Raw genomic sequence first — 139,761 nt, 5'->3', positions numbered from 1 at the left:
AAGCTACATCCCCAGCCCGTCTGTGTGGTTCACGGATACTTCCATCCTGTCCCTTTGGGAAATGTGGCCACTCTAGGGAGGTGAAGAAATGTCAAGCCTGGGCTACTCCAGCCCCTCTTCCTAGGCTCAGCTCTGCCCTGCAGAGACCAACTGAGGCTGAGTTTGCCACCAAACGGGGCTAGTAAACCTGTCACACCTCTCCTTAGACAGTGGCTGCCGTTAAATGGTGCAGAGGGTGTGAATGTGAAATGAGTCATACAAAGGACCAGGGGTGCCAGGCTGAGTGCCCGGGAGTTAGACCCCTCCCAAGACCCTTCCCGGGGATAGAAAGGCAGTGTGTGTGTGTGGGTGGGGTGGGGTGCAGGAGGTCAGACAGCCTCACCCCCTGCTCAGCTTCCAGGAGAAAGGCTGGGGGTCCCAGACCGCGGCAGCCGCCCCCTCCCTCCCCTGCTGGAGGAAAGGGTGAGCTCACAAGCGGGCCCAGGCACAGCCAGCGGGTAGGAGACATAATTAAAATGCCAGAGGTTAGGAGGTGAAGTTACAACGGAAAGAATGAAGGAAGGCCCAGCACGCTGCTGCGGCGGCGGCTTCTCCCACCCTCGCCCTCTGCCAAGCCCACATTCGATTTTTATTTCGGGAGCCGCCAGCACAGCACTTGGGAGGGAGCAGAGAAACCTCACTCCATGCTCTCACCCTGCCACGTCTGGAGCTGGGGCTAGGCGAGGGGGAGAGCTTCGGGAAGGACCAGTGGGTCCCCACCCCAAGACTTCACCAACCTCAGGGACGGGGTGCCAGGCGAGTGTGGCACCTGGGCAGAAAGAGGGCTTAGAGAGCGAGCAAGGGACCAGACCCAGAAGAAGGAAGGCCGCCCCTGCCAGTTCTCTGGAGCCTTTCCTCGGTGGCTTCAGCTCTTGGGGGTGCAGGGAAACACCCAGCTCTCCCCTAAGTCCTTGCTTGGGCTGGGGACTTCCAGGGTTCTCTAGAAACGTGTCATGTGTGGAATGCTCCTAAGCCTGGTCTTGGTTCCCTGTGTGACCCCGAGGAAGTTCCTATCCCTCTCTGGACCTTAGTCTTCTCTGTAATAGGAAGATGAGCCGTGTCAACAGGGCTCTGTGAAGGTCTGGGTCCTGCCTTCTGGGCCACCTTCTCCTGGGCACACTTGGTGTCTGCTCTCTCTCTCTCGGGGGATGGGAGAGTGAGGGCTGAGGCTGGACAGCCCTTGAAGAGCACAGGGCCCTTCCTGCAGACGGGCGGGAGCTGGGGGCCAGCTCCGTCTTCCTGCTCTCAGTTTTCCCTTCAGTGCCTAATGCAGTCCAGATGGTGCCTCATCAGAAAGCCGAGGCAGCAGATTCCAGGGAAAGCGGTTGGGCTCCGCTCTGCAGCAGGCTGAGGAGGGGGCTGGGGCAGGCCACTGGGAAAATGGAGTGTGTGTGTGGGGGGGGTGCGGGCTCCACAGGAGGGCAGATGGAGGGGACCTCTGAGACACCTCACTACCAAATAAGGGGCCGAGCGAGGACAGCACAGACACACAGAGAAAGGAGTGGCTGGCTGTGCTCGGAAGGGTCGGCTCGGCGGGACTCCTCCGTCAAGGTGCCCTTCCCCGAGTGCTCAGCCAGAGCCCTGTTGGTAGGGAGAAGGGTGCATCTGCTTTGGGAAGTATAGTCGGTTATCCGAGTTCAAATCCTGGCTCTGCCTCGGGGGATCAGGCGTAGTTGACGTCACCAGCCTCACTTACTCCATCCGTAAAATGGGTTGGTTAATGGTGACCTTGGGAATGGCTGTGAGAGTGACCCACAACCGCTTCCCTGTTGGGCAGGATCCCTGCCATAAAGGAGAAAGATTTGCGGCGACCTACTCCTGAGCCCTCCTGCTGCTGCTTCCCCGACCTCCTGGGGGACTTCAAGTCTCCTTTGAGACACAGTCCTCCCTCCCGATCCATCGATCGAGTCTGGAGGGGGAGGATGCTCTGGCAAAGGCTGACCCTGATGCCTCCCTCCGCCCTGGCTGGCCCTCCCCCTCAGGACGCCTGGCTAGGCTCAATCCGGGGCCAAGGAGCCACGTCGTCGAAGAAGCAGAGGGTGCAGGGTGGGGGCTTCACGAGGAAGGGGGGGCGGACAGGCTCTCCCAGCCAGGCCCCGCCTGCTCCCGAGTTCCCAGCCAGGACAGCCTCCAAGCCACGCTATGCTCTCCTTCTCTGCCTCAGATGCACCGAGGGGAGCGCCTCGATTTTTCCACCAGAAGAGCCAAAAGCAAAATGAGAAACAAATCCGGGCTGAAGCTTCTGGTCCCGATCCCCTACCTACCCCTGTGGTGAATGGAGGGAGGAGGAGGAGGAGGGACCCCAGCCCTGTCCCCGATCCCATTCGGTGCCAGGACCCCAGGGGCAGAAGGCTCAGGGCGAGAGGGACCTCTGCTGCCTCACCTTCACTGTGGGGTGGAAAGTGGGGGGAGCTGGCGTGCGGCTCCCCACCTACAGTCGGGGAAGGAAGGAGTGAGGAAGCCCCTCCCCACCGCCTCTTTCTGTGTCTCCAGGCTGGGGCCGCACTGTCTGCGAAGAAGGAACGGGCTTGGATCCCACGCAGTAACTGTAGTCAGAGCCCCTGGCTCCAGAGATGCGATCTTTGGGGCCCTTCCATTCACCGCCCCCCCTGTTGCTCCCCAGAACCTCCCTCCTTACGGAGACTTTTTCCACAGAAAGTTCTTTCCCCTGGCTAGCCCTGCTTTCCCCACCGGGCATGCCTGTTTTCTTGGCTCCTCTTATTCTTGGGCCCCCACGCAGAGACCTTATCTCTGGCCATTCTCCAAAACAAAAGCAGCAGCCTCCCTCGTGGTGGTGAATTCTGTCGCCTGACCCACCTGACCATTTTCCTTCCCCCGTGGCTAGTTAGTGTTCTCTGTCTAAAGCCATTTGCCACACCGGTGGTCTACACACACACACACACACACACACACACACACACACACACACACACAGTCTCCCTAAGCTATCCTACCAAATAACCGGAGACACCGGTGTCTCTCACCTCTGTCCCACTTGACAACCCTCAGCACCCGTGTCCCCCACTTTGCTCAGGCTTGGCCGGCCCCCATCGCCAGCGTCCCTCCTCATGTCCTTCCTCCTGATCCCCCAATTCACGTCCTAGGCTCTGTCCTCCCTTCGAAGTTTATTCGGAGCCCTCGACTTCTGCTCGTGGCTTAACCTAATATAATCTGGTTGACCATTGGGGTTCTGGAAGGAGCCACAGCCAAAACCAGAGCAAGACAAGTTTTATGCATTGGGGTGGCTTCCTTGCTGGCTGCCAGAGGCGATTAAAGTCTCTCTGAAGGAAGTCACCATCAACCAGAGCTGCTAGAAGCCTCTACTCCCTCTCCCCCCATCCACCCCCACACTCACACACACACACACACAATGTCCAGTACTCCATGTGACATAGCCAGACGGCTCTTTGTGGTCCTCCTTCTCTTCTCTTTATCCCCCCACCTTCTTCTCTTCCTCCGTTCCTATATCCTTTCTCCCTTTCCCCCTCCCTTATCTTTCCTGTCCTTACCTCCCCCTTCTTCCTTTTCCTTTCAAAACCAGTTTCTTCCAGAAGCCTCTAGATGCAGCTAGGCGAAGTAAAATGTCCCCCAGGTATTGGAGTAAAGATATACAGTGGTCCACATACTGTGGGGGGCGGGGAGGGGGGCACGACGACAAATGATGTGAGGACAACGTCAATGGGGTGGAGGTGGGAGCAAAAGAGAGTCCCCAGCAGGAGGCCAGGTTGATGTGGGTCATCAAGAGTCCCAGCGAAGTAAGGAATCGCTCCACTTGGGCCCAGCTCAGCAAGGGCAGCCAGCTCATGAGAGGCGAAGAGGGCCCCTGGCCGAGCCAGTGGACAAGCAGATAGTGGAGTCCAGCAGAGAGCGGGGAGTCCATTGGGTTCCCAGGGGCCTTAGTGTGGGAGACAAGAGCCTGTAAGTTGAGAGCACGTCTGTGTGGGGTATATTCTCCGGAATGTTGGCTCCAGGGGCTTCTGTGAGGGGACTGAGCCATGGCATGCTGGAGCCTAAACAGATAAGGTATGTCCAAGTGGTGGGCTGGTCCAGTGACAGGGTCAGAACCGAGACTGAGGGCAGATCTGGGGGTGGGGAGACGGTGATGGGATATTGGTTGAATGAAGTGGGACCGATTCAAGACGCAAATGTGACCTACCGAGCACAAACAGAAGGATTTTTCATTGTTATAATGTGTGTGGTAAGCATGGAAAAGGTGTTGACACCTGAAGTCCCATGTACCTGGGCTGGGATTGAGGTGTTGGTGAGAATCTGTGATTTTTAAATAAGGCCGGAGGGGGGGGGCTGGAGAGATGATTCAGTGGGGGAGGGTTGCTGCTCTTGCAGAGGACCGACGTTCAGTTTCTAGCAACTGTCTGTAACTCCAGTGCTAAAGGGTCTGACAAGCTCCTCCAGCCGCCTCAGACGACACCAGCGCATACCCACCCCCCACATATGCACACAATTAAAAATCAATGATTCTTTTAAAAAATCAGCTATAGAAGCCGGGCGGTGGTGGCGCACGCCTTTAATCCCAGCACTTGGGAGGCAGAGCCAGGCGGATCTCTGTGAGTTCGAGGCCAGCCTGGGCTACCAAGTGAGCTCCAGGAAAGGCGCAAAGCTACACAGAGAAACCCTGTCTCGAAAAACCAAAAAAAAAAAAAAAGTCAGCTATAGAAATAGATTGCTTTAAGTGTACAGGTGTGTGTATGTCGTGTATGTATGTCAATGTCCATAAGATTATGAGCACACCAGGTCCTGAGACTGCCTGGAAACTTTGTCAAAGGTTCACACCATGAACGCTCAGAAGCTGGAGGTGGGTATTGGCTTTTTTAGCCGGCTTTTTTGAGAAATGTCTTTTTTTACCTATTAGATAAATGAGGTGGGTATGAGCTCTCAGCTCCCCAGCAGACAGAACATCACCCAAGGGCAGCTTGGGTTTCCAGGTGAAAACCCTAGAAAGGTGAATTTAATCCTCGCAGGTTTTGCTTTCCAAATCCATTTGCTTTTATTTTTCTAAGAACTGCAAACTCTAGTTTTTCATGTTCTTAGGGCCCCTGGGTAGAAAAACAAAGCTTGATTTCAGAGCAGAAATAGGCCAAGAAACCATGGCATTGAGTGTGCTGAGTCCAGACAAATGATATTTATATACACATCCAAATTTGAAGAGAAAATGTATTTCTTTAGGTTTCAAACCTTTGTAATAGATACAAAGCAAAAATAAAAACCTGTTGCACAATTAAAAAAAAAAGATTATGAGCACACATGTTGCATTTCCCAGCTTCATCCAATGAGGAAGTCTGGAGGGAGCCACGACATTAATAATAGCAAGACATCACCACTATCCACCTTTGTTTCTAAATGGCATTGTCTCCTGAAGCAGCCAAGGCTCCTTGGGAAAAGGTCTGATCACAGGGTCAGGACAGGGGGTGGGGTTGGGGGAAGTACAAGATAAGCCTGAGTCATTTTGTGCCAGAGAGGAAAGTGTTCAGAGATGATGGGACAGAGTTAATGTATGACTCAATAATTCCATCCCTAAGTGTTCTCAAGGGAAATGAGAACATGTCCACACAAAAGTTTGCACACGGACGTGTGCAGCAGTATTACTCATAATAGGCAACAGGCAGAAACAACAGAAATGTCCAACTAATGAACAGATCAACAAAATGAACTATATCCAAACAATGGAATATTATTTAGCCATAAAAAGGAATGATGTGTTTATACATTAAATAATAAAGTAATACTCAATAGCAATGAAGTAATTATTCAATCTGGCCAAATCTCAAAAGCATTGTCTAAATGAAATAAGACAAGAGTCACAAGAGTTCACATACTGTGTGATTCCATTTCTGTGAAACATCTAGAATAAGAAATTCAGTTCAGTAGACTAGTGGCTGCCAGGGCCTCGAATGGGGACTCTAACTTGTCTTTTTTGTCCCACCAGCCAGCTCCCAAATGATGACATGGAGACTTCTTATTAATTATGAAAACTTGACCTATAGCTTAGGCTTGTTCCTAACTAACTCTTAGAACTTAAATTAATCCATTTATGTTAATCTGCGTTCTATCACGTGGCGCTACCTCTTGTCCATCTTACGCCTCCCGTTTCCTTTCTGTGTTTCCTGCACACTCCTAGCTTCCTCCTCCTCTTTCTTTCTCCCCCCAGAAGTCCTGCCCATACCTCCTGCCCACCTTTTGGCAGTTCGGCTTTTTATTACACCAATCACAGCAATACACCTTCAAACAATGTACAAATATCCCATAACATTTCCACTATCTGTCTAAATAAAAAGGAAAGTAGTAACATAGTAAACTATATACAATAGAAACAATGATTAAGTAAGAGTTACATTTACAATGTTTATTGTCCATATGTATTGGGCAAATTTGGAAATTTTACTGTATTATTTATCCCATCTTAGTGAGTCCAAAGTTTTATACCTGAACCACTTTTACCATAACTTGTATTACCATCCTAAAAATATCTTTTTAGACCTAAAAACATCTTCTTAGATAGACAACTTAAACTTTTGTGTCTCTCAACCTTATAAACTTTATATCTCTTATGTAAGTTGTTTTTTTTCCTAAATTTGGTAACGAGGGAGACTAACTATAACTACCTGGTCTTCAACCCCATCAAAGACCAGAGAAGGATATAATATTACCTGAATAAATAGGAAGTGCAAAGCAAGCAAGTTCCAAAGCTATAGAAACTAGAGAAACAACTGGCTGCCTGGACAGTCACTCAAGTTTCCTCTGTAATGCTGTGGCATCCATTTTTGGTCTACAGGCCTAGAATATCTGACAGACCTTTCTGTGAAGCAGGAATTTTCAAAGACTGTCTTATCTTGCCTTGGCAAAGTTTAGCAGTCGCCTTCTTTTGTGTCCTGCTGGTTCAGTTTGGAAAGCATACTGTCAGCAGTCTTGCCCAGATGGCTAGCTTTGCCACATAGAAAGCAAACTCCATGTGAAGGTTCACCCTTTTTTGAAGTAAATTGGTGGTATCATGAGCAGACATGTCTCAGTGTTGTGAAAAGCCTCATGTTAACATTTCAAATGTCATATTCTGTAGGTCTGTGAAGTGTTTAAAGACCATCTATCTATTTAAAATACATCTCTGTTTGATCTTGAAAACATTCCTACCATGACTATAAGTTTGATTGTTACAGATGACTCTAACCTGTCTTTCTTTATTATCCTACATAGCTTTCAAGGACTAAAACTTTACATTTTTTAAATGAGCTGCACAGGTACAATACATTAAGCAAAATAATCTTAAATTTGTATCAATATTTATGTACAAAATCCATACAAATATAAAATATTTGAGAGTAGTGGTTGTTCAAAAGTAGACTCAACAATCTACCCTTTTATCCCATCATATATATATGTATATATATTGGTTTATCGAGACAGGGTTTCTGTGTAGCTTTGTGCCTTTCCTGGATCTCACTCTGTAGACCAGTCTGGCCTTGAACTCACAAGGATCTGCCTGCCTCTGCATCTCGAGTGCTGGGGTTAAAGGCGTGCACCACCACCGCCGGGCTCATTTCTATATTATATCCCCACTTTTTCCCTTCAGAAATAGATCCCTTAATCTAATTTCCTTTGTTTAGCTTTTTTTTTTAAACCATTACCAATAAAAACTTGTAACAACCCCCCTACATGATGACAAACATTCATAACCCACTGAATGACCAAAAACCTCCCGCCCTGCCTCTTAGGAATGTGGGTGTCATATTCCTAGACTGCTTCCTGTTTTCTGGGAGAAATGACATCTTTAGGGGGACTCTGAGAAAATTGGGATAATGGTCAAGTCCTTGGAGAGATAGCTGTATTTTTTTTTTTTTTTTTTTTGGTTCAGACTCTGCGTGATGGGAAAGTGTAGAGATTATCTTTTTTTGTATCTGCCTGAAGCAGAAGTTTGTACCTAGTTCTGGCTGTTCAACTGTGCAGCTGCTGTACAGCAGGGCCTCTTAAAAGAGCTGTGCCTCTGTATGCTTTAAGATAATCTCTTGTAGCCCAGGCTGGCCTCTGCCTCCCAAGACCTGGAATTATGGACATATACCACCAAAACTCACTGTTTTAGTTATTTTTCTATTGCTGTGATAAAATGCCATGACCAAGGCAACTTGCAAAAGAAAGTATGTAATTAATTGGCTTACAGTTTCAGAGGGTGAGAGTCCATGACGACAGAGCAGAGGCATGGGCAGGAGCAGCTGAGAGAGCTCACACTTTGGTCCACATGTGGGAGACAGAAAGGGAACACTGGGGATGGAGTAAGTCTTTTGATACCTCAAAGCCCATCCAGTGACACAACTCCTCCAACAAGACCACACCTCTGTGATGACATTTTGTTTGTGCTCTAACAAATAAATCTTACCTAGAGATTAGAGTGAGGAGCTAGCCACTGGTTAACCAGAGAGGCCAGGCAGTGGTGGCACGTGTCTTTAATCCCAGCACTCAGGAGGAAGAAACAGGAAGTGATAAATCGGGCAGAGACAGGAGTTCCACCCCCTTTCAGGCTGAGGAATTGGTGAGGTAAAAGTTGGCTGTGGCTTACTCTTTTTTCTCTGATCTTTCAGCATTTACCCCGATATCTGGCTTCCGGTTTTTATTATTAAGACCAATTAGGATTCATGCTACACACCTCTTTAATCCTTCCCTAACAGTTCCATCCTCTGGGGACCAAGTTTTCCAACACAGGAGCCTATGGGGCCATTCTTATTCAAGCCACCACACAGGTTGATGCCAGCACTTGAGACACAGAGGCATGTGTTTGAGGCCAGTCTGAACTATAATGACACCTTCTCTCTCAAAAAGAAGGAAAGTAAACAGAAATGCAAATAAAGAATAAGTGGACATCTGCGAGGTGGTGGTTCATGTCTTTAACCCCAGCACTCAGTAGGCAGAGGCAGGCGGATCTCTGAGTTAAGACTAGCCTGGACTACAGAGTGAGTCCCAGGACAGCCAAGGCTACACGGAGAAACCCTATCCAGAAAAACACAACAAGACAAAAAAAACAAAAAAGAATAGGTGGACAACGGAGGTGGAAAGATGGACTTCCTAAGAAACAGAACAAAGTAGAGCCAGGAGTGGAGGCCCACACCTGTGATCCCAGCACTTGTGAAGGTGAGTTAGGAGAAGTGTGAGTTTAAGGCCAGCCTGTGTTAGTGAATCCCAGACTGGCCTGAGTTACAGTGTAAGACCCCGTGGGGTTAGGGGTTGGGGGAGGGGACAGGACACCAAGTCGGTGAGATGACTCAGTGGATAAAGGCTCTGCAAACCTCGATGACAAGACTTTGATAGCCAGAACTCGTGTGGTGGAAGAAGAGAACCAGCTCCCATAACTTGTCCTCTGACACACACTGTAGCATGCACACACGCATACACACACACCACCACCAACAACAACAACAAAATAGAAATGTAATCATTATTTTTTTTTTCCAAGACTGGTCTCACTATGTAGCTCTGACTGTCCTAGAACTCAATATGCAGGCCAGGCTGGCCTTGAACTCATAGACATCCGCCTGTCCTGCCTCTGCCTCCTGAGTATTGTGATTAAAGGCATGCACCACCATTCTGACTACAAAAGATTCTTTTTAAAATACCAAAACAACACAAAACAAAATAGTATTTGAGATCAAAACAACAACAAAAACCATGCCAGGCTTGGGAGGCAGAGACAGGCAGATCTCAGTGAGTTGGAGGCTAGCCTGTTCTACAAAGCAAGTTCTGGGACAGCCAGGACTGACTACACAGAGAAACTGTGTCTCAAAATAAAATAAAATAAAATAAAAAATAATTAAATAAGTAAAAATTAAAATAAAATAAAAAAACAAAATAGCATAACAAAAATGACCAATGCATTTGATGAGCTCAAAGCAGGCTGGACATAGCTGAGGAGAGAATCTCTTGGTTTGAGGGTATGTGGACAGAAGTTTACAAACCAGAAAAGCCAAGAGAGGAAAACAAGCCAACATTGGAAAACAATGAACACAAACCAAATATCCAAGAACCAGGGGCGGCTGCGGAGGAGAGACTTATACACATAATGAGAGCACCAGAAGGAAAAGAAAAAGGAACAGAGGAATTTGAAGCAATCATGACGGAGAATTTCCCCAAATTAAAGCCAGACGCTGAAATACAGATCCAGGAAGCTCAGAGAACACTAGCAGGATAATGCAAAAGGCAGAAACCAAAGTCTACAAAGCATATCCTACTCGTGAGACCATAAAGAGTCGAGCAGAAATAGAAAGCAGTGGAAGAAAATGGTGTGTGAACACCCTATCTATGAAAGAGTAAAGATAGCCTTTATATGAGACTCCTTAAAAAGCAGAGAACCAGCCGGGCAGTGGTGGTGCACACCTTTAATCCCATCGCTCAGGAGGCAGGGCCAGGCGGATCTCTGTGAGTGTGAGACTAGCTTGTACTAGGACAAGCAAGCAGGGCTACATAGTGAGACCCTGTCTCAAACACCAAAACAGCAGCAACAACAGCAACAAAAAGCATAGAACCAAGAAGAGAACATAATGTAGCACCTAAAGATATAATTTATTGAGAGAGAGAAAACTCAACCTAGAAATCTGTACCCTGTGACATTATCTTTTAAAGAAAAAGAAAAAGAGATGGTCTACCAGGCAACTCAAAACTGGGGGAGTTTGCTCCAAACAGATCAGTTTGTTGTTTTGTTTTTGTTTTTTGCTTTCAAATGGTAAAGACAAAAAGTTTGTTAGTGAGAAGGAAAACGATCCAGGTCAGAAACTCCCACTTATACAAAGAAAGAGCGTCAAAGAAAGAGTAGGAGCCTGATCCCAGCTCAGATCCAGGCACAGTGCTCTGTGGTAGAAGGAGAGACAGGCATCTAGATGGGTCAGGGGAAAGGGTAGATCCTTGGAGTCTACTTACTGACCAGTCCATTTAGGCAAATGTGTGAGTGCCAGGTTCAGTGAGAGACCTTGTTTCAAAAACAAAGGTGGGGAGTGATTAAGGAAGACACCAACATCCCACAGGAATACATATATACATGTGACTATACACATAAAAACAGAAGAAAAAGGTAAAGATGAATTAAAACTTTTACTTTTCCCTTTCCTAACTGACCTAATGCTGTACCCATTTCTCAAAACCCCCAGAGACCACCAAGGAGCCGATTTCTGATGCAAGCACATAAGGGTCCTTTCATTGTCAGGTTCCAACCTGGGCCTCCATCGGCAGATGGAGGGAAATGCAGCAGTGGCCCCCAGGCCCAGGGGTAGAGAGTTTTTATAGGGAAAAACAACAAGCTGGTAATTACATGCTTTGGCATCTTGGGATTGGGTAGAAGAGATATGGGTCAAGGTGATTTTTTGAAACTATTGGTCTAGACTTTTGGTGCAAAACCACATTTGAAACTATTGGGTTGGACTTTTGGTGGGGAACCACAACATGCTGAGCAGGATTATCTGGGCTGCTCAGCAGGATTATCTGGATATTTTCAAGGGCCATAAACCACAGACAGAATGTTTGCAGGCGCATACTGCCATGTATCTGTTTGAGTTGTCACGGCACATTCCTGAGGTCCTTCCTGAAACTGAGTACAGCAGGTGGTCTAAGATGGTGGCCCTTCCCTAAGATGGAGTCTGTATTGCCTTCACATTCCCCCTTCACAAGTACCAATGACAGGACTCAATACCTGTCCAGAGGTTCAAGGGTATTGGGACCTAAGAATCATTAGCTAATGGATTTTTCTAGAGCAGTGACATCTGTATCTATTACCATTCCTAAGGCTCTGTAGTTCTGATCTTTGAGTAATACCTCTTTAGTTCTGCACAAAAAAGGTCTTATCTTATTGCAGATCCATGTCCGTTAATACATTTATCAACTGACAATTCTGAACCTAATTACCTGGTATGTCGATGAGCATTATACTTGGCCATCTTGCCTTCATGCCAGGAAGTTTCATTTCACCCAGCATTTCAACCTTTTCTGGACAGGGAACATGGGATGACATATTCTCTTCTGGAACTACTTCGAGCTGACATTGGGGCACCATTGTCAAGACCCCAAAAAGGTTGAATGGCTAGTCAAAAGCTGAAAGGTTAGTCAAAGGGTAGGGCAATGAGGCATCTGCCAGAAGCATGTGGCTATCTGACCCTGTAGAGACAGGGAACAATCACATTGGCTGGGCTGGTCCAGGTCAGTTTTTAGCAAATCCAGAGCTCATAGTGTCCTGGAGCAGTGTAGTCAGCAACTGAAGCTTGGAGGTGTCTGCCAGCCAAGTGGAGACCTGTTGAGACAAACTTAAACTAGGAACAGAAGTTAAAATTTATGAACTTATTTGGAACCCTTAGGCCCACATTCTTAGTAATTGGGAAGAGCAGGAATCCCAAAACCAGGAGAGAGGGAAAAAATACCATCTTCAGAAATAGACAAGTGGGGAAGATTTAAACTGTACCTATCTGAAGTCCTTCCAACCTCTGTAAAGCGGATCCAGGTTTTACGACTCTTAATCCTCTGAGGCCTATACAAACTATCTTACAAAATCACATAAAAGTTTTAGCTGGGTGGTGGTGGTACACACCTTTAATCCCTGAACTCGGGAGGCAGAGGCAGGCGGATCTCTGTGAGTTCGAGGCCAGCCTGGGCTATGGAGTGAGTTCCAGGAAAGATGCAAAGCTACACAGAAACCCTGTCTCTAAAAACCAAAAAGAAAAAAAAAGTTTTAGATACATTAATATTGCCAATCTGTACTGAAATCCATATCATAGACAAAGCAGGTGATGAGTATTTGTAAAACAGCAGAATGGACTAATATCTTTGAGTTCCAATAAGAACTACAGACTTGGGTTAAAAGCATGTTTGGACAGAGATTTTTGGCTTGATTAGAAGTACTTCTAGCTTTATATTTAGATGACAACTAAAATAAATCTAAAATGTTGAACTTGTGACTGAACTGTAAGAAGTCACTGCTCTACCAGCTTATCAGAACTCTATTAAATGTTAAGCTCTTAACTGTTATAGAGCGGGAGAGCAATCTGAAACATTTCTCATAATCTAAATCATTCATTTATATCTTTATAACTTGCATTTATAATTTATATCTTAAATCATTTTCTGAGATCCTCAAAGCTTATAAGCTTTTATATCCTCAGACCTTTCTTAGACCCACATTTAAACCTTTATCACTTATTTAAACTTTTATATCTTGGAACATTTTCTTTAAAATGAGCTAACAAGCTGGCTATTGCCTTGCAGAAGGATCTGGTTGTCTAATACTGCCAAGCTGACAAAGTTATAGCTAGCCTAACCGACAGTACTATCAGAGATCTGGGAAGGATAAAATATATGGAGTGTGAACTAATCAGCTTCCAATTCTATAATTGACAGGGACCAGTCCATACCCAGGTCTCCATAGCATTAGAGGCACAATTATGGAAACAACATCATCTTCTTTGGCCATCAGGCCCATAAGGCAGAGTTTTTCCTGTGGAAGAGGGACATGGGAAGACTGATCTTACTTGGTCTAGGCAAAAGGGATGCAGTTAATTCCAGTGTCCTGCTGCTTGTCCACAGTTTGGGCCAGATCCTGGAGGCAGGCATTGCATTGGGGGCATCTTGCCCCATGGTCAGCATTGCCATAATCCAGTCATAGACATTGTGGTGCCCCGTATGTAATCTTCTTTAGAGACCTTGAGTCACTGCTAGGATCTGGGAGTCTGTCTAGTATAATAAGCTTTTAGATCAACATTTTAAATGCCATATTCTGCAGATCTCTGAGGTATGGGGGCTATACAGGTATATCTGAATAGACAAACTTTGTTTCTAATTATTTGTCTTAAGCTCAACCCTGAAAACATATGCAAGGGACTGAGTAAGCTTATCCCTGTAGTTAATTACATCAGTACTTAGCATGACTTGATTTTTTTTTTACACAGTTAAAGTAATATTACTTAACATAGACAAATGTAACACATCTTTTTTTTAGGTTTATAAATTTATAATTTTCAAAGCCAATCGAACTGTATATAACTATTGAATTAAATTTATCATGCCCAATAGAATGAAAGATTAATTAACTGTGGTAGCTACTTTTGCTGCCAGGGTCTCCACTGTGCTAGCTGTAGTAAGCAATTATGAAATGGTAATTCCAGAAACAGTAGCAGCGGTGGCCGCCACTGCTATAACAGCAACAACGGCAGCAGCAATGTACTTGATTATTTATAAGATGACTATTTACTTATGTTCTCTAACAATCTACAATAAGTGGCCTTGAAAACAATGATTTTTTTTAAAATTGAAGCTCTTCTGGTATCAAATACAGGTTCAGTAAAGAAACCAAAACAAAATATCAATATAAAACATTTATGTGATTTAGTTTATCCAAACAGCTTAAGCCTAACAAATTTAGCAAAGACAAGGAGACTAGACAACATTCTTAAGCCTGAATGAACCTTGAGTCATTGTCTCTCAATTTTCCCAATGCTGTTTCATAACTGCAGTTTTGCCATTGTTGAATCTCATTGCAAACATTTGACATGCAGGTGGTCCTAGGATACCCCTGCAAAAAGTTTTTTTTCAATCCCCAGAAGGTCAAGACTCATGGAGTCAGAAGCTATTCCAAGCCCTTTGCCTAGGTCAGTGTCTTGCTGCATCACAAGAAATGAACATCCCGTTTTCTCATTAGTATTTGGTGCTTATGGCTGTGACCCTAATTTTTAGCCTTTTATTTTAAGTCCAAATATTAACAATATAGATCATTCTATAGACTTAAAATGTCCCATAACCTTATTAATTTAAATATTTTAAAAACTGTTCTTAAAAAAGGTTAAGATCTCTCAAATGTCTTTCTGCAATATCAACAATAAAGTACCTTCCTTTACTTTAAGAAGGAGAAAACAGGGCATCACCACAATCTGTATAAAGTAAAACAAAGCTCCAGAGTGCAAATAATCCTAAAGTTCAATATCTGGGATTCATTCACAATCCTTTTGGTTCTTTTATTCAGAGGCTTGGATCATTTCTTCGACACTACGCTTGGCAGCACATATATAGCCTGCTTTCTAGATCTCAGCCTGCTCCATTTCATTGTGGCTAGTGCTTCTGGTGACCATCACCTGGGTGACTCTTAAATTACAAAGTTTAGCTGACAGGACAAGGTATGTTCTTATGTATGAAAGCACTGAGGTGCAGCTTTAATATTTATCAAATACTGTATTTATTAAACACATGTAGCCATCTGTTTAAATTCTCTAGAAGCTTGCTGTTGAACACTTGATAAAGACATAAGTACTTAGGTGTAAATCTCTAAGTTAGCTTTTGTTAACCTGAATAGATCTTTATAACAGTAAAAGATGGTTGCCAGCCACGTGGCTGCCTATGAGGTCACCAGCTAAGATGGAGGAAAGCCACGTGATTGCTGTTTAAAACATGTTTTTCTGAACAATAATTACTTGCACACATACGCACAGTTGGCTCCAAGTTACATACACATACATATAGTTAAAGCTAGCTTACATTCACACATAGATAGTTAAATCCAAGTCACATAGGTTATCCACATATGTACACATGTATATATCTCCATTTTTAACATAACCAGTTTGCAGAATCATCAGTTAATTTTAAAATGAAAATCAACCAGAATTAACTATTAAATTCAGTATTTGCAGGTATAAAAAACCACAAGAAACAAAGTTCACATCGCATCCCCTCTGACCTTCTACAACCTTCGATGTACTCTCAGCTTGTTTCTCTGATTCCTTAGACATTGGCTTCAGACAAATTTCTCTCTTCCTTTTTCAAACACAGAAACTCTTATCAAAGTCTTTCTTGTGATTTCCCTTCAGCAGTCTAGAATATATTGTAAAGCGACAGTATTTTAAACGAGAACAGAAATACATACGTATACAATAACAAGAACAACTCTAACTTTGCATCAGCACTGTACCTACCGACATGAAGAAACTATTGGATCTGAGTGATCAAGGCAGCCCTGGCTGTAGCATTATAACATAGCTGCCATGGCTTAGCAACCATAGGCAGTGACATTCCGTTCCACCCTTAGAGCTAAACTGAGGTCAGGTTTAGCCCCAGGGCAGGTCTTGGGAGCCCCACCCATCAGTATGGGAGACAGAGTGAGTACTGCATGGGGACAGAAGAATGGAGCCAACCACAGATTCTCAAGTGCACAAGAGCAGCAGACTGGAAGGGACTCCATGCCGGGCTGGGCCCCCCTGGAGCTGTGACACCAGACAGGCAGTTCTCCATCAGCCTCCAAGTCCCACAGCATGCCTGGGTCTGGCGCACTCCAAGCTACATGAGACCTCACCTGCTCTGAGCTGTTCTACCCCAGTCTGGGCTTCAAGGTACTCATGGCCTGCCCTAGTGCCCAGCCATGCCTCGTCCCCCATGGCATCCCCCATGGCATCCCCCATGGCAGCCTCTGGGCCACCCTGGCGGCCACCCGCACCATGCTGCAAAGTCTTCACCTTACAGCTCCCTGAGCAAGTGGGGTCTGGCCCGGAACCTGCTGCGTCTAGGCCCCGTGGTGCTCAAAGCCTGTTATCGTCCAGCAGTTCAGCGGCTCCCTGGGTCCCCGAAGCAGCCCCTGGGCGGTCATGGCTGCCTTCCCGACTCACTGCACCACAACAGTACGTTCCTCCGACTGCTGCCTATGCTCAGAGACTAAGGAAGTAATGGGGGTGCAGGCACACTTAGTCTGCCCCAGTTCAACCAAAGGGACCCTCTGTCTCTTCCACTGGCCATCCAGCCCAGGAGTCACAACCCACACACAAGCCCAGGCATAAGACACGTATACTGTGGCCACACTTCCCACACATTCACATAGGCAGACCATTCCAACATAAAGACAAACAATTTTCCCAGGGAAACAGTGTCAGATAACCATAAACAGATGAGGAGGTCTCCACCCTAATATAGACAAACAGATGTGGGGTTCTCTGCCCCCACTGAAAGTCTTTCAGCCCCTTGTGATCATGGTGCTTGGGTGTGTCTGCCTCTTAGCCGTTCCTGATCACAATCACTGACTTAGCCACAGAGATGAAACAGAACACAGACAGACAGACACTCAGAGATACAATTACTGGCCAGTAAGGGACCCTCCAGGTTTGGAGTCCTGTGAGGTTGTGGGTTTCCCAGCCAACGTACCAAATGAATTGCCTTCACACTAACAGAATAATGTGTTCAAAATAAGAAAGACTACCAATAACCATGGGCTATAAAGATGGATCAGAGATTAAGAGTACTTGCTGCTCTTGCAGAGGACTTGGGTTGGGTTCCCAGCACTCATATGGCAGCTCACAACTTCCTGTAACTCCATTTCTGGGGAATCTGAGGTCTTCTTCCAGCCTCCAAGTACTGCATGCATGTGGTGCACACAAACTTAGGCAGGCTCTCTCTCTCTCTCTCTCTCTCTCTCTCTCTCTCTCTCTCTCTCTCACACACACACACACACACACACACACACACACACAAAAAAAAAATCTTTAAAAAAAAAAATAAACTGGGCATGGTGCCACATACCTTTAATCCCAGCACTCAAGAAGCAGAGGCAGGAGGATCTCTGTGAGTTCAAGGTCAGCCCGAGATATTCAGCACTACAGGGCTACCTTGTCTCAACAAACAAACAACAAGCAAACACACACCTTCGGAGCATGATTTTGCATACCTGTAATCCCAACAGTCAAGAGGCTGAGGCAGGAGGACCTGAGTCAGAAGCCAGCCTGGATTACGTAGTGATGATAGGAACAGTGTACGCACCTGTGTATACCTGTGGACGTGTTCACTGATGTATGTGTGAGATGAATGACAGCCGGGAGAGGAGAGGAGGGTGGAGCTGGGAAGAGCCTGTTGTTATTCGTGTTTCTCACAGAGGGAGGTAGCATTTTAAAGTAGACGTGGATTAATCACTATAGAGAGGGAGCACACCCTAAGACACTCATTAAAACCAACTGTACCAGAAGCTAAGAGAGGAGTGAAAACAAAACTGTATGCGATGCACAGAAAAACCACCAACAGCAGGGGAAAGGTAAAAGATAGAATAGGAGCAAAGAATAATTCAAGAAAACTCCCTGGTAATTATTCATCCGAGCAGACCACTCATCACTTTAAACATCAGCGGCCTGCTACACCAAGTAAAAGAGATGGCTCAGTGAGCCAAGGTGGTCGCTCTCAAGCCTGATGACCTCAGTTCAGTCCCTGAATCTCACACAGAGGAAGGAGAGAACCTATCCCTGAGGGCTGTCTACTGACCTCGACATATACATTGTGGCACACCCATACTTAGGGGTATACACACAAAGTACATAAATGTAAAAAGAAAAAGCTAGAATGAATTAAAAAGCATGGCCTAGGGCTAGAGAGACGGCTCAGTGATTGAGTGTGTAATATTCTTGCAGCAGACCTGAGTTTGAGTTCCAGGATCCATGTCCAGTTCCAAGGGATCTGACACTTCCTGACCATGTCAACTTGGGTACCTGCTCTCACATGCAAAGACACAATGACATACATATAATTTAAAAATAAAATAAATCTAAAAAAAAAAAATCAAAAAACTCCACATGGCCTAACTTTGTTGTAGGTGGAGTTTTCCTGTCCCAACCACCGGCTCCCAAATAACTAACATGGAGACTTAAGATTACTTATAAATGCTCGGCCAATAGATCAGGCTTGTTACTAACTAGCTCTTACAACTTAACCCATTTCTGATAAGCTATGTGCTATCCCAAGGCTCATGGCATTTACCTCTATCCCATTTTGTATGTCCAACTCCATCTTCATCTGTCTGGCAATTTCTCTGACTCTGCCGTTCTTCATTCCAACATTCTCTCTGTCTCAGGCTATCTTGCCCAATCTCTTCCTGCCCGGCTAGTGGCCAATAAGCTTTTTATTAACAATGAGAGCAATACATATTTACAGCGTACAAAAGGATTTTTCCACAGCACTCTGTTGTTTAGAAAAAAACTACTTTAAATATAAGGTTACATAAACAATAACAATGAATAGAGATGATGTACCATTATGAACTTCAGAGAGATCAGATTTCAGGGCAAGAAAAGTTGTCAAGGGTAACAAAGCCATCACACAATGACCAAAGCGTCCATTCTCCAAGAAGACATTAAAATGCTTGTGTCTATGTCCCTAATACACATCTAAACACATGAGGCTGGGCTGGGGCTGTAGTTCAGCTGGTCGAGTGCTTACCTAGCATGCTTGAAGCCCTGGAGTCAGTTCCCAGTCCTGAGGAAGCTCAGTCTGATGATGCTTGTCTACCATCCCAGCACTCAGGAGGCAAAGGCAAGAGGGTCAGAAGTTCAAGGCTATCCTTGGTTGTTGCAAGTTGGAGGCCAAACACAAAATAAATAACTGTTAAAAGATTATTTAAAGGGGAAGGAAGCCGAGCACCAGCATTGGTTCCAGTTTCCGCTTTATGCTCTGCTTTCCTGCCATGATATATTACTCTCTTGAACTACGAAGCAAACTCAACCCTTTCCTCTCAAGTCGCTCTTGTCCGGTGTTTGTTCTGGCAATAGGTAAAGCAACTAATACATAGGGGAATGGTGAGTCCTAGGTAGCCTGGGTGTCAGGCAAGTTCAAGATCCACCTAAGGCGATGTAGTGAAACCCTGTCCAAAAAAAACAAAAAACAAACAAACAAATAAACAACCGAAGATATCATAAGAGAAGAAAACTATAGACTAACATCTCTCAAGAGCATGCATTTTAAACATGCTCAACACTGGATGTGAAAGATCCAAGTTGCAAACCAACAGACACCTGAAATGAGATTTAGCAGAAAGCAAGGACTCAACCACAGAGGCTCACTGAGCCCGGCAGCTAAGTCTGCCCTATTGATGCCCTATTGAATGATCAAACAAAGGCAGTTAGGTGTTTGTGTAAGAATAACAATCAAAACAAAAGAATATATCTGTTACTGTGTAACCAGTTTCAAAATCTGAGGGCATACTAAAAATAGAGTTCAGCAACAATTCTGAGAACTCGAGGCAAGCAGTGTGCGGCCAACATCCTCAACCCAACTTCTTTTGTGCAAAGAGTGTTTGAGTAGTTCCTGGTATCTGAGGACTCGGTCTTTAGATGACTCCTTCATCTGACATCTATTCAAGGAAATACTTGTTGGAATATGAAGGCAAACACTCTGCAAACACCCTCTTGTCTTCAAGGGATATCTGTCAAGTCCATTGTCCTGGCCTGATGTCAGTTCAACCAATCTTTTCAAGAGGGCAAATCAAGTCCAACAGTGTGTCAAGTAACTGTGACCACTGCCAGGTATGAGTCATCCTGAGCCCACAAGTCTGCCTATACACTGGAAAATCCGTTCAGTCAATCTGATTAATTACATCAACAGACCAGAGAAGAAAGAACTCTCATGACCACGTCAGTGGATGCAGAGGCCAGATGTGGTGATGCACACATTTAATCCCAGCATTTGGGAGAAGCAGGAGGATCTCTGAATCTGAGGCCATCCTGGTCTACATAGTGAGCTCTAGGAAAACATAGAGTCATGGTTCTCAACCTGTGGGGCCAGGACTCCTTTGCAAGTCAAACAGCCCTTTCATGAGGGTCACCTAAGACCATCAGAAAACATGGGTATTTACATTATGATTCATAACAGTAGCAAAATTATAGTTATTAAGGAGCAATGAAGATAATTTTATGGTTGAGGATCACCACATGAGGAACATTTGAAAGGGTTGCAGCACTAGGAAGGTTGACATAGAGAGACCCTGTCTTAAAACAACTAACTAAATAAAAAGAATAGAGTTAGCTATGAGATTTTATGATGTTCTGTGATTGAGTTAAAAATGTGCCTAAACTGGGTTGGAGAGATGGCTCAGAGGTTAAGAGCACCGATTGCTCTTCCAGAGGTCCTGAGTTCAATTCCCAGCACCCATATGGTGGCTGACAACCATCTGTAATGAGATCTGGCACCCTCTTCCGTATACATAGTAAAAAAAAAATAAATCTTTTTTTAAAAAAAGTACCTAAACCAGGCGGTGATGGTACACGCCTTTAATCCCAGCATTCGGGAGGCAGAGGCAGGTGGATCTCTGTGAGTTTGAGGCCAGCCTGGTCTACAAAGTGAGTTCCAGGAAAGGCGCAAAACTACACAGAGAAACCCTGTCTCGAAAAAAAAAAAAATGTGCCTCACTTCTTGAGAGTTTTTGTTTTTCATTTTTTATTCATTAGTAAGTATTGTATTTAGCCAAGTGAACTTTTCTACATCTTTTTGTTATTGTTGTTGTTGAAACAGGCAGTCTCTATGTAGTCCTTGCTATCTTGGAACTTGCTTTGTAGACCAGGCTGGCCTCAAACTCACAGGGATCCACCTGCCTCGGCCTCCTGAATGCTGGGATCAAAGGTGAGTGTCACCACACCTGGCTGATCTGGGAACGCTTAATCCTCTGCCCACCAAGTGCTAGAATTAGAGATGTTCAATGTCATTCTGGATTTGTTCAGTGCTGGGAATCAAACACGGAGCTCTGAGCATGCTAGGCAAGCACTACCATTCAAGCTTCATCCCCAGCCCCAGGACAACTGCAGTAGAATTTCCAGCAGGTTATATCAGAGCCTGGGAAGGTGATTCTGAAGCATATGTGGAGAGCCAAAAGGTCCAGAATGGCCAACACCAATGTAGTCTTTATCCATGTAAAAAAGCTGGATGGGCATGACAGCCTACCTGTCATCCTAGCACACCAGAGATGGAGATGGGAAATGGCTGCTAGATTTAAGCTCTGGGTTCATGGAGCCATCTTGCATCAAAAAATAAAGTGGAGAATGTTCAAGGAAGACACCCAATGTCAACCTCTGGCCTCTACACACAAGTGCACATGTGTGTGTACCTACACACATACATGTGCACTTACATAACATTTAAACTTTTGGATGCATGCACACCCCACATACATACATAATCCTCACCCCACCCCCACCCCCAGAAAAGAAAGAATAGGAAGACGAGCTATTGGAAAAAATACTTTCTGATTAAGTGGTTTTATCCAGAATATATGAAGAACTCTTAGAACTCAACAATAAGAAAATAAATAGTCCAATTTAAAAATGGACAAAAGATCTGGACACCTCACCAAAGGAGATACACATTTGTCAAATAAGCATACAAAAAGATACTCTGTGCTATGCATCCATAGATAATTACACATTCTAACAGCAGTGAGATATCGCTACACACTAAACAGAATGGCTAAAATCCAAAACACTTCAAGCAGCAGACGTTGGCAAGGGTATGGGACAAGGCTTCTTATTCACTGTTGGTGTGAGTATAAGATGCTGTAGCCCTTCGGAAGACAGCTGGGCCATTGCTTACAAAACTAAACATAGTCTTCCCATACGATCAGCAACCCGTGCTCAGTGGTGTTTACCCAAATGAGTCAAAAAGTCAATTCTACATGAGAATCTGCACATGAATGTTTACAACAGTTCTCTTTGTGCCAAAAGTTGGATGCGACCAAGATGTCCTTCTGTGAATGGGTAAATACGCTTTGGTATACACAGGCAACGGAAATGATGCTCAGTGCTAAGGAGAAATGAGTTAGCAAAAAACCACGAAGCAAACTCAATGCATAATCCTAAGTGACAATCTGAAGAGGCTGTGGACTGCGAGGTTCCAATTATATAACATTCTGGAGAAGGCGAAACTATGAAAACTAAATGCACTGGTTGTTGCTAGGGGCAGGAGGGAGACATGAGCAACGGAGATGATTTCTCTTTCCCTTTTTCTTTGTGTGTGTGTGTGCAGGTGGGGGTAGGCAGATAACGGCCTCAGTGTCATTTCTCAGATACCATGCATATTTTAAAAAAGATTTATTTATTTTTATTTTGTATGTGAGTGTGTGCCTGCAAATATGTATGTGCATCATGTGTGCCCTGATGTGCATGATGCCACTGGAGATGGAAGAGTTACAGATGGTTGTGAGCCCCCATATGGGTGCTGAGTCCCCTGTAAGAGTAGCAAGTGCTCTCTTATGGGTTGGACTTCACCAAGGAGGTCAGCTGACCAATGAGCCTCAGGGGTCCTGCTGTCCCCACTTCCCCAGGGACAGGATGACCAGCACACCATCACACGCATATCTTTTTTTTTTTTTTTTTTTTTCCTATGTGGCTTTTGGAGATCCAACTCCGGTTTGCAAGTACTTTACTAACGCAGCTGTCTCCCCAGCCTGACAGAGAATTAGGAGAAGACAAAACTATTCTGTATGTTACTTCAGTGAGAGCTAGATGTCATATATATTTGTCAGAGCCTATAAGATTCACAGCTCTGCTGGAGTGGTGGCACAAGCCTTTAAGCCTAGCACTTGGGAGGCAGAGCTAGGCAGATCTCTGTGAGTTCGAGGCCAGCCTGGTCTACAGAGTGAGATCCAGGACAGGCACCAAAACTATGCAGAGAAACACTGTCTTGAAAAACCCCAAAAAAAAAAAAAAAAAAAAAAAAAAAAAGGATTCACAGCTTCAAGAACAAGCCTTAACAAGAGGTGTACACTTTGGGTGCGGATGATGAGCCAGCCGGTGTCGGCTCTCCACACAGAATGCCTGGCATGGGTTTGGAGCGTGGAGAAGACAGTGTGCTGCTGAGGTAGGAGGTCTCCATGCCTTCTGCTCAGTTTCACTGTGAACTTCAAATTGCTCTAAAATATAAAGTCAATTTAAACAAAAATTAGAGAGATGGAGTAGGAGACATTGTGATCAAATACAGTGGGTGATTCTTGGCAGCATCTTTGGGGGAAAACACTTTTGAGACAAATGTGTAAATTAGACAGTAGATTGGGTGGTTGGTGATAATACAGGATAATGCTCAGCGTTGTTGAGTATGATTATGGACTGGTGGTGAGGCGAGAAGACATGGCTATGTTGAAGTATTTAGCAGAGAAACTCCATGGTGTCTGTAATCTTGCTTTGAAATGGCTTCAGAACACACACACACACACACACACACACACACACACACACACGAAACAAATATGACAAAAACTTGGACAGTTGCTGAATCTTGATGTGAATATTCAAATATTCATTGAATTTTCCCGGCTTTTTTGTATATTTGGGAATTTTTTAAATAAAAATACCATTTTGCAATGTTATGCTGCACTTGAAAATTGGAAATGAAGCAAGTGATTCTCAGATCCAAGAGTTGATGTAAGACCTCTCAACAGAATAATTCTGCTCTGCAGAAATTGTTTGGGATAGACGGTCTCTGTAGCCCAGGCTCACCTCAAAGTCAATGTGTAGCCCAGGATGGCCTTGAACTTCTGATCCTTCAGCCTCCACCTCTCAATACAAAGATTATAGGCGTGTACCACTACATCTAGCAATAGTCAATATTTCATAACTTATATATACATAAGTTAAACTTGAAAAAAAAATAGGGCAGGTAAGATGACTCATCGTAAAGGCACTTGAGACAAACCTGCTGACATTTTGGTCTCCTAAGCTCATGGTGCAGAGAGAACCGCATCCACCAAGTTGTCCTTGGACTTTCACACGTGTGCCTGGGTTCACTCACACACACACACACACACACACACACACACACACACACACACACACACACTACTGCTTATGAACACTCAGGATGCATGTACACGTGATAATGAGTAAACATTTTAAAATAAAGTCACACTGAGCAGGAGAGATGGCTCAGAGATTAAGAGCAACTTGTTGCTCTTGAGAAGGATGAAGTTCATATCTCAGCACCCACTTGGTGGCTCACAACTATCCATAACTCCAGTTCCAGGGGATCTAACAGCCTCTTCTGACCTCCTCAAGTATCAGCATGCATGTATTGAACATACACACATGCAGGCAAAATACAAACACTAGATAAATCTGAAAAAATAATCAACACAATGAAGGAAATAGAGATATTTAAAGACCAGTCCAAAAGGACACTTTATCCATCACTGGCAGAGCTACATTAAAAATATATCCTAGCCTGGTGATGAGGGAGGGATGCTTTACAGAAACCTTTAATAGAGTTTTACAGGGGCTTAAGTTATTTGTTCCAACTGATCCAGGTGACCCTGTGACACTCAGTACTGCAAACACAATGTCATCTAGCATTATTTGCGTGTTGTTTCCGACACTTACAGAGGATATTTGATGTATGCAATTGCTTTCAATCTGTTTGCTGTTTTCCAGCAAATGACTACTATAACACACATGTTGCCCTCTGGGTTAGGGGTGTGGAAAGAGTACATAATTAAAGTTATGCATTAACTTAGATTGTAAAAGCTGATTACCAGGGAAATACAAGGCAAGAAAGGTTGATTGTTATGTTGTTCCTTAAAGGCTATCTATCAGGTGATGTCATAAGTAACCTTAAATTGTGTTATTACTTGAAAAGAATTGCATTATTAGGCTGTGAGGTCCAGCAGAGTTCCAGTCCCTTAGAATGTGAGGATATTTCATTAAAATGTGTTACCACAGGTAGCCGGTAGAAGGAGTAGACAAAAATTAGTGAGCATATCAGACATTATATACCTGTGTGTGCATTTGTGTGTGTGTGTGTGTGTGTGTGTGTGTGTGTGTACACAAGTGTATGTGCATGAAGTTCATTTCTGCATCAGAAAGCAAGTCTCAGGAAGTAACAAAGGATGGAAGTCATAGAGCGTGGTTCCCCCAACGGCCATAAAAGGAAGATAAAAATGACTTGAAAATCTCTAAATTTTCAACATTAATTCAGCAAAACATTTTTTTCCCTTTTGAGACAAGGTCTCGTTATGTAGCCTTGACTGGCTTGGAATTTACTGTGTGAACCAAATGGGTCAGTTCAGAGGGATCCACCCTCCTCTACCTCCAAGTGCTGGGATTTAAAGTATGTGCTACCATGCCCAGGAAAGCAAAACATTTTAAAAATCACCCTCCGCCATTCAAAAAGAAATATTGCTAGGAATCAGAAACATTTTAAACAAATCATAATGAAATATGTCAAAAATTGTGAAATGTGCCAGGTGTGGTAGCACATGCTTTTAATCCCAGCACTCAGGAGGCAGAGGCAGGCGGATCTCAGTGAGTTCAAGGCCAGCCTGATCTACAGAGTGAGTTCTGGAATAGCCAAGGCTACATAGTAAGACCTTGTCTCAAAAATAAATAACAACAATTGTGAACTGTAACTAAAATAGTACTTAGTGAGAATTTTGTATATGTTATATGTGTATGAATGTGTATATGTTAGAAATGGATACAGACTAAAAAATTCAACAAATACTGACAGAAATAAATTTAATAAAGCAGAAGGAATAAATAATAAAAAGTAATAATCCAGCAAGAAAGAGGACATCAGCTATAAACACCAGAAGTGAAAAGGAAGTCATTTGCTCCAACCTCAGGGGCTGCCTTGCAGTATTGTGTACCACAAAGTGTAGAGTCTGCTGTGGCTTTATCCATTACCAGACTGGGGGAATTCCTCTGATGCCTGCTACCAATTTCACTCACAGAGAGATGTTGAACTTTTATCAAGTGCTTTTTAAACATCTATTTAAGAATGACTTTATGCTTTTATCCCTTTTTACAGATAATTAAAACTTAATAATGACTTTATGCCAATAAATTGGAGTTTTGTTTGTTTTTTGGTAGTGTCTCTCTGTGTCGTCTGGCTAACCTGGAACTGCTGTGTAGACCAGGCTGAACTGGAACTGGAATACCCATCCCCACCTCCCAAGTCCTGGGATTAAAGGTGAGAGGCATCCCAGGCAGCCAATAAGTTAGAAATATTTGATGAAATGGCTAAATGTAAAACAAAACAAAACAAAACAAAACAAAACACACACACACACACACACACACACACACACACACACACAAAGATAGCCTATCAAATCTTACAGAAAACAATATATTGTACTTTATTAGAGAAAGTATATTCTTAATTTAAAAATCTTAATCTAAAAATCTTCCCACCAAAAAAATTCAAGTCCAGATGGTTTGACTGTAAGTTCTTCCAAACATTAAATAGCACGAGCTTCACACAAATAGACTATAATAGAGAGAGTGAGAACATTTCCTAACTTTTTGGATGAGGGCAGCATAACCCTGATATTAGAACTAAAATAGGACATTCTGAGAAAGGACAGTGGCAAGCATTGTCTGTCAAGGCATAGACCCAAAATCCTAAAGAAAATAACAGCAAATAAAATGCAAGGTTACATAAAAATGATTATGAATCAGGATGAATTTGAACCTGCTCCAGGAATATGAAGCTGGCTTCAGCTTTGAAAGTCAATTATGTAACTGGCCACATGAAAGGCATAAAAGCATAAAATCATTCTTAAATAGACGTTTAAAAAGCACTTGATAAAAGTTCAACATCTCTCTGTGAGTGAAATCAGTAGGAATTCCCCCAGTCTGGTAATGGATAAAGCCACAGCAGACTCTACACTTAGTGGTATACAGTATTGAAAGGCAGCCCCTGAGGTTAGAGCATGATGCCACCACTGCCTCTCTGTTCACTGACATTCAGAAGGCCTCACTGGTACGAAAAGGCCAGGAAGAGAAAAGGAAGGGGTGGGGGAGGCATAAGGCTGCTGATGTCATGACTATATAGGCAGGACCTTTTTTTCCTGAAGTACAGAGGTAGCCCTTGGATTGATAAATTTAGCAGCGTTACTAGAAACAAGGTCAATGCACAAAAACCCAGCCACATTCCTATAAACTGACAGCTGCCATCAGAAAATGAAATTTTGGGGCTGAAGAGGGGGCTCAGTGGTTTAGAATGCCTGTTGCTCTAGCAGAGGACCTAGGTTCAGTTCCCAGCACTCACATGGTAAACATCTGTAATTCCAGTCCCAAGGCACCCAATGCCCTCTTCTGAACTCTGTGGGCACGAGGTACACATGTGATATGCATACATATTTTCAGGCAAAATATTCATACATGTAAAATAAAATATATCTGAAATATTTATTTTTAAAAGAAAACGGACATTTTCATCAACAACAGAATTTTTCTTTAAGATAAAAATCTAAATCTAGAATATGCTCAAGATTCTACAATTGAAGTTACAGAATATTACTCTGAATATTTTAAGAGTAATATTTAGACTTTAAAAAAATTTTAATGTGTATATATATATATATATAAGTCTAGGTGAATTTATATGCATCAGGTATGTGTAGGACCCTGCACAGCCTGGTGGATTCTCTGGAACTGGAGTTACAGGCAGTTGTGAGCCACCATTGGGTGCTGGGAACCAATCCCAGATCCTCTGGTAGAGCAGATAGCACTTTTAATTGCAGAGCCATTTCTCCAGGCTCTAATTTATTTTTAACTTGTGTGTGTGTGTGTGTGTGTGTCTGTCTGTCTGTCTGTCTGTCTGTCTGTGTGGTTATGTGCATATGAGTTCAGGTGTCCTCAGAGACCAAAGGTATTGGATCTCTTAATGGGCTGAACTCCAGTTCTCTGTAAGCAGTGCATGTTCTTCACCTCTGAGCCATCTCTGCAGACCCTCTTCCCACCAAGTAGATCCTGGGCTCGAACCTAGATCAACCACAGCAGCCACTGTCTTGCCCTGCTGACCTGACAATCCCATTTAGATAACATAGTCAAAATAAGCTTGTCTGTGGCGATTAAATGCAATTAGTGATTGCCTTGGGTTTCAGGCAGAATGGGAAAGGAAGGGGACTAGACTGCTAATGGGCATGGGGTTTTCTCTGGAGCATGTTAAATGTTCCAAAATCTATTTTGGAGATGGTTGCTCAACTCTGTGAATTTAAGAAAATTGATTGAATTACACACTTATTAAAATGGATGAATTCAATAATCTTAAAAGAAAAAAAAAAAACACCACCAAGATGATTTTTTTTCTTTCGGTGCGAACTGACAAGCTGATTATAAAACTTGCAAGGGGATGGAAAAGGACAAAAGATAAGCCAGGTGTGGTGGCACACATTTGTTACCCCAACACTCAGGAGGCTGAGGGAGGATTCCAAGTTCTTAGACATCCTGAGGTACCTGGTGAGACCATCTCAAAAACAAGTAGAAACAGGGCTGGCATGTAAGTCAGTGGTTGAACTTTTGCCCAGTGAGTGGTCTGGAGATCCTCCTGCCTCTTGAGTGCTGGGATGAAAGGCTTGTGTCTCCATACCCAGTTGGCTTACTCATCTGGGTTTCCTCCTTCCTTCCTTCCTTCCTTCCTTCCTTCCTTCCTTCCTTCCTTCCTTCCTTCCTTCCTTCCTCCCTTCCTTCCTTCCTTCCTTCCTTCTCTCCTTCCTTGATTCAACCATTCTTTTTTTCCAACATAATGTTTTTATTAATTATTTAGAAATTTCAATGCACCCATTCTTCCCAGGTCGACCCTCCCACCCTTGAGCCCCTCTTCCCCCAAAATGGCAAAGGAAAAAAATAAAAGAAAAAGTCCAGTTTGTGTTGCCCATATACTCACTGGAGCATGGTCCAACTCCCAGTGGCCAGCCCCTTAAAGAAAACAGAGTTCTTCCCCACCCCCACCTCAGCCAGAAGCCATCAACAGTTCACCATCTTTATCACAACTTTTAAGGATTCTCTTCAATAGCTTCCTGCCTGGACTGCTTCTTGGGGGTGGGGTGAGAAGTGGGGGAGGTGAGAGGTTGACCCAGAAGCCTTCAATGTCTCTCTCATTCTCAGTTATGAGCCCGCACTCATGGACACCACTGCAAAAGAAGCTTCCTTGCCCATTGCTGCTGACAGCAGCATGGATTGTGGACATCAACGCAGCCTCTGGTGGCATGGACCTCTACTGTGGGATGGTCTGTATGTCAATTGTTCTGATTGGTCAATAAAAAAAAAAACACTGATTGGCCAGTGGCCAGGCAGGAAGTATAGGCGGGACTAACAGAGAGGAGAATTGAGAGAACAGGAAGGCAGAGGGAGACACTGCCAGCCACCGCCATGACAAGCAGCATGTGAAGATGCTGGTAAGCCATGAGCCACGTGGCAAGGTATAGATTTATGGAAATGGATTAATTTAAGCTATAAGAACAGTTAGCAAGAAGCCTGCCACGGCCATACAGTTTATAAGCAATATAAGTCTCTGTGTTTACTTGGTTGGGTCTGAGCAGCTGGGGGACTGGCAGGTGACAAAGATTTGCCCTGACTGTGGGCCAGGCAGGAAAACTCTAGCTACAGACCTCAACATGGCTTCTGGTGGCTGTGCCGGTCATGGACCTCAACGTGGTCTCCAGCAATTGCCTGGATCGTGGACGTCAACGTGGTCTCTGGAAGCAGCACAGATAATGGACCTCAACATGGCCTCCAGTGGTAGCACAGACCACGGAACGCGTTCAAGGAGACTTAATCTGGTAAATGAACCATTCTAAGATACTTGTTGTTGCTCAGAGTCAGGGTGATTGAGTGGTTAGGCACTGTGTCTGGGGACAGGGCCTGTACGAACTCCAGGTTACTGTACACCACCCTGCTGGTTCCATGGGCATGGCCATCATGTTTGCAGCCCAAGGGCAGCGATGCAGACCCATGCAGCAGCAGCAGTGGCAGCTCCATGCAGAAGGGTCTGTGGGCCAGGTGACGGGGTCAGACAGGCCTGATGTTGGCCTGAGCCTCCTAGCAGCTGGACACAGCAGTGACATACTCCTTTGTCCTCACCAGCCTTATTTCCCATACCTGTCACCACTCCACTTCTCCCTGCAGGAAATGCCACTCAGTTCTGGCATCTTTTTTCCAATTCCATGGAACCATTTTTTAAAAGCATTTTTCTGTAAGACTGTTTATCCCACTGATCGAGAATAAGACCATTACCACAGTTTAAAGCCAAATTTGAAGCAACCTTTAATTAAATACTGGCCAAGTGAATGGGCTCTGGCCAGGTCCATACCCAGGTTCCTGGGGAATGGTCCAGAACCATAGTTTGTAGCGGCCTAAGAAGGAAAACCCATAATTCATTTCATTTCCCATCAGGTCCAATCAGGGGCAAGCATACATCCTGACGTGCCTCCAGCCTGTGAGCCTCCCGCCCACATGTGATCAAGCCCATCTGGTGCAGATGGGTCAAACAAACTTGTTGAAGGGAATGAAAAACGTGGCTTATTGACTCCCACAAACAATAGCCTTCAGCGTTCCAGGAACTATCTGTCCTTGGGCAAGGGGCTTGCAGATCAGAGGCATTTTCGTTTCATGGGTCTCTTAGGCATAGTCATTAAAACTTAAAATGTAACTTTGGCTCTCACAAGACCTGTCTTTGTTTAGTTCCAGAGCTACTTCACACTCTGCAGGTTCATCTTCAATCACCAGATCTCCCCACGCAGCCTCCATGGGTCTCTCAGAGCTGCCCCCTCAGCTTCACAGGGTTTTGGCAGCCGCCACCCTCTTGATTCCGCCTCAGCTAGATTTGTCATATAACCCAGGACATCTGTCCATGGATGGTCCTGGGTGGGGAGGTGGTCCTGGGCTGTAGAAGAAAGCTAGCAGAGCAGATCATAGGGAGCAAGCCAGCAAGAGAATTAATTGCTCCCTGATCTCTGTTTCAGTTCCTGCCTCCAGGTTCCCGCCATGAGTTCCTGCCCTGAGATCACATGGTGCTGGAGTGTGATCTGGGAGCTGTAAGCAGAAATAAACCCTTTCCTCCTTGAGTGCCTTTCGGTCACAGGATTAATCACAGCCACAGAGAAGCATACTAGGACCTGAAATATGACTTCAAACTTGTGAAGGATGCTGGGCACAGTGGTACACACCTTGAATTCCAACACTTGGGAGGTGGTGGACTTCTGTGGGCTCCACGCCAGCCTGGTCTACATAGTGAGTTCCAGGCCAGCCTGGTCTACATAGATGGGAGACCACCTCGTGTAATAAATACATCTATGTGTGTATATTTGAAATGTACATATGTATCCACACACATAAATATTGAATGAAAAATACTTTCACCTAGAATTCTATACATACTCAGTAAAATGACCAATCAAGTGTAATCAAGGACATTCACATATTTAAATTTTTTCAGAAATTATATCGATTTCACAGTTTCTTGTGTCTTGAAAGAGAAGGCAGATGACACAGGCTTCAGGTCACAAGGGAACCAAGCCTAGAAGGACGGACATGGACTCCAGGATTGGGAATAGGGTAGGTCAGGGAATGCGGGGGTCCAAGTTGAGAGCATGGGCAGCACCAGCTCCAGACCAATAGGTCCAGGGTCTTCAGAAGAGAAAGCTTCTGGAGGAGAAGCCGACAGAGGCTCTGTGGTGCCTGATGATCTGGAGACAGTCTTCCAACAGCAGCGCTGACAGAGTGTGATGACACAAGAAGCTAAGTGAGCAACAGCCGAGCCAGGTGCCTATTACTCCAGAGGAAAGAGCAAAGGTGATCATAAAACACGACGCAGCCCAGACAATGGAGCAATTACACACTCAGAGCAAGGAGGGCACGAAACACAGCCCAAATCATCGTGTAGCCATCCCGGGCGTTGTGTGGGACTGGAAGCAGCCTGAGTCTAGTGGGGGGAAGCTCAGTACACAGAGGGATTGAGTGTGGCCATGGAACCTGGAAGTCAAACGATGTCTCAAGCGTGAGTGCTCACACCTTCCATCCCAGCACTCTGCCAGAGGCCGGCAGATCTCTTTTAGTTCCCGGCCTGCTGTTCTACACAAGTTCCATGAAAAAGAAGGGACGGGGAGTTTCACCAAGATGCTCCACAGGCTAAAGTCACTTACTGCCGAGCCTGACAACTTGTATTCCTTATCTGAGATCCACAAGGTCGGAGGAGAGAACCAACTCCTGCAAGGCGCCATCTGACCTGCAGATGTGTGTGTGTGTGCGCTGTGGCGTGCGTTAGCCATCCTGCCTCCCTTAATAAATAAATATAATGATAATAATATTAGATGTTTTAAACAAATATGTTGGGAGCCCCAAACCAGCTGGGGTAACATAGTGGGACCCTGTCTCAAACTGGATGGATGGATGGATGGATAGATGGATGGAGGGATGGATGGAGGGATGGGGATGGATAGATAGGCAGGCAGGCAGACAGACAGACAGATGGGGCAACATAGTGGGACCCTCAAACTGGATGGATCAATGATAGATAGGTAGATAGATAGATAGATAGACAGATGATAGATGGTAGATAAATGGTAGATAGATAGATAGATAGATAGATGATAGAAAATTTGAGTAGCAAAAGGAAAACAAAGGTTTCAAAGAAAACAAGTAACCCATTTGATTAGGAATGCTACAAAAAAAATTTTTTTGAGAGAAAGTAGTTCGTTCTAGTCTTGACCTTACACAAATAAAAATTACAAATGACCTCCTTAGAAAGAAGAGTGTTCATCTTCTCTTTTCTCTTTCTTTCTTGCTTTCTTTTCCTTCTCCTTCCTTTCTCCACACCTGGACAACACAGCACTATGAGAAGAGCAAGGTAGGTCCCATGGTTGTGGTGATGGCAAGCAATGTGTCCAGAGCCAGTGTAGAGTGCTGTGGGACGTTCTGTATGTTAAATGTGTTGCTCTGATTGGTTAATAAATAAAGCACTGATTGGCCAGTAGCCAGGCAGGAAGTACAGGTGGGACAAGGAGAGAGGAGAATTCTGGGAAGTGGAAGGCTGAGGCAAAAAAAAACGCTGCCAACCACCATGATGAGAAGCAGATGTTAAGATACCGGTAAGCCACAAGCCACGTGGCAACTTATAGATTAATAGAAATGGGTTAATTTAAGATATAAGAACAGCTAGCTAGAAGCCTGCCACGGCCATACAGTTTATAAATAACATAAGTCTCTGTGTGTTTACTTGGTTGGGTTTAAGCGGCTGCAGGACTGGCGGATGAGAGAGATTTGCCCTGACCCTGGGCCAGGCAGGACCAGAAAAACTCCAGCTACAGTAGAGTGATGGGGCTCCTGACCTGGGGGAGGGGCAGCTGCTAGGGGTGCAGATGCTGTGTGCAGCAATGACCTGAGCAATACCAGTGGCCTGGGAAAGGGTGTTCCTGCAGAGATGGCATGGCAAAGGTCACATCCGAAGAGTGGCCTTATGGGGGATTTTATGTGTCAGGGTGGCAAAGTGTAGGTAGGGTGTGTGAGCCATAGAAGAAGCAGATGTCATACGGGAGGTGGTGGCAGCAGGGGTGAAGACTGTTTGCAATCACAGAGGTAATGGTTTTTTTTTTAAAATAACTTATTTATTTTATGTACATTGGTGTTTTAGTACCCCTAGGGCTGGAGTTACAGACAATTGTGAGCTGCCATGTGGGTGCTGGGGAATTGAACCCGGGTCCTCTGGAAGAGCAGTCAATGCTCTTAACCACTGCAGCCCCTCATAGAGGTAATTGTATAAGCAAATTCATTAAGGTTTCTCACTGTAGGAGGTTACAAGCAGGAAAAGAGAGAAACAAGAATACACCAGTATCGGAACTGGTGGGCTCTGTGTGAAGCCACAGATTTCAAAACCTGCAGACAAAGGAAAAGCATGTAAAGTGAGTGATTGCAAGTGTGCTCATCCCCTAGTTCTACCCACCAAGAGTGTCAAGAGGAATACCATTCCTTCTTTGTTTTGTCTTATCTTATGGTCCTGGGAGTAGAATCTGAGCTAGAACCCAGGACCTAGTACATTCTAGACAAGCACTCTGACATGGAGACTTATTAATTATGAAAGCTCAGCCTCTAGCTTAGGCTTGTTTTTAACTAACTCTTATAACTTAAATTAACCCATTTCTATTAATCTACATTCTGTCATGTGGTGTTACTTCTCTTTCATCCTGTTTCCTCTCCATTTGGCTGGTGACTCCATCTTCCTTCAGAGTCCTCTGTGTCCCTGGAAGGCCCACTTAACTCTTTCTGCATAGCTACTGGCCATTCAGTTCTTTATTATTCCAATCACAATGATACATCTTCACACAGTATACAAATATTCCACAACATTTACCACTTTCTGGCTAAATAAAAAGGAAATGTTTTAACTCTAATACAGTAAAATTATATATAATAAGAACTATTATTAAGTAAGAATTACATTCACAATGTCCAGTCTATTCGCATTTGGCAAATTTGGAGAAATTACTCTGTTATCTATCTTACCTTGATGAGTCCAAAGTTTTATACCTAATTCATTTTCTATCCTAACTTGTATTACAAACCCAAAACTATCATTTTAGACCTTAAAGCATTTTCTTTTTTTAAAAAAATTTATTTATTCATTATGTATACAGTGGTCTGCCTGCATGTATGTCTGCAGGCCAGAAGAAAGCATCAGATCTCATTATAGATGGTTGTGAGCCACCATGTGGGTACTGGGAATTGAACTCAGGTCCTCTGGAAGAAAAGCCAGTGCTCTTAACCTCTGAGCCACCTCTCCAGCCCCTAAAGCATTTTCTTAGATAGACAACTTAAGCTTTTATGTCTCTCAATCTTATATACTTTATACCTCTTTTATGAGTTTCTTTCCGAATTTGATAACAAGGAAAACTGTAACAATAACTATCTCATCTTCAACTCTATCAGAGACCCAAGGAGAGTATAATATTACCTGAGTAAACAGGAAGTGTAGAGCAAACAATTTCCAAAACTATAGAAACTACAGAGACAATTAGTTGCCTGGACAGTCACTCAAGGTTCCTCTGCAATGTTGGGGCCTCCATCTTCAGCCTATGGGTCTAGAATATCTGACAGACTTTTCTGTGAAGCAGGAATTTTGAAAGACTGTACTACCTTGTCTTGGCAAAGTTTGGCAGTTGCCTTCTTTTGTGTCCCACTGGTTTGATTTGAAAAGCATGCTGTCATCAGTCAAGGCAAGGACAGTTTCTTGCCCAGTGGCTAATTTTGCCACAATGAAAGCAAACTCTATATGGAGTTTCTTCAATGTCCACCATCCTTTTTTTGAAGTAAATTGGTGCTGTCAGGAGCAAATATGTCTCACTATCATGAAAAGCTTTAGGTCATTAAAACATCTTAAATGCCATATTCTGTAGGTTTCTGAAGTGTTTGAAGACCACCTATCTATCTAAAATGTGTCTCTGTTTAACCTTGAAAACATATGTAACGTGACTGCAAGTTTGATTATTATGAATGACTAACTAACTGTATTTCTTAATTTTACATTACATTTTTAAATGAACTGCATAGGTATAATACTCTAAACAAGAATAGAAACATATATTTAGTATAACAAAAATAACCTTAGATCTGTATCAATATACAAAAATCCATACCAATGTAAAATATTTGAGATTAATAGTTGCTTTTTAGTTTAAAGTAGATTCAATAATCTACTCTTTCATCCTATCCTTTCTATATCCCCCTTTTTCTTTTCAGAAAGAGATCTCTGAATCTAATCTCCTTTGTCCAACTTTTTTCCTGACCATGACCAATAACAACTTGTAACCAATCTCCCTAAATGATGACAAATGTCCATAACCCACTGAATGACCAAAAACAAACTACTCCATCTTTGGGAATGTGGGTGTCATGTTCTCTAGACTGTCTCCTGTTGTCTGAGGACAATGATGTCTTTAGGGTATCCTGAGAAATTTGAGATAATGGTCAAGTCCTGGGAGAGCTAGCTGTATCATTTATTGTTTAATCTCTGTGTGATGAAAAAGTATAAAGTTGATCTAGTCTTGGCTGGAGTATTCTGTGAGGCTGGACCACCTCAACTAGTATCTTTGAAGTTGTTCTGGATGCAAAATTTTGAGAAAACTGCAACAGGAACCTTCTGAGAGGCCAGATTACCTGGGCTACTTATTGGCGTTGGGTCCTTTTTTTCTTTCTGAAAACACACAAAGTTTTAAAGATAACATATATATCTTAGCAAAAGTATGGAATGTGCAGTATGCACAAGTTGGTTAAAGATGTCTTTTGTTTTATGTTTGAGCAGGTAAAAGGGTATCTGTCAACTTTATAAGTTTATTTGGACTCTATAACCAAACCTCTATCCATGTCATAAGAAAGTATATTATGTAATAATAAGTCATAAGGATTCTGTAGCCAATGAGATTTATCATGTCTCATCCAGTGTCAAAGTTGTCCCCATGCCAAAGGATCAGCTTATACATCACCTGTCTTGTAATCTTTCTTGGCTCTTTCCTTCATGTCTGCAACCAAGATCCTCAGGAGGTCTCTCTTAATCAAATCTGATCTTCATTAATTTTGAAGAGAACCATAACTTTTGTTTCCTGTGGAAACAAACACATAACCTCTCCCTCAACATAACATATTTTTTACTTCCATTTTGAAGTTAAGACATTGTTAAAATATATGGGTTGGTTTATTTTAGCAGTTTTCATAATCCAATGTCTCTTAGAAGCTATTGTATTTTGTACATTAGCATCTAAAAAATTCAACATCAACAAAGGATCCAGACAGCCTGAGTATTTCCCATCTTTATGTGGCTTATTCTTTTTATATTTTTATTCTTTCTTTAAAGACTTGACTTTATTATTTTTAAACTATGTATTTTTGTTCTATGGCTGTCCATACCCATTTTCTTTCTTTCTTTTTTTTCTTTTTTTTAGCATTTAAGCATATTTTTAAACATACTATATCTGTTTAGAAGTTTTCTCGGTCTGGCCCTGATTTACTAAGCACCTGTAGCTGGGCACTTGTAGCGTTCTCTGACATATGATCCAAACTTTAAATTGCTAAGTGGTCACTGTGTGGCTCTGGCAGTTGACTCTATCCCCCTCAGTTCCCTGAAGGCCTAGCCTTATGTCTGAGGTACCAGATGGGAGCCATGTTTACTGCCCCAGCTCTGGGAATTTGCTGAGTCTGAGCAGCAGGTATTTTTACCTAGCATGCCAGTTACTCCAGTGCTATGTTGCATAACAAAGCCTCTTAAAAGAGCTGTGCTTCTGTATGCTGCCAGCAGTGAGCTCTGTGTATGTGCCCATGTTGGGCGCCATTTGTAGTTGGATTTTTCTTTGGGCCACCAGCTCACAAATAATGACATGGAGACTTCTTACTAATTATGAAAGCTCACACTATAGCTTAGGCTTGTTTTTAACAAATTCTTGCAACCTTAATTAACTCATTTCTATTCATCTACTGTTCTGTCATGTGCCATTACGTGTCAGAATCTTGCTCCTCCTGTTTCCTCTCCATTTTGCTGGTGACTCTGCCCTTCTTCTTCCCAGCATCGTCTGTGTCCCCAGAAGTCCTGCCTAACTTTCTCCTGCCTAGCTATTGGCCATTCAGCTCTTTATTAAATCGATCACAGTGACACATCCTCACAAAGTGTATAAATATCCCACAACAGGAACTACTCAAAGAATAATGTGGGCCACCTCAATCAGCCTGGACTGCTGAAATGAAGCACCACCAGCCAGGCAGCTAAAATGACAGACGTTTGTTTTTTTATACAGTTCTAGAGGCCAGAAATCCAGAGTTAAGGATGTGACAGAGCTGATCTCTCCATGTGCAGGTGGCAGCCTTCTCCTGTGTCCGCCCATCACCCATCCTCTGAGTATGCCCTCTCCTGGGACTATGTCCTCTTCCAAAGTCATCAATATTATTGAATTAGGGCTCCACCTTGTTGATAGGAATTCTAGCCATGCCCCCATGACCGCTCATACACTGGCGAGACACTTAGTCATTTCTGCTTAGTCATTTCTGCTTAGTCATTCTGGGGCTGTATGTCCTACATAATCCATGCACTGCATGGTCACATAATTTGCCCCAGAGTGATCATGTAATCTGTGAGCATGATGACATAGCCACATGGGCCCACACACACATGCACGGGGGAGTCCATAAAAGGCAGATAACATGTATCCTCCCTCCTCTTCCACACATGTCTCTCAAATAGGCCTAAGCACACCCTTTCCTGTCCCTCCCTTTGCCTAATAAACTCTTTTTTTGTGTTTTGTTTTGTTTTGTTTTCGGAGACAGGATTTCTCTGTGTAGCTTTGGAGCCTATCCTGGACCTCACTCTGTAGACCAGGCTGGTCTCGAACTCACAAGATCTGCCTGCCTCTGCCTCCTGAGTGCTGGGATTAAAGGTGTATGCCACCACTGCCCAGCCTAGTAAACTCTTATTGTTGTGCCTCATGACTTTCCTCGCAGGGTAAACAGTGCCACATAAAACTAACACTTATGACTTCATTTAGCTACAACCTCTCCTTGTATTGTTTCAAGAATAGTTTATTGAGTGCACTTAAGGCTTCAACATGTCCATTTGCATGTGGAGAAAGACATTAAAATGACACAGATGCCAGCTTGAAAAGGTTCTCACAGGCTACATCTGGATATCCTGGGCATCTAAATAACTAATGGCCTTGGCAAGGCTGGAGGGATGGCTCAACGGTTAAAAGCACTTGGTGCTCTTGCAGAGGACCTGGGTTCAATTCTCAGAGCCCACATGGCTCACCACTGCCTGTATCTCCATTTCCAACATCCTCTTCTAGCCTCCGCAGGCAGCGGGCAATGTACATGGTGCGTATATACACGTACTTAACCATTCACACATGTACATGTGGGTGCACACACTCAACCATTCACACATGTACGTGTGGGTGCACACACTCAACCATTCACACATGTACATGTGGGTGCACACACCCAACCATTCACACATGTACATGTGGGTGCACATCCCACCATTCACACATGTATGTGTGGGTGCACACACCCCACCATTCACACATGCACATGTGGGTGCACACACTCAACCATTCACACATGTACATGTGGGTGCACACGCCCCACCATTCACACATGTATGTGTGGGTGCACACACTCAACCATCCACACATGTACATGTGGGTGCACACGCCCCACCATTCACACATGTGCATGTGGGTGCACACCCCACCATTCACACATGTACATGTGGGTGCTGCAAGACAAGCAAGTGCTCTGAACCCCCGAGCGCTGCTGTGTCTTTGAAGGGCAGAATCTTCATCCCTAGTCTGGCTGCACTGACTGCTTCCTGGCCTCCCTGAAGTAGCATCACCACATCCTTCTGCCATGATACTTCCCTCTAGCTCTTTCTACCACATGGGGAGCTGGCCCTTAGAGGGGGAAGAAGGCCTGCCTGGGCCCGACTGATACCCTGAATTCGGACTTCAGCCTTTGGATCTGCGAGAAGGAAAGTTCTGTTGCTGACAAGCCCTTCCCCCTGGGCAGTCTACAGTGTGTGGTAAGCAGCCTGACCATCATCATATAGAGCATTCCAGTCAAAGGGCTCAGTGGGTGCCGAAGCCAGTGGGTGCAGGTAGGTAAGGAATGAGACCACATGGCTCACAGTTCCTGCCCACGAAATGCATGGAATGACAGTGGGAAAAAGAGTGAGCTGACGGTCACAGGGGAGACCTGGTAGACACCCCCTCAGTCAAGCTCAGTCAACAGAGACAGTGAAATACGTCAGACGTCGGTGAGAAGAACACAGTGTCACTTCTGTGAGGTTCCTGGCCCACATAACTGGAGTCTAATCGTGGGACATATCAGGCAAACTCATGTTAAAAGGCATTGTGCAGAAGCATGGTCTGTCACCTTGCAAACTGGCACATCTGGGAAGAAGGAACCTCAGAATTGCCTCCTTCTGACAGGAGTGAGCGTGGGGATTGCTGGTTGATGTGGGAGGGCCCAGGCCACAGTGGGTGGTACCATTCCTAGGCAGGTTGGCCTTGGCTGCCTAAGAAAAGCCCGGAAGCCACTTTCCTCCAAAGTCCCTGCATCTGCTCCTGCTTGAGTTCCTGCCTAGACACCTCTCCACCATAGACTGTTACCCTGAAGCTCGGGATGAAATAAACCCTTTCCCGCTAAGGTTGTTTTCGTCATGATGCTTCCTCACAGCAGTACATGCATGTCATGTGTGTCAAGGAAACACTCAGGACAAGAGTAAAGCCACCAACTAGGTCTTTCTGCTACCAAGGACGTTATTGTGACAAATGATGAAATGTCCATAAATTATAACACTGTAGCTAGATTTTCTCTGCTGCTTCATGGTGACTTGGGAGAATGTCATCGAAGTTCCGCTCACTAAGGTGTGCAAAGGGTGCTGAGACACCGTGGTAGCAGTTCACTCTCGAGTGCTGCCAGAGAGAAAAGTTCTTTGCACTATTTTGGGAGCTTTTCTGTAAATATGAAAGTATTTCCAAATTAAAAGACAGATAAATTTGTGACGGAAGAGCTTGTAAAAGGATGTGGATGGAAAAAGTCCATGTGTGTATATATTCTAGCAGCCAAGGGGCGGGGTGTCTCAGACACCCATTGTTTCTGCCTGTCTAAGCAGTCACTCTTCTGTACTCCAGAAAAGCCATCCAGATTTTATTTTGGGGAACCAGCCCTCCCCCACCCTCAGTCGCATGCTGCGAGTGTGGGCATCTGCCCAAGTCAGCCAGTGTTCCTCATCTGCTTGGCCGTGGTCACTGGTTGAGAGAAGGACGGACGACTTAAGCCAGCTCAATGTGGGTCAATCTTGGGGATTTTTTTTCCCCTTTTTGAAATGATTGTGAAAGAGGTTTTGTTTTTCTCCTGGGATTGTTAAGCTCTTAGAAAATAGGCTAAGGAGGCTGCCTGAGGACCTCCCTCATGAAGCCAAACCGTGCAGGACAAAAGCCATCGCTTCGGACAAAAACAAAACAATACCGAAGAGGGAGAAAACACTTCCCGATAACCTCCCAGCTCTCAGAGCCTGGCACACTGGCCTTTCTGCTAAAATAAGCCAAATACCTTTAATTTTCTGCTTAAGCCACTTTGAGCTGGGTTGTTGGCACTTGCGGCTGAAGGAATCATGACTAATATTAGGAAATGCCTAATTCTACTGGGCTGGAGTTCAGAGGATGGAAGGGAGGGGAATTAGAGCCACAGCCAGACTTGGCAGGGCCTCTGGGCATCAGGATCCAGGGTTGGTTCCTGCACACACACACCCCCAGGGGAGGCATTTGAAGGTGCTGGGGGAGGAAGGGGGAGAGCAGGTGGCAGGTCACAGCAAGCAGAAGCCCCGAGTGCCTGCACAAAGCTTGGTTCTAAGATTGTACCCAGTCAACCCCACCTCAGAACAGCTCGTTGTCCAGTCCACAGCCCACTGACTACACACCCTTGGCACAGCCTTAGCAGAGACGCCGGCAGGCCTGGTCCACTCTCCCCTCCCATTCCTATGATAACCAGGCCGGGAATTTCTCCACCTTGTCTAGGTTTACCAAGCCCTGAGCTGCCAATCTATGTAGCTAACCCCCCCCACGCCCCCCAGGACAACCCCAGGAGGGAGGCACTGGATAGGAAGGCTCAGGGAGGTTTGAAGTCTCAAGGCTATTTGGTGACAGATCCAGGTGACTAGAGACCAGAGCTCTTCCCTGCAAAGCCCGGAGTTCATTATAGAGCTTTTTTGATTGTGGTGTTTCTGAAATGGGTCATGGATAGATGTCTCAGCTAGTGTGGGAGATGTAGTGGAAAACAATCCTTCCCTTGGATTGTGTTTTCATGTTTTGTGTGTGTGCACACGTGAGTGCAGGTGTGTGTGTGTACATATGGGAGCAGGGGTGTATGGACATTGTATGTGTGTATGCATGTGTGTGTTCTCACACGTGTGAGAGTGCACGTGAGCGAATGTATGTTTTGTGTGCACATGGAAGCCGGAGGTTACCATTGGTTATCTTCTATCATTATCTTATTTTTGGAGACAGAAAGGGAGTCTCTAATTAACCTGGGCCTCACTGACTGACTAGACAAGCTGGCCAGCAAGTTTTGGGCATTCCACCTCTCTCTGCTCTGTCCTCTGCCCAGAGCCTTAGGCTCATGAAGTAGGCATTAAGACACCTTCCAATCTCCTTGTTTGTTTTTTTTTTTGGAGACTAATCTCATGTGACCCAGGCTGGCATCAAACTAACTGTGAAGCCAAAGATGACTTGGAACTCCTGATCCTCCTGCCTTTGTCAGAGTTGAGAGAAACAGAGGGGAACTTGAGTCCCTGGGAGAGGGACGGGATGGGGGTGTGTGTGTGTGAGGGCAGGATCCAGGGCTAGGATGCTGACTGGGACCAGACCGGGGGAAAGGGTTTGTGCCCAGAGGAGGGCACAGAGTCAGCTGTGTAATGACACTGGACTGGACCTAAGGACCTTACGTTTCCATAAAATGAAAGGATCATTCTCCCCATTTTAGAGACAGGACAAGTGGGGGTGGTACAGAGAAGGTAAGAAACCTGCCTAAGATCACATGGCAGGGAAAAGGGGAGGCTGGGATTTGAAATGGAGGCCTGAGCCCAGAGCCTAAGCAGTTCTCCTGTATTCTCTGAACATTCAATACGCGCCAGGCAAGGTGCTAGGAGAGACTGGAATAGGATGGAGCCTCTCCAGGGCTCCCAGGGCCCTCTGTCTACCCCTCCCCTGATGGTTATTAAAATATATTTGCACCATTCCCCCATACCCGCCTCCCCGTCCCCCATTATCAGCCAGCCAGCAGTGCAGTGGGACGGGCCTGTGGGAGACGGGGTGCCGGGTGGGCAGGGGTAGCCCCTCAGGAGAGTCTAAAACATCTTGAGAGCGGGGCCTGGGGGAGCACTGGGTGGTGTGGGAGGCGGCAGGAGGAGACAGGGGAGGGGACTGTCTCCTCCATGCTGCTCTGAAGCAGGGTCCACGCTGGGCAGGACACACCCAGGCCTTGCGCCACCGGGAAGGGAGGGCCAGCGGCATTGGCAGGCCACCAGAGCTCTGCAGGACGTGGCACCCGCACCGCCTCCAGCCGTAGGACCTAAGGGATGCCTGGGGCGTCGGGTCCCTTTGTGGGAGGGGACCATTATGCAAGGGACCAAAAGCTCAGAGTAGAGATCAGGCATCCCAGGAAGACCACACCGCTGCTGCCTTTCCCAGAAAGAGCTGGGGCAGGAGGGGGACGGGGCGGGGATGCCGGGAGAGGAGGGGAGGGGGTGATAGTGTCTGGCACTTGCTGAGACTGAGGGGCAGAGCCAGGAGGTCACAGCTTGGATGGGAGCCTATGATGGAGAAGTTTTGATCTTAGAACTAGAAAGCCCTTTTTATGACTAGCTGTGGCTGGAGTCAAAGTCCTCAGGATGGAGCCTGTGTGGCCCCTTAACAGCAGCTGGGCAAAACGCAGGTTGCGTAACCTCTTGGGACCTCACCTCTAGAGTGGAGCCGAGGGCCCCTGTAGCCAGAAGGGGTTGGTTGTGAAGATTGTGAGGATGCCTCCACGGGGCGATTGCTAACTTGTTGAGGCTGCTATGTGAAAGACAGAGCCTGGGGGTGGGAGCCATGAAATGTCTTAGACAAAAGGTGGGTGGTTTTGGGGAGAAGCACGGGGCTGGGGTTCTCAAGTCAAATACGAAAAATAGGAATGCCTTGTACCTCCGCTGCGTGAGTGCAGCAATTGGGATCTTGGAGAGTGTGCTCCCGCCCCCCCCCCCCCCCCACACACACACACAGTGTGGCTGTACACGGTGAGCCAGGCTGGGAGATCTTAAACGCCACCAAGATTCCTCGCTGGAATTTCCTTATCGCTGTGGAATGTAGTTCAGGGAGTAAGCTGGGAAGCATTTTCTCACACTTTTTTTTTTTTTTTTTTTTTTTTTTGAGGCAAGGGTCCTTGTAGTGGAGGATGGCCTTGAACTCATGAGGTAGTTAGCTGAGGCTCGCCTTGATCTCCTCCTGATCCTTCCACCTCCACCTCCAAGTGCTAACATTACAAATGTGCAGTACCACATCCTGCTTGCTTTTATCCTTTCTTCCTTCTCCCTCTCCTCCTCCTCCTCTTCAACCCCCCTCCCCTCTTCGGTAGGGTCTTACTACGTCACTCTGACTGGCCTGGAACTCTACATAGATCCAGCTGTCCTGTAACTCAAGAGATCCGGCTTTCTCTGACTCCTGAGTGCCCAGATGAGAGGGACCAGCCTCCTCACCTGCCTGCTTTTCGCACTCTTAACATCAGCAGTTGCTTGACAGGCACTGAACTCACACACCAACCACCAAGTTGAAGCCAACTTTAGGAGCATTTATTTCCAAAACAATAATAATTTAAAAAAAAAAGCGGCCCTGTGAAAGCAATATGAGAAATAATTACCCCTATTAATGAGGAAGAGGACACGCAATTATAGGGAGCCAGGAGGGTTTCTGAAAGGCCCTGTCACTTTCTTTTCTTACTCCTATTTGTCCTGAATTAGAAAACCCCAAACCACAATTATAGGCCATTAGAAATGGCAACAAATATTTAGTGGCTCTGTCAGATGGTTTTGGATTCGGACCAATCAAGAATCCACGGAGCTGCATCTCTCTTAGGACATGCCACCCTCACCTCTCCAGCGCGCAAGGTCAGTAGATGGCAGATTTCTGAAAGACGGTCCCGCTGTCTTCTGTAGCTTAGAAAGAGGGGCATGCAAGTGCAGCGATCTGTTCTTTGGTTGAGTTTGACCCTGGAAAGAATTCTTTAAGTTCTGATGTAATGTTTGGATGTGGTTTTTTAAATAGTCTTAATAATATGTCATTGATTCCAGTCTCCTGCTCGGAAACAAGACTCTGCAAATGGTGAGGAAGATTTAAAGTCCTGCGATGGAGCAGCGATTTGGTTTGGTTTTGGGACATTCTGCTGTGCTTGGGGCTGTAGCTCAGTTAGAGCTGTGCTTAGCAGAGCAGGAGCCCGGCCCCGGGTTCAATCACCAATGCAAAGCATAAAGGAAAAGTCTGCTAGCATAAACTCAACCGTAAATCTGTAATAGGTTAGTGATGTCTGGGCAGTTCCGTGGTTGACTATATTGCTGTCTGCTCAGGCCACTCAGGACTGTGGACGTGATCATGAGTGGCCTTGTGAAAACATGAAGTCAGGGGCTCATTTCCTCACTCTCCTCAAGATTCTGTGTGGGAGACGTTTTCCTCCACAATTGGATAAGTTCGTGATTAAGCACAGACTCTGAATCTCAGTTCTCATATCTTTGCATAGCATACTAAAAAGAAGGTGGCCAGGCATGGAGTTGGCTCACAATTACAATTTCCACATTTCCTCCAACTCCTGCTGGGGAGGATTTAGATTTGACCCCTCATTATCGAGGTCAAAAAATAATAGTGTCAGGCCATCAGGATGGCTCAGCAGGTAAAGGTACTTGCTGCCAACTCTGACCACCTCGGTTCACTAACAGGAACCCACAGAGTGGAAGGAGAGAACCAATGCCCAAAAGTTATCATCTGACCTCCACACTGCCCACACAGCCAGCCAGACACTGACACACACACACACACACACACACACACACACACACACACACACACTAAAGATTTTTTAAAAAATTAAAACAAAGGGAAAGAAATAAAGACAGCAACAGCAAAGGTTGGCTATGGTAGCACTTGTGTGTGATCCCAGCACTTGGAAGTCTAAAACAGGAGGATCAGACTCCAGGCTAGCCTGACCTACACAGTGAGTTTCAAGCTAGCCTGAGCTACATTCTAAGACTGCATTTCAATAAACAATAATTAAAAAGACAGGGGTTAGCTTCTCTCTTATCTGATAATCTGGAAGACAGTATCCCAAGACTGGGAAGATAATTTTTTTCTTTACTGATTTGTTCAGAGACCCAGACTCCTTTCATCCTGGGTTTTGGCTCCCCACAGGCTCTGTGTGATCTGCAGGCTCCACCATGGCTGACCACTAAATGGAGCTAACCAATAGTGGGAGGGAATGGAGAGGAATGCCAGGCACCCCTTCCTATAAGACCCTGAAAGCCACACTTCAGAGATTACAACCCATTGGCCACATAGTCTGATGGCTACTTTCAGTTGAAAGTGAGGATGGGAAATGTAGTTTTTATAATTCTAGGTAATCATCTGTTCTGCTAAAATTGGGAATACTAATTTTATGAAGGGGAGAGGAAGGTCTCGGAGGACACTAGCTTGCACTAACAGACACTGAGAAGCAATCAGGAAACAGATACACACTGGCTTTTATGTGTGGTCTCTTTCCTCCCTGGGGGAGTGACCTTCGGGATGACAAATCCCTGGTCCTCCCGAGGCCATGATCTCCAAAGCATTTTATCAACTCGTATCATGATTGAAAAAATAGCCAGCAAGCAAGGAATCCTTTTGTTCCAGAAGCATGCCGATAGAACTGGAAGCTGGCAAGCAGCATTCCCTTGTGTTGGAGCCACACATACGTCGAGCTTGTCTGGACTCTGCACACCACTGACCTTCAGCCAGCTTCAAGCATGGCCCCACATGAGTTGTTTCAAAGAAAAGTGAGACACAACTATTTGTTCATTCAGGCATGATGACACATGCCTGTAATCCCAGCACTTAGGTGAAGGCAGGATTGTGAGTGCTGGGCTAACCTGGGCTACATGATGAGACTGTCTTTTTTTGCAGGGGGAGCAGGGGACATGTTTTGTTTTGTTTTTGAGACAGGGTCTTTCTTTGTAGCCCTGGCTGGCCAGGCTTTAAGACTACTTTTAAGGCCTTAAACACCAGCCAGGTCCACTATGTAGAACAAGGTAGCCTTAAAGTCACCGAGATCTACCTGCTTCTGCCTCCCAAGCGCTGGGTTTGTTAGAAAGTTCAGGTTCACAAAGGAAGAGAGTGCGGTTCCAACTGCAGAGTGTGGACAAGGCAAACTTTACTGTTGATCAGAGTGTGTGCTGAGAAACAGACAGAAGTGCATTTGATTTTTATCCCAACTCAGGTGGCGGCTGTGTCTTGTCCCCATTGACTGGGGTCCCATCTCACAGTCTTATTCAGTCGGCTAATCTGAAAACTCCAAGGAAAAAAAGATTGCTGCTCCAAGGCTATCAAATTCCTAGGATAGAGCAGTGAACCTTTGTGTAAACAAAGAGTTTCTGGGTGGAGAGAAGTAAAACATTTGCATAAAAGTCCTACAAGGTCGGGGAGATAAAACTTTTCTCAACACAAGTTTTATAGTTTTTGATAGAAAACACTCATATTTGCCGGGCGGTGGTGTCGCATGCCTTTAATCCCAGCACTTGGGAGGCAGAGGCAGGCGGATCTCTGTGAGTTCGAGGCCAACCTGGTCTCCAAAGCGAGTTCCAGGAAAGGCGCAAAGCTACACAGAGAAACCCTGTCTCGAAAAACCAAAAAAAAAAAAAAAAAAAGAAAGAAAGAAAGAAAGAAAGAAAGAAAGAAAAAAAGAAAACACTCATATACTCATATTTGATATTTCTTAGAGGATTAAAGACGTCATCACCAAGCCCGGCAAGGGACTCCGTCTCAACAATAGCTTCAAGTCTTAATTAGGTTGCTAGGTTGCTAGAGACCAGTTTTAAGACCTTAAACGGCGTGGACAGGTGACAATACACTGAATACCTGCGACAGTCCAAACTTGACAGGAACAAAGATTTACAAATTTGTGTGCGCTTGGAGGACTGAGGTCTCCACCTTTATTTTACCTTTTTTTTTAAACGTTTTTTGTTTGTTTTGTTTTTCAAGACAGCGTTATTCTGTGTAGCCCTGGTTATCCTGGAACTTGCCTTGTAGACCAGGCTGGCCTCAAACTCACAGAGATCTGCCTGCCTATGCTTCCTAAGTGCTGGGATTAAAGGTGTGTGCCACTACTGCCTGAAACATTTTTTATAGTATTTATTTTGTAGGTGTGTGTGTGTGTACATGCCAGGGCATGTATGTTGAAATAAAAAATTATGAAAGTTGGCTGTCTCCTTATACCATGTGGGTCCTGGGAATAGAATTCACATGGGTTTGGCCACAAGCACCTTTACCTGCTGAGCCATGTCACTGCCCCCCCCCCCAATTATTTTTTCTTTTATTTTTGAGACAAGGTCTTACAGTATAGCCTGGAACCCACTGTGTAGACCAGGCTGGCCTTAAAGTCACAGAGATCTGCTTGCCTCAGCCTCCCAAGTGCTGGGATTAAAGGTGTGCGCTATCACACTTGGTACCTATTTCTATTTTTTGAGACAGGGTTTCTCATCAGTTAGCCTAGGCTGGCTGGTCAATGAGTTTCAGGGACTTGCCATCTCGGTCCTTCCCCTCCTCTCCCTATGGCAAAGCTGGGTTTACAGGCGCGTGCAGCTATGCTCAGCTTTTGCTTAAGGTTCTGGGGGTATGAACTCAGGTTGTCCTGTCTGCCCCACAGGCACCTGACTGACTGAGCCGTCTCCTCAGCCCAAATTTACAAGTTCTAATAACCATGTGAGATAGCAAGAGTTGCTGGGTGGTGGTGGCACGTACCTAGAGGTAGGAGCATCTCTGAGTTCAAGACCAGCCTGGTCTACAGATCGAGTTCCCAAACAGCCAGGGCTACACAAAGAAACCCTGTTTAAAATAAATAGGTAGGGTAGATAGATAGATAGATAGATAGATAGATAGATAGATAGATAGATAGATAGATAATAGCAAGGTTATTCAAATTCCTTCTCATTCCTTTTCATGGCATTGGAAAATTGGTTTCCCACTCTCTCATGTGTGTGGTGGTGAACACAGCTGGGCTCAAGTTTTTGGGAACACATTACTTCAGTATCTGTTTGACTGAGAGGACGTAATTTTCAGCCCAGCCTCTGGAGTTTGTTTTTCTTCCTGCCTCTGGGGGCGGGGGTGGTGAAAAAAAATCCATTAATTTTGTCCTGGAAAGTTTATTTTGCTTTTGTTCTGGAAGAGGAGAGAGAGAGAAAGGAGAGAGATCAGTCCAATGGCTCACCAGAAAGATCATTATGCTCTGTTTGAAAACTATGTGAGAATCTCCGTGGCTCTCTGCCACTACTTGACAAAGTTTCCTAACATACACAGCACACCAGGGATTCAGATGGCGTGGATCGCCCTTCCAGGGAGCCTTGCTCTCAGATGTTCAGCATCCCACTCACTGTTTCTCTTCTGCTGCTGCCTCTGTGGAACCATCCAGCATGTTCCAGTTCTTAGCCGTTGGCTTTGTGGGGGACAGAATCGGTTGGTTTGGTTTTGTGTTTGTTTCTTTTTTTGTTTTTGTTTTTTGAGACAGGATTTTGTTGTGGAATATTACCTTAGCTACATAAAGACATGTTGTCGTTTGTATTGCAGAATAATTGTTTAATTGTAAACTGTGTTGCTTTTGTTTAGGCTGCATTTGTTTTGTTTAACTATGTAAAAAATGTGTTGTTGTTCCACCTTGCCTACCCAAGGCACCTGATTGGTCTAATAAAAAGCGGAATGGCCAATAGCTAGGCAGAAGAGGGGTAGGCGGGGCTGGTGGGAGGAGAGAAAAGAGGAGCCCCCCAGCCTGGGGCCAGCCAGCCAGATATAGAAGAAGCAGGAAAGCAGGATTGACAGTATGTAGGTGAGGTAAACAAGTCTGGGGCAGCATATAGATGAATAGGAATGGGTTGATTTGTTTAAAAAAAAAAAAAAGCTAGCTAGAAACAAGCCTAAGTTAAGGCTGAGCATTCATGATTAATAAGTCTCTGTGTCATGATTTGGGAACTGGTGGTCCAAGAAAGCCTGCTTCAGGGTTTCTCTGAGTAGCCCTGGCTGTTCTGGATCTCACTCTGTAGACCAGTCTGGCCTTGAATTCACAGAGATCCACCTGCCTCTGCCTCGAGAGTGCTGGAATTAAAGGCATGTACTACCACCTCAAAGCTGGGAACTAGATTCTCTCTCTCTCTCTCTCTCTCTCTCTCTCTCTCTCTCTCTCTTTTCATTTTCTTTTTTCTTTTCCATACAGGGTTTCTCTGTGTAGCTTTGGTGCCCATCCTGGATCTCTCTCTGTAGACCTGACTGGCCTCGAACTCACAGAGATCCACCTGCCTCTGCCTCCGGAGTGCTACAAGTGTGCGCCACTACCACTCAGCGGAACTGGATTCTTGTTCAGGCGTTGCTAGTACTCCTCTTAGTCCTATATCTTGAGTAACTCCCCGTCCCCAAGCCTTAATGAACCACTTCCGAGTCACTGGCTTATTATTTAGGTTGAGGAGATTCTGCCACCCAAAAGTGATCACTCAAACCTGGTGAGTTACATGAAAATATATTGCTTGAGACAAACTGCCAAGGTAGAGCAATTGAATCCCAATTAGTGCCTGCACACTCTTAAAGGACATGCAGGTTACTTAAAACATAATGGGATTGCTGCAAAATCTTCATGAATATTGCCTTTCAGGTTTACGAGTGGTATATATTAATTGCTTCCATGGAGACATCCAATACCCATGGGCCTCTTGTAGACTTTGAGGAATGCCCCACCCCTGTGGTATGTAGGCACCACATTAGAAGGCTATATTCATTAAGTTTGCTGTCTACATCCTGAAGGGGGATTGTCAGGGGAGTGTTTTCCTCTTACCCTGGTCTCCGGCCACTTACAGCTAGAAGCATGTGTTCTTGGCTACGTGATATGCTAACAGGAGGAACATTAATAGACACATAATAGGGCATCCAAGAGAGACCAGGACAACAGGGACCAGCTGTGTGCAGGGTCTGCCAGAACCCAGTTCATGGTAGACAGCTCTGGGTAACAGGGCCACCTGATGTCCCCTGGTGTTCTGACTCTGCCAGGACCTTGTAGCAGGCAAGAAACTGGTTTGTTTGATCTTCGAATGGAGATGACCTTCCTCGGAAGCCCTTGGGAACTACACTGTGACTCTCCCATTGATGTATTCAAGTGGTTTTATCTCCCCCCCCCACCCCCCACCTCCCCCCCCCCCCCCCCCCCGCACTATGTAGCTCAATCTAGTCTTGAACTCCATATCCTCCTGCATCATTCTTCTGAGTGCTGGGATTACAGGTATGGTTAACAAGGTGGGCTTCAAATGCTTTTTTTGAGCCACAAATACCTCTTATTCTGCAGGCCTGCAGGTCATACGACCCGAGGGGCAGGGCCATTCTACCATGCCTGGAAGGCGTGCAGAGCACCTTTCTACTCCGGCTGTCACTCAGATCGCCTCTGTCACCGGTAAATATATTCTCCGGTGTAGAACACACCCCAAAGCTGGAAAAAACCGGCCTGAGGCACTTTCTTCTTTGTGGAGGAAAACACAATGAAATAATTTCTTTTCTTTGGATGGAATATCCAGGCATGCTGCAGACTACTAAAGATTTCACAAACCTTATGAACTTCTAAATGTTTGTAATTTTTTTCTCCATACCTTCTGGAATACACCTTGCCTTGTCAAGATTCCTGCCACCTCTTGCTCTTCTGATCCAACTGATAATTCAGATTAACCCAGGGATGCTGGTAGAAACACACTTAAGGCAGAAGCAGGAGGATTCCCACAAGTTTGAGCCCAGCCTGGTCTACATAGTGAGTTCTAGCCTGGCAAGCGATGCACAGTGAGAGAGACGCTGCCTCAGAGAAGCAACAAACAGATGGTTGGGGAGGAGACTCAGAGGGTGAAGTGAAGCATGGGGACCTGAGTTCGAATCCCCAGCACCCATGTAAAAAGCTGGTCCTGGTGGCTACGTCTCAGTGCTGGGAGACAGAGACAAGAGGATTCTGAGTGCTTGCTGGCCAGACAATCTACCCAATCAGTAAGTTCCAGGTTCAGTGAGAGACCCTGTCCCCAAAGACAAGAGGGTAAGTGATTGAGAAAGATGCCCAACATTGACCTCTGGTCCTCGCAAACACATACATGGGCATATGACACCCCCCCCCACACACACACACACGGACAATTGTATATACATGGCACGCATGCACGCACGCACGCACGCGCGCGCGCGCGCACGCGCACACACACACACACACACACACACACCCTTGAGACAATGGGTCAGGTCTATTGTGTCTTCATAATTGTCAATCCTGGGATATACTGAAGATGGAGTATGACCAGGTAAAGTGACCATCTTTTGCTCAGAGTGATGTCTGTGGAAGGGTGGAAACCTAGCACATTGGGTGTCTTAACCTTTCAGGGGGACCTGGCTAGCAAACAGCTCCCTGCAACAGAGCCTGAGGAGAAGACTCCACATAGCTTTCCAGCACCAGGGGTTTCCTCTAACGTAGTGAAGGCCCTGTCCCCGGATATGTGCCAGCCTTAGTTGTTATGACGTTTACAAAATCAGCCTCTGAGAGGAGTTTTTCCCCAATTACTGGTTTTCCACCTGGGTTCTATGGCCACTAGGGGTTTCTAGAGTTTCAAGGATTCCATGAAAGTCATATTTAGAGGAACTGATGGCTTCACACCCTCTCCATCACTTCTCTGCCTAGGACAATGCTGCTTTTGCCTGTTTGAGGGGTCTTGTTTTAGAAAGGCTTGGCTGTGCTAAAGTTACCATGGGGCATTCTACAGAACATATGACCCATTCTCCTCAAAGCTGTCAAAGTCACAAAGAAAAATCCAAGACTAAGACACGGTCACGAGCCAAGAGGACATACGAGTGTGACATAGGATCCTGGAACAGAAAATGGACACCAGGAGAATAATGAGTGTAGTTGGAGTAAGGGCCAGAGTCCAGCTCATAGTAATGTCCCAGTGCTGGTACGCTCGGCTTGTACAAATCACCACACCTCAACTCTAAGGGATGTACAGGAACATTCTGTCCCCTCCTTGCAACTTATCTGTACATCTAAAATAGTCCCCTCCCAAAAAAGGTTATTTTGAAAATTAACATTAGGACAGTATTAGATAGACGAACTCTAAGCATCCAGAGCCGAGAAGACAGGTGGCCTTCTAGCATCCTGGGAAGTTTCTGGAATGAGAACCAGGATGTTGGGACACCGTCTTGGGCTTCCAGTATCCTGTGCTGTCCTTATCCCCATCTGTCCCACTGAGGTAAGACCATATCTGGAAAAATGGGGGGCAGGACCAAAGAGGGTCTTTGGGAAGGCGGATCACGGGAGTGAGGAAAGGACGGACTCATGGGAGTGAGGAGAAGGTTCAATCTGGGAGAAGGAAGGGATCAGTCAGAGGATGGAGGGGTCACGGGCGAGGGGGAACAAATAAGAACAGAGTATGACATGTCTGGATTAACCTTCAAACGTTAGGACTCAGGGACAGGAGCCCTGATCCTTCCTGGGACCGACCTAGACCTCCTCACACCCCCAAGGAATGGGCTCCACTCAGACCTAGATGTACATTCTGCTTGTGGGTGGCCAAACTTCCAATCTGCTGTTCCACAGGGGCAAAAAGAAGCTGGTAAGTGATGAGGGTACCCAGGAAGGCAAGAGGGAGACAAGACAGACGGACATAAGCAGAATGACGGGTATGAAGAGACAGTCTAAGGTGGGAATGTGTCGCCAGACTTCAATTACTAGAAACAGTTATGGCCCATGGTTTCATTCCATGACCAGCTGCTCCATCACTACAGGGTAGCAGGGAACGTTGTGGTGGCGGGGCGGGGTGTGTGTGTGTGAGGGACAAAGCAGCCAGGCAGCAGAGACAGAGTGTCTGTGATACTGGACTTCTTCCTGCTTCTCTCCTCTTATTCCACCCATGCTCCCAGCCTATGGAATGATGTTGCCTACTGTCAGGAGGAGTATACCCCATCCCCCCCGATGATCCTCCCTGGAAATACCCTCTCAGATATGCCCAGAAATAAGCTATGCTACTAAGCCCTGGGGAATCTTCAGATCCATCAAATTGACAATCAAAACGAACTACACAGAAGCTGGAGAGATGGCAGTTAAGGACAGCTGTTGCTCTTGCAGAAGACGTGAGTTTTGTTCCCAACCCCCACATCAGGCAGCCCCCAACCAACGCACTTCCAGCTCCTAAGAACCCGGTGCCCTTTTGGCTTCCATAGACATCATCACAGATAGATATGGAACAGATGGCAGCATAAAATCAAAATGGAACCAGAAGCCGGGCGGTGGTGGTGCACGCCTCTAATCCCAGCACTCAGGAGACAGAGGCAGGCAGATCTCTGTGAGTTTGAGGCCAGCCTGGTCTACAGAGTGAGTTCCAGGACAGACAGGGCTACACAGTGAAACCCTCTCTTGAAACCGAAACCATCCCCCCCGCCCCCTCCAAAAAAAAAAATGGAGCCAGAAGCAGAAAGATGTCCCTGTGCTCCCTCACCCCAAGCCCATTGCATTTCCTGGTCTCCATGCTCCCCATTCAGGCTCCACGCCAGCATTTCCCCTCACTAGGTACCAAACGCTTGGGAGCCAAGACCCACATGTCCTAGCATGCTTAGGAGGAAGACTCCATGGGAAAGAAGCCCATCCCATCCAGCCACTGAGAAGTGTGCTAGGCAGGAGCCGGCAGAGAAAGAGAGGAACACCCTATGCCTCCCTCACCTCTGTGTCCCTAACACAGGACACAGCAAAGCAGTCAGTAATTGCAGGCTCTGTAAAGTAAATGCGCCATCGATGTCAGAGAACGAGATATAATAGCATGCGGCTTAGTGCTATGCTCCGGTCTCAGCTCCGCAGCTTCCTAGCTGTGTGACCTTGAGCATGTCACTCCTCTGAGACTCTCTTTGCCTCCCTATAAAATGACTATAAAAAAATACAACTGGGACCTACACCATAGGACTACTATGACCATTCGATGACTTACGATGACGCCTGGCACACAGAAAACACTCAAGAACCCTTAGCTGGGGTGCCTATGTGGGGTATGCAGCCGGGGTTTCTAGGCTGACTAAGAGCAAAGGGGGAAGAGTGTCTACCGTTTCCTGTCTGGGGAGACCCCAGCAAGGGGCTTTCGGTCATGTATAAAGCAGGTCTAAGACCTGGGGCGGGGGGTATCTTGAGTGAGAAGGAAGATGTTGCTATACCCGGGCTACAAGCAATCAGTCTCCCCTGGTGCACATGGTCTGCTGCAGGAACTGTGTGGATGTGCCAGGGAAGAACACGGGGGGCCATGGCCAAAACGGACCATGACGGAGTCCAGCTTCAGTCAGCCCTCGGTTCTAGAAAGGTAACGCTTAGGTAGCACTCCAGTCCTGTTAGGCTCGGGTCTCTGTGTGTGAAACAGAGGTATTCAGGCTGTATTAAGGTATGTCAGGGCTGTGAGAATTCACTGAGAGGCCATGAGGATGTGTGGTTTTCACAACGGTCCTCGGTGATGGGAGGGAGACAGACTGCTGTACTCTTCCAGTTGCTGCAGCTGGGCTGCATCCATTGTCCATGTCTAAGCCTTCTACCTTGCATCTCCCTGGGTGAGCACACACATGGGGGGGGGGGAACCTGTCTGAGCACACAGCAGCCTCTTCCACCTAGGTACCCTGGTGCTCTTTGCAGTCTATCCTGGGTCTGTAGGACCTGCCAGAGTAGCAGTTAAGCAGGAGAGCTCTGGAGCCAGGCTGTCTGAGGTTGAATTCTGACTCTTGGCTTTGTGACTTGGGGCAGCAGCCTTAGCCTCTCTGTGTTCTTTCCTCTGAAATTGCAGACCGTCAGCACACCCGCCCGCCCTGGGGACTTTGTGTGAGTTCAAACAGGAGTATAAATGTGTGAAGTGCTTACGGCTCAGCCTGGTACAGATGTTTGTTGTTAGTTATGCTGGCCTCCCGGTTCCCACGCCTTTCTGGGCCAGCGGATATCTCATCCCCTGGAACGTCCCTTCTGAGAGCTGATGGGCTCCCTGAGGCAGAAGTTCCTAGAAGGGTGCAGCTTCAGGCAGCAGCCAAGGCACACTTAAGATGAAGTCTTAGGATGTAGAGGGGACAGGTTTTTCTGCTAGGGAAAGAAAAGTAAGGAAAGAGCAGCCTTTCTCTCCTTTGTCATCCCCTCCCCACCCCGCATCACACACACACACACACACACACACACACACACACACACACACACACACACAAACCTCAGAGGAACCTGAAGGCTCTTGAAGTCCAGGAGTGGTCCTGGGCAGAGATGACATTGAAGTTCAGACCTCAAGGTCTCTCTGCCTTTCCTTGTCTTTGTCAGGGATCGGCCAGTACCCCAGGAGGAGGATAGAAGGGGGTGGGGGAGGCGACTGGAATGGGAGAAGAGGGGCTGTCTGTCAGAGGTAGAAATTGTGAGGATTGGGGGGGGAGGTGTGTGTCTCAAGGTGTGACTGATTCTCTCTTGCTTTTATTTATTTGAGACAGGGCCTTACTGTGTAGCTCTGGCTGTCCTGGAACTCACTCTGTAGGCCAGGCTGGCCCCCAAACTCACAGAGATCCTTCTGCTTCTGCCTCCCGAGTGCTGGGATTAAAGTCGTGCACTGCTATGCCTGACTGGTGTCTGATTCTTTAATCACAGTCCTAGTTGAGGGGAGGAACTTTTCTGTATTCATATTTTACAGACAAGGAAACTAAGGCACAGGGAAGTGAACCCCCCCCCCCCCCCCGAGAGTTACCAGGTCAGTCTAGCACTAACTGGGGTGATAGCTAGAGAGTCAACTAATCCAGGACTGTGATGGGGAGTGAGGAGGGTGGGGAGGGAGAGGGTGGGGATCCCGAGTCCCTTGAGGGTCAGGAATTTCCCAGCTTCTTTCATCCCTGAGCTGCACCAATTAGATGTCTTCCAGTCTGCATGAAGAGGGCGGGACTCGCTGCTGGGGAGACCCAAAGGCTGTGCCCTCCCATACCTGCCCCTCTTCAGTTTCCCCACCTGGGATACAGAAGCCATAAAGCCTGTCATTAGGAAGGGACTGTCCCCTTGAGAGGCCAAGCCCCTCTAGCTCACTTGGGACTAGTGGTCAGCAAGGCTTCCTTTCTGGGTCCAAGAAGAGGGAAAGAGGGTCTCTGGCTAGGGACTGGGAGCTGCAGGCAGAGCAGACATTCCGGGATGACTCACAAGCCTGGAACTCATCGTCGTCGTCAATGTGGGCCAGTGGGGACAGCCTCCTGGCCGGTCAGGGGCAACTGGAGACCCACTCTGGGTAGAGAACTCTGCCCAGAGACTCAGGAGAAGGCCTCTGAGGTGTTGAGGGAGAAGACACGACAGGCCTAAGACGACATCTCTGCTGCAAATTGGCAAATTGCAGGCTAAAGCAGCGGGAGGGAGGGAGGGAGGGAGCCTAGATTTCACAAAGGATTTCAAACCTTCTGGGAACTTCCTTTCTTATGAATAGTTTGACAAAAGGAGGAAAACCCCGCCCCTACTTCTGCCTCTTCTGGAGAGCAATTCTCTCTCCAGGCCTGAGAGGCTGAGGGATGGCTGAGATAACTTCCAGGAACCCCCTCCCCGCCCCCTCCCCTAGCCGGCGCGCGGGGATCCCCACCCCACCTCTTGATTCTTGTCTACCAGCTCTAACCTGCTTCACACCTCACTCCCTGTAACCCCAGTGCTCTCCATTCACGGGGTCGCATGTTTGGGGAGGGGAAACTGAGGCTCAGAGTGATCACAGCTACCCTCCTCAGCTCTGCCTGGCTGAGCAGGTTTCTGAGTTAAGGGTGTTTGGGTCCTCTTCTAGCCACCCCCATGGAGAATGCTGCTGAGGCTCCAGGCTACGTGGCAAGAAATTGAGGGGGGCTGCACGGGAGGGAGCTGGGAATGAGGTCAGCGGGTTGGACGAGCCTGGCCGGCTGTGGAGGCATCTGGACTGCAGCAGTCGGGAAGGTGGGGGCCTCCAGCAGCCACTCCCAGCCCAGAGCTGTCGGTGGTCCGCCCACTGTGGCCTCCGGCCCATCTTGCCCCGCCCTCCCTGCAACCCACACTCCCGGGCCCCACCCCAGCCAGCTGGTTCCCATCAAGCCTTTCCAGGTGGCAGTTCCTCCCTGCTCACTGAGCTCCCTTCCCCCTCTGGCCACAGGGCCCAGCTGAGAGCCCGGAGCTGTTGTCTGGGACTGTCCGGGGCTCCCAAGCTTGGGCTGGAGTGATAGGGTGGTCTTGCATCATGCCTGCCTCTCATCTCTGCAGCTTCCCTAGACTGACAGTTCCCCAGGGAACAGCGGAGGGTCTGAAAAAGACAAGAGATCTTATCTCACAGAGAGCACTCGGTCCCAACTATGTGGCCTCAGTCTCTGGCCTTCTCTGGACCTCAGAGTTCTCCTCTGGGGCAAGAGGGGAGGGCAAAAGGAGCACAAAACTTTCTTCCAACAGAATGTCTCTCTTGGCTACTTCAACCTCCAGACCCTAAAAATTCTGGAGCTCTGCAGAGGTCTGACAATAACTTTGCAGGGGTCAGCTCCTCTACCCCAGTCTACTCTCCTGCCGTCCTCCCATTAATCCCAGACCCACACTCCCCGCCCCCCCCCCCCACTCTTCTCAGAACCTCAAGGGCGCCAGCTTTTTATTTGAGTCTTTGTGATGTCACCGAGGCAAAGTGCTTTGGACAAGTCTTTGTCAAAAGTCACAGCCGGGCCCTGCTCAGAAGCGGTCACCAACTCTTTAAGATGCTAGGACTGAGTACCCAGAATTGCAGGCCTATGGAAACTGGCTCCAGCTGACTCGTCCAGCCTCGTCTTGTATGGTTCCTCTGCGGGAGCCCTTGTCTGCTTGGCATCCTTCACACCCCACCCCCTCCCTTTCTGAATTCACTGTACCTTTTTTCCCAAACGGAGCCTTGCGTCCAACCCCATTGCCTGCACTCCCAGGCTGGCTCCAAAGCCCCTCCTCTCACCCAGGCATTGTCCTAAACCACCCTCCCCTCCTCCCCTCCCCCACCCTCCACCCCCCACCCCGGTCTTTCTGGAGACTTCCATTTACTGTGCAAGACATAGGCCAGTCAGTAACGTGGTGTTATTACCCCATTTTACAGATCAGGGAGATAAAGTTCTGAGACATGAAGCAATTTACAATCCACAGTCGGTGTGTCTTGGCCAGACTCACTTTTGTTTGCATTTCGAGGGCTTCCCTGCTTTTTCTGAGCGTACAAACTGTTGATCCCAATACTCTCCCAGCACGGGCCGATCGCAGAGGCCTGCAGAATTTTGCACCAAATAGAATCAACTAGACTGTCTTAGATACCTAACGTGGGATCTTCTTTTCCAGCCTGTTCTCCCCTAGACAAGCCCAGGAGCCAGTCATTCCCACCCCTCACCACCCAACCCCATGTCCACGCCTAACCTAACACCTGTAAGTTCTCCACAAGGCTCACGAACCCATCATTCTGTTTTGTTTCCGTTCTCACCAACCTGGTACATGCCTCCTCACTGTCCCTACTTGGAACCCTTCAGCACACAGCACCCATTCCATCCAGCAGACTTGACTGTGATCCCTCCTGCTTCAGACCCCCTACGGGGGATGCACATCAGAGGTGTGCCTGCCTGGTCTACTTGCCATGCTCAGTCACAGCATGAGCCTTCCTGAGATTTCCCAAGTGTCTGTCTGGAATCTGCTTGTGCTTTGTCAATTCTGCTGCATCTGTCAACTCAACTTCCCACTCGGATCTGCCCCTTACCTAGGTCATCTCCGCTCAGCCATCTACCTATCCAGGGTCCCAAGACTAGGGCGGACCCCCCATTCACAACCTGGTCTGTTGCAAGTTCATGATTATGAGGTTTCATTCATGTCTGCCTCACTACCAGATGTAAGCAGCATGAGGGCAGCCACAGGGTCTGGGCAACTCACTGAATTCCAAGATGATAGACTCCCATTGTTCAAGCACCGTGGAGTGAGTGACTGCATCAGAAAGTGAACCATGACCCCAGCAAAGGAAGGGGGTGGCTGTGGCATGACCGTGGGGCTCTCTCATCCTCTGTACTGGATTCGTTTTGCAGCAAGCCAGGTTCTGTCCTGTTGGGTCCTCTGCCCAGAGCTGATACAGGGAGTAGAATGAGTTCTTCTCTTACCCCGACCATAGCTCCTCATCTGAAAAACTCCAGAGCCCTAAGAAGGGAGCACTGGAGGCCGCTGCAGAAGCAGAAGACTGAGATGTCTGTGGCTGAGGCTTACCCGAGGGGGAGAATGAGAGAAGGGAGAGAATAGCTGGATAGGAGCCCCCCCCCCACTCAAACATTATCCCTTACCCAGCTACACACACACACACACACACACACACACACACACACACACACACACGCACGCACGCACGCACACGCACACACGCACGCACGCACGCACACACGCACACACACACTAAAACTTTCAAATCAAGCTGCACTGAATTCTTCACATTTAGAGTCCTGGACTTCAAACTGGAGTCCGGTGGTGACATAAGACTCTTAGATCTCCTCCCTCCCTGAAGGCAAGTGAGCATCCTCCCGTGGCCAAGGAAGAGCACTTTCCCCCAAAGATAGGATGCAGGCACTGCAGGACCGGAGACTTGGGAGCAGAGATGCCTGAAGAGAAGATGAAGGAGAAAAAACCATGTGGGTGGAGGGTGGGACATTGGGCGGAGGCAGAAGGAAAGAAAGGAAACCAGGAAAATGCAGGAAAAGGAAAGAGGCTGAGGGAGAGGAGTGGAGGGCAGGAGAAAAGGAAGGATAAAAAAGAAGAGGAAAGGTCAGAATGAGTAACACCAGGAGGAAGTGAAAACTCAGTCACGTGATGCCTCCAGGTCTCATAGAGACCCTCCTCTGCCTCCAGACTTCCCCAGAGGCCTGAGATGCCTGAGGCCCCGTGACTCCCCTTTGGTGGGAAGAAAGGGTCTGACCTTTCCTAAGGAGGCCTGCCTCAGTTCACCTGAGGTACCTGCATTCCCACTCACTTCTGCATGGCGGAATCTCCTTCCTTTGCCCACCACACCACCAAAGCGGCTTTCTCCCAGAAGCAACCATCACCAACCGCCGTGGGCCTGAATCCAGGAACGTTTAACCCTAGGCCATGGGGGTAGTTCTCTTTGGAGCATCTGCTTCTTCCTCCTTCCAGGACATTCCATCCCCTTTCCTCCCTCCCCTCCTTCCCTCATGGATCCACTCTTTTCCCATCTGCTGTGTGTGGTCTTCTACCCAATCCCGAAGGTGCTAAGGCTCAGCTCTAGCCATCAGCTCTCCTCCCTCCATGCTTTCTCTGGGGACAACTCCACACACACACACACACACACACACACACACACACACACACACACACACACACACAGCTTCACTCACTGTGTTCTGGGGTCCTCTCTCCTACTGTTTCTCCTGATTCTGAAATCCAGAATACAGAAGCCAAGGATTTCGTCTTCCTTCCTTCCTTCCTTCCTTCCTTCCTTCCTTCCTTCCTTCCTTCCTTCCTTCCTTTCCTTTCCCTTTCTTTCTTTCTTTCTTTCTTTCTTTCTTTCTTTCTTTCTTTCTTTCTTTCTTCCTTTCTTCCTTTCTTTCTTCTTTTTGAGACAGGGGTTCTCTGTGCAGCCCTGGCTGTCCTGGAACTCACTCTGCAGACCAGGCTGCCTGACCTTGAACTCAGAGAGACCCTCCTGCCTCTGCTCCTGAGTGCTGGATTAAAGGAGTGTGCCACCACCAAGGATTTTTTATACACTTCTGACTGGAGGGCTCACAAGAATCAAATACTCAACATAAGGAGACCTGAATTCATTGGCTTTCGCCCTAAACTGGCCAGGGAAGGAGGGATGGAAGGAGGAAGGGAATGCTCAGAAGGGAAGGATTAGGATTGGAGGTGAGCTGGGGGAACCTAACAAAGACTTCCGACTGGGTGGTGCAGAAGAAAGGGAAGAAAGGCACCCACACACCCAGGCTCCACCCACTGATTTTGCTCTGGGTACTTCCATCCGAAGACTGTACGGCTCTGTGATGGGATCTGGGGCATGCTTCATGGCCATGGCCTTTACTACAGACCTAGATGCCCACCCCCACACACAGCTGCTCTCTCTCCTTGCCCTTCTCCCAGGAGACCAGCTCTCCATCACTGGTCTGCAGCCAAGGCTGGGGGCAGAAGAACTTTCTGGAGGATTTGAGTGGGAAAGGCAACAGAGCCTCATGTAGGGACTAGAACCTCGGGGAAGCCTGTGAGAGGTGACAGGGGTGTGTGCCCTACCAGGTGTATTTATACCAGGGCTGCCTCCACCCCTGTCCCACACCATGGAGTCCAGAGGAGTCCTCTCCCCTCCCTCTTTGGGGGGGGGCATTTGGGAAAATTTGGAGAGAGACAGAAGTCAGAGCTCAGCACTTTCCTCTTTCTGTTTTTCTTCTTGAGGAATTTTTTTCCCCAACTGCTGATGACTTTACCATTCTTGGGGGTGGAGGGGGGGTGGAGATTCTGGCTTTTGCTCCCCCTACACTCCAAGTGCCGGACAAAGCCCTACATTCCAGAAGAAGCCAGAGCTTCAGAGTTTCCTAAAGATGAGGTGGCGTGGCGTCTCCTCCCTTCCCAGCTCCAACTCCCCCTCCCCCAGTCTCCAGCCCTCAGCCAGGCCAGGGAGGCCCCGCCAGGCTGGGAGGAGACCCCAAGCACATTCTTCCCCTCACTGTCATACTGCAGAAATTAAAGACACATCTTTGAGCTGGGTACCCGCCAGCCGTTTCAAGTCGGAAAGTGGTAGAGGAGGCTCTGAGCCTCAGCTCCATGCCACGTGTAAAGGAAGACTGGAACCCATCTGCCCACAACCCCCGGGGCAAAGACCTGGAATCAGACATTGGGGTGGTGGCTGTCACATAACACATACACACCAAGCCCCCTCCCGCCCCCCAGGGGTCTCCAAGTCTCCATCAGAACCCCAGACCCTTGATGTAGCAATCACCAATCCACACCTGTAACGCTCTTCTTCCAGGTGAGCCTGGGGGAGGCTAGATCAGGAGCAGGGGAAGGGAGCTTTGGGTCAGGACACTTTTCCTGATACAAAACTCAATAAAAGCTCACACTAACTCCATGTCAAGCTGCGCGGCATCCTACCCCAGACCACTTCTTTAAATGACTGTTCCCTCTTGGGTCCTGGCCAATGTTAGGGAGTGGGGGGCACCCTTTAGGAACTGACCACAGTGGAAGGCAGGACTTTGGTGGGTTCCCGGAACTACCATCTCAGCATCTCAACCCCCCAGTCTTGCCCCGCAGGCACTGGCACTGGGCGGGGGCAGATGCTGGGCCACAAGTTACTGCCACATGGTTGGGATAATTGATGAAGTCCCGTTCTTCCATAGCTGTCTCCAGCCTCTCTGGAAACTCTATATTTTCCCTTTAATTACAGCCCCATGCAGTCTCCCTCCACCACCCCACCCGCGCTGCTCAGCCTAGCTGCCCACGGCCAGCGACGTGGCTCCCTCCCCTTCTGTTCCCTTGGTCTTTTTTTTTTTTTTCCTTTGCCTTCGTTGCACAAAACTAGCTCTAGGAGGGCGTGTGGTGGTGGGGGCAATGGAATCTTGGATGGTTTGGAGGAGGCGGGACTCTCTGCTTCCACGTTTGCAGCTCTGAAAGGAGCCGGTGAGGGAAGTGGTACAGGACATCTAGGGGGCCCTGCAAGGAGACCCCAGTGCCTTCCCTCACCACCTGTGTTTTGGTAAGATGAAGGTCCTAAATAGATTGGGGGTCAGGCAGAGCATTTTTGGGGGAGGACAAAGGGGAAGAAAGGACACTGTCTTCTAGAGACGTCTCCTCTACATATAACCTGCTGTTCTGGGGGAGGGGGCTACAGATGATGACCCTTTCCTGATTGCAGAGAGTAATGGCCAGGATTTCCAGAAAAGAAGTGAGAATGTGGGAAGTAGCCCTAAAATAAAGTCACTCAGCTACCAAACACAAGTTCCCTCCACACACTGGATTCACTTAGGTGTCCCCAGACCAAGTCCAGGTACAATAAGAAAAGGAAACTCTCTGTGGCTTTGAGAACAGCCCTCTCTGCCCAAGTGTCTTCGACCTGTTCTCTCTGGGTTGATATTGCTACCTAGGAGGGCCTCTAACCAGTCCCTGCTGATCCAAGACCCTCGTCTAAGGTATCTGTGGTCACAGGCCTCCCCCAACAAACTCACTTCCCAGCTCTGGCATGGAGGCAGTCAGAAAATGAATTTACACAACAAACCCCAGTCCATACCTTGAAGACCCCAGAAGTCCTCCAGGCTACCCTGTTGCTCCACTGAATGCACAAACCCCTTTCTGGAAGGACAAGGGTGTCAGACTTCTTCCCGAGCCTCCTCGGAACTGTCTCCCTCAGTCACACCTGGAGCTGGAAAAGGGCTTGTGGAGCCATAGCATAGGCATGGCGGGACACATCACCATTCCCCTTCCTCCTTTCAAGCAACCACAGATCTGATTCTTGGTATCTGTGAAGAGATATCTAACCTGTTCCCAAATATTCCTATCCTCCACACCTGGACCACACCAAGAGATGACCCCCGCTCCCCAAACAGGCACATCTGCTTAACTACGTGGTTCCTCTGATTTGGGGAGATGCCTGTCCAGCTTATTCCTTAGTTTTTCCCAAGGATGTCAGAAAGATTAAGAACCAAGGCCAGTTTTCCAGTTATGCCTGACCCTGACCCCTTTGTAGTGTCCCCCACTCAGTGAATCCCCAGTTTCACATCCTTCTGATTTGAGGTCCCAGAAAGAAAATGCAAGGGGCATCCCCTACCCACTCCTTAGCCCACAAATCAGTATACTGAGGGCCCAACCACTCTGCAGTGACAGTATCTCTGGCCCGGGTAGATCTGGGGGGCAGGGGCGGCAGAATTGCAAAGTGGAGGGGGGAGCTGGGTGGACTCCGTTCCCTTCCTTTCCCTCCTCCCCCCTCTCCGTTCCAAACTGGGGGCCGGGCCAGGCAGTTCTGATTGGCTGGGGGCCGGGCTGCCTGCTCCCCCTCTCCAAGAGGCAGGGTTCCTCCCAGCTCTGCATCAGGATGGTATAAAAGGGGCCCAGGCCAGTCGTCGGAGCAGACGGGAGTTTCTCCTCGGGACGGAGCAGGAGGCACGCGGAGTGAGGCCACGCATGAGCCGAAGCTAACCCCCCACCCCAGCCGCAAAGAGTCTACATGTCTAGGGTCTAGACATGTTCAGCTTTGTGGACCTCCGGCTCCTGTTGCTCTTAGGAGCCACTGCCCTCCTGACGCATGGCCAAGTAGACAGTAAGTTCCAAACTTTGGGGAGTTCTTGGTATCGCGTTCTGCTCTGGGTCCTGGCAATTGAGACTTAAACGGAAACGCTGGATGCTCCAGTCAGAGGTGGGAAGGTGATAGAGAGGAATTGGGAGGAGAGAGGTCACTTTGGGGTGCAGATGAGGGCGAACAATTCTCAGAAGTGGAGCGCGGGGTGAAATGGCACCGGAGTAAATTCCAGGCACAGGAAAAGTGGGAGTCTGGGCACGGATTGGAACAGAGTACGTCGAAGATGGAATAAGGCCGTTGGAATAGGTTCGGAGCCCGAGATGTAAAAGCTATCAAAAAGGCTGCGGGATGATTCATAAGGAAAGATTGTTTGCCTTCTCTGCAGGCTAGACAGTGTTGCTGGGGCCGCCGGGGTGCTGGGCTCGCGGGGGAGGGGACGCACGGAGTGGGAGGGTTGCTGGTTGAGAAAGTTTGGCTCGGACTTGACAGGGCGCGGTCCCTGCGCCTCCTGCTGGTCAACCTTGAGCAGTAACTGTCCTGGTACAGTACTTTACAGCGCGCGGGCTAAAGAGGGAAGATCTGGGTTATTGCCAGGCTTGGACCTGCATCTCCAGACTGGGAAAATAAAACCAGGGATGGATTAGTCCCTGTCTTTGAAAAAAGTGGCCCAGACCGTGTAAAATTGGTTCCGCCCCGTGCATTGCTTAGTTTTGCTCGCCACCTAGTGGTTGCCTTGATCCGGTACTAGCGCGGTGGGCGTGGTTTACTAATCACTACTATTTGTAGACTTAAGTTCTTTGGCTAAGGAGAGACTCCAAAGCACTGGCTGGCTTTGAGGGATCGGGCTTGTCTCGGAAGCAAGTTTTATTTTAAGATTCCTCGGAGCAGGGGGTTAGGATGTATCCAACTTTAGGGGTACATTTTACTACTCTGGGCCGAACTCTACGGAGATCAGCCCCTCCACATTTTAGCCCCTCCCACTCCATCCCACCTGCCCAGGGAATGGAGGTGGGACCAGGGCTGGAACGCCCCGTCTCTCCTCCCACCTCCGCCTCTTGTTTGCGCGCAAACCACACCCCATGAGCCCCCTTTTACTGTATAGGACCCCTCCCACTCTCCCGCAGAGGGCTTTTTATTTCACGCGCGTGGGCTGAGGTTGAGTTTGGAAGCGACCCCACTCTAAAGCTTTGTTTAAATTCCTGAGAACTGGGAAGTTAGAGCTGTCCTGGCCAGGCGCCCCGAGGCTATCACTGAACGCCGCTTTGGAGCAGACCAGTATTTAAGGATTTGAGGGAAGAAAATAGGAGGGGCGGGGGGAGGCAGGAAGTGGAAAATCTACCTGCGCCTCTTAGACAGAGGAAAGGGTGAGTAGGGATGGGGTTCCCTGGTGCCTCGAGGTGGGGTTCTCAGAGCGGTTCACATCCTGGGTCTTTTCCCATTTGCGCAGTCCCTGAAATCACCTGCATACACAATGGCGTAAAGATCCCCAATGGTGAGACGTGGAAAGCCGATATCTGCGTGATCTGTATCTGCCAAAATGGCACCGCCGTGTGTGATGAAATAAAGTGCACCGAAAAGTTGGACTGTCCCACCCCCCAAAGACGCGAGGGCGAGTGCTGTGCTTTCTGCCCAGAAGACCTTGGTACGTTCTGGGGCTAGGGTTAGGGGAGGTCAGAGTCCCTCCTTCGCCTGTGTCTTGAGAGCCTCTAACACCTCACGTACTTTAGGAAATTTACTTCTAACTGCACGTCTTTCCCCCAACAGGATCACCAGGCCAAGAACTCTTAGGAGTCGAGGTAATACTCTGCTTCATACTTTCGCTCACCGGTCCGGGACTCCCACTGTCCTCCTATGGACTCCAGCTTTCCTCGGTTCTCTAACCGGCCTCTTGTTTTTTCACCCTCCACCCCACAGGGACCCAAGGGAGAACGTGGCCCTCAAGGCCCAAGGGTAAGCATTGCATTCTAAGTGCCCTGGGAAACTGGAGGGGGCGTGCCTCTGGTTTGTGCCCATAGCAGCCCTGTTCTCTCTTGGTGCAGGGACCCTCTGGCCCCCCTGGACAAGATGGCATCCCTGGACAGCCTGGACTTCCTGGTCCTCCTGGTCCTCCTGGTCCCCCTGGCGCCCCTGGCCTCGGAGGAGTAAGTAGAGCTTGGAGACCCCAGACCTGTGTGACTCCTCGGTTTTTGTTTGGCTTTGCTTTGCTTTGGGTTTTGGCAGACATAACTTCATATTTTTGAATAATCATAGACTTACAGGGACATTGCAGCAGTACACAGAACTTTTATTCACCCTTCGATACACCTGCTTCATCACTCTCTGGGCACACAGTTCTCCTGTGTGTGGGTGTGTGTATGTAGGGGGTGGTGTTTTGAACCATTTGAGACATAAGTTGCCAAGAACATGCCCATGCCCTATGCTCTGAAGCACTTAAGTGCATTTCCTAAACAGGGACATTCTCCTATGGGACCATGGCACCAAATTTAATGTTGGCTTAGCACTATTGCCTAATATACAACCCACATTCAGATTTCACCAATGCCCAAAATGTCCTTTATAACATTTTTTTCCTTCTTTTCCAAGACCACCAATTTCATTTCATTATCTCATCTCGCTGGTCCCCACAAATGTGGATTGTATCTGAGACACTTTGTCATCCTTGACTCAGCAAAGTTTTGAAGAGCCTGGTTGTTGGGCAGAGGCTGTTATTTTATAGACTGTTCTGCAGTCTGCGATTATCTGGCTAGATGGTTCAATTGAGGTGTCTGGTACAGGAATATCTTACAGTCTTCATCACATCCACAAGCCCATGTCAGTTTGTCCCTTTCCTGGCAATGCCTCCTGCCCTTCCGTTAACCATTCTGAGCCTCATGCATGCTCTCTCTTGTTTTTCTAGAACTTCGCTTCCCAGATGTCCTATGGCTATGATGAGAAATCAGCTGGCGTCTCCGTGCCTGGCCCCATGGTGAGCCGCCAGGGGGAGCAGTGATGACAGAGAAGTTGGGGGTTCAGAAGAGAAAGGTCAATGATGGTTCTGCTAGGGGCTGGTATACAGAGAGCTCAGGAGGGAAAGGCCACCTTTGGGACTCCAGACCTGGAGAAGATGCAGGACCGACCACTGTGATCCCCACAGGATGCAGTACAAACAGACCTCTCCCACACTGCTCTCACCTACGATATCACATGCACCCCTTTTTTCCTTCTGTAGGGTCCTTCTGGTCCCCGTGGTCTTCCTGGCCCCCCTGGCTCACCTGTACGTATTCAGGGATCTTCGTGTATCACCTTGGGCTTGGGGGAGTGTTGGGAGAGAAAGGTTGGGGGAAGGGCAGGAGGCTGGTAGACATCTCTTGTAAGAGGGAGACAGCCTGGCAGGAACCTGCCTTTCTGAGCCTACTCTTCTCTCATTCTCCAGGGTCCTCAGGGCTTCCAAGGTCCCCCTGGTGAACCTGGCGAGCCTGGCGCTTCAGTAAGTCAATCCTCCCTGCTGACACACCCCCCTCTCCACCAATTCTCCCGTGGAAGGTCACCCACACTGAGTGAGGGTTGACTGGTCACCTCCCAACTCCAGTCTTCCTCTTCGTTGTCTCTCATCTTGGAGCGCTAATGGCCTCTCCTGTCTCCTCTAGGGTCCAATGGGTCCCCGAGGTCCCCCTGGCCCTCCTGGCAAGAACGGAGATGATGTAAGTAGCCCCAGGAAAGGATACATTCTCATCCTGTGTGGGTCCTAAAATCCCCCCTGCAGGATCTCGCTGCCCTTGGGGGCAATAACCAGGGGAATGTTCTCCCTGGTGTCCAGACGGCCCTTGGCAGTGACTTTTCCACGGAGTAGCATGTCTTAGTGAGGCAGCCCCCACTCCCATTCCTTGGAGTGATCCAGGTTAAGAGTTGGGGGACGATCAGATGTGGAAATGAATACATGGTGACAGAATTTCCTTGGAAGGTACTCATATGTCAGCAGAGGCGTCACTGTAGATCTAAATTGAGTTTTAGGTTCAAAGTGAGGTCCTGGGTCCCTAACCCAAACCCACCCTTCAATAAACCCCAATAAACAAACCTGAGCCCTTCTACCCTTTCCTAGTATGGGCTAGGGCACAGCCATAAGGGCCTTTTCTCTCTCTGCAGGGGGAAGCTGGTAAACCTGGCCGTCCTGGTGAGCGTGGACCTCCTGGGCCTCAGGTGAGCAAGTGTGAGGATGGGCCCCGGGTCTTACTGCACTGGGGATGCATTTAGCAGCCGTGGCCACAGAGCCCTTCTGACACATTTCCAAGTCCTTATTTGTCTTTCTTTCCAGGGTGCTCGGGGATTGCCTGGAACAGCTGGCCTCCCTGGAATGAAGGGACACAGAGTAAGTCTCTTTTGAGTCCCTGAAGGCCCCAAAGTCCCAAGTCGCCATCCTAACCCCTTCCCCCAGAGATCCTGCTTATCATGTCAGGTGGTAGGTGCAGATATCTTAAAGGTCATAGGTTAGACATCCAAAAGAACTTCCTTTCATGGAGAAGAAGTTCCCATAAAGAGACTAGATGGGATGGTGGGTGAATTGAGGCCTAGTCTAGCTCAGAGACAAGGGAGATGGCTAGGGCGATCTCCCAAAACTCTTCTTCAAATCTGTGTGGGTGTCAAAGTGGCGTACTCCCTCCACAGGGTCTCACTTCATCCCTCTTTCCTCCCTTAGGGTTTCAGTGGTTTGGATGGTGCCAAGGGAGATGCTGGTCCTGCTGGTCCTAAGGTAAGAGACTGTCAGAAGTCACACACACACACACACACACACACACACACACACACACACACACACACAGAGCCCAACAGTCCCACTATACGTGAATCCCTCACTCTGTTCTCTGTCCCTAGGGAGAGCCTGGCAGTCCCGGTGAAAATGGAGCTCCTGGCCAGATGGTGAGTTTGCTAGCTTAAGAGATGGGGGTGCTCCCAGAGGGAGGGGTAGGGTGAAGGATGGATGGAGGCTGGGAGAGAGTGTGTCTCCATCTCGCTTGACCTCTCTTGGTTTGGTTACCAGGGTCCCCGAGGTCTGCCTGGTGAGAGAGGTCGCCCTGGACCCCCTGGCTCTGCTGTAAGTACTCCTGGTCCCTTGGGATGTCCCTGGGCTCTGGGAACTGTCCAGTGCTCAGGGACATAATCGGGCCTCCCCTCTCTCACGCAGGGTGCTCGTGGTAACGATGGTGCTACTGGTGCAGCTGGACCCCCAGTAAGGACGCCTTGACTTTGAGTGTGGGAGTGTGGGGCGGGGGTGGGGGTGGGGAGAAGGTCTCAGGGTCAGCTCTTGGGGCTGACATCAGCTGTTGAAACCTAGGAGCTCTTAGCCTCCATCTATGCCTTGTGTTTACGCCTCCATTTTGTTCCCAGGGACCTACTGGCCCCACTGGACCTCCTGGCTTCCCTGGTGCAGTTGGTGCTAAGGTGAGACCCATTCTTTCTTTGAGCGTGACAGGCCAAGGACTGGGTGTCACCCCAGATCAGGGGAACCCAGAGTGGCAAGAATGAAGTACACTCCTCAACACCTCTGTCCTGGGGTCCCCTCCCTTGCTCTTCTGACCCCACCCCAACACACATCTGACCTCCAGAAGTGATGCTAGAGGCCCCAGGTTGGTTTCTGATTGGTCCTTTCCTCGAATACAGGGTGAAGCTGGTCCCCAAGGAGCTCGAGGCTCTGAAGGTCCCCAGGGTATTCGTGGTGAACCCGGACCCCCTGGCCCTGCTGGTGCTGCTGGCCCTGCTGTAAGTGCGCCCCTCATGCCCCCCCCCCGTGCCCCGCGCCCCTTCCCCGCCCGCCACTGTCCCCTGTGCTCCTTGCCAGCTTCAGAGTCCTTACCTGTCACTCACCCTCCTCTCTCTGGGTTGCAGGGAAACCCCGGTGCTGATGGACAACCTGGTGCTAAAGGTGCTAATGTAAGTCACCACCATCCCACTCCCCCATGCCCACCCGCCCCCTCCCCCATGCCCTCCGCCCCTGGGCTAAAATGTCTGTCCTACCTCCTGCAGGGTGCTCCTGGTATTGCTGGTGCTCCTGGCTTCCCTGGCGCCCGAGGCCCCTCTGGACCCCAGGGCCCCAGCGGCGCTCCAGGTCCCAAGGGTAACAGCGTAAGTACAGAACTCTCCCCTTTCGCGCAACTCACGCACTCGCTCCAGTGCGCCCCCTTCTGGGGGAAGCGCACAATTGCGAACCAACGGAGTAACCCCAACTCTCATCTCAATTCTCTCCTTCCCCCCCCCCTCCGACACAGGGTGAACCTGGTGCTCCCGGCAACAAAGGGGACACTGGTGCCAAAGGAGAGCCCGTAAGTCCCACATCACCCCTCCTTCTCCTCAGCCCCTGGGGCTTGGGAGCCTCTCAAGGGAGACCCAGGGAGGAGGGGAGCCCCCAGCCCATGGACTCAGGAGCCCTGTCGCTAGAGGCCAGCATCATAGGCTCCGGGGTTTGTGCCCCCTCACCAAGGCCACTCACACTCTCTCTTTGCCCACTCCAGGGCCCTGCTGGAGTTCAAGGTCCCCCTGGCCCTGCTGGGGAAGAAGGAAAAAGAGGAGCCCGTGGCGAACCCGGACCCACTGGCCTGCCTGGACCTCCTGGCGAGCGTGTAAGTGCCCCGCGCCCCCTCCTTCTTCTCGGCCCCCCTCCGTGCTTGCCCAGTGCCTGGGGGTGGTGATTAAGCTCACCGGGCCCTTCCTTTCTCCCTGCAGGGTGGACCTGGCAGCCGTGGTTTCCCTGGTGCTGATGGTGTCGCTGGCCCCAAGGTAATCTCTCTTCCCTGGCAGAGAAGCGGACCCCCAGCTGCCTGATGTCACTTACCCGTGACAGGACCGTTCACGCATCCCTCCCCATGCCCTCAACAATGCTCCTGCTACCTGTGCCCATATCCGTGCCTCCCTCCTCATATTCGGCCTCACTTGGGCATCCTCACCGATGCCCCTCAAAGTCCTGAATCTTCTCCCAGCGTGAAGAATGCTAACCCACGGTCATAAGGCCAAGGCGGTGACCCTGATGTGCCTGTGACTTCTCTCCACTTAGGGTCCTGCTGGTGAACGTGGTTCTCCTGGGCCTGCTGGTCCCAAAGGTTCTCCTGGTGAAGCTGGTCGCCCTGGTGAAGCTGGTCTCCCCGGTGCCAAGGTGAGAGCCAAGACCCTCTGTCCTGCATGAGACTGGGACAGCCTGCAGCTGGTGCCCCGGACCCCTCCGCCGCTGCCACCGCCGCCCCTCCCCCTCCCCGACCTTCGTTCACACCCGTCTGCCTCTCCCTAGGGTCTCACCGGCAGTCCTGGCAGCCCTGGTCCTGATGGCAAAACCGGCCCCCCTGTAAGTAATGCTTCCCCTCTCACTCGTCACCCCTACCCTCCCGTGGGCATACCTTAGTCCTTACCACACTTCTTGTGCCTCCCGTCCTCAGGGTCCCGCTGGTCAAGATGGTCGCCCCGGACCCCCAGGTCCTCCTGGAGCCCGTGGCCAGGCTGGCGTGATGGGATTCCCCGGACCGAAGGGCACTGCTGTGAGTGTTCAAAGAGGAACAATGAAGAGCCAGAGACAGGCATTCTAAGTCCACTGACTGGCCGGGAGACCTCAGGCCCTTTAGTGACCCCTTCTGGACCCATTGGTAGAATAAGAGACGCATGATCATTGCTTTGTCTGTGATGAGTAAGAACTGTTGCCGGGCAAGCTTCCCCCGGCACACAGATAAGATGGGCCTTCTATGTGATAGCCGCCCCCAAGTTTGGTGGGGAGAACCCTGAGGGACAATAACCATTAGCAGTTCAGGTCACTGCAGGTGAGTGTCAGGGGAAAGGAAGGGGAGAGGAGAGGGTGACCAGGAAGGAGCCTCGGGCAGCATCATCTGCTTTGGGAGCAGGCAGAGAGGCCACGCATTAGATGCCAGCAAGGCCTTCCCTAGAGGCTGCGGCCTTCTTGAACAGAAAACCCCCTAGGAACACTCACTGTAACGAGGGGTCTTTGATTGCAGTGAGTCTCGTCCTGTGACCCTCAATCTTGCCTCCCTTTCTCCACAGGGAGAGCCTGGAAAAGCTGGAGAGCGAGGTGTTCCCGGACCCCCTGGCCCTGTTGTAAGTATCTCTTCTGAGTCTCTGTCCCCCTTCTGCCCCTGCCTGTGATGCATCCCATTCTCAGTCTGCACTGTGGGAACATCAGAAGCCACTTGCGGGCTCTGCTCTGTCCCAGCGGAGCAGGCCTCACCTGCTGCTGCCCTCGGCCTCACCACGCTGGCTTTGTCGCCTTCTCCCCACAGGGTCCTGCTGGCAAAGATGGAGAAGCTGGAGCTCAAGGCGCCCCCGGACCTGCCGTAAGTGTCCCCCGTCGGGGAGGCCCGGGGAGCAGGGAAGGGCGGACACTGCCTCCCTCCTCCTTGGACTGTCCATGACCACAGCCTCTTCTCTGTGACAGGGTCCTGCTGGTGAGAGAGGCGAGCAAGGCCCCGCTGGCTCCCCTGGATTCCAGGTGAGGTCTGGTGACAGGTTTGTAGGGAGTGCGGGAAGTGCCTTTGTTAACTCTCAGAGATCCTAACCCCTTCTCCTCGCCTCCCCCATCTCCCCCACCTTACAGGGTCTCCCCGGCCCTGCTGGTCCTCCTGGTGAAGCAGGCAAGCCCGGTGAACAGGTAAGAGGTAGCAGCTGGCCAGAGGTCAGGGGCATGCAGGAATTAAAAAGAAACAGGCCACTCACTGCCCCTAGCTGATCAGGAAAGCAACAGCTAGAGGGATAGAGGCTAGACACAGGGGAGGACTGGGTTCCACAAAGAAAGAACGAGGGAGCTGCTTATGACCTGGGAGTGGCTGTCTGACTTCTAGGCAAGGTGACTTCTTTGCCCCAACTCCTGGAATAACTCTGGCTTTACCTCAAGCCTTCCCGTTGTAAGGAGAAACTTCAGTTCTCAGCCACGAATGTGTCCATCTCTAAATATGGGGCCCAAGGACCAGCTCCCAGGAAGAGGGGCAGAGGCTCTTTCTCAGGGGGAGTTTGGGCTCACTGTTGTTCCTCCTTTCCACCCCCAGGGTGTTCCTGGAGACCTTGGTGCCCCTGGACCCTCTGGAGCAAGAGTAAGTGGGCCCTCTCACGCCACTCCCCTCCCAGCGTCCTGAGCTCCGTCCTGTTGCCGGAGCAGCCATCATGTGTCCTCTCCTTCCTTTGTAGGGCGAAAGAGGTTTCCCTGGTGAGCGTGGTGTACAAGGTCCCCCAGGCCCTGCTGGTCCCCGTGGAAACAATGGTGCTCCCGGCAATGATGGCGCCAAGGTGAGGGCATCGTGGAAAGGGTATGATGGTTATGACCCAAACCATAGGGGTGTGGAGGGTTGGGGGACAAGACCTGAGTTGGGGGCCCATGGGACCCGTGGTTGGGTCTCTGAGTTTGTCCGTCTAGCTATGGATCCACACACAGGAGATCCTAAGTGAGCTCTGAGAGGGACTCTATGTCTCACTCATCCTCTTGTTTACCAAACAGGGTGATACTGGTGCCCCTGGAGCCCCCGGTAGCCAAGGTGCTCCTGGTCTTCAGGGAATGCCTGGTGAACGTGGTGCAGCTGGTCTTCCAGGCCCTAAGGGTGACAGAGTAAGTCAACCTTTTCCTCCCATGAGGCCTTGGTGGTTCTCACTTGTCTCCTTGCTTTGCTGGGTAATCTTATACCTGTGATTCGGGACCCTCTCCTGATGTGTTACCATGGTCATGAGTCCGGGGCCTCTCCCTGATGGAGGCCCCTTTATTTATCACTCTGTAGAACTCAGGGTCCTCTTAACCCAGGTTCCACCTGAATCCCCAGGTAGGCACCTTTCCCCCTGAAAGGATCTTGTGTCCTTGGCACCGGGTCTGAGAAACGTCTGCAGAATGCTGTAGCTCACCTCCTCGCCTCACCCTGGAGTCTGACTTTTCCCTGCCTTTAGGGTGATGCTGGTCCCAAAGGTGCTGATGGTACTCCTGGCAAAGATGGTCCCCGTGGTCTGACTGGTCCCATTGGTCCTCCCGGCCCTGCTGGTGCCCCTGGTGACAAGGTGAGTGGCTGCCTTGTCACCTTATTTCCTAACACACAGCTTCTTCGGCAAGCCCAGGCCGGGCTCTGCAGGGAAGGCAGGTCCTGCCATTTGAAGTTGGTCACCCAGGAAGTTCAAAGGGCCAGGAGGGAGGGGAGGTGTTATTGGTTCATCTTCCGGGAGAGTTTAGAGTTCTTGTCTCCCCCTCACAGGGTGAAACTGGTCCCAGTGGTCCTGCTGGTCCCACCGGTGCCCGTGGTGCCCCTGTAAGTACAGAAGACCCCCGATAAGATCTATGTTCAGCCTTCTCTCCTACCTGCTTTCCGTCCCCCCACTCCACCCCCCACCCCCTGTTGCCACCACCTCTGTCCCTCTACTCCATCTGTTCTTCTCCTTCCCCAATGTTGAGACATATCTCTAAAGCCGCCATCATCATCATCTTCTTCTTCTTCTTCTAGGGAGACCGTGGTGAGCCTGGCCCCCCTGGCCCTGCTGGTTTCGCTGGCCCCCCTGTGAGTACCAAGACCTTCTTTACTCTCTGTCACCAGCTGAGACATGAGACATGGGACCTGGGGTGACTGAATGAGACATGGGACCAGGGGAGACGGGTAGGGACGGGACTGGTTGTCTCCAAGTGTCTCTGCAATTCCAAGTTTCGAGTTGTGCCTCCCCCTCCAGCCCAGAGGCCTTCCGCTCCCAGGCGGCCTTATCCACTCCCCCGCTTCTCCATTCTCCCCCTTGCCCAGGGTGCTGATGGCCAACCTGGCGCTAAAGGCGAACCTGGAGAAACGGGTACTAAAGGCGACACTGGTCCTCCCGGCCCCGCTGGACCTGCTGGGCCCCCTGGCCCCATTGTGAGTAGGCTCATCCTCTACCACCCAAGCTTTGGGTAGCCTTAGATTTGGGGCTAGCCTGGGTCTCATACCTCTACAACTCTCTTACAGGGTAACGTTGGTGCTCCTGGACCCAAAGGTCCTCGTGGCTCTGCTGGTCCCCCTGTGAGTACTATGCACACCTCTGTGGAGCCTCCCCAGGGCCGGAGGTTGGAGGGGATCAGGCCAGGTAAGCTGACAGTTCACTTCTGACCACCCTGTGTTCTCTCCTACCAGGGTGCTACTGGTTTTCCTGGTGCTGCTGGTCGCGTTGGTCCCCCTGGCCCCTCTGTGAGTATCTGTGGTTTGGGACTGGGCTGGGGGGCACGCACTGTCAGGACAGGGAGCCTGGCCGGGTCATGCGACTGTGATGCCGTGGAAGCCTGGACTCTAGACAGTCCCTCTTGTGTTCATCTAGGGAAATGCTGGACCCCCTGGCCCTCCCGGTCCCGTTGGCAAAGAAGGAGGCAAAGGTCCCCGTGGTGAGACTGGTCCCGCTGGACGTCCTGGTGAAGTTGGTCCCCCAGGTCCCCCTGGCCCTGCTGGTGAGAAAGGAGCCCCTGGTGCTGATGGACCCGCTGTAAGTACTAGCCCTGATCTCTGGGGTTCTGGAGAGATCCAGACGTTGTGAATCCTCTCTGTGCCATTGTGAGGCCTTCTCACCCCTCTCTGCCTCCCACAGGGCTCTCCTGGTACCCCTGGACCTCAGGGTATTGCTGGACAGCGTGGTGTGGTTGGTCTTCCCGGTCAGAGAGGAGAAAGAGGCTTCCCTGGTCTTCCTGGCCCCTCTGTGAGTGCTCTGTCTTCATCTTGGGGTCTCTCCAAGACGAATCCTCTCAGGACTCGGAAGGGGCAGGGTAGCAGTGGTGGAAGACAAGGACAGAAAATATGATAGACGTGTTCTCACGGCTTGGACCCCCACATCTGGCCTCCAGCCTTACTCTACCTCTCTTCTTCTTCTTCTTCTTTAGGGCGAACCTGGCAAGCAAGGTCCTTCTGGATCAAGTGGCGAACGTGGTCCCCCTGGCCCCATGGGCCCCCCTGGATTGGCTGGCCCCCCTGGTGAATCTGGACGTGAAGTAAGTAGCCTCTACCCCTTAGCCAGACCCTGCGCAGGGCCACTCGGCCTGTGTCTGACCTCTTTCCTGGGGTGGCCTCTCACCTCTCCCCACTCCCTCTCCAGGGATCCCCCGGTGCTGAAGGCTCCCCTGGAAGAGATGGCTCTCCTGGCCCCAAGGTAAGAGATCAGGCCACACACCAGGGCTGGACTCGGGTTTGCCCTAGCCCCTCCCCAGCCTGGGTACTCCATCTGAGGCCGACCCCATGACCTTTACCTTCTGCTCCCAGGGTGACCGTGGTGAGACCGGCCCTGCTGGCCCCCCTGGTGCCCCCGGTGCCCCCGGTGCTCCTGGCCCCGTTGGCCCTGCTGGCAAGAGTGGCGACCGTGGTGAGACTGTAAGTAGCTGGGCCTCCGCTTCAGGCTTGCCCGAAGGCCTGGGAATGGGTGAATGACCTCATCCAGCTAGCGGGAGAAGAGGGAGTCTTGGGATGTGTCTGGACCCTTGGCCTCCCTGGAAAAACTGAGCCATAACTTGACCTTGAGGCCCTTTTCTTCTAGACAAACTTCGTCTTCCCCCAGGCATGGGTCTTGCCTCGGCTCATCACATGAAGCCTGGCTCTGGGGAGGCTTAACTGGGAGTCAGGAAGGGTGGCCACAGCATGAGTGATGGATGTAGGCTAGGAGTGGTCTGGCCAAGGGGAAGGCTCATTCTGCAGCCCCCAGCCTTGGTCTCCCCTAGCCAGGATCTAACACACTCTCTTCTCCCCAGGGTCCTGCTGGTCCTGCCGGTCCCATTGGCCCTGCTGGTGCCCGTGGCCCTGCTGTAAGTGTCCCATGCCAACCTCATGTCCTGTGAGCACCCTGACCCAGATGAGAACAGCATCCCACTCAACGCCAGTAAAGCTTCCACCTGACAGCCCGTCTCCTCCTCTCTTCTAGGGACCCCAAGGTCCCCGTGGTGACAAGGGTGAGACAGGCGAACAGGGTGACAGAGGCATAAAGGGTCATCGTGGCTTCTCCGGCCTCCAGGGTCCTCCTGGCTCCCCTGTGAGTATACTCAGTCTCCCGGGCTCGGGCCACCATCAGGCCTTTCCCACCCTCTCCCAGTGCTTACTGCACAGTGGGATTTAGTTTCTACTCTGGATAGCCATTCTGATTCCTTCCTACTTGGGGGGTAGGGGCAGAAGATTTCTGGGCATTTCTAACAGAGAGAGAGAGGTACCCAGAGAGGGATTGTGGGAGTTGTCTTAGCATATGGACAACTTGGAGCTAGATTTCTAGAATGAGGGGGCATGTTACCCCCCACTGTCCCTGAACGGCCTTTCTCTGTCCTTTAGGGCTCTCCTGGTGAACAAGGTCCCTCTGGAGCTTCTGGCCCTGCAGGTCCCCGGGTAAGTTGCACCCTCCGTTACTTCTTCCTGGGTCCCCTGTCTCGGTTACCTTGAGGACCCCTGGTTACCTCCAGGCAGCCCTCTGTTCTCCAGAGAAGAGTTCAGAGACCAGAAAGGGGGCGGGGAGAAAAAGACTCTTGGTCTTATACAGCCCTTGGCCTTCCGGTCCCGGCTCCTTGCAGGCCAGCCATAGTTGAGGACACCCTGTAAGGCAGAAGTGGAGACTAGACAGAGGCAGCCGCGGGGAGGGTGCTCCTCAGCCAGAATTGGGGCTGCCTTGGGTTTCTGGACAACGTTCTCCAATCATCTCTCTACCACCAGGGTCCCCCTGGCTCTGCTGGTGCTCCTGGCAAAGATGGAATCAACGGTCTCCCTGGCCCCATTGGTCCCCCTGGTCCTCGAGGTCGCACTGGTGATAGCGGTCCTGCTGTACGTAGCCCCACATCCTCTGCCTCATGCCCCTCCATCCCCAAGAAGACTTGAATACCAGTAAACCTTGACCTCCTCTCTTTATACAGGGTCCCCCCGGCCCTCCTGGACCCCCTGGCCCTCCTGGTCCTCCCAGTGGTGGTTACGACTTCAGCTTCCTGCCTCAGCCACCTCAAGAGAAGGCTCATGATGGTGGCCGCTACTACCGGGCTGATGATGCCAACGTGGTCCGTGACCGTGACCTTGAGGTGGACACCACCCTCAAGAGCCTGAGCCAGCAGATTGAGAACATCCGAAGCCCCGAAGGCAGCCGCAAGAACCCCGCCCGCACATGCCGTGACCTCAAGATGTGCCACTCTGACTGGAAGAGCGGTAAGGACTCACCCCAGTTGCCTCCCCCGCCCCCCCCCCCCCCCCCGTCCATCCTCTTCCTCCCACCCTGCCTCTTCCCCCATGCTTTTCTGCCTCCCACTTTCCATATGGTGCCTGACTGCCTACTTCTCCTGACTCCATATTGCTCTGCCCGCTTCAGGAGAGTACTGGATTGACCCTAACCAAGGCTGCAACCTGGATGCCATCAAGGTCTACTGCAACATGGAGACAGGTCAGACCTGTGTGTTCCCCACTCAGCCTTCTGTGCCCCAGAAGAACTGGTACATCAGCAATAACCACAAGGAAAAGAAGCACGTCTGGTTCGGCGAGAGCATGACTGACGGATTCCAGGTACGTGAGCTGAACCCTAGAGCCACTTTGCAGGAGACGGGCTAGCCTCATGCTCAGAAGGCAGAGGAAGTCCTGGAGTGGATTTAACATCGGCTTAGTGGGAGGGCAGAGCTGGTCTAGGGGACAGGAGTTAGGTCCTTGGGTGTCCATGGATAAGTGACGCCCCTCTTTATAACTTGAGATAAAAATTCTTAGCAGATTTTGGGCAGGAAGGCCAGGAACTAGAAGTTCCACATGGACACTCATCCCCTACTCTCTCTCTGGCCCATGCAGTTCGAGTACGGAAGCGAGGGCTCCGACCCTGCTGATGTCGCCATCCAGCTGACCTTCCTGCGCCTGATGTCCACCGAGGCCTCCCAAAACATCACCTACCACTGCAAGAACAGCGTAGCCTACATGGATCAACAGACTGGCAACCTCAAGAAGTCCCTGCTCCTCCAGGGTTCCAACGAGATCGAGCTCCGCGGCGAGGGCAACAGCCGCTTCACCTACAGCACTCTCGTCGACGGCTGCACGGTGAGTCCCCCAGACTGGGTCTAGCCCACCTCTTGGGGCTTCCACTTTAGCCCTCGGGCAGGTCAGAATGGCCCTCACTCCGTCATTGCCCCCCGGTAATGGCTCTCTCCTTTCACTCCAGAGTCACACCGGAAGTTGGGGCAAGACAGTCATCGAATACAAAACCCCCAAGACCTCCCGCCTGCCCATCATCGATGTGGCTCCCTTGGACATTGGTGGCCCAGACCAGGAATTCGGATTAGACATTGGCCCTGCCTGCTTCGTGTAAACGCCCTCCACCCAATCTGGTTCCCTCCCACCCAGTCCACTTTTCCCCAACCCTGGAAACAGATGAACAGCCCAAAACTGAACTTCCCCAAAAGCCAAAAAATGGGAGACAATTTCACATGGACTTTGGAAAACATTTTTTTTTCCTTTGCATTCATCTCTCAAACTTAGTTTTTATCTTTGACCAACTGAACTTGACCAAAAACCAAAAGTGCATTCAACCTTACCAAAAAGGAAAAAAAAAAAAAAAGAATAAATAAATAACTTTTTAAAAAAGGAAGCTTGGTCCACTTGCTTGAAGACCTATGTGGGTATAAGTCCCTTTCTGCCCGCTGGGCTTATGATACCCCGAATGCTGCCTTGTCTGCTCCTTTCTCCACCCCCTCTTGGGCCTCTCCTCCATTGCTCCCCAAATTTAAGTCTCCCCCAAAGACACAGGAAACAACGCATTGTCTGCCCAGCAACCAAAGGCAATGCTGAAACATCCCACCAGCCCCCCACCCCCAGCCTACTTCCCCACCCAGCACCCCCAAATCCTGCCAGGACATGGGGTTCTCGGACTTTTGAAGGAGCCTAACCATCTGGCATCTCCATGGCTTCTGCAACACACCCCACTTTGTTTTCGAGGGCCAGCCGCGGTGGGGGAGCCACCTACCCCTCTGGGGGGGGCGGTTTGGAGCCAGCCAGGCAGGGTCACAGCAGACTGGAAACATCGGACACGTGTGCGCAGGCTGGGTGGGAGAGGCGCTTCTGTTCCTTGTGTAATTGTGTTGCTGAAAAGACTACCTCGTTCATTCTTGTCTTTGCATGTCACCGGGGCAACTGTGTGGGGGCGGGGATGGGGGCAGGGTGGCGGTGTGCCCAGTTTGGTATCAAAGGTGCTACATCTCTGTGAAGGGGTGGGGTGGGAAGGGATCTCTGGTGCTATAGAAGTTGAGGATGCTCCCTAGGCCAGCAAATGTTCCTTTTGTTCAAAGTCTTTTTTTATTCTTTTTTTTTTTCTTCCTAATGGATAGGGACTCATGTGAATTTTTTTTTTTTCCTGACGGTGCTATTTCTATTTAACATGAGAGGAGAGAGTGCCAGCCCCAGCTGCTCACTCTCCTCCCTCTCTCCACTCTTCCAGTTCCCGGGCCTATCGCAATCTGATCTCTCTCTCTCTCTCTCTCTCTCTCTCTCTCTCTCTCTCTCTCTCTCTCTCTCTTCTGAAACCCTCCCCTCTACCCTCAGCCTCTCTCTTAGTCTATCCTGCATCCGGGTTTCAGAGCACCACTTTTCAAAGCACAAAGCAGTTTTACCCCTGGGGTGGGAGGAAACAAGAGACTCTGTACCTATTTTGTATGTGTATAATAATTTGAGATGTTTTTAATTATTTTGATTGCTGGAATAAAGCATGTGGAAATGACCCAACACATGTGCAGTGGCCTCTGAATTTCCTTCCTGGGACTTGGGGTGGGGTGGGGGTGGGGGACCCAGGGAGAGGGCTCTGGGACCGGAGGACTTGCCTTTGATTCCCGCCATTTCTTTCCTCTCGGTTCTCATCCAGATGCTGCCACCTTCCTCTTGCCTTTCCTATGCCTTAGACCTCTTCCTTACCTCTTCCTGTCTTCTCTTTCGGTCCTCCTTGCACATCCCAAGTCCTCATCCTCACACAATTCCATACCATACAGGGTGCACCGAGTCACGTGCATACCCACACGCACTTGGAATCCTAGTGCACACATACCTTGTCACCTCTTCTCCAGGCTGCAGGCCTGAGGCCCGGCGAAGGGTTATCCACGGGTCCGGGAGGCTCATGGGTTCTCACGGAAATCCAAGGGGAGGGGACAGGGACTGGGTAGTGAGGCCCAGGAGAATCTTTACTAGGTTTCTCCGTGGCTAAACATGGAGGGACATCGGGCCTCTACCTGCTTCTTGCCCAGAGAAACAAGCAATCCCATACAGAAGGGGCCTGCTGAGGCTGGAGTGCCAGAGGAAAAGAATCCTCCAGGCTCACTCCTGCGCTCACCAGAGGGAGGTGGCTCGGCCCTCAGGGGAAGAGCCTGGGACCCCTGGAGAGCTGTGTGGTTAAGGAAGTTGCAGTGTGCCACCAGGAGGGACAGGATCCCACACCACAGAGGTGCGAGGGTCCCTGTTGGCCATCCGCGTACCCAGGATGCATGTCGACTTAGTGCGGGTGGCCTGTGGAATCATTCCACCCTACTTCCGGTCCACGCCTTCCCTTTTCCTTTATCTCTACAAACTTTTGATTCTCCCTCCCTCCCCTTGCCTTGTGCTCTGCCCACCTGAGAACCCAAGGCCCCCGAGGGGTGGGGACTGGTTGTTCCCTTCACCTCAGAGAACGGGGGCAGAGGTCTAACGGGAGGACCGAGGACCCAGTGGGCAGAAGTCTGGGGTGAAGCAGAATCTAGAGAAGAGGATACAGGTGACAGCCGCCCCCTTCCACTCAGGGAGTCAGGTCCCAAGTTTGAAAAGAAGCAGCAGCCCGTTCCCAGCCTCCTCCCTTTCTCATGCTGCCAGAGAGGGGGGCTACAGGGGCCATCCACCGGGCACATTAATATTGTCACTGAGTATGCGTGACTGCTAACTATGACTTTTAATAATTCATTATTCACACTTTACATGAGGACAATGTAAAAAGGGAATTTATCTAGAGAGGAAAAGAAGTTAGGGAATATAAATGAAGGTTTGTTCCTACACGAACTATCCAAAATTGTGCGGAACCGACAGATCTATTGATTGATGATACCTGTCTTCCCAGGTAACCCCTGTATCTCAGGTCTTGGGACTCTTTCTGGTTAGACCCTCTCCTTCCATCCCCATGGGGCTCCATCCTTCTGAACTCAAGCACCCGAGCCCTACCTGGCTACATCTCAATTGTCTACGCTTATTGTCCCCTCCATGGCCCACATCTGTCATTTCAGCCAAGAGGTGACTGCAATTTCTACATATATACCCCCTTCTCATTGTATTTCCTTTCCCATCATTCCTGGCATAATGTCCCTCCTCTCTACTGACTTAATCCCTTATCCCTCAAGGTCAGGTTCAAATATTTCCTCTCCCCTCTTCTCTACCAAGCCCAGGCTGACCTCAGCCCTCTGAGTTCCCAACATTGTCAGCCCTTTACCCAGACATTATAGTCATGCCCCTGTGGTCATGGTGCACCATATTCTTCCCAGTGCAGAGGTCAGGTGATGCTGTGCAGAGCTGGGCACAGTCTCCATGGGTACCAGGGAGAGACAAGACCATGAGACAGAGGTCCTCCTCCTGTAGGTGTGAGTACAGAGCTGTGGAAAGGTGTGGCTAAGTGTGAGAGGAAGAACAAACTAGCCAGGCAGGGGAACAAATGGCAGCTTCCTGACATGACAGGTAGTTGAGCACTTAAAATGCGGCTCCTGTGATGAGGGAATTCAGCTCTTGCTTGTACTACCGCCAGCACTTTGAATAACTACCAACGGGCTAACGGCGGCAGAGCTCTCCCTCTGCATACACAAATCTACATGTGAGTCTGCACGCACACACATGTCCATATGTGGGTATGAACATGGGCACATCACCTGGTATCAGACCTGTGTGCGGCACTCCACTGTGGCTGCCACGTGGTATGGGCTGGTGTGCGGTTTCAGTGTGTGTACAGAACAGGAGCGCAGGGGGACAAAGAGACCATTGTGTCACACTCCCAACCCAAGCCCTCCTTCCCGCTGACATCACAGCCGCCTTAAATACAGATGCCTGACCCTGTTCCCAAGACCCTCACCGCGGTGGCACGGGACCTGCTCCAGCTCCCTTTGCCACATTCACCTCTGTTTTTATGGGGAGGACGAGTCTCCCAGGGCCGATATTTTAGACAAACCCAAGTGGGAAAATCTGGAAAGAGAAAAGGCTTCGTTTTGATTTTTCACTTTTGCTGCTGTTTTGGAATCCTGGTCTCTCCAGCGAGGGACCTGAGCCTGGCTGTCTCCTGGAAGGATTTGCTGTGACCTAAAGATGGTGGGTTTCTCCTCCTTGTTTCAGCCTCTTAATCTTGTTTCTAGCTGTTTCCGAGACCTCCACAGACAGGGCTGCATGAGGACAGAGTGGGAAGACTGAAGGAGACTTCTAGCTGGAGCGTGGAGGCCTCAGTGTGAGAGAGGATGAGCGGAGTGGGTGGAATGGGTATGAGCTCCCAGATACAAGTAGGAGACCAGGGAGGCATTCATAAAACCACAGGGAGGCCTGGATGATGACATGAAGGAGTCAATGGGAACCTCTGAGGGGCCCTGTGCGGTGTCTCAGTGGGGGCCTGAGTGGATGAGAATGTGTCTCTTTCTGTGCCCACTTGTCTGTAACCAAAGGTATCTATGTCCGCAGGCCCCTCCCTGCTTGTTAGGGTGTAGAAGGTAGGACATGCATGTCTTATAAATTTAAAGGTGAAGGGTGATGAATTAGGAATGATCAGGGAGACATTAAGGAAAAACAGGAAGGGCTGGGTATGAAAGGAGACAAGCACCCCAAAGTCCCCATGCCAGGGGGACTTCTCAGAGCTGATGAGAGGTTGTTAGTGTGTCCCTCCAGAGTGTGTGCTCCAAACTGAGCTGGGACATTTGCGTGGAGGAGACGGGACCTGGGAAGAGGAGAGTCTTTCTAGGAGGGTGATTGATCCTTGTGTGCACATAGAGATTTCAACTCTCAGCAGAGAGTGTGCAAAGCCAGGCAGGGAGGGAAGTGAGTCGGTACCCAAGGGAGCTGGACCACGTGTGATTCTCCCTGCCTAAGATGATGGGAGGAGTCGGAAAGGAGAGCACCTGAAAAGGAAGACAGAGAAGAGGTGTGAGAGGGACCGGAGCTGTTTCAGAGCGCAGCAGCTACGTTCTCAAGCTGGAAGACATGGGTTGCTGTGTGGCCAACTTCCATCTGGAGGGCTGTGGGACACCAGCAGATAGTCAGCAGCCAGGGCAAGGAAGAGGCTAAGCTCTGGGTCTGAGTGGATTGGGGAAAGCCATAAACCGTCATTACCCCTGTAAAAATAGGATGGGGGGCAAGTAGGATGGCTTAGCAAGTGCAGGTACAGGCTGATGAGCTCGACAACCTGAGTTGCATGCCCAGGACCATTATGATGGAAAGAGAGAACCGACTCTCATAAGTTTTCTTCTTACCTACACACACACACACACACACACACACACACACACATTGGGGATCCCACACCCCCTACACCGTGTGTGTGTGTGTGTGTGTGTGTGTGTGAGTGTGTGTGTGTGTGTGTGTGTGTGTGTGTGTGTGTGTGTGTGTTATGTTATGTTAAAAAGTAGATTGTGGGCCACTCAGATATTTTTCATTTTCTAGCATCCATGTTTAAAAGGAAGAGAGATGAGCTGGGGGTGTACCTCAGCTGGTAGAGTGATTTCTGGGTGCACATTGCTCTGGGTTCAACCCCTAGTATCCCACAAGAGAAAGAGACAGAATCAAAAGCTCCAAGTCATCTCTAGGCATCGTATCTAATTCAAATCCCGGGTTATACAAGAACTCATGTCAAAAAGAAAAGTCAGGTGAGCCGGGTGGTGGTGGCACACGTCTTTAATCCCAGCACTCGGGAGACAGAGCCAGGAGGATCTCTGTGAGTTCGAGGCCAGCCTGGTCTACAGAGCAAGATCCAGAACAGGCACCAAAAACTACACAGAGAAGCCCTGTCTCAAAAAAACAAAAAACAAAAACAACAACAACAAAAAAAATCAGATGGCCAGGCGGTGGTGGCGCACGCCTTTAATCCCAGCACTCGGGAGGCAGAGCCAGGCTGATCTCTGTGAGTTCGAGGCCAGCCTGGACTACCAAGTGAGTTCCAGGAAAGGCTCAAAGCTACACAGAGAAACCCTGTTTCGAAAAACAAAAAACAACAACAACAACAAAAATCAGATGAAACCGATTTCATATCTTATACATACCTAATATTCATAACCTAATACAAGCCCAGATACCATTCAAACCATACACATCTTGGCTTGAACTAGCCATGTTTCTGGTGTCCACATGCAACCATTGCATCAAGGAATGTGGACTTTATCATTCACCTCCATTCAGAAGGAAACACCAACATTTCCTGAGGCATTGGCGGAAGCAGAGCCCATCAGTCCAGATCTGACGGGTCGGAGAGACCCACACACCTCTGACCACCGAGGGGCTGCTCATGATAATGCTCTGTATCTAGGAAGGGCCTGCATGCCTGTCCTCATGGCTTCTCCCGTCAGCCCTGAAGTAGGGATTGACTCCTTTTATGAGCAAACTAACTGTCGATGCAGCTATGGTGTGCCAGAGCCAAGCTTAAACCCTGTCTGGGGAGGTGTTGCCTTAGGGGCCGAGGCCTGATGGAGGCGGTGCCCTGTATTCCAGGGCCTGGACAATGTGGTGAGGAAATGTCTGAGGAGCAGTGTGCAGTCTGTATCTAGAGTGAAGGTGGAGGCCACCCATCAGGCCACATAAGCAGGGCCATCCACAGGACTAGCAGTGGGGTGAAGCCGCAGCTGCTGCTCCTTGTCAGGGATTGCAGGAAGTGGTCCTGACTACAGCGAGGGACTCTTACTCTTCCAGGAGCGGCTGCTGCCCTGGGAACAGTGGGTACTGGGTGTCTATGTCCCCCTCCCATGCTGCTGTCAGCTGGGCGTCCACGCGGGCCCAGGCAGGGCTCGGTGTCTTCTTGTAGTCACGCCATCCTCCCGGCTACTTGTCTGGGCCACTTCCTTTCAGGAAGGCAGCCAGGCAGGCTCCTGTGTGCTCTTTGGAACTGAGCTGGGAGAAAGAGGCTGCCAAGACCCCGAGGCAAGGCCAGGAAGCAGAGGGAGGGAGGGAGGAGCTGACGCCTCACTCTCCCATCCTTGACCAGCCCAGGAAGGCCGTGCAGAAGACCAGACAGAGGTGAGAGGAAGCCAGAAGCCCCCACCTTAAAGGCACAGGGACCCAGGGGAAGCCAGCCTAAGACCTAGGGCCACTACACTGAGCTGCCTCCTGAGCTGGGCCTGTGCCTCTCCATCGGCTGAAGGGCCTCCTCCAGGAAAGAAGGAAACAGCCAATGAGAAGCCAGAGGCACCTGTTTGTTCTGCAAAGAACCTTTTGATTAGAGATCATCCCTCCAGCCTTCATTCACTGAGTACATATACTGTGCTTGCATGTGAGTATGCACATACACACACACACACACACACACCGCCAGGCTCTGTCAATGCTCAACTACTCAGTTCCTTAACTAGGCAGCTAATGGGTTTGGGGTGCCCAGAATGCAGGGGAGGTGCAGGAGATAGTGGTTTGGGGCGCCCAGAATGCAGGGGAGGTGCAGGAGATAGTGGTTTGGGGTGCCCAGAATGCAGGGGAGGTGCAGGAGATAGTGGTTTGGGGTGCCCAGAATGCAGGGGAGGTTCAGGAGATAGATAGTGGTAGAGGCTTAGCCTTTGGCCTAAAGGGGAAGTGCAGCCTCCATAAGCTCTGAGCGGGCGGGTCTGAAGGAAGTGAGTTATCGCAATTGACTGGTCACAATCAGTTACAGATTGAACTCCTGTTCTACACTCCCCCCCATCCCCTTCTCAGTACTGTACTTAACTAGTTGTTAAAAAAAGAAAAGAACTCTGAGCAGCGGCTGGCGAGACGACTCAGCAGTTAAGAACATTGGCTGCTCTTGCTGAGGACCAGGGTTTGATTCCAGGCACCCTCATGGCAGCTCACAACCATCATTAACTCCAGTCCCAGGAGATCTGACGCCTCTTTTGGCCTCTGCAGGACATACATGCACACAAAACACCCAGACACATAATAAACAAACAAACAAATAAATAACTGAGCAAACACACAGACAACAGTGTCCCTTAGGTATTCCTTCTAAACAGTCTTGCCTGGCATCTTTGTGCAGGGTCTGTGCTGGGGCTAAGCGGGTAGGGATGGGGTGGGGGGAGCTATTAGAGAGAGGGTGGACAGAACCCTGAATCTAGTACTGGAAGAAGACTTGGTGTTTTGGGTTATGAGCCCAGCCTTTAACAGCTGAGCCATCTCTCCAGCCCGGGAGACCTATAACCCACGAGCCCAGAAGCATCTCCTGTCCGAGAGCCAAGAGGGATGTGAAGGGACTCTGGAGCAGAGGGGACAGGGAGGGTCTCTCTGAGGATATGTGTTAGAGCAGAGACAAATGTCCACTAGTGAAGGAAGCTGTGAAGCTATAGGGAAAGTTCGAGGCCAGCCTGGTCTACATGGTTCCGGGACAGCTAAGGCTATGTAGGGAGACCCTGTCAAGTGAAAGAAAGAGGTGGGGCCAGCTGAGGGGCTGGACGCTCCCAGGAAAGCAGCCTGAAGGAGGGCCGGGGTGTTGGGTGTCAGGCACTTGTACGCCTTCTCTTAGAGCTGAGATCGGCTGGGCCACCTGTCCTTTGTTGTCACCCTCTGTCAGGACCCTTTCAGGCTTTGTCTCAGCCTGTCCTCCCATGAGTCCCGGTCACAGTGCAGATGGCAGAGAGCACAGCAGGACTGGCCCACTCCAGTTGTAGCAACCAGGGAAAACAATCCCAGGCCTCTGCAGCCAGCTAAGTACTCCAGAGCTCCTGGGGAGAAGCCACATTGGCAACACTCAGATCAGGGGACATTCTAGAATGGCAGACCTCTGGGGCCTAGGACGGTCAGCCAGTAACACCTCCCAACAGCTCCATACTGAGATCAGCTCCTCCCCCAACACAGTGTGCACTGAAGGTCCTGCAGGGACAGATGTTAACCAGATCCCCTATTTCTCAAACTCCTCAACTCCATGGAAGGCAGTGTATGGGCAGACAGCCCTTGTTCTGTGACCCTGGGCAAGTCACTTACTCTCCACAGGCGTTAGTCTCCTGGTCTAGAAAGTGGAGTTAGGGCTGGAGAGATGGCTCAGAGGTTAAAAGCACTGCTTGTTCTTTCAAAGGTCCTGAGTTCAATTCCCAGCAACCACATGGTGGCTCACAACCATCTGTAGTGAGATGTGGTGCCCTCTTCTGGCCTGCAGGCATACATGCAGGCAGAACACTGTATACATAATAAATAAATAAATCTTTTTAAAAAAAGAAAGGAAGGAAGGAAGGAAGGAAGGAAGGAAGGAAGGAAGGAAGGAAGGAGGAGGAAGGAAGGAAGGAAGGAAGGAAGGAAAGGAAGGAAGGAAGGAAGGAAGGAAGGAAGAAAGAAAGAAAGAAAGAAAGAAAGAAAGAAAGAAAGAAAGAAAGAAAGAAAGAAGAGTTAATAATCCAGTCAAGCCTCATGATCAGATCCAGGGAGCTGAAAGAGTCCAGCAAAACTGGAAGAGTCCCAAAATGGCCAGTTGGTGGCCTCTGGGGATTCTCAGAGGGGGACATGGAGGACACAGTGACATCTACTGAGAAGGTGGCACCAGAATCAATAGGTGAACACAGCAGCCGGTATTTATTCTTGGGTGCTGACCCCAAGCACCCTCCCCCCACTACCCCATCCATCTGCCTGTCTGGAGCAGGAGGTCCAAGTCGGCTAGCAGCTGGAATCAGCGGTGGATGTAGTCACAGGTCAGCGGCTCTGAGGGGTGCAGCTGGAACTGAACTAAAAGAGAAGGACATGTGGGAAGGGTTGAGGGTACCAAACTCCTGTCTCCCTTATCCTGACCCTCTGGTCCTGCGTGCTTGGCAGTTGTGGGGCACAATGCCGGCTCTGCTGAGCACCCTGCCTATGGGAGCGGCAAGTCAGTGTGACCCCCTACATCCCACCCCATGCCCCTACCTTGAGATAGAGCCTCCCTTATTTCTTGGTTAGAGGATGGCGCTGCCCAGCCAGACCCACCTGGCGGGGCTCTCAGTGCTGGTCCAGGATGAGGGGCACCTGTGCGCTGTCCACTCGAGGAGGCAGCCGCTCTCCCGTGCGTACGTTGAACATGGGTAAGGTAGAAAGAGGCCGGGGCACCTCACGGCTGGCTGCCATCTGCCGAAGCTCTTCCGTATTCCCGTGGATGGTGCAATGGTGAACCATCTGGATGCTGGAGACAAAGCAGAAGATCATCGGCTCTTGAAACGAGCCTCTAGGGTCCAGCCTGGCACTGTTTCAGAGCCACCCTGCAGTCTGCCTACCAGATCTGGTTGTGGGGGCCACCTAAACACAGGATGTAAGTGCAGGGGGAAATGGGGAATTCACTGGGGCCTGCTTGTGCCCAGTGACTGAGACAAAGCTCAGGGCGCAGACAACCTAGATTTAAAGCTCCGTGTTGTTGGCTTAACCCCTTTGTGCCTCCACTTCCTCCAAGTGTAAAACACAGATGATAGTAGTAACTCTCCTCCTAGATTGTTATGCAAAGTAAGGAAAAGACAGCTGGGGGTTTGGAATAGTGGCCAGCATAGGTAACACACGAGATGCCAAGGCAGGAGCAGATACTCACATGGAGCATATATTTTTGCAGAAGCTAATATTAGCTGGGATTTCTAAGTCTAGTGTTCCTGTTTGTTTGTTTGTTTGTTTGTTTGTTTGTTTGTTTGAAGACTTAGGCAACCTGGGCTTCAAACTCAATACTTACAGAGGATGACCTTGAACCCCTGATCCACCAGCGTCCACCTCCCAAGTGCCAGGATCACCGGGATGTGCCACCATACTCAGTGTACATATGTGTGATAAACCCAGCGTGCTGCACATACCAGACAAGTGTCCTCCCACCTGACCTCCTCCCCAGCTGTATGATGTCTTTATATGCCGACGGTCTTCTCAGTTCCTTCTAGAATTCGGCAGCCTCCCTCGGTACCAACTCCAAACACCAAGACTAACTCTCTCCCCTTCCTCCTGTCTTTTGTTAGTCTGGCTATCCGGCTCATTCCTTCACCTCCTCTTATCTCCCAGCCCTCGACCCTTCTGGGAATACCTTCCCCGTGACCCATCAAGCTCTGGATCTCATTATCTGGGCTCCTTGAACTTGATCTCTGTTCCTTTGTGCCTGCCCCCCGCTGCCCCATGCCTGCCTCCCTGTCTCTGTTTCAGACCGGAGCTCCCTGAGCTGTTCCCAGCTCCACCCTCAGCAACCTGGAAACCCCTACTGCAGGGCGTGGCCACACCCATCAGGCCTTTCCTGAACTCCAGCTTCAGGTCCTGATTTAATCACATGTGACAGACCGTCCTTGGTCCTTGCCTTCTGTCATCCAGGGGCAAGCTGCAGTGAGTCTGAGCAGAGGCTGGCACGGGAGCAAAGCCTTGGTTTTTCTTCACTGAAGCTTCGGCTGCTTACTGCTTTGTGACATTTGGCAACTTGCTAACCCTCTCTGTGGCATTATGTAGGAAGCTATATTTTACTATAGCAAGCCCAGCGGTGAATTTTACCTCCAGGGGAAGTTGTTTTCAAGCCTAATTTATATGAACCCACCTTATTTGTTAGCTTAGTCTGGTGACATTTTCCCAAACTCGCGATCATCAAATCAGAGCAGAGATTTCTCTTTGTAAACAATGATTTTTTTTTTTTTTTTCCTGCTAGGGTTAAGGCTGAGGCAGGAAGAGTGTGAGTTTGCGGCCAGCTTGGGCTGCACAAGGAAGTTATCTCAAAAACAGTTTTTAAAAATAGAATTGGGCCGGGTGGTGGTGGCGCACACCTTTAAGCCCAGCACTTGGGAGGCAGAACCAGGTGGATCTCTGTGAGTTCGAGGCCAACCTAGTCTACAGAGCGAGATCCAGGACAGGAACCAAAACTACACAGAAAAACCCTGTCTTGGGGGAAAAAAATAGAATTGGGTTTTCTTAGGGAAACCAGGCTCCAGGCAGGCTAAAGAATGCCTCTTCCCTTGTCATTTGGTTACTAATAAGGTAGGGATGGGTCCCTACTAAGAGTCCAAGTCCCAATCAGTGGACCACAGCTGCAGTTAAGAGCCTGAGGCTGGAGAGATGGTTCAGAGGTTAAGAGCACTGGCTGCTCTTCCAGGGGACCTGAGTTCAAATCCGCACAACCACATGGTGGCTCACAACCATCTCTAGTGGAATCTGAGCCCTCTTCCGGCATAAAGGTGTACATGCAAATATTGTGCTCATATACATAAATAAATCTTTAAAAAAGGCGGGGGGGGGGGGGTAGAGCTGAGGGATTAGACCACTGAAAGACAGGCAGGCCTCCTGGAGAAGAGTCGGTGCTCCCCTTGGAAGTGACACTGAGCACCCACTGGCCAGGAAAAGAAGCGAGGTCACTGTCTAAGGCCAGGCAGAGTTAGATAAGCTCCTAAATGTAGAATCTGACAAACTGAGTTGTCAGAAACACAGCTTTCCATCCCTGGGGGAGGAGAGCCTGTGGAGGGAGGAGAGCAAGAACTGTGTGGATGCTTAGAGGCCAGTGTGGCAAGTGTGTCCCCCAAGGCAGGAAAGGCCCTTACAAGCAGCCCCTCCCCCTCCAGCTCCACATCCAGGTCTCGTCACTCTTGTAATGCACAGGTAGAAAAATTTCCCCAAGCTGGGCGGTGGTGGCGCGCGCCTTTAATCTCAGCACTCGGGAGGCAGGGGCAGGCGGATCTCTGTGAGTTCCTGGGCAGCCTGGTCTACAGAGTAAGACCCAGGACAGGCTTCAAAGCTACACAGAGAAACCCTGTCTTGAAAAACAAACAAGAAAAGAAAAGAAAAATCTCCCCAAGAAGAGCAGACGAGCAGACACCAAATCCAGAGGAGCCTTCCCAAGAGGCTTCATGTAAGTACTCCAGGCCGAGGCACTGTCATGTACAAACACAAACCCACAGACACACGCACACACGTGTGGTCACAGGCCTCTCCTACACCTACTCCACCACCAACGGACATTCTGCCCCCAAACACAGAGGCCCACAGGGCAATGCCACTGGGGCCTGGAGGACTCTGTGACCAGTCAGATCTGCTACCAGGGAGAAAGTCACAGGCAGCAAAGTCACCACTTGTGGCTAGTTTGAAAAGTGGCAGACATTGATGTAGGTAAAATAACTGTATCTGGTAGAACTCAATCAACACAAAAGTCAGGCCAGCCCAGGATGCTGGAACACAGGGCAAAATTATTGGTTACAATCAAGAGGGAAGCAGGCCTCCCTGACGTCAGAGGTACAAACTGAACCAAGAAAGCTAGAAGTGGCAAAAAAATAAATAAATAAATAATAAAATAAAACCCACTGGTCACAAGAGAAAAGTCACAATGTCAGTGACACAAGTGATTAAGTCTGTCACAGCCCACAAAAAAACTTGATAAAAAAAAATCCTCTTGTGAAATGTCAAAATTATTGATCTCAGTGGAAGAGATCTATAAAGCAAAAACAAATAAAAGACATAAAACCCAGTCAGGCATGGTGTCGAATGCCTTTAATCCCACCCAATACTCAGAAGGCAGAGGCAGGTGGATCTCTGTGAGTCCAAGGCCAGCCTGGTCTACATAATAGAGAGACCCTATCTCAAAGAAACAAAAACAAAGCCCAAACCCTTTCTTTTTTCTTTTTGGTTTTGAGACAGGCTTTCATGGAACCCAGAATGGCCTTTGAGGGAGGCGAGGTGGAGATGCTCCGGCCTCCACTCCTACGGTGCTGGGATTACAGGCATGGACCAACACACCCAGTTTAGTAAAGCATTTTACCAGTTTCATATGGAAGACTGGTTAATTTAATAAATCGAGGAATTGCATTTTACTCTGAAAATTATATAATCTCCTTTAAAAAGTATGATTCTAATTCTTACGTTTAAAATGTATTGGAAGAGTTCAGGTGGTAAAGTGTTTGCCTAGCACGCAGGAAGCCCTGGGCTCAACCCCAGTGCCACACAAGCTGCATGTGGTGGCACATCCGTAATTTCTAGCACTCAGGAAGGCGAAGGCAGGAGAATCAGAAGTTCAAGGTTATTTTCAGCTGTATATTGAGGCCAGCACTCTACCTCAAAAAATAAACAAATGTGGCCAGGCATGGTGGCACACACCTTAATCCCAGGACTCCGGAGGCAGAGGCAGGGGCAGGTGGATCTCTGTGACTTTGAATCCAACCTAGCACATATAGGGAACTCCTGCCCATCAAGGGCTATACAGTTTGATCCTGTCATGGCTATCAGTGGTGGCACACACCTTTAATCCCAGCACTCGGGAGGCAGAGGCAGGAGGATCACTGGGAGTTCGAGGCAAGCAAGCCTGGTCTATAGAGTAAGTTCCGGGACAGCCAAGATTGTTACACAAAATGTCTCAACCCCTACCCCCCAAAAAAGCTGACCCTGTCTCAAAATAATAAACACAAAATATTAGCATTTTTCCACTCAGAGACACAAAGACACAATGAGCAGAAGATGATGGCAATTCAGGGGTGGATTTAAAAGTGAGGGCTTGGGTTAGGGAGATAGTTCAGTGATGAGACACTTGCCTAGTGTGTGTGAAACCCTGGATTCCATACACAGCATCACTAACTGACTAACTAAAGGTCCTGGAATTGGTTCAGAAATGTACATGTCACATATGCACGGGCATTCCCTGTGTGGGCTCACCCTGCTACACACCCTCCTCTGAAGGGCATCTGGCCCATCAGATGTCCCCACTGTCTCATGCCTCTGAGCTTCCCAAGAAGAGACAGTGGGTCTGCTATGACCCCCACAGGATTCTGCCCACCTCACAATGGCCTCCTGAGGTCATAGCGGAGATAACTTCACCAGCCCCTGAGCCCACAGCACAAGTCTGCTGAGGCCAACCGTGGGTGATCATCCTCGGTCCTCCCTCTGGCCACCCAGGAGGTGTGGCCCAGACCCCTACAGAGGAGCCTCTGAGGGAAGCAGAAGCCAGAACACAGCTCGCCCACTACGGAGAGTAGCCCGGTGGATACTTCCAGCCGCCACCCTGGAGGTCTTAGCATCCAGTGCCCTGCAGTCATCCCCGGGAGAGATGCAGAGAGACACGTTGCTGGTGTCACCATCTGCAGCCCCAAATTCTGCGGCGGCTGTAGACCAAGATGCCAGCACATCAGACGACCCGAGCAAGAGAGAGACGGGGCCCTACACCTGTCCCCAAACCGTGCGGAAGCCCAGCATGTCGAAGGTGATTCTGAGGGCTGTGGCTGACAAGGGGTTGCACAGACGTGTGTCCCTTGCTGCCTTGAAGAAAGCTGTGAGCACCACAGGCTACAATATGGCCCACAACAGCTGGCGCTTCAAGCGTGCGGTCGAGAATCTAGTGAAGAAAGGCATGCTCAAGCAGGTAACTGGCAAGGGTGCCTCAGGCTCTTTCCGCCTGGGCAAGAAGCAAGCCTTCAAGTCCAAGCGCAAGGCCAAGAGACGCCAGCGGAGGCAGCAGAGGCAGAAGCCTAGGCAGCGCCGATCTGGACCACGCCAGTCACTACTAGGCTCTGGAAAGAGCCATAAAGGGCTTTTCAAGGGAGTTCGTAGGGGGGCCAGAGGCCGCCGCCATTAATAAGGCAGGTTAGGCGGGGTACCAGGCTTGCCACAAGCTCAGTGAGATGGAAATAAAAGCCCAACTTATTTCACAACTGTCTTCTGGAATCTTTGGGGTTCAGAGGGTGGAAAAATTAGGCCAGGGGCTGAGGGGCACAGGGTGGAGGAGGAGGCCATGGATGATAGGAGGAATCTGAGACAGAATAAGATGGGCTTGGAAAGATACGGTAGGATTCAAAGCATCCATTGCCATCCACTAGGCCAGCCACATCCTCTAACACATGGAGAATCAGAGGCCAGGTGTCTGGTTCACAGGGGGGAAAAGCGGAGGGGGGGAGGGAGGGAGGGAGGGAGGGAAGGAAAGATGGAGGGAAGAGGGATGGACGGAGGGAAGGAAAGATGGAAAGGAGGGAGGGAGGGGAGGAGGGAAGTAGGAAGGGATGGAAGGAAGGAGGGATGGAGGGAGGAAAGATGGAGGGAGAGAAGGAGGGAGGGGGAAGTGGGAAATGGGGAGATGAGGGAAAGAGAGAAAAGGAGGGAAAGAAGGAAGGGGCAGGATGGAGAGAGAGCGAAGGAGGAGGAGAGAGGAAAAAGGGATCCACACTGGGAGCCGCTTGCTGCCTCTCAAGCCCTGTCCTCGGTGCAGGGGCAGATCCCCTTCCCTGTGCTGTGCCACAATAGCCTCTTCTATGACCAGAACACAGGAGGACAAGGTCAGGACATGGGCTTAGCCTCCAGCCAGCCCAGGGCCAACCCTCAGAGGTCACTGCTGCTCATAAAGAGTGGAGGGTCCAATTCAACAGTCCAGGGGAGGGGAGCATCCCCTATCCAACCCCCCCCACCCCCCGTCTTCGCTTTACTCACTCAGAGGTGGCCATGTCTCTCTTCAGCCTGTGGAAAAATGGAGGGGGGGGGCAGTCAACACAAGTGCAGCTTTGCCCCATGGTGTCCCGAGAACTCCTGGGTAGGAATCTCATGTGCTTAGATTCAGAATCGCTCCTAGTCCCAAGCCAGACAAGAATGGACCTCCATCTGCCTAGAAAGGGGGCCCCACATTCCTCTTACAGTTGAGAATCCCATTCCCTGAGAAGTATGGCTCCCCCAGTCTCAGGGTGGTCCCTTAGATGTACCAGGCCTCTACACGCCCCCGGCCAGCACACTCACCGTCCTTCACGCCGGCAGCACATGACATAAGCCAGCAGCAGGGTGAGCAGTAGCGCCACCAGCAGAGGCACCAAGAGGGTGACCAAGGCATCTGCCAGGAAGTCTCGGCCTGTGGCCTCAGTGGGTGGACAGAAAAATGGGTCATGCTCCAGGATCCCGTCACCTGGAGTAGGCACCTCATCCAGGGGCTCCGGCACCGACCTGTCCACCTGTGTAGAGTCCAGAGCTGACCCAGGAGTAGTAACTCAATGGGCACACGGGACACTGTGCCACAGGAAACATGGCAACCACCAATTTGTCGACCCCATATAACCACAGGCCTTCTGCCTGCCTGCCTTCCCTAGCCCAGGAGACTACAGGATGGACACTGGATGAGGGGCCAGGAGAAGCCAGTTCCAGGAGAAGCAGGGATGTACAACAGTTAGTATTGGTGCTATGTTTGGACTGCCTGAGTGTGAACTCGGGGTCAGGCTAGTGCTTCACAGGGGTGAATTGCCTCAACGTGGTCAGTGAATTCAGAGTGATGATAAGGGTGCTTATTCCTGCAGTGAACCATGGTGGTGAAGAGACCTGGGGGTGAGCACACAGCCTTCAGTAGGCTGCCCATGACCAGTGCTAGCCCCTGACCCTGATGGAGTCCCCTGTTGCTGGTTCCCGGGAGCTGCACACCAGCAGTTTCCAGTCAGGGATCAGGATCCCTAGGGTCCCTTGAAACATCACCAAGAGCCCAATGAGCCTCTTATTGCAGGCAGCCTTGTTTGGTGGCACTTCCTCCGGAAGCAGACAGGGCTGTCACACGGATGCCCTTGCTGGAGTTCTAACTTAGGAATTCTTGGTAGTTTCAGCTGTTGGGCTGAGCAGACCTGGGACTCAGAGCTGGAGCGTCCAGATGTGAACTGTAAGCTTTGTCGCCCTCTTGTGGCAGGAAATAGAACTTCGTGTGTGTGTGTGTGTGTGTGTGTGTGTGTGTGTGTGTGTGTGTCCATGACAGAGACCCCAGACTGATTCTGAGACGCAAACTGACCCTATCAGAGAAAAAAGCTGGGCTAGAGAAATCATAGATAGAGAGGACTTGATGAGGACTGTACCCTAAACCCAAACCCCAGAACCAGGATCCCTTCTCACCAGAGATACATTGCACCAGTCAACACGGAAATGGGGTGCCAAGTTGTCATAGCAGGACAGTAATGGAGGCTGTCCCTGAGCACAACGGGCAGAGCTGTCCGGTGATGCCACCATCTTCAGGCAGGTGGAGAAGGGTGTGGCAGAGCCCACCTTGATGTATACCCTGAGGCAGAAAGAAGCCACTGTCAGCACAGTGGAAGAGGGTAGGGCACCGCTCTGTCAGGGAGAGGTGAAGGTGTCCTGACAGTAGGCAAGGACCTGGGCGAGGGTAGGGCTGGCCCATGGGAGATACATGAGGGCCTGATGGGAGGGGTCACAGCTCCCCAAGACCTGAGACCAAGTCAGAGCACCCCACTCGTTATGCACCCCAGAAATGACTTTTAACAGATGGATCTCAGATGTCCTCATGGGGTATCAGCAAGTACAGACTTCAGGGTGATGAGGGTTTGAGCCCAGGAAGGAGATGGAAGGGGAGGGAAGGAAAGAGAGATCATCCTGATGAAGGCATGCCACAGTGGTAATCAGGAAATCAGGGAGGTGGCTATTTTGGGCCCATTCCCCAGCCAGCCAGGAAGCCCTCCTGGATTGCCCCCTTACCCTTCCTTCCGGCCCTCGATGGGAAGAGGGACGCGACCTCCACGGTCCAAGGCAGAAGTGATGTTGAGCAGCTGGAGCTCCCCTGGCTCCCAGAGTCCCCCCAAGGCGGTGAGGAAGCGGTTGGCAGGGGTGGAGGGCAGCACTTCCTCCACATCATGGCTGCGCACCAGGAACTCGGCTTGGTATGGCAACCGGGGGCCTGGGGAGGCCAAGTCAGCACTCAGTTGGACCCCACCCTGTGCTCGGTTCTCCAGGTGCTTCCTAAACCTCCTCGGAGTTTTCCCATATTCCCCACACCACCTCTGCCCCAACAGCCTGTGTACAACACAGGCCTTAAGTTCCCTTTCCCAACACTGTGGCCAATGACTGCCTAATGCCCTGCAGCCTGCGGGCAGCTCAGTTACACAGGTGAGGACAGACCTCCCTCCACAGCTCCTTCCATAAAGCTATCAACGCCGCACTGCCCGCACTGCGCTACGGCTGCCCTGATGCCCCCTCTCCGGGGTGCCTTGCTCCCCACTGCTTCCCAACACTCTTCAAGATTGGCACCAGTAGAGGAATGGAATAGGGATGGAGGTACCTTCAGGGTCCTCAATCAGCAGCAGCAGCCGCTGTCTAGTGGTGTCAAAGCTGTCGCGATTGTAGGCTGTGACCTGGGGGAATGGAAAGAGGGCGCAGGAGTGGGGCTAAGGGGAAGCGGGTATGCATGGAGTGTATGCAAATTATATGTAAATAAGCATGCATAAACCCCCCCAGTCCCACTGGCAGGGCTAGTCCTAGGAGGACCCAGTGGCCACCCCCAGGGGGTCTGGATGTTTCTGCGCCGCCGCCGGCACCTCGATGACCTGGCGCCCACGATCTTCTGGAGTGGGAGTGCCATAGAGGAAGCCAGGGTTATAGGGACTGCGCTGTGTGTAGCGCAACCACCGGGGCAGGTCTGGATGTCCCTGGAGGTGGGCCTGGTAGGTGAGTCGGACGGTAGGTGGCACCGCTGACGGAGAAACCAGAGGAGATTGGGAATTGGAGACAGGACAGGCGATCGGGATTGGCACACGCCAGCCCATCTGGCCCCTCGCTCACCGATGTGCTCTGGCAGGCGCAGGAAGGTGGCATGTTCCAGAGGATGCACAAACACACGGCCCACAAGTGGGTACAAGGTGGTCTGCTGGGCTTTGGTGTCCCTCAGCCCTGCCAGAAGACCTGTGGGGGACCCCATAAGCCCCAAACACACAGCTTCAGTCACAGGCAGGGGGCGAGCTCCCTTCCTCACAGTGGTCCTGATGTTCTGAGAGCTGAGGTCGCCTGGCTGGCTCCAAGTGGTGGGGTGCAGACCCTGCTCCGATGCATAGTTTAGAGAGTAACAAGCCCCAGACTCTCGTTGGCTTTGGATTCATGGGAGGGACCCCCCAGCCATCATTTCACTCCATGTTTTGGGCCCATGATGGGAGGGGACTGATGTTTGGCTGAGAAAGGTGTTGTATGCTGTCTGTGTTCAGGTTACTTGAAAAAAGAACCCCATGTTGAATGTCTGGGAAGCTGGAGATAGAGAGGACCCTCAGAAAAGGGGTAACCATGACGAGGCCCCCAACTCCCAGAGAAGAACACAGAACAGGGTCTACAATGTAGGCCAATAGGAGCCCAGCAAAGTGGACTCACCCAGGCTGCCTCCTCCTTCCCTCTTAATGCCAAATTTAGCCTGGTCTGCCAGAAGTAGCGTCCCAGCCAGCTCATTAAAGGGCCCATGACCTCTTCCCTTGTCCTGCCATGTCCACCCAGGGCTCCAGGACACCCCTGCCCTCAAAACTCGCAGTCCCCATCCTCCAGAGCCCAGCTCCCAGCCCCTGGATCCTTGAGGGACTTATCATTACCCCACCCCCCAAAACCCTCTAGGTCCTATTTCACCCACCCCAAACCCCTCTCCTGAGGACCCCCCCCTACTCTTCTACCTCATAACCTCTAAATTCCACCCCTCATTCTGTCCCTTCCCCTGACGAAGATCCCCGACTTGCCCACAAGGAGAGGAATCCAAGTCAGCGCTGCTGCCATGGCTGCCCCGGCCTAGCCAGCCCTGTGAGTGACAGAGACAGGGCTGGAGCAGAAGAGGGAGGGGCGGGGAGGGGGAGGAGGTGTGTCGGAGCAGCTGGGAACAGCCTGGCCCGGAGTGAGCACTGAATCTGGCACTGTCCTCACACACTGTGTCCTCCAGCTGTTTCCTGGTGACCACAGTGGGCTTTGTTTTGTGTGTATGTTTCTTTTTTTTTAAAAATATCATATATTTGATGCATTATTCTGCGCTTTACTTGTCCCTTTTTATTTTGTTATTGTGTGTGTTTGTGTGTGTTTCCTGCACATATGTCTGTGCACCACCTGAATACAGTGGCTCCCAGAGGCCAGAAGGGGGAACTGGACATCTGATACCCTAGAACTGGAGTTACACGTGGTGGTGAGCAGCCATGTGGGTGCCAGAAATTGAACTCTGATCTTCTGGAAGAGTAGTCAGGGCTCTTACCCACTGAGCTACCCTCGTTTTTGTTTTATGAGACAGTCTCATGTAGCCCAGGCTGGCGTCAAATTTGCTATGTAGTGAAGATGGCCTTAAACTACGTCTATTTCTCCTCCTGCCTCCATCTCCTGAGTGCTGAGATGGCAGGTATGACCCATGCTGGGCAATGCTGGGGACTGGACCCGGGACTCTGTGTATGTTAGTCAAGGACTCCATAAACAGCTACATTCACAGCCCTGTTGTTGTTTTTTGTTTTTTGTTTTTTTGTTTTTTTGGGTTTTGTTGTTGTTTGGTTGGTTGGTTGGTTTTTTGAGACAGGGTTTCTCCGTGTAACAATTCTGGTTGTCCTAGAACTACATTTGTAGGCTAGGCTGGCCTCAAACTCACAGAGATCTGCCTGCCTCTGGCTCCCAAGTGCTGGGATTAAAGGAGTGTGCCACCACACCAACCCAAAATGTATTTGTTTATACATATGGGTTTTTTGTCTGCACACAAGAGGAAAGCATTGGATCACACATGTCTACAGCTATAGTCTATTTGAGCTGCCATGTGGGTGCTGGGAATTGAACTCAGGATTTCAGGAAAAGCAGTCAGTGCTTCTAATTACTGAGCCATCTCTTCAGCCCCTCAGCATGTTTTCTAAACCACCAATCTGGCTACTTGGGCCCTCTCTTAAATTTTTAGGATTTATTTTTATTTTGTGTGTATGAGTAATTGTCTGCATGTGTGTTTATGTATGACATGCATGCTTGGTGCCCATGGAGATCAGAAGAGGGAGCCAAATGCCCTGGAATTGAAGAAACAGTAGGTGGATGTTGGAAACTGTCCTTTGCAAGAACAGTCAGTGCTCTTAACCACTGAGCCATTTCTTCAGACCCGCCCCCTTTTAAAATCTCAGTGACTCCCATTGCCTTTGAGTTCCCAGCTCATATCCAGTTGAGGACTTTCTGGCCCTTCCTCTATCTGGCCATTTTATCTAGAACCCCATCCCCACCCCCATACATCTCCAGTCTCTGGCCCTCCCTCTGCCCTTGCCTAGCTTAATATGTCTTCTTAGTCTCCTGGCACCCGTTCAAGCTGTTCCCTCTCCCTCGTATTCCCTTCCTGCCTTGTCCCTTGGGCAGACTTTGATCAGACTGCATGCACAAGTCCCCTCCTCCCTGAAGTCTTTCCTGTCCCTCCTCTTCCTAGGCTGGCTGCTTACGGAGGAGTCCACACACACGCACACATCTCTGTCAACTCAGCCCCACAGCATCGTGGTGTGGAACAGGTGTTCTGGTCTCCTCATCTTACCACCTTCTTAGCCCTGAGCCTGACGTGGGGTCTAGCAACTAGTAAGTGCAGGGGGCTGGTTGATAACTTCCTTAACAGTTTCCCCCCACTCCGAGCCCCAGACCAAGCATCTCCATATGAAGGCCTGGATGGAAAGAACCCAGATGGTACCCATCAGGTGGGGACAGGTAAGCCGAGGAGAGGCTCTCTGGCTCATGTAACTGGAGCTCAGTGCACAGGCTTGGCGTCCCAGCTTGACAGTTCCTGTAGACTGTCTTATCACTCGCCCTCTCTAGGCCTGTTCTCACGACTATAAACTGCATGATTAGTGCTGGCCTCTGGGCACCGCCGTGCAGAATCCATACAAACACCCATGGCAGCATGTGTTCAGCCACCTGTATCATGCAGGGATGAGAACATCCTGTCTGACTGGGGCTGGTGACGGTGGGAAGGACAGATGACCTGTTAGCTTCTGTGCCAAAAGGCTTCCATGCATCTGTGGGCACTGACCCATTCCGTACCCACAGCAATGGCATGAGGTAGGCGTTACCATAGCCCCCGTTTTACAGTTGATAACACTGAGGCATGGCGGTTTCTAACGTCCTCCAAAGCCATGCTGCTGCTGATCGAATGCTCAGAAAGTGCATAACCCCGTGTCCAGCTCCCTCCTCGAGGTACTGGATGGTGGACACCACCGAGGAAGAAACAGTGCCCACCACTGCCAGCACCCCACAGTCTCAGCAGGCATGGTCCCAAGGCTCATGCGTCGCTTACCTCACCCCACCCTGAATGTCCTGGTCAGGCTTGCATTCAGGTGACTAGTGGGCAAGTTTTGTCCTTGTCCCATCTCTCTTCCCACCTGACCACCCTGCTTGTCCCTGGAGAGTCACAACATTCCCAGAGTCAGCATCCACGCAGGCTCCCAGGCAGGTGTTTGTCCCCGGGGTCACCTTGCCATCTCCTGCCTTCTCTGAGATGGAGGAGAGAGGAAAGGGGTGTGGAGGCAGAGCAAGAGTGGGAGGCGCGGAGAGTGGGCGGGGCTCGGAGCCGGCAGATGGCCCTGCCCTGCCCCTGCCTCCCGTGTGACGCCCTCCCCAGATGCCTTCCTGCTATTTTTGGTGTCACTCGCTCGCACCCTCAGCTGCGTTAAGGCAGAGTGTGCCCCAGTGTCATCAACTCACAAAGGACAAGGTTCACAGGGGCCGGCCTCCCTCAGTGGAAAAGCTACAGCTGCTTCTCTTCTCATCTTCCCCAAGAGCACCCCCATTCAGGAGAGCCAGGGAATGTCCCAGGAATCCACCGGAGGCCCCCAAAGCTCCCAGGTCAGGAGCTGCCGCATTAAAACACCTCAGGCTGTTGGGATCTAGGGACTGGAAAGGTGTCGCAGAGTCTTGAAGCTTTTTTTTTTTTTTTTGAGAAATTTTTATTGATTGCTTTCTGTTTTAGGAAACTGGACCTGAGTGTGCAGGCACACTCCTTTAGTTCCAGCATGAAGGAGGCAAAGGCAGGCAGATCTCGGTAAGTTCAAGGCCAGCCAGGGCTGCACAGTGAGGCCCTGTCTCAAAGGAAAAAGGGAGGGCTGGAGGGATTGCTCAGGCTGGGAGCACTTGCTGTCCTTCTGGAGGATCTGAATTCAGCTCCCAGCACCTACACAGGAAGTTCACAATCACCTGTAACTCCAGTTCCAGGGGATTCAGCTAAGTGTGGCATACACACACACACTAAATTATTAACTTTCTTTTCATTTTATGTACATTGGTGCTTTGTCTGCATGCATGTCTGTGTGAGGGTGTCAGATCTTGGAGTTACAGACAATTGTGAGCTGCCATGTGGGGGCTGGGAACGGAACCATGTCCCCTAAAGAACAGTCAGTGCTCTTAACCACTAAGCCATCTCTCCAGCCTGGAAAAAAAATTTGTTTGAACATGCACAGAATAATAAAACGGGCCCTTATATATCTATTCCTTATATATCTATCATCCAGCTTTAACAATTATCAACTCCTAGCCAATCTCTTCCCGTCTATCTCACCCAGGTCCCCTCTCCCATTTAATTTCATCTGTCAATATCTCAGTACATATCTTTTAAAGATAATGACTCTTTCTCTCTAAACACAATCACAAAGTATTACCAGTTATCAAACTTCCAGTGTTTGAATTTCCATTCTCTTGTAAATTTCATCTTTATTTATTCTCTAGGACACTGACCTCAAACTCTCGGGCTTAAGGGATTCCCCTGCCTCAGCTTCTCAAACGCCTAGGACTGTGGCCTCATGCCCTGGTACTTCTCTCATTTCAGGCTTTGTTTTGCTTTTCGTTGAGACAGGGTCTCTCACTTTGTAGCTCTGGCTGGTCTGGAACTCATGACTCTCTTGCCTCAGTCTCCAAAGTGATGGGATTACAGGCAATGTATCACAACGCCCCACACATATTTCAGGGTTTTTAAAAAAATATTTATTTATTTACTTACTGTACATTAGGGTTTTGCCTGCAGGTATATCTGTATGAGACTCTCAGATTCCCTGGCACTGGAGTCACAGACAGTTGTGAGCTGCCATGTGGGTGCTGGGAATTGACCCCTGGTCCTCTGGAAGAGCGGCCAGTGCCCTAAACTGCTGAGCCATCTCTCCAACCCCCCTCAGTTTTTCTTTTTTAAAGCAAAGTATTTGCTTTTGTCAGGATCCAAATAGGTGGATACACTTTAACAGGTTAGTAGACTTAAATATTTCTGCATTTTTATAGACTTTCCATCATCTCTTCCTCTTTTCCTTCCCTCGCATCCCTCCACTCTCCTCCCTCCATCCTCTCCTTCCTTCCTCCCTCTCTCCTAGGAAGAAGCCAGGTCAGTTCTGCAATTGCTCACACTCTGGATTTGCTGATAGCATCTCCCTGGGGATCTACCACGTCCCTCCCACCTCTGTATCATCCATAAAAGGAATTCTCCGGACACTGTTATCTTCTGTAGAGTTTAGTTGGATCTAGAGACTGGGTCACATTGAGGTTCTTTCTGTAGATGAACTCACTCTATAGATGCGTAGGCTCTTCATTTGGAGGCTTAGTATGTGCCCTCAGCATTGCCGCTTTTGTTGCTCTGTCTTGCAAACTGGTGATACTCAAATTCCGCCATCGGTTGGGATATAGCAAGATAGAGAAATTGCCCTCACGATTTGATTTCCAGGTGGTACAGTTCGTAATAGGAAAGGGTGTAAATGCTCGATTCTTTCCGTATCTAAATTTACTGGTTTCAAAATAATGGGTTGGTTCCCCAGCATCCTCCAAACTGTGGCCAATTAGCATCTTGGTTTTCGCTAGTAGTATAAGCATTGCTCTACGGTTTAAACATATTTGATTACTTTAATCCATCACAAACAGCATCTCTCCTGGTGCTCATGGTGTTCCATCTTTAATTTATTTATTTAATCCTCATCAGAGAGAGCATGCGGTACAGGATGGGTCAGGTCTCAGCCTCTCTCAGCTTTATCCCTGTAAGCTCAGTTGGAGCTTCCCCCTGCTCCCCCCCCCCCCCCGCCACCGAGTCCTGCTCTTTGCTAGCAGGGTCTCTTTCCTCACCCCCACCCCCACATCAGCGACCATTTCCCTAGCTTCCTATGCCATCTGTCCAACCCAGAGAATGTTTGGTCAATGAATGAATGAATGAACGAATGAATACATGAATGAATGGAAGCATCATCTCCCCAACAGTCTCATTCTATTCTTGTCTTCCCTTTGATCTCAAAGGAGCATATTTCTTTATCTGCATCCGAAACGCATATTATATGTCTTTGTGAGGGACAAAGGAAAAGCTTCCTCATCATTGTGATCTTATTCTCGCTTCTGCCTCCCAGACTCCACCCACATCTTTCTCCCTCCTCTTCCCCGCCCCCAGAGCAACAACAAAGAATGCAACTGGGTCAGTCCACCACGAGAGGGCGCGCTCACAGGCTTCAGCACTCCCTGCGCTTGCGCAACGTAAGGACTGATCCATGAGTGGAGAGCTGGGAGGAGCGAGGCCTGCGCAGCGCCCACTTCCAGTACCACCAAGGGGCATGCGTGCTGGACCCGGCTGTTAGCCTAGTGACCCAGGAGGACACCCAAGACCACGAGCCTATCGCGTGTGTCATCCATTTCCCTGCCCAGAAAACGTACTTTCTTACAGGGAGAAGGACTCATGGGGGGGTAGCTGGTTGGAAATAATGCTCACCTCCCCACCCTCCTTCACCCACCATACTCTGGTTTCCAAGGGCATTTTCTATTCCCCCACCAACCTCACAGACATTTTGGGGACACCAGTCTGAAGACCTAGTACATCTTCCTGACCCTCTTGTTTAATTTTTGTTCTGACTTATTCTTGAAAAGGGGTTTCAGAGAAGCCCAGGCTGGCTGTGCAGCTAAGGATGACCTTGAATTCCTGATCCTCCCCTCTGTGGTGCTGCTGCTGAGTGCTCAGGGCTTTGTACAAGCTAGGCAAGCACTCTACCAGCTGAGTTGAATCCCCTTTCTGTAAGTGGACTAAAGGTCCCCAAGGAATGACCATCCAAGAGCATTGAAACTGGAGTGCCAGGCTGTTCTTGGACAAATTTCTTCTATTACAAGAAGGGGGGGGGGGCTGTTTGGGGTGCCTCAGCCATTGCCACTAAGATGCTTCCTCTAAAGTGGAGGTAAAAAAAGAAAATAGAGGGCACAGTGCTTTGCAAACTGTAAAGCCCTGTAAAGAGTATGGGGTCGTTTACTTTTTATAACGGATAGTGCATAGCAACAGCTGGCCAGAGCAGCCCATCATCAGGGTTTGAGAACTGGAAGCAGTCAGCTTTATCTATTTAATTATTTGGCTTTTTTTTTGGGGGGGGTACGAATTTTAAGACAGGGTTTCTCTATGTAGCCCTGGCTGTCCTGGAACTCGCTCTATAGACCAGGCTGGCCTCAAACTCAGAGATCCACCTGCCTCTGCCTCCCAAGTGCTGGGATTAAAGGCATGCGCCACCACCGCCCGGCTGTATGCACATAATTTTAAAAAATAAAATAGTTTTAAAAGGATGAGGAAGATAAGAGACAAAATTGCTGGCATCTTTATTAGTGAATTATTTACTGAGAAAATATAAAAGATCCTAGATTCTTCAGGCAGGGGTGTGTGTGTGTGTGTGTGTGTGTGTGTGTGTGTGTGTGTGTGTGTTTGCCTCTGCTTGCTCCTGTGGAGGCCAGGTGTATTTCAGGTATCTTCTACTATCTATCACCACTTTATATTTTGAGACGTGATCACTCACTAAACATAAGGCTTGCTGTTATGATTAGATGGCTAGCCAGCAAGGCCCCCGGCATCTGCCTGTCTCTGCCCGAGCATGCCACCACAGCTGGCTTGCACATGAGCCCTGGGGATCCAGTCTCAGACAAGACCTCTTGCTTGCAAGTCCTTTACCCACTGAGCCGTCTTTCCAGCCTCCATATTACTGGAATTATTATAAGGGGCCTTGGCTAGGTTGCTGGACAAAGATCAGCATCCAAATACAAATGAAATAGAAAAATTCAGTGTTTCTACACATTAACAATCACTCATTAGAAATTTAAGCTTTAGCCAGGTGGTGGTAACACATGACTTTAATCCTAGCACTCAGGAGACAGAGACAGACAGATCTCTGCAAGTTTGAGGCCAACCTGTTCTACAGAGCTAATTCCAGGACAGGCAAGGCTACACAGGGAAACCGTGTCTCAAAAAACAAACAAAACCCAACCAAACAAACAAAAAACAAGATAAAAAATATGCAAATGTTACAAGATTTTTGTTGTTGTTCTCAGACAGGGTTTCTCTGTGTAGCCCTGGCTGTTCTGGAACTCACTACATAGACCAGGCTGGCCTCAAACTCACAGAAGTCCACCTACCTCTACCTCCTGAATGCTGGGACTAAAGGTGTGGGCCACTACACCCAGCTGATATTTATGAATGAAGCACTATACTTTAGTCTCAAAGAAAGAAATGGAGAGATGTAGAAGGGATCATTTTCAGCTTGAGAATTCTCACGGTCATGCTCAAAGACCATCCTCTCCACATTCATCAGTTGATTCCATGCATGCCCAACAAAGATCTCAAAAGAAGCTTCTAACTGACTCTAAACGTCATACAGGACTGCAAAGGGCCAAGAAAGTGGTGAACCATTCAGAGGAAGAAAGTGGTGGACCATTCGGAAGAAGAAAGTGGTGGACCATTCGGAAGAAGAAAGCAGGCCTGGCCCAAAGAGATGCCTAGACTTTCTTTGAAAGTGATAGTAATTAAAACAATGTGGTATTGGTGCCGAGCTGGACAAAGGGATCAATAGAACAAAGTGCCCAGAAATGGAGCCAAGTGTATGTGGGGATTTGATTTATGATGGGGGAGGCACAGCAACTCGGGGAGAGAGCAAGCAGTCTATTCAATAAAAAGTGTCGGGACAATTGGCTTTTCATATGAAACCTCTTTACACCATCCATAAATATTAATTCCAGATGGATTAAATATCTCAAAGTGAAAAACAGAACTTTAAAATAATTAGGAAATGTAGGCAATCTGAGAGTAGGAAAACAGTTCTTACATAAGAGACACAATTCAGAAAAGATTGATTTTTATTATATTACTGCCCCCCAAAGCCTCTATTATAAAATTGTCATTATGAACGAAGTAGAAAGACAAGGAACAGCCTGGGTGGCAATGTTGGGGACACATAAAACAGATAAAGGGTTAGTATTCAGGTTATAGAAAGACTTCCCAGAAGTCAGCCTTCTCGATACCGAAGCAGAAGAGTCTGGAATTCTAAGCCAGCCTTGGCTACACAGGGGTTAGGGATGTAGCTCAGTGGCAGAATGCTTGCCTAGCCTATGCCAAGCCAATCCCCAGCACTAAAAAAATTTTTTTTTCTTTTTTGCTTCAAGACAAGGTTTCTCTGTGTAGTCTTGGCTGTCCTGGAACTCACTCTATAGCCTGGGCTGGCCTTGAACTCACAGAGATCCACCTGGCTCTGCCTCCCAAGTGCTGGAATTAAAGGGGTGCACCAACAACAACCACTACCATCACCACCCAGCTTAAAAATAATTTTTTAAAAAAGAGACCAGGGCTAGGCATGGTGGTATACACCTTTAGTCTCAGTGCTCTGGAGGCAGAGATAGCTGATCCCTTGAGTTTGAGGCCAGCCAGAGATACACAGACAGCAAGATCCTGTCTTTATGTAAAGAAAAAAAAAAGACGTATCTTGAGTGCATTCTAAATGGCATCATTTATCTTTTCCATCACAGAACACTGAACTGAATCAGGCTGTCAGGCTTTGGGGATGGATGGCCCCTCCCTAGTCCCATCCATGAACTACGATTGGTCAAAATATAGCAACGATTTTGTTCCTCTGGCCAATGATTGGTTTGAGTATGGACATGTGTAGACTTCTGGTCACCAAGCGCGAAACGAAGATTATTTAATGGGAGTGGCTCTGGGAGAGACTCTAAGATGAAAAGCATCTACTACTGTCTTCTGCCTCTGGGTATCTCCACGCTGTTGCTTGTGTCAGATACCTGGAGTTGAGGCAGCCATCTTGGTACCACTCAGGGATGGCGGCGGTTTACCCTCCTGAAAGGAACATGGAAAAGAAAGATGGAAGAATCTGTATCCTGATGTCTCGGTTGAGTCTCTGCACTAACAAACTCTAGGATTTCTTTCCTTGTTTTTTTTTTTTTTTTTTTTTTTTTTTTTTTTTTTTTTTTTTTTTTTTTTTTTTTTTTTTTTTTTTTAGGCAGGGTCTCACTATGTAGCTCTAGCTGTTCTGGAACTCACTCTGTAGACCATGCTGGCCTTGAATTCAGAGATCCACCTGCGTCTGCCTCCCAAGTGATTAAATGCTTGCTCCACCACTCTTGGCTTCAACTCTAGGATTTCTTGATATGGAAGATAATCACTTTTGCTCAATTCTCTCTCTTTCTCTCTCTCTCTGTCTCTCTCTCTCTGCACATGTATGAGTCTGTATGTGTGTAGACTAGAGGTTGATCTTGGGTTTTCTTCCTCAGGAGTCATTCCTCTCGGCCACCCCGACCCCCACCCCCACCTCTCTCTCTCAGATTTATTTACTTTTTTTCACATGGATAAGTGTTTTTCTCACATGTATGTTTGTGAACCACATGTGTGCCTTGTGCCCACAGAGTTCAGAAGAGAAGTCTTTGAAACTGGAGTTATGGACGGTTGTGAGCCACTATGTGGGTGTTGGGAATTGAACCCGTGTCCTCTGGAAGAGAAAGAAGTGCTGTTAACCACCTCTCCAGCCATCATTCATGTCATTTTTTGGGACAGAGTCTCTCTCACTGGCACCTGGCTAGCTGATGAGCCACTGGGGTCTGCCTGTCTCCACCTCTGCAGCAGTAGGGTTAAAAGTGTGTGCCGCCACTCCAGCTTTTGACAAGGGTGCCCCTCCATGAGGCTCTTTATAGCGTCCATCAAAAGCAACTACAAGACAGCTGAGGTTACGGACTGAAGTGATTTATCCAGAGGAAACCCAGATGGACAATGAGCTCAGGAAACATGCTTTACCTCAGTCAGGTCACGCACATTAAGGTGAACTATGTCCCATCCAGCAGACTAGCAAAAATAAGAAGTCCCAGGTGTGAATGTAGCCCTCTGGTAAAGCACCTACCCAGCATGTGTAAGACCCTTGTTTTCATGCCCTACACTGCCAAAAACAAAACAAAACAAAACAAAACAAAACAAAAAACTAGAAAAAACAAAAAAACAAAATGAAAAAAAAAAAAAAACAGGTAAAAAGCCCAACAAGAGAGGCTGGCTCAGCCAATAAAGTGCTTCCCTTGCAATCATGAGGACCTGAGTTCAATCCCCAGAACTTACATTTTTCAAAAAGTGGGGGAGGGGCATGGTGGCACACGCTAGTAATCCAAACTGGGGAGGTGGAGACAGGAGGATCTTGGGGTTCACCGACCAGTTAGTCTAGCCTAACCGATGAGCTACAGGCCAATCAAAGAACCTACCTCAAAAGAAGTGGATAGCCTTGGTGGGGATGACACCATATAAGTACACATATCCATCATATAAACCACAAACACACAAATAAAAGAAAGTGTAAGCTGGGCAGTGGTGGCGCACGCCTTTAATCTCAGCACTTGGGAGGCAGAGGCAGGCAGATCTCTGTGAGCTCAAGGCCAGTCTGAGCTACAGAGTGAGTTCCAGGACAGGCTCCAAAGCTATACAGAGAAACCCTGTCTCAAAAAACAAAAACAAAACAAAAAACAAAAAATGTGTAGGAGCTGGGCATAGTAACACACCCCTTTAATCCCAGCCTAGGAGGCAAGTTTAGGCAGAGCACTTTTGAGTTTTTGGCCAACGTAGTATAGATGGTGAGTTCCTGGTGAATCAGGGCTACATAGTAAGACCTTACCTCAAAAAAGGTGGGAGTGGGGCGGCAAATGTCAGCAAGATGTGGTCTTGTACAGTTGCTGGTGGTGGGAGGAAGAACGGAGATTCATCAGCTATAGAGAACATCTGGACAGTGATGGCCAAGTTCAAAGTTCAACCACTCTAGCAAAAGACCTGACTTTCTGTCTCTAGGTACCATCCCGAATGGGTTCAGATAAAATCCCAGGATGTGTCATTGCAGCCCTGCTTAGATCAGCAAAAAACAGATGCCACCCAAACACCGTCGGTAGGTGAACTGGCAAGATCTACACTGAGACTTAGTCACACGATAAAATGACACACAGAAATTAAAATGTACACACCACAGACATAAGCACACATAGGGACCTACTGTCAAAAATCTCGGGGGTGGGGTGGGGGGGCAAAGGTACAAATACAGCGTTTGCTGTTTTGTTACACAGGATGTCAAGACTCAGAAAGCACTACTGTCCCATGAATGTGGAAATGCACGGGAAAGAGGGAAGATTATGGGCTGGCACTTGCTACAATGTATGTAAACCAGGCAAAATAAGCCAGGCACAAAAGGACAGATTCTCTATGATGCTTACATAACGTACCTAGAGGAGTCAAGTTCACACAGATACAAGTGGTTGCCAGGGACAGCAGGGGGAGGGAGTTAGGGAGTCACTGTGCTTGGAGACAGAGTTTCCATCGGAGAAGATGGAGACACCTTTGCAGTTTGCTTTGGGTTTTGTTCTTTTTTCTTTCTTTCTTTTTCTTCTTTCCTTCCTTCCTTTCTTTCTTTCTTTTTTTTCTTTTTCTTTTTCTTAACAGGGTCTCTCACTAGCCCCCAGTAGGCTAGGTTAGCTGGCTTCTTCTATTTTTTTTTTTTTTTTTTTGGTTTTTTTTTTTTTTGTTGTTGTTGTTTTTTTAAGACAAGGTTTCACTGTGCAGCTTTGGAGCCTGTCCTGGAACTGGCTCTGTAGCCAGGCTGGCCTCGAACTCACAGAGATCCACCTGCCTCTGCCTCCTGAGTGCTGGGATTAAAGGCGTGCACCACCCCCGCCCAACCAGGCCAGCTGGCTTCTAAACCCTGAGGATTCTTCCCTCTTTGCCTCCCCAGCTCTGGGATGACGAGCAGGGGCCACCACACCTGGCGTGGTTTCACTTGGGTTCTGGGGATGGACTTCAAGCCTTCATGCTTATACAACAAGTCCTTTGCTGACCGAGTCAACTCCCCAGCCTCCCAAATTAATATCATTTACACAGACAAACTGGAAGCAAACGTGACCCAATATGAGCATTTGTAAATTCTGCTGTGATGTTGTTTTCTGAACTTTCTTTGTTTTCTAAGACAATGTTCAAACTAAAAGTAAGAAGAAGAAGAAGGAGGAGGAGGAGGAGGAGGAGGAGGAGGAGGAGGAGGAAGAAGAAGAAGAAGAAGAAGAAGAAGAAGAAGAAGAAGAAGAAGAAGAAAAACTTGATTAGAAAATAGAGTTCAGTGAAGGAGAATTATCCCAAAGTAACAAGATTGCTTTTATGTTTCCACTCTCTGCCCCCCTCCTCCCCAGGCAACTTGAAGAGCAGGGGCTAAGGTGGAGGGGCAAAAGGTAGCATTCTGAAGACTGAACCTGTGCCAGGCCCCATGGGAGCCCAGCAGAGCCTGGTGGAGCCAGTCAGGCGGGGGATGGGGGGGGAGGGCAAAGGCCTATGGGAGAAGGTGACTCTGAAAGTTGTCTCTTCCTTGCACGTGATCCAGAAAGCAGACGAAAAATAGTAGCCATCAAAACACAGAAATGTGAGTTCTTAGCAGCTGAAGCAATAGAAAGTCCTTGGATTCGCTGATGACAAAATATATTGCCTAATCTTTCTTGTTGCTTCTTATTTTTCCCCCTTGACCTCTCTGCATGTCTCTAGAGCTCCATGGCTACAACTACAGCGTTGCAAAATACATATTTACAGGCTCCTCTAAGCCCAGCTAAATATAGGCTTTCCTTTAAAGCAACTGAGGATTGAGAGAAATCTCTGCTGTGTCCCCACCCCTTCCGCCACCCCCCAACACACACACACACACACACACACACACACACACACACACACCGATGCCTCCAAGAAGCATGTGAACTTTCCCAGGGGTGCCAGAGTACAGTGTGAGACTGATGGGAAGAAAGCCAGCAGCCAAAAAAAAAAAAAAGACCAGGCAGCAGCAATCTCCCAGCTGTGGGAAGAAGGACCCCTCAGTTCCTCTCCCTACAGGGGCAATGAGGGACTGAGAGACTTGAGGCGCACCAAGAGGCAGGAATAAAAGACCCCTTGAGAAGTTTAGAAGGGAGGTCATCTTCAAAAAAAAAAATGTTCTCAGGGCAGGGGATGTAGCTAAGCGATAGAACACTTACCTGACATGCTTGGGGTCCTAGGTTCACTCTCCACCACAGTAAAAAGAAATGATTCAGAAAGATTTGGAGGAGCCATGGGCAGAAATGCTTACATATCAGAATTTCACCTAACGGACCTTGAAAAGAAAGCAGAGGCCCAGTGTCTCATGGAAACAGACTCGAGTTGCAGCCGCGGGTGGGTGCTCATTCTCAGTCACACACCTGCCCACACTCTTGCATGCACTGCCCCCACGCATGCTCCAATACACGTGCCGTTGGGGACAGCCCACACTCGGGGTGCCTCTGTGCTTTCCACAGTCAGGATCTATTCAGCGCCCTCGGCAACTCCTTGAGGTGGGTATATTATCCCCGGCTTACAGATGAGGAAATCTGTCAAAGTCCTAGAGCTTGGAAGTGGCAGCTTGGGAGTCCTAACAAAAGTGGCCCCAACTTCAAAGCCCTGTTTTAGAAAGGAGGAGACACCCAGGGTCATCCACGGTCAGAAGATTTCAGACATTCAAGTTGAGCATGTTAGCAACTATGGAATCCAAGATGACTAGCCCAAGGCCATCTAGCAGATGGGAGGAGCCAGGACTCAACTGAGACCTACCTGCAGAACCCTAGCTGGGTCTCTAAAACTGGGAACCACTGCTCAGTCCTCCGGCCCCCGGTGACTAGGTTATCCAAAGGTCTCTAACCCTCTCAGGCACCCCATGCTAGAGTTGAGCTCTCCTATTTGGAAGTGTGGGAACACAAGCCTCCTTGGCTCCCACAACTAGCTCAAAGCCCTGGCCAACCACGCAGAGGAACTGGGGTAAGTGTTATGGACTTACCATAGACCAGGCAAAAGAGCAGCTTCTTTTCTGATGACAGTGGCGGGGGGGGGGGGGGGGGGGGGCGGACACGACCCTACTTTCAGAAGTTGTCTCAAAGGCCCAGGGCTGGGAAGAGCAGCCAGCCTTGGCACCCAGCCCACGCCTGAGCCCAGGGTGCTGAAGGCTGGGAACTCATCCTACATCGGGTTCTCCCCACCCGTCATCACCATCCTTGCTGTTACACCTGGCATTTAAAGCCAGCAAAGCCTCCAGGCATGACCATCCAAGAGCACCTTCCCAGAGGGCCCTCATCAGATGGGACGGGAGAACACAAGGAAGGGCTTGGCTAGGAGAGAGGGAGGATTATCGCTGCCCACTGCAGCTCCCACCCACCCTTTAGCCATGGCTGGGAAGGTGTCTCCCGGTCATAAGCATCCGGCAACGCTCCCAGGCCTCAGTTTCTCCCCTCAAAGCACAAAAGAGACACGTGACTTCTGCAAAGGCGCACAGACAGTAAGTGGTACAGCCAAGACCTGAATCCCGGCTCACCTTTGGGAACCACTCCATCCCCACCCCCAGACAGGGAAAGGAATGGAAGGACTGTCCATCCCAAGACCACCAGGTACAGTGGCCATGACATCAAAGTTTCCTCCACATTGGCCCTGGGGAGAGCCGAAGTTTTAGATTATCCTGGGATGACCATCGTGGCCTGAGGGCTGAAAGTTTAGCTCAGACTGGGGGGTGGGGGACGACAGGATGGAGGAGGTGACACCTCGTGCCCCACCCATCTCATAGGCAGATGGTTTGGACTCCCAGGAAAGAGTGATGGTAAGGTAATTCTCACTCACTCCCTTAAAGCTCCTTCCGAAATTCCAGCTTGGGTGTTGTGGCTCTGCCATATAGGAACCCAGGAAATAATAATCTCTACTTACTAGCCTCAGTCACCCAAGCTCCTTGCTCACTTTACTTCCTCACATCCCAAGGCCCTTGAAGGGGTCTCACTCTGAGAAACCACGGGACAAGGGAGACCTGAGGGTGCCTATTAAGTCCAGTTCATCCTGGTTTTCTGCCGAGGATGTTGGGGGAAGGGGCCAACAGCTGGTTCTCAACCCCTCCTCCCACCTGGCCCCGAGTGTGGGCACAGACCCCTTGGGCTGGGACCAGATAAAATGACTCACCACTAAGGGTGTGGGAGATTCTGGGCAGAACACCCAGGGGCCTGCACCCTCCCCCAATCCACACAGGAGCTGTAAGGACACTCTGCTCAAATTCCCAGCTAGCAAAGGGGTGAGCAGCAGGGCATCGCCCAACTATCACAGTGGGAGCTGGAGATGTGGCTCGGTTGCTAGATGCTTGCCTAGCATGCAGGAGAGCCTGGGTCAGAACCTCAGGAAAGCAATCGCTCAAGCCTCTAACTCCAGCACTCAGGAGGTGGAGGCGGTTGGGATCGGAAGTTCAAGGTCATCCTTTGCTACAATGGCTAGTTCAAATCCAGCATGGGATACTCCAGATTCTTTCTCAAAAACAAAAAAAAAACAAAAAACGCCACCTAACTGCCATAGTCGGGGGAGGGTGGGAGAGAGGTTCAAATCCCAGACTTAAACTTGGGTACAAGTCCTAAAGCTTGTTCAGGAAAGAGGGTTTCTAAGAAGGGCCAGAAGGTGAGGAGGCACCTGGGTGGCTTCTTTACCCTGCACAGATCCCCCCAAGTGCAGAACTGGGGAGGGGTAAGTCTCCTGCCTGCTGTGCAAAAACGAAGGGGGCATCTGAAAGCCTGAGGTCCGGCTCCAGATAAGAGCCAAAATCTTCCCTCTCCTGGCACACTACTGGAGGGAGCCAGCCCAGTGCTTCTTGGCTCCTCCCCACCCCAATCTTCAGGGTTCCCAGGCGGTTTCCCCACGTCCCATCCCCCACGCACCGAGCTCTTTTGCACGTGCTATGGGTTAGTGTCCCACAAAACCCACACACCGAGAATGGAAGGGTAGGAGGTCTCCCTCCACCAGCTCGGCCAGGCCAACCGGACAGAGTGGGAGAACGGGAAGAGGAGGAAGAGGATGGAGGGGAAGAGGGCGGGGGAGGAGGCCGAGGCCGCAGGAAGGCCTGAGATGCAGGAAGCAGCTGGGGGGGGGGGGGGAGGGAGGCTTTGTGCCTGAGTTGTTCTCTGGGTCCTAGTGTCCACTCTGTTCATCCCTTCCTGGGATCTACAGACTGGATCAACACAATTAGACCTGACTGTTGGATGGATCCTCACTGCCAGGTTCCAGGCAACTGAGGAGGGATAAAGGGCAACATCAGGCCCCTTGCTGTGTGTGTGAGGAATGAAGGCACTCTAAAGAAGCTGAGTTCTCAAGAAGGGAGTTGTAGGACACACACACACACACACACACACACATACACACACTCTTTCTTGATTGTTTTGTGGTTGTTTCAATACAGGGTTTCTCTGTGTTACAGCTCTGGCTGTCCTGGAACTCGCTCTGTAGACCAGACTGGCCTCGAACTCACAGAGATGCGCCTGCCTTTGCCTACTGATTGCTGGGATTAATGCACCACCACTGCCTGGCTCCTGTGGTCTCTCTCTCTCTCTCTCTCTCTCTCTCTCTCTCTCTCTCTCTCTCTCACACACACACACACACACACACACACACACACACACACACACACAGTGACCAGAATATCCTTTAAATCGGAGACCCTAGCTAGAACTGTCAATAGGGAAACTTTGGCCTCAGGCCTCTAGAATCATTTCTTCCAACTTCCCCCAACACCCTCCCAACCCTTCCTGTTTTGAGAGATAGGAGTTCTCCGGCAGGTTATGGAGGCCAGGATTCGACAACCCTCCTGGGGCCTGGAAAAAGAGTGGGCAGGTGATGAACATCATCTTAAAACTTCCAAAGGCAAGAAGCAGCTTTGGAATTCTCCTGCCATTTGGGTGACTTGCCCCCCCCCCCGCTCCCTCCCTCTTCTTCATTTCTCCTCAGCACCGCAAGTATCGCCGGGCCAAAGTTTTACATCCTGGAAGATGAAAAAAAAACTCCCTATGGGGGGCGGTTGTTAAAAATGCAGACTCCCAGGTCCTGCCTCTGAGATTCCCTGCACCGAGTTTGGAAGGAGCTAGATACATGTGCTTTGGCCTAGCACCCAACAGTTTTGATGCTGATAGCCCTAAACACTCGAGGGGCCTTTAAGGGGATGAATGATTCAGGGTCCCTCCTCACAGAACCCCTTCACAATGTGGGGACGATCAGGCCAGCGGGAGACCGCTGCGTCCGGATGGCTCCCCGCCCCCAGGGTTAAATGAGGGTACGCCTATGTGGGTTGTGAAAAGCCGCCGAGTTTGGGATGGGAGGGCTGAAGAAGGACAGCCAAGGTCCGAGGCGCTGCGGAAGGCTGTCCGCCAACTGTGAGTAGCAGAGACCAGACGACCGAGTGGAAGGGAAGGGGAGGGCCCACAGGCTCCGGCCCCGGAAATCCGATCCCTTTAGGACCCAGTGGTGCCAGTCCCCCAGCGGCGGCGGCGAGAAGGGCAGCCGCTCGGTCTCCGGCAGCCGCGGTTCGGGCTGAGCTAGAGAAAGACCGAGGCTCGGGGCGCGGGGGGGAGGGAGGGAGGGAGGGAGGCGCGGCGGAGCGGCCCGGGTCAGCGGAGCAGCCACGGGCGCGGGGATGCCGGGCACCCCGAGAGCCAAGGCCACCGGCCGGAGTAGGGGGCGCCCGCGCCGCCAGCCCCGCTGACACCGCCTCGGAGGATGTGAGCCGGCGCCGCGGCCGCTGCTTCGCGGGCTGGGCGCGCGGTCCCAGCGGCTCCAGCCAGCCTCCGCTTCTCCAATTTGGGTGGGGGCGACCGCACCAGGCCGCTCGAGCTTTCGAAGGGGGCTGGCTGTCTTTGGCAGCTTGGTTGGGGGAGGCGACCCACACAGGGCGCTCGGAGATTTTTTTTTTTTTTTTTCCCCTTTAGAGCAGGGTTAACTGTTTTTTGGCAGCTTGGTTTCTGGGGGACTCTATAGAAGGCCTTTCGGGATTTCTTTCTTTGGGGGGAGGGGGCGGTGGTCCCGACTTGGCCAGCCGCCTGCTGGAGGGGGGCAGCGGGGAGCGGGGGGATGCGAACCCGGCTCCCCCCACCATGATGAAGACGGAGCCTCGGGGGCCCGGGGGTCCCCTCCGGAGCGCCTCCCCGCACCGCAGCGCCTACGAAGCGGGCATCCAGGCACTGAAGCCTTCCGATGCGCCCGGGCCCGACGAGGCACCCAAGGCGGCCCACCATAAGAAATATGGCTCCAACGTCCACCGCATCAAAAGTATGTTCCTGCAGATGGGCACCACCGCGGGCCCGCCGGGTGAGGCGGGAGGCGGCGCAGGCATGGCCGAGGCCCCGCGGGCGTCCGATCGCGGCGTGCGCCTGTCCCTGCCGCGGGCCAGCAGCCTGAACGAGAACGTGGACCACAGCGCCCTGCTCAAACTGGGCACCAGCGTGTCTGAGCGCGTGAGCCGCTTCGACTCCAAGCCCGCGCCCTCGGCGCAGCCGGCTCCGCCGCCGCACCCGCCGTCCCGGCTGCAGGAGACGCGGAAGCTGTTCGAACGGAGCGTCCCCGCGGCCACGGGTGGCGACAAGGAGGCCGCGGCGCGGCGGCTGCTGAGACAGGAGCGCGCCGGCCTGCAGGACCGGAAGCTGGACGTCGTGGTGCGCTTCAACGGCAGCACCGAGGCCCTGGACAAGCTGGATGCTGACGCCGTGTCGCCGACGGTCAGCCAGCTCAGTGCGGTCTTCGAGAAAGCCGACTCGAGGACCGGCCTTCACCGTGCGCCCGGGCTCCCCCGGGCCGCGGGGGCGCCCCAGGTCAACTCGAAGCTGGTCAGTAAGCGGTCCCGGGTGTTCCAGCCGCCGCCGCCGCCTCCTGCCCCGTCGGGGGATGCCGCGACCGAGAAGGAGCGTGGCCCTGGAGGGCAGCAGCCCCCACAGCACCGAGTGGCCCCTGCCCGACCACCGCCAAAGCCGCGGGAGGTGCGCAAGATCAAGCCGGTGGAGGTTGAGGAAAGTGGGGAGTCTGAGGCCGAGTCGGCTCCCGGGGAAGTGATCCAGGCCGAGGTGACCGTCCATGCAGCCTTGGAGAATGGCAGCACCTCGGCCAGCACAGCCAGCCCCGCACCCGAGGAGCCCAAGGCCGAAGCGGTCCCCGAGGAGGAGGCAGGGTCAGTGGCGACGCCAGAGAGGGGGGTGGACAATGGCCGGGCTCCGGACGTGGCACCTGAGGAGGTGGATGAGTCCAAGAAGGAGGACTTCTCAGAAGCGGACTTGGTGGACGTGAGCGCCTACAGTGGACTCGGGGAGGACTCTGGGGGCAGTGCCCTGGAGGAGGACGATGAAGAAGATGAGGAGGATGGGGAGCCCCCCTACGAGCCGGAGTCAGGGTGTGTGGAGATTCCTGGTCTCTCAGAGGAAGAGGACCCGGCCCCGAGCCGGAAGATCCATTTCAGTACTGCACCGATCCAAGTGAGTGATCCCCTCACCACCACCACCACCCCGGCCCCCCGCGCTGCCCCTGCCACGTGCAAGTGGTCGCCCCCGCCCAGACATCCGTGTTTGGCAGGGCTGAGTCAGCCCCTGCCACCCAGCCGGGTTCCCAGAAGTTCCCACAATGAGGGGGGCGTGGGGAACTTCCAGCTGTTTGTCAGTGGGAAGGTTTTCAGGTCTGGGATTGTGAAGGTGGCCTGCTGCGACCTGCCCTCAGGTTCCTAGCCTGCTGCCCCGCCCAGCATCCCGCCCTGTCCCACGCCTACTCCGGGACACCTGCTCTCTCTTCCTCCCCCAGACATTCTTTCTTCTTGAGGCTGCCAGAGGCTGCCAGAGGCTGGGACTGGGCTGGCCTGAAGGGGTGTGGGACGTGTCCTCAGGATACTGTTCCTACGCATACCCTACTGTCAGGAGAGAAGGATGGGGACCTTAGGGACACTTCCTGCTTCTCCGATGCGTGAGGCTTGGCTCTGCCTGGGATGAGAGAGAAGAGAGCTAGGAACTTCCCAAAACAAAGATGCCGGGGACTGCAGCCCCTCCCTCCCTGTCAGTACCCCCACCCCAACTTTGCAGAAGTGAAAGAAGGAAGCAGGCTGTGAGGGTGGCCCTGTGACAGGGGCTGGGGGAAAGACCCTGCATCTCAGGGTCTGTGCTGGGCCAGCTTGCCATGTCCAGGGCTGCACCGGAAAGGGACCTCTGATGTGGCCCTGGAAGGCCCAGGCCCTCTGCAGGCCCCACAGGAAGAGGGCGGTAGGTCTGGGAGTTCCCCTAAGGTGCCTGGCAGACTCATATGCCTATAGCCTTAGGAATCCTCCCCCTTTCCATATTCTCTGGGTACTTTAAAAGAGGAGGGGGGCTCGCTGGGGGGGGTGTTCAGCGCCCCCCCCCCCCCATCTCTAACACCACTATTGGTGATTGGGTTGTGAGCTGTGCCAGTCAGCGCTTTGGGATCTTCTGGGTAGTGGTGGTAAAGAAAAGATGTCCCCTGGGGAGAATTAAGAACAGGAGACCACTCCCATTTCCCACTGCCCTGTGAGCTCAGCGGGCACATTCAGCTTCGATGGCCTTTCCTTCCCAACCTGTGCTCTGCTGTGCCTAGCACCTGGCCTGCCCCGACGGACGGCTGTATTCAGCACACCAGGGACTTTCCCTGCCCTGGACCCTCCCCCCCTCCTTCCCCTCCCCAGCCAAACCCCATGTGTTTGCTTGCAGTTTCCATAACTACTCCTGGACACCAAAAGCTCCCCAAGTTTCTCTCACCCTCCGCCTCCTCCCCTCTTCCAGGCCAGCAGAGGTCTAAAAGGTTAAGAGTGGCCAGCCCCCTCCCCTCCCTGCCTGGGAATTTGGAAGACTTCTCCATGCCCTGTTTCCTCCGAAGGCAGTGGGATCCAGGAAGGAGCAGAGGCTGTGGTGTTTTTTGGGGGGAGGGTGTCAGAGGCCATGGCCCCATCCCCATGGGTTCTTTGAACAGCGCCATGCCCTCATCGAGAGGGAGTGTGGTCTGGGCCTCTGTCTATATCTGACGCCTTACCCTGATTTTTTGGTAAAAAATAGCACATGATTTGGAGCACTGCTCCGGACTCCCTGGTGACTCTGAAGCAAGCTGGCCACAATCGCGAGAGCCAAGGCAGTGCAGAGGCTGAGCGTCTGACTTTTGGCCTTTCTGGGGCGTTCCTCCTCCCCACCCTGGCCCAGGGCCCCAGGCTTTTGTCCATTACCACTCACTGCTAGAGTGGTTCCGAAGCCAGGGTTCTCTGCCCTCCCTGACCCAGTTGTCACCGTTATGGAGGTAGGTGGGGGTGTCTGCTCAGGGCAGAGAATACAATTCCAAACTCTCAGCTGAGGAGATAGCTGAGCCCAGGGCCTTCTGATGGCAAGCAGGAGTGACTGGTGGTCCGAGGCCTCCGAGCCTGAGGCCGGCCTGGGCTTCCTGCAAGGAGCAGGCTGCAAAAGGTGAACAGGTTGTAGACAGGCGACGAGGCCCAGGTCAGTGTTTTGGAAGTCAAAGTGGGGTGTGTATGATGAGAAGTGGGGAGGGGTTGGTTGACTTGGAGAGGGTTGGGGGATGCTGTCTCCTGGGCATAGGGTAAAGGCCAGAGGCCTCCGATGAAAAGTGGGCCAGGGTCAATTTGCTGACCCAGGCTTATGCCCTTTCTTTGTCCTCAAGCTTGGAAGACCTTTGCAATGGGGGCCAAGTCACTAGTGACCCACCTCCTTCAGCCCATCTTGAATTTGGTGCCATCCTGCCCTGCTACCGGCTAACCAACCCCTTGTGACCTTGGGTAATGGATTATATGTGGAATACGGAGCCTGTCGCTTCAAGGGCCTGGGACTGCGGACCACTGGCCAGATGTTAGAGAACAGTCCATTGGCCACTGCACAGTAGCTGGATGATCATTAAGGGCCTGATCCTGAATGTCTGATACTGCGTAGTTAAGGGCATTGAGCTAGGTGAACACATAGACCCCCGCTGTGCTTCTGGCTGCTCCTGTAAGCATCCTCTCCACCTCCCACCTCTCTCCTGTGCACCTCTTTGGTGGGTCTGGAGGACTGAGATGACATTCAGCAAGCCCCAGGACACAGGAGTAACCCTGCCTTCCAGGGTGCCCATGAGCGTGCTCCTGGAACCGAGGAGGGCCTGGCATGGGTCTTACTGGAGACAATATCTCCCCTTAGTTTCTTCCGGCCCATCTAGCTGATGGAGCTGCCTCTACCCCTCCTGTCCCCTCTTGACTTCAAGTGATGCCAGCCTGTCACAGCTAGCAGGAAAGCCAAACAAGCCACCGTCACCCAAATGGTGCTCATTAAGTGCCTTGCAGATGCAGACACCCTCCTGGGTCCGGCATCAGGTACCCACAAAGCCCTGTCTCCTCTTCACTGGCCCTGGGAAGAGGTCAGTTGGACACAGAAGGAGAGGGGCACAGGGGTTCTGTGTAAGGACAGGGAGACTGCCACTGCCCCATGATCCTTGGTCCCTTTAGGGCACCAGTCTTGGCGCCTATGCCTGGTTCTTCCGGTGCCTGTGGACAAGGGTATCGTTCTTCAGGGATGCGGTTCTGGTGTGTGGAAGGGCCATAGGGGCTCACCCCTCCCCTCTCCTGCTACCTGAGGCCTACCTGGGAGTTAATGGCCTTCTCCTCTCCAAGGGGGTTGGAAGGACCCTCTCTGCTTCCTCTCCACCTCCCTATGGCCATCCACTGCAGCTGCTGGGCAGGGAAGGGTCCTGGTGCCTCTGCCTCTTTCCCCCTTCCCTCCTCCTCCCCTCACCCTCCCCATCTGGCATCCTCCAGTGTCTTCTCCATCCTTCCTCCCCTCCTCCTCTTCCCGTCTTCTGCTCAGCCTGTTCCTTCTCCATGTGCGCTGTCTTTGTGTCCACCCTCAGCTGTCTGGCTCTTAGCTCTTGTCTTGTCTTCTCTCTCTGCCCTGGTATCAGAGATTTCCAGACCTTGCAGTCTCCCCAGGACTATCCATCTAGTAACTACGCAGACTATATAATATGGAATGGGTCTTTTGCTCTCTTGCCCCTGGGTTCTAAGACTAGGAAGCCCTTTTGCTGAGAGCTGGATTCCTTGGGAGATTGGTATAAGGGAAGGGCCTCTGGCGGGAGAGACCTGGGCAACTTCCGGCAACTCAGCAGGCCCAAGCGCCCCCTCCTGCCAGCTGCGCCCGCCCTTGGCCTCCCATGCACCTCTGACAGCTGCTCCTCCCCAGGTATTCAGCACCTACTCCAACGAGGACTATGACCGACGCAACGAGGATGTGGATCCCATGGCGGCCTCTGCGGAATATGAGCTAGAGAAGCGTGTGGAGAGGTTGGAGCTATTTCCTGTGGAGCTGGAGAAGGGTGAGAGGCTAGGCCAGTCTAAGGAGCCCACTGGGGTCTTCTGTAGTGTTAGCCTCTGTCCTGCCAATCTTGTGGGTACCCACATGCTGGACTTTTGACTCCAGCCCCTATTGGCCTTTCTTGGCATTCCTAGTCAGCATCCAAGCCACCAGCAGCTCCAGTGTGTTGCCAAGGAATGATACTTGGTGAGCATATCTCCTAAGCACCGGGTATGTGGTCCTGGGCTCTGTTGGAGGCACAGGGGCAGGAAAAAGCAGGCTCCAAGGGAGATGGCGTCTCTAACTTCAGCCTTACGTGCCATCATAAGCTCTGGGGGGATGAAGGGCCTCTGTCAGTGTATCTGATGGAGCCTCACCGTGCTAGCAGATTCTCAGGCCAGTGCTGCCTGAGCTGAGCTCTGAAGAGGAGCCATTTGGAAAGTGTGGGGTAGAGCAGAGAGGTACATTCAGCACAGGACGAATGTGTGACCGGGGTGGCGTGGACCACGGCGAGAACATAGTCATTTCTGAGAGGGATTGGGAGCTATGGTAAGGACTGGGAAAGCTAGTCTAGAAAGATCACAGTGGTCCAGGCGGTGGTGGCACATGCCTTTGAGAGGCAGAGGCAGACAGATCTCTGAGTTCCAGGCCAGCCTGGTCTACAGAGAGAGTTCCAAGACAGCCAGGGCTACACAGAGAAACCCTGTCTCGGGAACAAACAAACAAACAAACAAACAAAAACAATTAGAAAGAAAGAAGAAAGAAAAGATCCCAGTGGCATGGGTACAGGGAGGGGTAATAATGGATGATGGACCCAGTAATGGGGTCAGCAATAGCACAGTGAAAGTGGACGTTCTGGGCAGGAACAGTCAACATTACCTGTGGTTACTTAGTGGAGCCCGGAACCGGGAGAGAGGAATTCGGATGCTCCCCAGGCCTGGCATCTAGTAGATAGGGGTGCCAGTCCTCAGGGAGTATTTGTGGGGAAGGTCATTATGTTTGGATGCTAGAGAACCACGGGACAGACAAGGCAGATGTGACTAGGCAGTGGGTCTCTATGTTTAGTCATGGAAGCTCTGGGCACAGAAGAGACTAGCTGAAGAGAGACCAAAAGGCTTAGGGCTGAATCCTGGCTCAGCCCCGATCCCAGCCACACACCCTTATCTGTACACACAATAGTGCGCCACACCCCAGCCACCCTCACACACCCCGCTGCCTGTCAGCTCACTGGATAGGGCAAAGGGCAGGAAGTAGCCCCACTGAGTTGGCCTGGCAAAAAAAAGGAGGTGGGCAGAACCATGAGTCTCTCCCCATCATGGGATGGCTAAGTGTGGGGACTACTTCTGAAAGGAAACTGTCTGTACCTTGGAGTGGGTATAGGACAGAGGATCCTTGCCATCCATGGCTTCTCCCTTTCTGCCTCACAGACTCTGAGGGCCTGGGCATCAGCATCATTGGCATGGGGGCCGGAGCCGACATGGGCCTGGAGAAGCTGGGCATCTTCGTCAAGACCGTGACTGAGGGTGGCGCAGCCCATCGGGATGGCAGGTACCCGCCTCATTCTGCACCCTTCCTCAAGTCTCTTTTAGCAGTCATCACCTGGGGGGGGGCAGCCTCGAGGAGGCCTGCGCGTGTTACGTGTGTCTTTGGATATTCAAGGAGCACCGCTGTGCAGGTGCTGTGCTAGGCTTTGGGGTGACAGCCATGAACAGATGGAAGCCCTCCCCGGGGCCTGCGCATTCTGTGGGGGAGGGGTGCGAAGCTAGGCTGTACCTAGTACCGTGTGTTCTGGCCTAGGGTGTGTGTTGGCTCTAGTGGGAAGAACACGGGCTGTGTGTCTGGAATAAGGCTTCGCATTTCTTTCCCTTAACACATACTAAGGGCCTGACTCTCGCTGGGTTGGTGCCAGGCTCTGGCAGTCAGTGTAGAGGGCCTTGCCCTCAGAAAACAAGCAGCGTAATAAAGTAGACAGATACCAGACAGAACAAACAAACTGGCTGAATAGGGAAGAATATATGAAGGCGCAAAATAGGAGGGCCTGGCCGCTCTGACGGGCCTGCTTCATAGAGGAAGTGATTGATACTGAAAATGAGAGCCGAAGGCCAAGCAGGAACTAGCAAGACCAAGTGAGTATATAAAAGGGTCCTTGTAGCCAAGTATAGTGGAGCATGCCTTTAATCCCAGCACTTGGGAGGCAGAGGCAGGTGGATCTCTGTGTTCAAGGCCAGTCTGCTCTACATAGTGAGTTCCAGGACAGCCAGGGCCACATAGTGAGATCCTGTCTTACAGAAACAAAAACAAATTATAAAAGGTTCCTTGTGAACTCAGGGCCTCATGCATGCAAGACCAGCACTCTGCCAGCTGAGCTACATCCCCAGCCTGAGTAGAAAGGGTTCTAAGTCTGGAAACCAGTGGCAGAAATGTAGATAGGCAGGGATCCGGGTATGGATAGGATTAGGCTGGTTATGGCTCCATGTTCTGAGGCTGAAGTTGCTCGTTGTATGTGCATAGGTGTGTGCCTGTGTGGAACATCTATGATCGGAGGACTGGCATTCTCCGAAGGATCATGAAGGGCACAAGAGGTCTGGCATCCATGCCCCTCTCTGCCAGATTTTCTGTTGTGTGTGTGGCAGCGGGAGGAAGTGGGAAATGCTGCACGGCTTTTCCCTCAGGAAAGCTGTGAGGAGTTGACACCCACACCCGCTCCATGTGACAGATAAGTGCTGAGGCCTGGGTGACTGTAGGGTCATGTTGGTAGAGTCATGGGTGCCCCAACTCAGAGGGCTTTTGCCTGCCGTGGCCTGGATGGCACGGGGGCAGCAGGAACAGAAAGGATGGCATCCTGCCTGGCATTTACCTCCTCTCCCTTTCCAGAGCTTGGCCATGGTCGCTCGCCTGTTTGTTAGTAAAGCAGGAGTGTGAGCATCATGGGCGAGTGCCCACATGAGAATGTGTGCTATCCGGGAGAAAACTGTTCCTGTCAGGCATTCTCTCCATTCCTACTTGAAGCCCCTAGAAGCCCAAGACCTCCCAGGAGGTGGAAGTGGAGGAAAGAGGTGCCCAAGTCTTCCCCCATCTTTGGCATCCCCTCCCAGGCTAGGCCACTGCCCACATCTTCCTCGTCCATGTGGGGAGCCAGGACACCCCCACAGCTGACTTGTGTTGGAAGTGTGCAACTTTGTGGGTGTGGATTGGTGTGTGAGCATGAGAGGGGCATGCTTGGGTCCTAGGCATTTGGGAGGACACTGGGGTGGTGGCCCACGGGCGTGTGTAGAAATGAGCTCTGAGCATGTCGCAGCACCCCGTTGAGTGTGACTGAAGGACAATGATGTGATTACAGGAAGTGTGCCGGCCACCTTTACTGGTCCTGGATAACTGTAACTGTGTTGTCCGACTGCTGTTGTGAGGGCCAGCCTCCAGCAGCTCAGGAGTTGAGGAGGAGCCACAGAGTCAGCAGACTAATCACTCAGTTGACTTTTCTGAGGGAGAGTAACACTTAATTCTCTGGGGCTGGTGGAAAAGGGAAACACACACACACACACACACACACACACACACACACACACACAAACACCCCGTTAGGGTCTTTCTGTCTTCTCCCTCTCATCTTTTTGTTTCTTTTTCTCACCTCTATCCAGAGGTATCCCTTCTGTCTCTCTTTTTTTTTTTTTTTTTTTTTTTTTTTGGTTTTTCGAGACAGGGTTTCTCTGTGTAGCTTTGCGCCTTTCCTGGAACTCACTTGGTAGCCCAGGCTGGCCTCGAACTCACAGAGATCCTCCTGCCTCTGCCTCCCGAGTGCTGGGTTTAAAGGCGTGCGCCACCACCGCCCGGCCCCTTCTGTCTCTCTTGATGTCTTCCTTTTAACTTATTTTTTCCCTTACAGCCTATATACCCCATCAGAATCTTTCAAGCAGTGTAACATTACAAATGTGGTTACATTCAATTTTTTAAGTGAATGATTACAATGAATACAAGTAAATGCTGTGGAATAACCCCTTTTTTTTTTTTTTTTTTTTTTTTTTTTTTTTATGGTTTTTCAAGACAGGGTTTCTCTGTGTAGCTTTGCGCCTTTCCTGGGACTCACTTGGTAGCCCAGGCTGGCCTCGAAATCACAGAGATCCGCCTGCCTCTGCCTCCTGAGTGCTGGGATTAAAGGCGTGCGCCACCACCGCCCGGCGGAATAACCCTTCTTAAAGCCATGAGCCATGTGGCAAAATGTAGATTAATAGAAATGGGTTAATTTAAGTTGTAAGAGCTAGTTAATAATAAGCCCGAGCTATTGGCCAAGCATTTATATGTAATATAAGCCTCAGTGTGGTAATTTGGAAACGGCTGCTGGGATGGAAAAACTCTGCCTACAAGTAATAAAAAAAGAAACACGTTTCCCATTTCCCTTACATGATTAAACATTTCATGTATTACAGGTGAAAAACAAATTATGTCCAATAACCCACATACATTCATGTCCAAGCAACTTGTTATAAATTAACAGAGTGTAAGCAAGCAAGGTATTTTTCTCAGCCAGTTCCTTTATTGGCAGGCTATATTTTGCAGTTTACAAGGAAAGGATCAATCATCTTATTATTTATCTTAAAAGGTAATCTTATAAAAAAATTTTGAATAACACAAATCTAAACTTTTACATATGAAAACAAAGAAAGTCAGCCCTACTTTTAGTCCTCAGGGTACGTGCCCATTTGTCAACAGTTTTTTCTATCAGGAAGCTGAGGGCAGAAATGGGTACAAGGAATTAATCATCACCTTTGATCACCAACCCATCCTAGCAAGAAAGGCACGTCAGCTAATAATAACCAAGCCGTTTTTGTTCTTGTTTCTTGACCTCAACATTTCGCTCACTCAACTAAGTGCCTTTCTAAACTTTAAATTGTTCCCCAAGATTTTCTACCTCAAAGCCATTAACAAAAACACCTTAACTTGACCTGACTAACAATTCTACATATCTAAATTATTTCTAAGGGTAGGGGTTGAATCATTAATCTGCTCCAGCAGCAGTTTTGGGAAAAAGTCAATCACTATTATTTTAAGTACCAGTAACACTGCCCAATGAGGGTCTAGAAGCCCCCTGAGAGTTTTCATACAACCCATGATGATGAGGGTTGTGGTGACCATGAAGACAACAATCAGAGCTGTGTTCAATAACAGCACCAGGTCCTCAGGACTGGTAGTCTTCAGGGATCTGCCTCCCCAAGGCTCACTCAGGCGTGGCTTTGCCAACCTCCCAGCCATGTTCCATGAGTTCCAATGCTGCCTGTTGGTCGCCTCGCGTGGCCCCAGACACCTGGCTCTCCCTGTCCTCACATATTTTATGCCAGAACTGTATGCCAGACTGAGCCTTGAGTTTCGGATTGGAAGAGTCCACCCTTAACCCACCTCCTGTGCCTCTCCTGACACCCTAACAAATGTCACTTCCTCTAGGATCCAAGTAAACGATCTACTGGTGGAGGTGGATGGAACAAGCCTGGTGGGAGTGACCCAGAGCTTCGCAGCCTCTGTCCTCAGGAACACCAAGGGCCGAGTGAGGTGAGAGCCAAGAGAGGGGACAGGCAGGAAGCTAGTCCCCTCGTGGCACCAGTTTCCTGCCAGAGGGACTTAGACTTGCAGCCCCTGCCCCAGGCCTGCCTTCCCATCCCCGGGTCCCTGGCTCCTGCTCACCACTGGGACTCAGGCTTCCAGGCTCCTGTCCCTCCATGCTCTTCTCTGGGCTTTATTCTCCTTCCTTGCCAACCAAACGACTGCCAACCAAACTAGGTTCCCCCACCTAGAGCTTCCTCTTCCCTCTGGGTCCACGCCATGCCCTGTTGGTAAGGCTGCGCCATTGGGCTGAATAGAAGTTTGTGTGCACCTCTGGCAGGACTCCTGGGGATCACTCTCTGCCCCCCCCTTGTAGAGGGGTGCTGCCCCCAGGCAAGGGTGCTGGAGAGTAACAGGATGTGGGTGCCTGGGGGAGGAGGAGCAGGTGCCTGGAAGTCTCACTGTTTCCTCTCCATGCTAATCTGTGATTGCCATCATCCTGCCCCTTCCTGACCAGGGGCTTGGAGCACACCCAAGACACACCTCTCTGGTCTAGTCCCCATCCCCTAGGATGGGTCATTTAGGCCACTCCCCTGCTTTGTTCTGTTTGTCTTTTCTCTTCGGTGGGAAATGCTCCTATGCTGCTCTGAGCTCCTGAGCTCACGTTCCCCTGTAGCCCAGCCCAAAGTTTGGCCGACATTCCCTTCCCAAAAGTGGCCGGGAAGGCTAGCAGGTCTTCCTGCCTCTTCTGGTAGGCAGCCCTGGGAGAGCCCCAGCTCCCCCATTCATTATTGATTCCACAGCTTCTGGACTCAGCTCTCACTTCACCTCCCCTGGGAGGGCCTAGGTTGGGAGGGAGGGAGGGGACACCACCAGGAGGGCAGTGGCATGCCCAGCTGCAGGCAGGCTCTGATGACGCCAGGATGACAGACGACTCGGGTGTCCCTGCAGGTTCATGATTGGCCGGGAGCGGCCTGGGGAACAGAGCGAAGTGGCCCAGCTAATTCAGCAGACCTTGGAGCAGGAGAGATGGCAGCGGGAGATGATGGAGCAGAGATACGCCCAGTATGGAGAGGAGGATGAGGAGGTAGGGACTCGGCATGCTCGCCCTCTGGTGGCCAGATGAAGCAGCGCAGTCATTGGCCTTAACTCCTTTTTCCAGGCCTGTTAAAGAAACTCAAACCCCAGGGGAGCTTATGGTCCGAGAGAGAAGCAGACCCTCCCCTCAGAGGACCCCCTGGTCAAACGGAGGAGTCCCGCTCTCTGTCTTCAGAGGGTGTCCCTGTAACTAGAAGGAAAACATAGTCCCCTCTGAGTCCTTACTCTAGGAGCAGGGTAGAGCCCCTAATCAAGGGAACCTAATCGCGGGAGAGGGTTGGGTCCTCAAGGAAGCTATGTTATGGGGAAAACAGTACAGGAAGTTTCTTCCGAGTCTTGCAGTTTGCCTGTCCTAGCCATGGAGACTCCCCTGGCTAGCCCCCAGTGTGACATGAGCATCCTGCTGCTAGTCTCGGGCCTGGCAGCAGAGTTGCCGAGGGAGGTGGAGTAAACGGGTCTACATCGCCTGCATCCCTCCACAGACAGGAGAGTATGCCACCGATGAAGATGAAGAACTGAGCCCCACGTTCCCAGGGGGTGAGATGGCCATCGAGGTGTTCGAACTAGCAGAGAATGAGGACGCGCTGTCCCCTGTGGAGATGGAGCCGGAGAAGCTGGTGCACAAGTTCAAGGAGGTTGGAGGAAGGGCCCTGGGCGGTGGGTGAAGGCAGGCGGGAGCTGGCCCCAGGGGCTGAGTGCCACCCTGTGTCTGCAGCTCCAGATCAAGCATGCTGTCACTGAAGCGGAAATCCAGCAGCTGAAGCGGAAGGTGAGGGTGTGCGTGTACATGTGCGTGTGGGTGCACGTTGAAGAGCTGGGCTGAGGGCTGGAGAGAGAAGCCCTGCCTTCACACAGGGACACACACACACACACACACACACACACACACACACACACACACCAACACACAACATTCCACCGTGGGCTACCATGAGGCCAGGGATATCAGGATTAAGATCCCGAGCTCTGGCCCATCTGTTCCCCTGTTCATTAACTGGGTCTCCATCCCATCATACGTAAGGTGAGGTATGAAAGCACTGCCAGCAGCATAGAGAGAAACCGGAGATCTGCTACATGCACATCTGTAGCAGATAGAGGAAGTCTGCAGCCTGGCCCGGGGTCGGTGCTCAGTCAGAAGTCAGAGTGTGTCAGCAAGTCCGTGGAGATAAACCAGCTCTCATTGTCGGCGTCCGTGTTCACTCTTCTACACTCATCCACTCTGCACAGGCCTAGGGATAAGAGAGAGGCTTTTTGACTACCTAAAGTCCACAGAGGTACACAGAGTGACACATACCAGCCTGGATCCCCAGACCCATTCATCCAGACCCTACACACTCCTGTCTGCACAGACATTATTTTCATATACCTGTGACCGATTGGCCTGAATAGGTAGATCCACACTGCCCTTGATGTCACAGAAGCGCATGGGCATGACCCACCATTCAGGCTGCCGGGCCCAGGAAGAGTGTCAGAGGACATGCACATTGTCACCTGGGCCAGCAGCATGCATGCTGGTGCTGACGGCGCCAGCTGGTGACACACACGGCTGCTGTACATGCCTACCAGATGCTTACAAGCACACTGGGTACCCACACACTCCCAGGCGTTGTAGACACACAGACTCTATATTGAAGGAGTCACAACTCCCACAGAGTTTCCAGGGTAGTGGGAGAAAAACCGATCCCTGGGGCCCAAGAAGATGCAGCGCAACAGGGATGTGTGTGTTCTCTCCCCTATGGATGGAGGAGGGCAGGGGATGGGTGCCTAGGAGGGAGATTTCAGCTGCCTTTGAGAGGGGGCCTGCCAGGGCATGGCAGGTGTTCCTGTGGGGAGAGGTTAGGGGCAGCTGGGTGGTGGGAAGGCTAGAAATGGCATTGTATAGACCTCAGCCCTCCAGGAGCTGTGGCCTTGGTTCTACGGGCATGGAGCTGTGGCCCCTAGGGATTTTTTTGGAAGTTCACCACCTAGGAAATGGGGGTGGGGAGGGCAGGGCTCAAGGGTAAGAAGGCCTTGGATATGGACAGACTGGTTAGAAGCCTAGGCAGAGCCTGACAGGGTGAGTCAGAGTACAGGCCAAGGGTGGAAGGGAAGTGAGGCTGCATTTTTGAGGGTGTTTTCAGGGCACGAAGCAGAGGGTGGCTCACAGGTGGTTGCAGGCTCAGGAAGCAAAGAGGCATTCAGTTGACAGACACCCAGGGTAGCTTCTGGACAGCTAATGCCACTTCAGGCCCAGTGCTGAGCAAAAGCAGAACTGATTCTTGTCCTTGTGCGTCTTAAGAGTCGGCACACCACTGGCTGCTGTTACTGCCTGATAGGCTCTGTGGAGCAGGGTTGCTGAGCCCCTGGAGCAGGAAGAACCCCATCCAGTTGGAAGGAGGTGCTGCCCTACTGAAGTCGCAGCAGGGAAAGTGATACCCAGCAAGAGTACTGAGGAAGGGTAGATGGGGCATTCCTAGCAGAGGGAACAGTACCTGCAAAGGCCCTGTGGCAAGTCCCAGGGTCTGCAGGAAGGCCTGAGTTATCGAAGCTTAGAAAGCAAGAGGTGTTTGCAGTGGGTAAGAAAAAAAAGGACCCCCAGGAACTGGAGACTGAGTACCGGGACTGCCGTGAGGCGGTGACACCTTCTCCCAGGCAAGCGAGCCAGGAAAGTTGGCTTCGGATGGGGGAGGGTCCCATTGAGGACCCCGGTACCTGTGAAAAGCTGGGAGGTAGGGCTGGAAGTTAGGAGCAAGATCTGGCCAGAGCTCTGTGCACAGCAGTGGTGTGGGAGGTGGGGCCTTGCCTTGAGGAAATGGTAAGGAGAGAAGAATGCAGACCGGTTACCCGAGAGCTGGAGAGGGGCTGGATCGTTCAAGAATCTCCGGGGATAGGGGCTGGTCAGCGCGCCATGGCTGCAGAGGGTGCAGAGCTGGTGGTGACCGTTTGATATCGATCATCTCACATCTTCTGGATAAGGCGGAAGTTGCTAATGAGTGACTCCTGGGTGCCTGCTACCCCCTGGGAGAACTCTGAGGTCAGCCTCAGAGAGTGAGTAGTTGGGGGCCAGTGGATTCCACGGGTGCAGGGATGGCCGGAGACCGTTGGCTCCGCCGCTCACTCTGGTCGCCTTTAACCCGGGGCTGCTCTTTGCTCAACAGTTGCAGAGTCTGGAGCAGGAGAAGGGGCGCTGGCGGGTGGAGAAGGCCCAGCTGGAGCAGAGTGTGGAGGAGAACAAGGAGCGGATGGAGAAGTTGGAGGGTTACTGGGGTGAGGCCCAGAGCCTGTGCCAGGCCGTGGACGAGCACCTGCGGGAGACTCAGGCTCAGTATCAGGCCCTGGAGCGCAAGTACAGCAAGGCCAAGCGTCTCATCAAGGACTACCAGCAAAAGTAGGTGTGAGGAGCTTTGCATCTGGGCCCAGGCAGGAGGGAGAGGCCCTTCAGTGGTCGTCCCCACCCCAGCCTCCCTCCAGCCGAGTAGGGAGACAAGGAATACAGAAGTTAGAGGGCACCATGGTGGGGTACCTGAGCTGGAATGGCTGAATACCAGACCCAGGCCCCAGTGACCTTGGGAAGACCGCCTTCTCCCTGGACCGAAGCCACACCATAAACCCTAACCCACTGTCTGTTCCTCTCCTGTCTCCAGGGAGATCGAGTTCCTGAAAAAAGAGACTGCCCAGCGTCGGGTCCTGGAAGAGTCGGAGCTAGCGAGGAAGGAGGAAATGGACAAGCTTCTGGACAAGGTAGAGCCTGGGTGCCCTGAGCGGCCTCCAGAGGGAGCAGCAGAGAAGCCAGAGTCAAAGAACACCACTCTGTTGTTGTGTGGGAAGGACTGTACTGCTGGCCACCGGGGAGCTTAGGGCCAGGGCTGGGGGCTGGGGGCAGCGTCCACGCTCAGTGGCCAAGCCTGATGGCCCCGTCTTTGTTTTCTAGATCTCGGAACTGGAAGGAAACCTGCAAACACTGAGGAATTCCAATTCTACTTAACCGGAGTCACCCCTTGACTGGACAATAATAATCATCCCCTCCCGATATCCTCACCGCCCTGTCCTCAATCCCCGCCCCGCCCTTACCAGCCTGGGGACAGGTGCCCCGACTTCCCCCACTCCTCCATCCCACCTCCCCCAGCTTCAGGGACCAGAGGGCCCATACTACAGGCCCCTTTAGGACGGCCCGGGCAGACGATGGTGGCTGGAAGAGTGGCCTCTCCTTGTTCTATGGGGCTGAGGGACAGCGGCCGAGTGAGAGAAGCTGACCTGGGTGGTGGATGGACACAAGGACCTGCAGACCAAACTGCCAGACTTTACAACCTCCAGCCTGTGTCTCTGGACCGGCGTGGAGCTGGGGCTGCCCCAGCATCTCACCACTTGGAGGCTGCTCCCTGCCCACCGGGTCCCTGTGGCCCCTGGGCCTCTTGACTTGAGATTCTACTTTCCTGGCCCTTTCCTCCTTCCCTACCATTGTGCTGTCTGTTGCATTCTGGCCTCCTGCTTCGAGGGGTTGCCTCAACATCTCCCACCCCTGCTCCCCGTCCCAGGAGGGATAGAGCCCACCCGTGAGCCAGAGGCTGGCCCTGGGCCCGCACTGATTTCTCACGTATCCTTGGTGGGGTGCGGGGAGAGCCGGAGTGGGGAAGAGGATGAGTCCAGAACACCTGGAATCCGGGCCCCCTTTTCCTAGGAAGGGCAGCGGCCCTCACCTTCTCCTTGTGCCTCCCCTCTCCCAGGTGCCAAATAGCCATAGCCTCCTCCTGGAACCTGTCCTGAGGCCCCGCTGGGGTTCAGGGTTCCTTGGTCTAGCCTAGGAATGCCAGGAGGGAGGGAGGTCAGCTTAGGTGGTGTGCCTGCAGAGCTCTCGCTGGGGAGCTAGGCCCAGCCCAGGGCCACACCTGGAAGCCTTGTTTTACCATCAAAGAGACTCAGCCTCCCCCTCCTCCCCTCCCCCACCGTTTTCCAATGTTTTCACTGGAGGGCAAAATTTTACTAATCTTTTTGGAGACCAGGGCTGCTTGCTGTCAGCCTGCTTTCTAAGTGAAATTGACTCAGTTTCCCCACTTTAACCCCAAATTGGGGCTTGGACCAAGGGAGGTGAGACCCCCTCAGGAACCCTCCCCTTTCAAAATCCATCTCATTTTGCCACTTCCACAACCCCTGCCCCAAGCCTAGGTTTCTGTTCGTTTTTTTTGTTTTGTTTTGTTTTTAAACAACCCTGTTCTGTCCTTTTTGGCTTCCCCTAGACCCCTGTAAATAGACCATACCATCAGTCAGTATTTCTTGCCCCTCTCCCGCCCCTAGACGTTCCCCGACTCCCCGGAAAGAGCTGGCTGTCACAGTGCCCGGCCCCTGCACTTCACCTAGGCAGATGGAGGGGGCGGAGCCGGGTGGGCGGGTCCTCGATGTACTTCCGGCTTTGACCGGCAGCGCTCTTGCCCCGCCCTTGGAGGACCCCGTCTCTGTATATAATATATATATGTATGTATTGTTCCTGGTTTTGTACGGACCATGCCCTCTGTCAGGTCGTCCCCATAAAAGCAGCCCCAGAGCCTTGCTGCCTGGTTTCTTGATGCGCTGCGGGGGGGGGGAGAGGGAGGGATACTAGAAGTTCCCCCACCCTTTTCTAGTTTTGCCCAGGACCTAGAGATGATCTCAACGCCAGTTCAGTTCTCCAATCCGTCTCGGCAAACTCACTTGCCACCATTGCCCAGCTTTCGTGGGGTCTCTAGACAGCTTTTCAGGTCCCCCTTTCACAAAGTCTTTCGAGCAAGCCAGAAGATGGACTGAAAAACAACTCCTCTCCCCCGAGAATTGAGCAGTCTGCAAGACCCCAGAGGTCTCCTATGAAGTACCAGGAGGACCAAAGATTTCTTGGGGTGACGACCTAGGAGACGACTTTCAGAGCATTGTTGTCCACAAGGTCACGGAGAATGTTCTTTGGCCCTCCTGGGCTGGCTTAAGAGGCTTCATATAGTCCTACTGCCCAGGAGAGAATGTAATGAGCCCTGGAGTATACAGCACAGCCTTGTCTTGTCCAGGGGCTGGGAGGCAATCTTGTGCTTTAGTAGCTTGGACCCCGGGCGAGTCTCATCTTCCCTTCTTCCGATAAGAAACAAAAGTCCTAATCTCCAGATCACTTTGCTTGGCCCCTGACAACACCAGAGATGAGTGGTCTCCACAAGAACTCCACTAACGGCCCGGCCCCTGAGGTCGCCTCTCCCTAGCGGGTAATTCTGTCACAGAACTTGTTCCTTTCAAGCCAAATAGTGGCTTCCTGTTAACTACCCTCAAAACTGGTTCTGCACCTCAGGGCCATATAAGTCCTGCCCAGCTCTGACACCTACCGCACAGTCATCAGGGAACTAGCAATGGTGGTGGCCTCTAGGACATTCCCTCTCATTGGGTCATCCTTGGAACATTGGGAGCCCTGGGGATGCTGCAGGTAGATCCAGGCGGGGTTGACTTCCATAAGAGATTCCCTAAATGAGGTCTCAGGTTGTCATGCCTAGGTTAGATCATCCTCCCTGAACCAGAAACCTACCAAGACCCTGCTCAGGAAACCTTGCCAAGAAATGAAGCAGCTGGGCTTACTGGGGGGTAGGGGGTGGGGAACAAATGGGTTTGTGATAAGATCTGGTCTGACAGGCCAAGCGTCTAAAGGGGAAGACCTGTGGCCCGTACCTACCCTGTATACTTACTATGTGAGGAGGGGACCTCTCCTAGATGTTCAAGGGGATGGTTAAATAGCACTTCGTGTTTGAGTGTGTCGTATGGCTGGGGACCTTGTGTATGGCTTTTCTGGGAGTTTATCAGGCCTGAGCTGTGACTTACACATGAAATAAGTCCATTTGGGGGGCTGTCAAGTGGTGTGCACAGACTGTGATGTTTGTTCTCTTAACTTCCCCCAACTCATCCACTCCCATCATCTATTGATTTGAGCAGATCTGCCACCACCCCAACATTTGCTGCAGAGGAGGGATATCAAATGGATTTCCCCAGATCCCAGCACCTTAGGCCTGAGTAGGAAAAGGGTCCCATTCTAGCACTGACACACACACACACCTCCTATAAAGACTCCAGAGCAGCAGTTCTCAAACTGTGGGTCGTGACCCTTTTGGGGGCCAGACAGCCCTTTCACAGGGGTCACCTAAGGCCATCAGAAAAAAAAAAAACAGATATTTACAATTCATAACAGTAACAAAATTACAGTTATGAAGTAGCAACAAAAATAATTTTATGGTTGGGGGTCACCCCAACATGAGGGACTGTATTAAAGGGTCTCAGCATTAGGGAGGTTGAGGATCACTGTCCTAGAGTCTGCCTGCACAGGTGGTCCCCAGAGACATTTCCTCACATGACTCTACAGTCTAACCAGACTTTCAGCAGAATTCGAAGATACCCAGAGGTGGGTCCCTCCAGCTCTGAGATGCTCTGAGCTCCACTGATACGTCCTCCCTCAGTTCTAGGGAACTCTTGGCTCACTATGCCGCTGCCCACCCTTGGCAGTCCTCCATTCCCATGAGCCATCAGGCGTTCTCTAACTCTCCAGACGGCACAGCTCACACTAAGGTCATCACTTGCTCCTGAGCAAACCATTTTCTATTTGAGTCGCTGGCCTGTGTATCTTAGAGGACAAGAGAAGCCCCTACCTTAACGTTTATTGGGAAGGCGATGTTAAAGAATCTGAGAAATACGCCTGGTACTTGGTACCTGGTACCAAGTATGCCCTAAGTCTTGCTGCATGGTAGGTAGCTGGTGATCACACCCACCGCCGCCACCACCACTCACCTGCCACCATGTCAGGCTCACCAGGTCTAAGTCTGAGCTCATCCACCCCACCCCCTTACCCCCTAGCTCCAGAACTGCCAGGCCCCCAGCCAAGACCCACAGCCATCCTAGACCCCGCCTTCTCTCAATTCTTTGTCCAGCCGGCTCCAAACCCTGTCTGTGTCTTCAATTCTACAGTCAGAATTGCTCTCAGCTTGATCTTTAATCTTCATGCCCACTGCTGTCATCTTCCAGCAATCCCTTGAGGCCGGCGCCAGACTTCCGGCTGCCCCCTGCAGTCCATTCTCTACTGGGGTGCCCAACGAATTTTCCTAAAATGCATGTTGAAGCTCCTCCCTCCTAGGTTAGCCTTTTTTGGGGGTGTGGGGGGCGGGGGGGGAAGCAGAATGAATCAACCCTCCAGCTCCAGCTCATTTTCCTCGCTGGTCCACCCACCCAGCAATGCTCATGAGTAAGTCTCCCGTAGCCTGGCCTGCAGTAGCCACACACCTCTAGGAATCCTCCCTGGGCCCTACTCCAGTGCCTCGGGTGCACGCCCCCTCCAGAATTTGAAGTGTCTTTTTCGTTCCGGCACCCACAGCTTTCAGTCTTGGGAAATCCCACTCGGCTGAACCCCGACAGCACTGGACCAGGTCTGTTCTGTTCCACAGTGGTCCCCCTCCAG

At 50.4% G+C, this 139,761-nt stretch overlaps 4 protein-coding genes and 3 long non-coding RNA genes across 11 annotated transcripts; 4 read left to right on the top strand and 3 right to left on the bottom strand.

Moving 5' to 3' along the window:
- Positions 1-59,404: 59,404 nt before the first annotated feature.
- On the bottom strand, positions 59,405-60,154 carry LOC119087059. The gene is made up of 2 exons (XR_005090514.1): positions 59,822-60,154; positions 59,405-59,607 (listed from the first exon to the last, which is right to left on the bottom strand). It is a non-coding gene; the product is annotated as an uncharacterized LOC119087059 (long non-coding RNA).
- Positions 60,155-65,409: 5,255 nt separating this feature from the next.
- On the top strand, positions 65,410-82,243 carry Col1a1 (collagen type I alpha 1 chain). 2 transcript variants are annotated; one of them, XM_028868978.2, is made up of 51 exons: positions 65,410-65,616; positions 67,043-67,237; positions 67,360-67,391; positions 67,510-67,545; positions 67,635-67,736; positions 68,492-68,560; positions 68,804-68,848; positions 69,008-69,061; positions 69,222-69,275; positions 69,718-69,771; positions 69,887-69,940; positions 70,268-70,321; positions 70,444-70,488; positions 70,610-70,663; positions 70,754-70,798; positions 70,957-71,010; positions 71,230-71,328; positions 71,455-71,499; positions 71,593-71,691; positions 71,835-71,888; positions 72,078-72,185; positions 72,289-72,342; positions 72,617-72,715; positions 72,848-72,901; positions 72,993-73,091; positions 73,606-73,659; positions 73,842-73,895; positions 73,997-74,050; positions 74,156-74,209; positions 74,604-74,648; positions 74,743-74,841; positions 75,050-75,157; positions 75,487-75,594; positions 75,786-75,839; positions 76,032-76,085; positions 76,320-76,427; positions 76,518-76,571; positions 76,683-76,736; positions 76,864-77,025; positions 77,128-77,235; positions 77,417-77,524; positions 77,629-77,682; positions 77,793-77,900; positions 78,275-78,328; positions 78,445-78,552; positions 78,843-78,896; positions 79,218-79,325; positions 79,415-79,697; positions 79,858-80,048; positions 80,322-80,564; positions 80,686-82,243. In XM_028868978.2, the coding sequence occupies exons 1-51, from the start codon at positions 65,541-65,543 to the stop codon at positions 80,830-80,832; spliced, it is 4,362 nt and encodes a 1,453-aa protein (XP_028724811.1). In that variant the 5' UTR covers positions 65,410-65,540; the 3' UTR covers positions 80,833-82,243. The 2 variants fall into 2 exon arrangements, with proteins under 2 accessions (XP_028724811.1, XP_037056519.1); XM_037200624.1 differs by lacking the exons at positions 76,864-77,025; positions 77,128-77,235.
- Positions 82,244-90,200: 7,957 nt separating this feature from the next.
- Positions 90,201-103,815, bottom strand: Sgca (sarcoglycan alpha). Of its 3 annotated transcripts, none has more exons than XM_028868979.2 (11): positions 103,594-103,815; positions 101,054-101,112; positions 100,125-100,244; positions 99,881-100,035; positions 99,625-99,697; positions 99,045-99,243; positions 98,448-98,610; positions 97,323-97,531; positions 97,023-97,049; positions 90,615-90,807; positions 90,201-90,377 (listed from the first exon to the last, which is right to left on the bottom strand). In XM_028868979.2, the coding sequence occupies exons 2-10, from the start codon at positions 101,088-101,090 to the stop codon at positions 90,627-90,629; spliced, it is 1,164 nt and encodes a 387-aa protein (XP_028724812.1). In that variant the 5' UTR covers positions 101,091-101,112; positions 103,594-103,815; the 3' UTR covers positions 90,201-90,377; positions 90,615-90,626. The 3 variants fall into 3 exon arrangements, with proteins under 3 accessions (XP_028724812.1, XP_037056673.1, XP_037056672.1); XM_037200778.1 differs by having other exon boundaries at positions 90,201-90,372; XM_037200777.1 differs by having other exon boundaries at positions 103,679-103,815.
- Positions 94,212-96,253, top strand: LOC114692899 (spermatid-specific linker histone H1-like protein). Its single transcript, XM_028868980.2, has one exon. The coding sequence runs from the start codon at positions 95,653-95,655 to the stop codon at positions 96,175-96,177; it is 525 nt and encodes a 174-aa protein (XP_028724813.1). The 5' UTR covers positions 94,212-95,652; the 3' UTR covers positions 96,178-96,253.
- Positions 103,816-103,947: 132 nt separating the features above from the next.
- LOC119086972 lies at positions 103,948-110,154 on the top strand. 2 transcript variants are annotated; one of them, XR_005090393.1, is made up of 3 exons: positions 103,948-104,141; positions 104,266-104,337; positions 110,076-110,154. It is a non-coding gene; the product is annotated as an uncharacterized LOC119086972 (long non-coding RNA). The 2 variants fall into 2 exon arrangements; XR_005090394.1 differs by lacking the exon at positions 110,076-110,154 and adding an exon at positions 108,935-109,547.
- A 167-nt stretch (positions 110,155-110,321) lies between these two features.
- On the bottom strand, positions 110,322-115,428 carry LOC119086973. The gene is made up of 3 exons (XR_005090395.1): positions 114,585-115,428; positions 112,211-112,268; positions 110,322-110,400 (listed from the first exon to the last, which is right to left on the bottom strand). It is a non-coding gene; the product is annotated as an uncharacterized LOC119086973 (long non-coding RNA).
- A 3,686-nt stretch (positions 115,429-119,114) lies between these two features.
- On the top strand, positions 119,115-136,860 carry Ppp1r9b (protein phosphatase 1 regulatory subunit 9B). Its single transcript, XM_028868981.2, has 10 exons — positions 119,115-120,866; positions 124,599-124,731; positions 126,137-126,257; positions 130,146-130,250; positions 131,193-131,328; positions 131,822-131,974; positions 132,055-132,108; positions 134,477-134,706; positions 134,963-135,059; positions 135,250-136,860. The coding sequence occupies exons 1-10, from the start codon at positions 119,499-119,501 to the stop codon at positions 135,301-135,303; spliced, it is 2,451 nt and encodes an 816-aa protein (XP_028724814.1). The 5' UTR covers positions 119,115-119,498; the 3' UTR covers positions 135,304-136,860.
- Positions 136,861-139,761: the final 2,901 nt, after the last annotated feature.

This window comes from Peromyscus leucopus, chromosome 8b, assembly GCF_004664715.2.
Source record: "Peromyscus leucopus breed LL Stock chromosome 8b, UCI_PerLeu_2.1, whole genome shotgun sequence".
Taxonomy (NCBI): Eukaryota; Metazoa; Chordata; class Mammalia; order Rodentia; family Cricetidae; genus Peromyscus; species Peromyscus leucopus.
This window is presented reverse-complemented; position numbering and strand designations above follow the sequence as displayed.

What these genes read in the sequence shown, in the direction of transcription:
- Col1a1 (XM_028868978.2), top strand. Translation starts at nt 65,541, where the DNA reads ATGTTCAGCTTTGTGGACCTCCGGCTCCTGTTGCTCTTAGGAGCCACT. An exon ending in ATGGAGCTCCTGGCCAGATG is followed by an intron (nt 70,489 to 70,609) that starts GTGAGTTTGCTA and finishes TTTGGTTACCAG; the next exon opens with GGTCCCCGAGGTCTGCCTGG. An exon ending in CAGGCCCTAAGGGTGACAGA is followed by an intron (nt 75,158 to 75,486) that starts GTAAGTCAACCT and finishes CCCTGCCTTTAG; the next exon opens with GGTGATGCTGGTCCCAAAGG.
- LOC114692899 (XM_028868980.2), top strand. Translation starts at nt 95,653, where the DNA reads ATGCAGAGAGACACGTTGCTGGTGTCACCATCTGCAGCCCCAAATTCT.
- Sgca (XM_028868979.2), bottom strand. Translation starts at nt 101,090, where the DNA reads ATGGCAGCAGCGCTGACTTGGATTCCTCTCCTTGTGG. An exon ending in GCGCCTGCCAGAGCACATCG is followed by an intron (nt 100,036 to 100,124) that starts GTGAGCGAGGGG and finishes TTTCTCCGTCAG; the next exon opens with CGGTGCCACCTACCGTCCGA. An exon ending in ACTGGTGCAATGTATCTCTG is followed by an intron (nt 97,532 to 98,447) that starts GTGAGAAGGGAT and finishes GACTCTACACAG; the next exon opens with GTGGACAGGTCGGTGCCGGA.
- Ppp1r9b (XM_028868981.2), top strand. Translation starts at nt 119,499, where the DNA reads ATGATGAAGACGGAGCCTCGGGGGCCCGGGGGTCCCCTCCGGAGCGCC. An exon ending in ATGGAGAGGAGGATGAGGAG is followed by an intron (nt 131,329 to 131,821) that starts GTAGGGACTCGG and finishes ATCCCTCCACAG; the next exon opens with ACAGGAGAGTATGCCACCGA. An exon ending in TGGACAAGCTTCTGGACAAG is followed by an intron (nt 135,060 to 135,249) that starts GTAGAGCCTGGG and finishes TTTGTTTTCTAG; the next exon opens with ATCTCGGAACTGGAAGGAAA.